Source organism: Bacillus rossius, chromosome 2 (assembly GCF_032445375.1).
Source record: "Bacillus rossius redtenbacheri isolate Brsri chromosome 2, Brsri_v3, whole genome shotgun sequence".
Lineage (NCBI taxonomy): Eukaryota > Metazoa > Arthropoda > Insecta > Phasmatodea > Bacillidae > Bacillus > Bacillus rossius.
This window is the reverse complement of record NC_086331.1, coordinates 47,152,032-47,296,210: the sequence shown is the minus strand read 5'-3', so window position 1 is coordinate 47,296,210 and position 144,179 is coordinate 47,152,032. Positions and strand designations below refer to the sequence as shown.

Sequence of the window (144,179 nt, the reverse complement as noted above, 5' to 3'; positions counted from 1 at the left end):
GAGACGGCAGCTGAGTAGCCCCCGCAGCTGCGTGCGGGAGCGGCGCCGACGCCAGGTGGACGGCATCGCTCGCCGGCGACCTGGGGCAGGCCGCGAACATCGCGAACAGGTGAGGCGGGCCGCCCCTACCCGCGCCAGGTGGGTGAGACGGCAGCTGAGTGGACCCCGCAGCAGCGTGCAGGGGCGGCGCCGACGCCAGGTTGATGGCATCGCTCGCCGGCGACCTGGATCAGGCCGAGAACGGGTGAGGCGGGCCGCCCCCACCCGCGCCAGGTGGGTGAGACGGCAGCTGAGTGGCCCCCGCAGCTGCGTGCGGGGGCGGCGCCGACGCCAGGTGGACGGCATCGCTCACCGGCGACCTGTGGCAGGCCGTGTACGGGTGAGGCAAGCCGCCCCCACCAACGCCAGGTGGGTGAGACGGCAGCTGAGTGGACCCCGCAGCAGCGTGCAGGGGCGGCGCCGACGCCAGGTGGACGGCATCGCTCGCCGGCGACCTGGGGCAGGCCGTGAACGGGTGAGGCGGGCCGCCCCCACCCGCGCCAGGTGGGTGAGACGGCAGCTGATTGGCCCCCGCAGCAGTGTGCAGGGGCGGCGCCGATTCCAGGTGATCGGCGTCGCTCGCCGGCGACCTGGGGCAGGCCGCGAACGGGTGAGGCGGGCCGCCCCCACCCACCCAGGTGGGTGAGACGGCAGCTGAGTGGCCCCCGCAGCTGCGTGCGGGGGCGGCGCCGACGCCAGGTGGACGGCGTCGCTCGCCGGCGACCTGGGGCAGACCGCGAACATCGCGAAAAGGTGAAACGGGCCGCCCCCACCCGCGCCAGGTAGGTGAGACGGCAGCTGAGTGGCTCCCGCAGCAGCGTGCAGGGGCGGCGCCGACGCCAGGTAGACGGCATCGCTCGCCGGCAACCTGGGGCAGGCCGCGAACGGGTGAGGCGAGCCGCCCCAACCCGCGCCAGGTGGGTGAGACGTTAGCTGAGTGGCCCCCGCAGCAGCGTGCAGGGGCGGCGCCGACGCCAGGTGATCGGCGTCGCTCGCCGGCGACCTGGGGCAGGCCGCGAACGGGTGGGGCGGGCTGCCCCCACCCGCGCCAGGTGGGTGAGACGGGAGCTGATTGGCCCCCGCAGCAGCGTGCAGGGGCGGCGCCGACGCCAGGTGGACGGCATCGCTCGATGGCGACCTGGGGCAGGCCGCGATCGGGTGAGGCGGGCCGCCCCCACCCGCGCCAGGTGGGTGAGACGGCAGCTGAGTGGCCCCTGCAGCTGCGTGCGGGGGCTGCGCCGACGCCAGGTGCACGACATCCCTCACCGGCGACCTGGGGCAGGCCGCGAACATCGCGAACAGGTGAGGTGGGCCGCCCCCACCCGCGCCAGGTGGGTGAGACGGCAGCTGAGTGGACCCCGCAGCTGCGTGCGGGAGCGGCGCCGACGCCATGTGGACGGCATCGCTCGCCGGCGACCTGGGGCAGGCCGCGAACATCGCGAACAGGTGAGGCGGGCCGCCCCTACCCGCGCCAGGTGGGTGAGACGGCAGCTGAGTGGACCCCGCAGCAGCGTGCAGGGGCGGCGCCGACGCCAGGTGGACGGCATCGCTCGCCGGCCACCTGGGGCAGGCCGCGAACGGGTGAGGCGGGCCGCCCCCACCCGCGCCAGGTGGGTGAGACGGCAGCTGATTGGCCCCCGCAGCAGCGTGCAGGGGCGGCGCCGATTCCAGGTGATCGGCGTCGCTCGCCGGCGACCTGGGGCAGGCCCCGAACATCGCGAAAAGGTGAGGCGGGCCCCCCACCCGCGCCAGGTGGTTGAGACGGCAGCTGAGTGGCTCCCGCAGCTGCGTGCGGGGGCGGCGCCGATTCCAGGTGATCGGCGTCGCTCGCCGGCGACCTGGGGCAGGCCGCGAACGGGTGAGGCGGGCCGCCCCCACCCACCCAGGTGGGTGAGACGGCAGCTGAGTAGCCCCCGCAGCTGCTTGCGGGAGCGGCGCCGACGCCAGGTGGACGGCATCGCTCGCCGGCGACCTGGGGCAGGCCGCGAACATCGCGAACAGGTGAGGCGGGCCGCCCCTACCCGCGCCAGGTGGGTGAGACGGCAGCTGAGTGGACCCCGCAGCAGCGTGCAGGGGCGGCGCCGACGCCAGGTTGATGGCATCGCTCGCCGGCGACCTGGATCAGGCCGAGAACGGGTGAGGCGGGCCGCCCCCACCCGCGCCAGGTGGGTGAGACGGCAGCTGAGTGGCCCCCGCAGCTGCGTGCGGGGGCGGCGCCGACGCCAGGTGGACGGCATCGCTCGCCGGCGACCTGGGGCCGGCCTTGAACGGGTGAGGCGAGCCGCCCCCACCCGCGCCAGGTGGGTGAGACGTTAGCTGAGTGGCCCCCGCAGCAGCGTGCAGGGGCGGCGCCGATGCCAGGTGATCGGCGTCGCTCGCCGGCGACCTGGGGCAGGCCGCAAACGGGTGGGGCAGGCCGCCCCCACCCGCGCCAGGTGGGTGAGACGGCAGCTGATTGCCCCCCGCAGCAGCGTGCAAAGGCGGTGCCGACGCCAGGTGATCGGCGTCGCTCGCCGGCGACCTGGGACAGGCCGCGAACGGGTGGGGCGGGCCGCCCCCACCCGCGCCAGGTGGGTGAGACGGGAGCTGATTGGCCCCCGCAGCAGCGTGCAGGGGGGGCGCCGACGTCAGGTGGACGGCATCGCTCGCCGGCGACCTGGGGCAGGCCGCGAACGGGTGAGGCGGGCCGCCCCCACCCGCGCCAGGTGGGTGAGACGGGAGCTGATTGGACCCCGCAGCAGCGTGCAGGGGGGGCGCCGACGCCAGGTGGACGGCATCGCTCGCCGGCGACCTGGGGCAGGCCGCGAACGGGTGAGGCGGGCCGCCCCCACCCGCGCCAGGTGGGTGAGACGGCAGCTGAGTGGCCCCCGCAGCAGCGTGTAGGGGCGGCGCTGACGCCAGGTGATCGGTGTCACTCGCCGGCGACCTGGGGCAGGCCGCAAACGGGTGGGGCCGGCCGCCCCCACCCGCGCCAGGTGGGTGAGACGGCAGCTGATTGCCCCCCGCAGCAGCGTGCAAAGGCGGCGCCGACGCCAGGTGGATGGCATCGCTCACCGGCGACCTGTGGCAGGCCGTGAACGGGTGAGGCAAGCCGCCCCCACCAACGCCAGGTGGGTGAGACGGCAGCTGAGAGGACCCCGCAGCAGCGTGCAGGGGCGGCGCCGACGCCAGGTGGACGGCATCGCTCGCCGGCGACCTGGGGCAGGCCGTGAACGGGTGAGGCGGGCCGCCCCCACCCGCGCCAGGTGGGTGAGACGGCAGCTGATTGGCCCCCGCAGCAGTGTGCAGGGGCGGCGCCGATTCCAGGTGATCGGCGTCGCTCGCCGGCGACCTGGGGCAGGCCGCGAACGGGTGAGGCGGGCCGCCCCCACCCACCCAGGTGGGTGAGACGGCAGCTGAGTGGCCCCCGCAGCTGCGTGCGGGGGCGGCGCCGACGCCAGGTGGACGGCGTCGCTCGCCGGCGACCTGGGGCAGACCGCGAACATCGCGAAAAGGTGAAACGGGCCGCCCCCACCCGCGCGAGGTAGGTGAGACGGCAGCTGAGTGGCCCCCGCAGCAGCGTGCAGGGGCGGCGCCGACGCCAGGTAGACGGCATCGCTCGCCGGCAACCTGGGGCAGGCCGCGAACGGGTGAGGCGAGCCGCCCCAACCCGCGCCAGGTGGGTGAGACGTTAGCTGAGTGGCCCCCGCAGCAGCGTGCAGGGGCGGCGCCGACGCCAGGTGATCGGCGTCGCTCGCCGGCGACCTGGGGCAGGCCGCGATCGGGTGAGGCGGGCCGCCCCCACCCGCGCCAGGTGGGTGAGACGGCAGCTGAGTGGCCCCTGCAGCTGCGTGCGGGGGCTGCGCCGACGCCAGGTGGACGACATCGCTCACAGGCGACCTGGGGCAGGCCGCGAACATCGCGAACAGGTGAGGTGGGCCGCCCCCACCCGCGCCAGGTGGGTGAGACGGCAGCTGAGTGGACCCCGCAGCTGCGTGCGGGAGCGGCGCCGACGCCATGTGGACGGCATCGCTGGCCGGCGACCTGGGGCAGGCCGCGAACATCGCGAACAGGTGAGGCGGGCCGCCCCTACCCGCGCCAGGTGGGTGAGACGGCAGCTGAGTGGACCCCGCAGCAGCGTGCAGGGGCGGCGCCGACGCCAGGTGGACGGCATCGCTCGCCGGCCACCTGGGGCAGGCCGCGAACGGGTGAGGTGGGCCGCCCCCACCCGCGCCAGGTGGGTGAGACGGCAGCTGATTGGCCCCCGCAGCAGCGTGCAGGGGCGGCGCCGATTCCAGGTGATCGGCGTCGCTCGCCGGCGACCTGGGGCAGGCCGCGAACGGGTGAGGCGGGCCGCCCCCACCCACCCAGGTGGGTGAGACGGCAGCTGAGTAGCCCCCGCAGCTGCGTGCGGGAGCGGCGCCGACGCCAGGTGGACGGCATCGCTCGCCGGCGACCTGGGGCAGGCCGCGAACATCGCGAACAGGTGAGGCGGGCCCCCCACCCGCGCCAGGTGGTTGAGACGGCAGCTGAGTGGCTCCCGCAGCTGCGTGCGGGGGCGGCGCCGATTCCAGGTGATTGGCGTCGCTCGCCGGCGACCTGGGGCAGGCCGCGAACGGGTGAGGCGGGCCGCCCCCACCCACCCAGGTGGGTGAGACGGCAGCTGAGTAGCCCCCGCAGCTGCGTGCGGGAGCGGCGCCGACGCCAGGTGGACGGCATCGCTCGCCGGCGACCTGGGGCAGGCCGCGAACATCGCGAACAGGTGAGGCGGGCCGCCCCTACCCGCGCCAGGTGGGTGAGACGGCAGCTGAGTGGACCCCGCAGCAGCGTGCAGGGGCGGCGCCGACGCCAGGTTGATGGCATCGCTCGCCGGCGACCTGGATCAGGCCGAGAACGGGTGAGGCGGGCCGCCCCCACCCGCGCCAGGTGGGTGAGACGGCAGCTGAGTGGCCCCCGCAGCTGCGTGCGGGGGCGGCGCCGACGCCAGGTGGACGGCATCGCTCGCCGGCGACCTGGGGCCGGCCTTGAACGGGTGAGGCGAGCCGCCCCCACCTGCGCCAGGTGGGTGAGACGTTAGCTGAGTGGCCCCCGCAGCAGCGTGCGGGGGCGGCGCCGACGCCAGGTGGACGGCATCGCTCGCCGGCGACCTGGGGCAGGCCGCGAACGGGTGAGGCGGGCCGCCCCCACCCGCGCCCGGTGGGTTAGACGGCAGCTGAGTGGCCCCCGCAGCTGCGTGCGGGGGCGGCGCCGACGCCAGGTGGACGGCATCGCTCACCGGCGACCTGTGGCAGGCCGTGTACGGGTGAGGCAAGCCGCCCCCACCAACGCCAGGTGGGTGAGACGGCAGCTGAGTGGACCCCGCAGCAGCGTGCAGGGGCGGCGCCGACGCCAGGTGGACGGCATCGCTCGCCGGCGACCTGGGGCAGGCCGTGAACGGGTGAGGCGGGCCGCCCCCACCCGCGCCAGGTGGGTGAGACGGCAGCTGATTGGCCCCCGCAGCAGTGTGCAGGGGCGGCGCCGATTCCAGGTGATCGGCGTCGCTCGCCGGCGACCTGGGGCAGGCCGCGAACGGGTGAGGCGGGCCGCCCCCACCCACCCAGGTGGGTGAGACGGCAGCTGAGTGGCCCCCGCAGCTGCGTGCGGGGGCGGCGCCGACGCCAGGTGGACGGCGTCGCTCGCCGGCGACCTGGGGCAGACCGCGAACATCGCGAAAAGGTGAAACGGGCCGCCCCCACCCGCGCCAGGTAGGTGAGACGGCAGCTGAGTGGCTCCCGCAGCAGCGTGCAGGGGCGGCGCCGACGCCAGGTAGACGGCATCGCTCGCCGGCAACCTGGGGCAGGCCGCGAACGGGTGAGGCGAGCCGCCCCAACCCGCGCCAGGTGGGTGAGACGTTAGCTGAGTGGCCCCCGCAGCAGCGTGCAGGGGCTGCGCCGACGCCAGGTGATCGGCGTCGCTCGCCGGCGACCTGGGGCAGGCCGCGAACGGGTGGGGCGGGCTGCCCCCACCCGCGCCAGGTGGGTGAGACGGGAGCTGATTGGCCCCCGCAGCAGCGTGCAGGGGCGGCGCCGACGCCAGGTGGACGGCATCGCTCGATGGCGACCTGGGGCAGGCCGCGATCGGGTGAGGCGGGCCGCCCCCACCCGCGCCAGGTGGGTGAGACGGCAGCTGAGTGGCCCCTGCAGCTGCGTGCGGGGGCTGCGCCGACGCCAGGTGCACGACATCGCTCACCAGCGACCTGGGGCAGGCCGCGAACATCGCGAACAGGTGAGGTGGGCCGCCCCCACCCGCGCCAGGTGGGTGAGACGGCAGCTGAGTGGACCCCGCAGCTGCGTGCGGGAGCGGCGCCGACGCCATGTGGACGGCATCGCTCGCCGGCGACCTGGGGCAGGCCGCGAACATCGCGAACAGGTGAGGCGGGCCGCCCCTACCCGCGCCAGGTGGGTGAGACGGCAGCTGAGTGGACCCCGCAGCAGCGTGCAGGGGCGGCGCCGACGCCAGGTGGACGGCATCGCTCGCCGGCCACCTGGGGCAAGCCGCGAACGGGTGAGGCGGGCCGCCCCCACCCGCGCCAGGTGGGTGAGACGGCAGCTGATTGGCCCCCGCAGCAGCGTGCAGGGGCGGCGCCGATTCCAGGTGATCGGCGTCGCTCGCCGGCGACCTGGGGCAGGCCCCGAACATCGCGAAAAGGTGAGGCGGGCCCCCCACCCGCGCCAGGTGGTTGAGACGGCAGCTGAGTGGCTCCCGCAGCTGCGTGCGGGGGCGGCGCCGATTCCAGGTGATCGGCGTCGCTCGCCGGCGACCTGGGGCAGGCCGCGAACGGGTGAGGCGGGCCGCCCCCACCCACCCAGGTGGGTGAGACGGCAGCTGAGTAGCCCCCGCAGCTGCTTGCGGGAGCGGCGCCGACGCCAGGTGGACGGCATCGCTCGCCGGCGACCTGGGGCAGGCCGCGAACATCGCGAACAGGTGAGGCGGGCCGCCCCTACCCGCGCCAGGTGGGTGAGACGGCAGCTGAGTGGACCCCGCAGCAGCGTGCAGGGGCGGCGCCGACGCCAGGTTGATGGCATCGCTCGCCGGCGACCTGGATCAGGCCGAGAACGGGTGAGGCGGGCCGCCCCCACCCGCGCCAGGTGGGTGAGACGGCAGCTGAGTGGCCCCCGCAGCTGCGTGCGGGGGCGGCGCCGACGCCAGGTGGACGGCATCGCTCGCCGGCGACCTGGGGCCGGCCTTGAACGGGTGAGGCGAGCCGCCCCCACCCGCGCCAGGTGGGTGAGACGTTAGCTGAGTGGCCCCCGCAGCAGCGTGCGGGGGCGGCGCCGACGCCAGGTGGACGGCATCGCTCGCCGGCGACCTGGGGCAGGCCGTGAACGGGTGAGGCGAGCCGCCCCCACCCGCGCCAGGTGGGTGAGACGGCAGCTGAGTGGCTCCCGCTGCTGCGTGCGGGGGCGGCGCCGACGTCAGGTGGACGGCGACGCTCGCCGGCGTCCTGTGGCAGGCCGTGAACGGGTGAGGCGAGCCGCCCCCACCCACGCCAGGTGGGTGAGACGGCAGCTGAGTGGCTCCCGCAGCTGCGTGCAGGGGCGGCGCCGACGTCAGGTGGACGGCGTCGCTCGCCGGCGACCTGGGGCAGACCGCGAACATCGCGAAAAGGTGAAACGGGCCGCCCCCACCCGCGCCAGGTAGGTGAGACGGCAGCTGAGTGGCTCCCGCAGCAGCGTGCAGGGGCGGCGCCGACGCCAGGTAGACGGCATCGCTCGCCGGCAACCTGGGGCAGGCCGCGAACGGGTGAGGCGAGCCGCCCCAACCCGCGCCAGGTGGGTGAGACGTTAGCTGAGTGGCCCCCGCAGCAGCGTGCAGGGGCGGCGCCGACGCCAGGTGATCGGCGTCGCTCGCCGGCGACCTGGGGCAGGCCGCGAACGGGTGGGGCGGGCTGCCCCCACCCGCGCCAGGTGGGTGAGACGGGAGCTGATTGGCCCCCGCAGCAGCGTGCAGGGGCGGCGCCGACGCCAGGTGGACGGCATCGCTCGATGGCGACCTGGGGCAGGCCGCGATCGGGTGAGGCGGGCCGCCCCCACCCGCGCCAGGTGGGTGAGACGGCAGCTGAGTGGCCCCTGCAGCTGCGTGCGGGGGCTGCGCCGACGCCAGGTGCACGACATCGCTCACCGGCGACCTGGGGCAGGCCGCGAACATCGCGAACAGGTGAGGTGGGCCGCCCCCACCCGCGCCAGGTGGGTGAGACGGCAGCTGAGTGGACCCCGCAGCTGCGTGCGGGAGCGGCGCCGACGCCATGTGGACGGCATCGCTCGCCGGCGACCTGGGGCAGGCCGCGAACATCGCGAACAGGTGAGGCGGGCCGCCCCTACCCGCGCCAGGTGGGTGAGACGGCAGCTGAGTGGACCCCGCAGCAGCGTGCAGGGGCGGCGCCGACGCCAGGTGGACGGCATCGCTCGCCGGCCACCTGGGGCAGGCCGCGAACGGGTGAGGCGGGCCGCCCCCACCCGCGCCAGGTGGGTGAGACGGCAGCTGATTGGCCCCCGCAGCAGCGTGCAGGGGCGGCGCCGATTCCAGGTGATCGGCGTCGCTCGCCGGCGACCTGGGGCAGGCCCCGAACATCGCGAAAAGGTGAGGCGGGCCCCCCACCCGCGCCAGGTGGTTGAGACGGCAGCTGAGTGGCTCCCGCAGCTGCGTGCGGGGGCGGCGCCGATTCCAGGTGATCGGCGTCGCTCGCCGGCGACCTGGGGCAGGCCGCGAACGGGTGAGGCGGGCCGCCCCCACCCACCCAGGTGGGTGAGACGGCAGCTGAGTAGCCCCCGCAGCTGCTTGCGGGAGCGGCGCCGACGCCAGGTGGACGGCATCGCTCGCCGGCGACCTGGGGCAGGCCGCGAACATCGCGAACAGGTGAGGCGGGCCGCCCCTACCCGCGCCAGGTGGGTGAGACGGCAGCTGAGTGGACCCCGCAGCAGCGTGCAGGGGCGGCGCCGACGCCAGGTTGATGGCATCGCTCGCCGGCGACCTGGATCAGGCCGAGAACGGGTGAGGCGGGCCGCCCCCACCCGCGCCAGGTGGGTGAGACGGCAGCTGAGTGGCCCCCGCAGCTGCGTGCGGGGGCGGCGCCGACGCCAGGTGGACGGCATCGCTCGCCGGCGACCTGGGGCCGGCCTTGAACGGGTGAGGCGAGCCGCCCCCACCCGCGCCAGGTGGGTGAGACGTTAGCTGAGTGGCCCCCGCAGCAGCGTGCGGGGGCGGCGCCGACGCCAGGTGGACGGCATCGCTCGCCGGCGACCTGGGGCAGGCCGTGAACGGGTGAGGCGAGCCGCCCCCACCCGCGCCAGGTGGGTGAGACGGCAGCTGAGTGGCTCCCGCAGCTGCGTGCGGGGGCGGCGCCGACGTCAGGTGGACGGCGACGCTCGCCGGCGACCTGTGGCAGGCCGTGAACGGGTGAGGCGAGCCGCCCCCACCCACGCCAGGTGGGTGAGACGGCAGCTGAGTGGCTCCCGCAGCTGCGTGCAGGGGCGGCGCCGACGTCAGGTGGACGGCGTCGCTCGCAGGCGACCTGGGGCTGGACGCGAACATCGTGAACAGGTGAGGATGGCCGCTTCCACCCGCTACAGGTGGGTAAGACGGCAGCTGAGTGGCTCCCGCAGCAGTGTGCGAGGGCGGCGCCGACGTCAGGTAGACGGCATCGCTCACCGGCGACCTGGGGCGGGCCGCGAACTTCGCGATCAGGTGAGGCGGGCCCCCTCCAGCTGTGATAGGTGGGCGGGGTGGCGTCTGAGTGGTTCTGCGGCGCCGGGGTGCGTCTCTCGGTGGAGCTGGGCTGTTAATTGGGGGGTGGTGGCCAGCTGCGTCACCGCCCCCTAGACGGAGTTTCCCGGGAGCTTCACCTCGCCCCCTCGCGTTCGCCAGACTGCTTCGCGGGTCGGGCACACCGTGTGCCAGTGGTACTGCTCTGTCGCGCAGTAGCGGCAGCGGGGTGGCTGGCTGTCCTGGGCGCCCTGTGTTCCCCCGCGGCGGTCGTCGCGACGCGTCTGTACCTTGCCACGGTGAGGAGGGCCCGGTAGGGGCATCCCCTCCCCCATCGGGGATGGGTCGGTGGGCCGGTAGTTGCCCTTCAGCGGAGGCGGGCCGGTGTATGGCACTACGGCACGTTCGTCCTCTGCGCGCGCCGCCCCCTTGGTGGACGGGGCTGACCGGGGTGTCGCGACGCCCTTGGCGCTGCGAGCTGATTGGAGGTCATGCTCTACGGCTCGTGCTCGTGCGAGAAAAACATCCAGCCCGCGAGTCACCGCTTCGCGCAAGAATGGGCGAAGTTCGGGGGACACTAGCTCCACTATGAAGGGCAGTATGTCGCTAGTTTGACCCCCCGGTGTTAGGCGGCGGTATAGTCTGAGCTTGTTATAAACAAACGTCTCCACCGCCTCCCCATCCCCTTGGCAACGGCTGAACATCTCACTCCGACATGTGTTCAGGGCTCGGGTGTCATTGAAGCGCGCCTCCAGCTGGCGGGCGAAGTCCTCCCAGTCTGCGTCGTAGCTGCCCGCCTGGGCCCACCACTCGCGCGCCTCCCCGCGCAGCTGCGCACTCACGCGTTCTGCCCGCTCTTCCCGCGGTATCATCTGCCGCACGAGCCTCGCCTCGCAGGCTCGCAAAAACACGCGCGGATACTCGTGGTTGAGGCCCGCGAACTCCGGGAGGATAATAGGCCCGGTGAGGGGGCGGGACGTGGTGGCTAGCTGACCCCCTGGGTGCCCTCGTGCGCGTCGCTCGCACCCCCCACACAGAAAAAGTCCGTCCTGGAAATTTACGAATTCCAGCGCGTCTGCGCATGCGCGGTGTTTAATTGTTCCGCACTGCTGGCATCTCGCTATCTCGCCTCGGTAGCCGGGACAGTGGACAGCGGCGCACTGGGAACCCGCTTGGGTTCTGGGTTGCCCCTCCATCTTGACGCGTACCATTTCGCAGGTGCAGTACAGGTGGGGGTACTCACCGGTGCTGTGGCTGGTGGTGTGCGGCTTGCCGCACCCGGCGCAATAGCTCTCCATGGTGATGGCTATGTCCGGCCTCTTGTCCATGCGCGATCCGCGGCTGTCCGACCCGAGCGTCGGGATGAAACGTCGGTGGCGGGCGCGGGCAGATCCGGGGGTGCGCCCCCTTGCGCTTACGACCGAGCGGTCTTGCCCGCACGCACGCGCCTCGCGGTTGTTTACGCGGGCGCGGCTGGTGACGTACTCTGGCATCTCGGTGATCTTCGGACGCGCTCGTTTGTCCTCGGCGCGCGATCGGTCGAGGGACGAGGAGGGGGGGGGGGAACCGTGGAATGCCGGGGGGAGTGAGCGAACGATCTTAGACGGGGGGGGGGGGGGGGGTGGCCTGATTCACCCGGCGCGTCCCGTTCCGCGCGCCTGCACGTCTGCGCACGCTTTCTCTCCCCTTTGTGCTGTCCCTACGTGTAACTCTGCCGGATTTTCTGCGATTCGGATGGCGTTTGCGGCGTTGTTATGTTGCCACACTAGTTGGGCGCCATTTGACGCCTTCTGCCTTCTGCCAAGGTGATGTTGAGGGTGTGGAGTTGCTTCTGGGCGCCAAATAGCAATAATAGCTACGTGCTAGTGCGTTGCCGAGACTCTTGACTCAGGGCGTGACGTCGCCACGAGGCCGGCAGGCAGTAAGGGTCGTTCCGTCAGAGTTACCCCCGGCTGTTTTAGCCACCAGGGACGCTATACTAAGGGCGTTGTAACAAATACGCGGGGCGCGATTCAAAGTGGTTTATTGTCAGGCACGCTATACATGCGCTGCGTCGTGCATGGCCCGCTTACTGGGAGCCGCGCTCTACAGGACACGTTTCTGATGTGCTGAAAACTCACGCAATTCCGAGAGAGATGGCAAGGGCGGAGGTCGAGAGGCTCCGCGGGCGACTCGCGACTCGTCTCCTTGGAGGGCGGTGATTAACTGGCAATGGCTGTGACGTCCGCACGACTCCCCAGCCTCGCTCCCGCGAAAACGTGTCGTGTGCAAAAGTAATCCCGGGCCATGCACGCCGCCTGATCGCGCTAAAGTCCAGAATTACAATTAATATTTAAACATAGTCATTACTTAATTAATATTGTTTTTTAGAGTGCTGAATGTTAATTTCAAAGTCCAGGTAATCAGGTCACCTAACAGTACCCCCTTGGTCGACTTTCGCGCGGGCGACAGTCGATTAGGCAGGGCAGCTTACGTTCGAGGCGTTGCACCACCCTGCACCCAGGTGCGTTCACGTCGCACACGCTCGGGGCGAGGCGGCGATGCGCCATAGCGGTCTGTGCGGATTCGAGGAGCACTAATGTTTGGCGTCAAGCTCTTAAAGATGAACACAATCTCCCCGGTTGAGTGCCCAACAGCATGGTGTTCAGGGATTGTAATTGTTCCTAAACCAAATGGACAAATCAGGTTGTGCGTTGATTTATCAGCACGCAATCAATCAGTTCAAACCGAACACATGATTTTTACCAACAGTGGATGAATCCCTTGCTCGCCTTCAAAATACAGTTGTATTTTCTAAACTTGATGCAAACTGTTGATATTGGCAGGTACCTACCCTTAGATGAAAGGTCTAGACTTCTCACTACATTTATTACACCTTTTGGTCGGTTCGGTTTTAACAGATTGCCATTCGGCATTACCAGTGCACCTGAGTTTTACTATAGGGAAATGTCTCGCATTCTTGCGGATACTCCAGGTGTCATATGTCACATGGATGACGTCTTGGTCTATGGATCAAATGAGCAGGTACATTATGAAAACTTGGACAGAGTCTTAAAGAAAATAGAAGCAGCTGGGATTACATTGAATGACAAATGTGTGTTTGTAACAAGCAGGGTTAAATTCCCGGGCCACATTGTGTCTGACAAGGGAATGGAGGTCGATCCAACTAAAATTGAAGCAATTCAAGGGATGTTACGTCCTCAATCGACTAAGGAGGTGAGAAGATTGTTGGGCATGACAAATTATGTCGGTAAGTTTGCACCTAACCTGGCTTCCATCACAGAGCCCCTGCATCAACTATTAAAAGACGATAATGTTTTCTCCTGGGGACAAAAACAATAAATGTCTTTTCAGGATATAAAAAAACTCTTGTGCAGTTCCCCAGTGCTTTTGCATTGCAATCCTAATAAGCAGGTTCGTGTAGCTGCAGATGCATTTTCATTTGGCCTGGAGGCAGTTCTGGAACAACCTGATGACAACGGTAAATAGAAACCAGTAGTCTATGCATTACTGTCTCTATTCTCTATAGAAAAGAAACATGCCCAAATTGAAAAGGAGGCACTAATGCTTGCATGAGCTTGTGAGAGATTCCAGATGTACATCCTCGGCAAGAACATACTTATTATGACTGACCATCAACCACTGGTGTCCATCTTCGGCAAGAAGAATGTTGACGAATTTCCACCTAGGCTCCAGAGATACAGAATGAGGCTAATAATTTTTCAATACAACATGTGGCGCGTGTTATGATTGTGATGTGCAGGGATTTAGGATCCAATAAGTAACCAACGAACAAGCTGTTGTGTCGCCATGTTGCGAGCTTTATTTATCGAGCATCCATTCATAGATATTGTCACTGGCCGGTGCAGGTCTCACACGACACCAATGTATTGATACTCAACAACTCCCCTTCTTACAAAGCTTTTAAAAATACATTTTTTGCACAAACTGTAAACACATAGTGCTTTAACGATACATAAGGATGTTTCAATACTCAAAAAAACATATAGTGCCTCACGGACACCTAAGAGTTTCATTACTCAAAAAAATATATATTGGGTCTCATGGACACCTAACAAGTTTCAATACTCAACAAAACATATAGTGCCTCATGGACACCTAACAAGTTTCAATACTCAACAAAACATATAGTGCCTCATGGACACCTAACAAGTTTCAATACACAAACTAAACATATAGTACCTCATGGACACCTAACAAGTTTCAATACACAAACTAAACATGTAGTACTGCAGGGACACATTATACTAATGTTTAGTTTCTGGCACTTAAATCTATTTACAATATTTTACACACATTACTGCCAAGTTGCTCCTTAGGACTATGCAGTATAATTCTCTAGGTACCTTGGAGGCTTCACTAACGGCCTGATCTAGACCTAGTAACTTCACCCTCCGTAACTTGTGTTTTATGTCTGCCCTGGCTTCTTGCCTCACATTCCTCAAACCCTCTGAATCATATCTCATCCTCACCTTCACTACATCTAGTGTTTTCTGACTCACCTCGTTTCCCTTTTGCTTGTATATTCGCGTCTGGGCTAGATATTGAACTTTCCTGTGTATCTACTGTGCTACCAGAATATTCCTCAAACCCTCTGAATCCTTCTAGGTCCCAATTCTCAAATATTAGAGGCTCCTTGTTACTATCATGTATTAAGTGTCTGCGATTTCTATCCACTTCAGAGCCTGTGTCCAATCTCACTCGATATGATCTGGGTCTATCCAGAACTCTTACAACCTGTCCTCTCTGCCAAGAAGCCTTTCCATTCCTAACCCTTACCCGACTACCTTCCGTTTAGAAGTATGCAATTTTTCAAGAATGCAGGTGAGAGCTCAGGAATTCGAGTGTATAAGGATTATTTGCAAGTTTCCGAGTGCGAAAGTATGCAAGTAAAAATGTTTAAGTGCACAAGTATGCAAGTTCGAAAATACACAATTGCAAAAACAAACAAAAAAAAGTATTATTGTATGCAAGTGTACTATGATGAAAAGATGCAATCAAGCGCTGCTGCTGCTGCTTTCGCCAATTGTTTCATTGATTTCAAAGTAAAGGTTCATATCGGATGTTTATAATATTGTAACAAATATTATGACCTAAACGTGCAAGAAATCTTTCAATTGTCACACGCACCAACTTGTTTATTATGGGCGTTAACTATTGTTTTCGTTACACTTTTCCGTTGCGCTATGATAACGCAATTACCTATTTCTGTATCTTTTCTTTTGTTGGTGGGAATGATACATTTTTATAGATATTTTCGGATTTCAGGGGAAGGAGTTTTGTATAGAGGCCCCATCCCCTTCTGCATAAGCACCTGCAGCCCGTGGCTTGGAGCTCTGCAAGGCCCCGAACCACGAGTTCCTTGTTTACTACCATGACAGTGCTGTTTGCTGCTCGCCCTGCACAGGTTGATGGCAGGTCATCAAAGTGTCATGTGTCAGCTGATATGGACTCTTAGATAGCTACAAGTGATAGTAAAGGAAGTAAAGGAAGTAGTGTAAAAAATAATTGATTCAAAGCTGAATTTCTGTACAGTGGTAGAGTCAACCACGATTAACAGCATTAAAAAAAATTACCACCATAGATATTGTAAGTCACACCAAGAAAATGCAAATTACTCCTTAATTGGCTGATGGTATTCGATTCTAATGCTTCCTAAAAATGCAGTAGTTACTTTATACATGTGGTTGTAATTCTTTTGACTGCCTGTCATAATGCTGCTTCTGTCTCTCTTGCCTTGACACTAGGTTATGTTGTATATTAGGTTGGGACTGAGGCTGGAGCGAATCCATGGAGTGAGGCATCAAACCATGCAAACGCCTGCCATAAAGTAACTGTGCTGGAGATGGTATGGTGTCATCAATAGGAGTATTTCTATACTCTAAAATATATAACATTATGTCTTTACGATCAATTACCACCTTCTTAAACATTTTTTTTAATAGTTTGAACATTTCATTCTACTAGACCATTTGATTGTGCATATGTAGGACTTGATGTCTTGTGTTGAAAATTCCACTGTTTAGCGAATTCCTTGAATTCCTGTGAATAAAATTGTGGACCATTATCACTGTATAGGACCTCTGGTATTCCATGTCTGGCCATTATTGTTTTGCAGCGTGTGACTACATAACTAGAGGAAAGATTCCTTAAGTGACAAAAATCTGGAAACTTTGAATAGGCATCGATAGAGACCTGTAACATTCGCGATTTCAAATCCCTAAAGAATATACTCCATGATCCTCTATGCACTCGTGCAAATTACATCTGCTGATTGGTTACCGACTCGTAACACCCGTTGACTGGAATGATCGTGATTCGCTAATTCTTCTGTTAAAGATTTTTCATTGGCCCAGAGTCCTTCAGATAAACTGTGGCCCAATCACTGAAGCAAACTAATGTCAAAAGTATTTGGACTCTATCCTATCGTGAAATGAATCCGCGAATTTTACAGGTCTCTAGGCAACGACAACTAAAAGGTAATAATTACCCTGAAAATGGAAAATATCCGCAGCTACTACTTGCCATGGTCTATCAGGGATTTCTTTGTTCATATGTGGCTCTCTACCATTAAGATTTTGAACTGATCTGCATGCATCACAGTTGTTCACCAGAGTTCCAATGTCTTTCGACATCCCTGGCCAAAAAACACATTCCCGTGCCCTCAACTTGCATTTCTGTATTCCCATATGATTATAATAAATTCTATCTAGATTTTCTTGTCTCATGGATTGTGGAACAACAACCTTTGTGCCTTTATATATCAACTCCCTGTGTATTGTTAATTCCTTCCTGTATGTCCAGAATGGTTTTGCAGCATGTGGAACTTGATTGTTGTGTAGAGGCCACCCCTTCAAAATAATTTCTCTAAGCAGTCCCAATGTAACATCACTACTAATTTCCTTTTCAAGCTTTAAGACCATATCCTGTGATGCCTATAAGTGGTGAATGACTAGTCCCTGTTGAGCTTCTATCTCCTGCTCATGTAGCTTGAAACCCTCATCGAGACCACTTGCCCTTGACGTGTCAGCTACAATTAATTCCTTCCCCGGTCTGTACTTTAAGGTTAGGTCATAGTTTTGCAATTTGATACGCATTCGCTGGAGTCGTAAGGGACACTTATCTAGTGGTTTACTAAATATGGCCTCTAAGGGCTTATGGTCTGTTTCCACGACAACCTTACGCCCATAAATATACTGGTGGAAATGCTCACAACCATACACTATAGCCAAAAGTTCCTTCTCAATCTGGGCATAGTTTTGTTGTGTTTGTGTAAGTATTTTGGATGTAAATGCCACTAGCCCTTTTATTTGCATCAAAACAGCTCCCAGACCTTTCTTTGAGGCATCGACTGAAACTACAACAGCCTCGTGTGGATCAAAGTACTGCAGTACTGGTGTGGCCCCTAACATTGCCTTCAAATTCAGGAATGACTCACTATGGTTGCCTGTCCACTGCCACTCAACTCCTTGTTTACACAGTTCCCTCAACCCTGCTGTGTGCTCTGACAAGTTTGGGATGAATTTTCCTAAATAATTAATCATGCCCAAGACCCTCTGTAGTTCAACACATTTTTTTTTCAAGCAACTCCTGTATGGCCTGTGCCTTATTAGAATCAACTTTGAGTCAATCCTTACTAATGATATGGCCAATATATTTTACTTCAGTTTAGCCAAATCTACATTTGCCCCTGTGAAAAGTCACATGCTTTGCCGCAGCCCTCTGTAGGACTTTATCTAACCTGGCATCATGTTCAACCTTGTCTTTGCCAAATACAATAATATCGTCAATGTAAATCCCTACCCCTTCTAGATCAGAGAACAAAGAACTGAATACCCTGTGAAAAATCTCTGGTGCACACGACAACCCATAAGGCAACCGTGTGAACCTAAGACGCCCATGGGACAGGGACTCGAAAGTTGTCAACTTCGCACTTTCCTCAAACAATTAATTTGCCAAAATAATTTATTTGCATCGAGCGTACAAAAATACTGAGCCCCCTTCATTTTCACTGTGACCTCTTCCAAAGTAGGTAACCTATAATGATCCCTCAGAATTGCTGCATTTAAAGGTTGGGGTCCAGACACTCCCTAATCTCGGGTTTGCGAACTACTACTATAGGGTTCAACCATTCTGTGATACAGTTTGCTTTACAACATAATTGATCACTCTGTGCTTGTTGCTGGACATTTACACTACTGTCTACACAACTCTTATTTGCTTGTCCCTTTGAGGCTATACATCCTAGAACTAAATCATTGGTAGTGTCAATGAGAACATTAACAGCACTGTCTTTCCCCTGTGCCTTTAATCTACACACACGTGAAAAATGTCCCCTTTTTTGACAATGGTGACAAACTGCATTATGCTGGGCAGTGTGAACTGGTGTGATTAAGTCCGCATCTGTAGCATGACTGATCCGACAACTTATTGTATCTAGGCATACCTTCTCTCGGTGTTTGATAGTCCCTTCGACTCATCTTGCATACAGTCTGTTTCTGGAACTTCTGCTCCGTATCCCATTGCTCCATTCCTTGATTCCGGAACTTTGCAGTTGGTCGAGAAGATTGGTGGAACCTTCCTCCTTGGCCTCCTCGGTTGATGTAACATGGATACGTAGTTCCTGCGCATTCTCCAGGCTTCCCGGCTGTGTCTTTAGGGTCCACTCCTTTGTAATCTCGTCTCACTGTATGTACAACTTCATTTTCAATGGTCTTCATTAATACCCGAGTTTGCTACGCCGCTTTACATATTTGTATTGCCTTTGTGAGAGTAAGCACTAGCTCACGAAGCAATCTGTCCTTAAGACACGTGTCTTTAACACTGCATACAATTCTGTCCTTTATGAGGTCGTCCCGAAGTGTATCATAACCACAGTTTGCAATAAGGCGATGCAGCGCAGTCATGAACGAATAAATTGTATCACAGTCTTCCTGGACACGATTATTGAATTTGTGTCGTTCAACGCTCTGGTTTGTTTTAGGAAGAAAATACGCATCTAAGCGTGCCATCACTGCCTCAAATTATTTACCTCTTCATCTGGAACATCCACTGTAAAATACAACTCTTGTGATTCCTCTTCCAACACATGCAGAAGCATTGCTATCTTGATGTTGTCTTCCTTAACTGTTCCTCCCGTGGCGATTAAATAAATATCGAATTGCTGCTTCCATCTTTTCCAGTTTGTAGCCAAATCGCCCTCCAGGCTGAGCGGTCGTGGTGGCTTCAGGTTATCCATCGCGTGGACGCTGCTTGTACAATCTTGCCCCGACTATAATCACAGCCAACGTCCGCGACTTATTTTCCTTCGTACTACATTATAACCACGCACCCAAAACTTGACGAATTTGTCTGCAGCGCCATGTTATGATTGTGATGTGCAGGGATTTAGGATCCAATAAGTAACCAACGAACAAGCTATTGTGTCGCCATGTTGCGAGCTTTATTTATCGAGCATCCATTCATAGATATTGTATCTGGCCGGTGCAGGTCTCACACGACACCAATGTATTGATACTCAACAACTCCCCTTCTTACAAAGCTTTTAAAAATACATTTTTTGCACAAACTGTAAACACATAGTGCTTTAACGATACATAAGGATGTTTCAATACTCAAAAAAACATATAGTGCCTCACGGACACCTAAGAGTTTCATTACTCAAAAAAATATATATTGGGTCTCATGGACACCTAACAAGTTTCAATACTCAACAAAACATATAGTGCCTCATGGACACCTAACAAGTTTCAATACTCAACAAAACATATAGTGCCTCATGGACACCTAACAAGTTTCAATACACAAACTAAACATATAGTCCCTCATGGACACCTAACAAGTTTCAATACACAAACTAAACATGTAGTACTGCAGGGACACATTATACTAATGTTTAGTTTCTGGCACTTAAATCTATTTACAATATTTTACACACATTACTGCCAAGTTGCTCCTTAGGACTATGCAGTATAATTCTCTAGGTACCTTGGAGGCTTCACTAACGGCCTGATCTAGACCTAGTAACTTCACCCCCCGTAACTTGTGTTTTATGTCTGCCCTGGCTTCTTGCCTCACATTCCTCAAACCCTCTGAATCATATCTCATCCTCACCTTCACTACATCTAGTGTTTTCTGACTCACCTCGTTTCCCTTTTGCTTGTATATTCGCGTCTGGGCTAGATATTGAACTTTCCTGTGTATCTACTGTGCTACCAGAATATTCCTCAAACCCTCTGAATCCTTCTAGGTCCCAATTCTCAAATATTAGAGGCTCCTTGTTACTATCATGTATTAAGTGTCTGCGATTTCTATCCACTTCAGAGCCTGTGTCCAATCTCACTCGATATGATCTGGGTCTATCCAGAACTCTTACAACCTGTCCTCTCTGCCAAGAAGCCTTTCCATTCCTAACCCTTACCCGACTACCTTCCGTTTAGAAGTATGCAATTTTTCAAGAATGCAGGTGAGAGCTCAGGAATTCGAGTGTATAAGGATTATTTGCAAGTTTCCGAGTGCGAAAGTATGCAAGTAAAAATGTTTAAGTGCACAAGTATGCAAGTTCGAAAATACACAATTGCAAAAACAAACAAAAAAAAGTATTATTGTATGCAAGTGTACTATGATGAAAAGATGCAATCAAGCGCTGCTGCTGCTGCTTTCGCCAATTGTTTCATTGATTTCAAAGTAAAGGTTCATATCGGATGTTTATATTATTGTAACAAATATTATGACCTAAACGTGCAAGAAATCTTTCAATTGTCACACGCACCAACTTGTTTATTATGGGCGTTAACTATTGTTTTCGTTACACTTTTCCGTTGCACTATGATAACGCAATTACCTATTTCTGTATCTTTTCTTTTGTTGGTGGGAATGATACATTTTTATAGATATTTTCGGATTTCAGGGGAAGGAGTTTTGTATAGAGGCCCCATCCCCCTTCTGCATAAGCACCTGCAGCCCGTGGCTTGGAGCTCTGCAAGGCCCCGAACCACGAGTTCCTTGTTTACTACCATGACAGTGCTGTTTGCTGCTCGCCCTGCACAGGTTGATGGCAGGTCATCAAAGTGTCATGTGTCAGCTGATATGGACTCTTAGATAGCTACAAGTGATAGTAAAGGAAGTAAAGGAAGTAGTGTAAAAAATAATTGATTCAAAGCTGAATTTCTGTACAGTGGTAGAGTCAACCACGATTAACAGCATTAAAAAAAATTACCACCATAGATATTGTAAGTCACACCAAGAAAATGCAAATTACTCCTTAATTGGCTGATGGTATTCGATTCTAATGCTTCCTAAAAATGCAGTAGTTACTTTATACATGTGGTTGTAATTCTTTTGACTGCCTGTCATAATGCTGCTTCTGTCTCTCTTGCCTTGACACTAGGTTATGTTGTATATTAGGTTGGGACTGAGGCTGGAGCGAATCCATGGAGTGAGGCATCAAACCATGCAAACGCCTGCCATAAAGTAACTGTGCTGGAGATGGTATGGTGTCATCAATAGGAGTATTTCTATACTCTAAAATATATAACATTATGTCTTGACGATCAATTACAACCTTCTTAAACATTTTTTTTAATAGTTTGAACATTTCATTCTACTAGACCATTTGATTGTGCATATGTAGGACTTGATGTCATGTGTTGAAAATTCCACTGTTTAGCGAATTCCTTGAATTCCTGTGAATAAAATTGTGGACCATTATCACTGTATAGGACCTCTGGTATTCCATGTCTGGCCATTATTGTTTTGCAGCGTGTGACTACATAACTAGAGGAAAGATTCCTTAAGTGACAAAAATCTGGAAACTTTGAATAGGCATCGATAGAGACCTGTAACATTCGCGATTTCAAATCCCTAAAGAATATACTCCATGATCCTCTACGCACTCGTGCAAATTACATCTGCTGATTGGTTACCGACTCGTAACACCCGTTGACTGGAATGATCGTGATTCGCTAATTCTTCTGTTAAAGATTTTTCATTGGCCCAGAGTCCTTCAGATAAACTGTGGCCCAATCACTGAAGCAAACTAATGTCAAAAGTATTTGGACTCTATCCTATCATGAAATGAATCCGCGAATTTTACAGGTCTCTAGGCAACGACAACTAAAAGGTAATAATTACCCTGAAAATGGAAAATATCCGCAGCTACTACTTGCCATGGTCTATCAGGGATTTCTTTGTTCATATGTGGCTCTCTACCATTAAGATTTTGAACTGATCTGCATGCATCACAGTTGTTCACCAGAGTTCCAATGTCTTTCGACATCCCTGGCCAAAAAACACATTCCCGTGCCCTCAACTTGCATTTCTGTATTCCCATATGATTATAATAAATTCTATCTAGATTTTCTTGTCTCATGGATTGTGGAACAACAACCTTTGTGCCTTTATATATCAACTCCCTGTGTATTGTTAATTCCTTCCTGTATGTCCAGAATGGTTTTGCAGCATGTGGAACTTGATTGTTGTGTAGAGGCCACCCCTTCAAAATAATTTCTCTAAGCAGTCCCAATGTAACATCACTACTAATTTCCTTTTCAAGCTTTAAGACCATATCCTGTGATGCCTATAAGTGGTGAATGACTAGTCCCTGTTGAGCTTCTATCTCCTGCTCATGTAGCTTGAAACCCTCATCGAGACCACTTGCCCTTGACGTGTCAGCTACAATTAATTCCTTCCCCGGTCTGTACTTTAAGGTTAGGTCATAGTTTTGCAATTTGATACGCATTCGCTGGAGCCGTAAGGGACACTTATCTAGTGGTTTACTAAATATGGCCTCTAAGGGCTTATGGTCTGTTTCCACGACAACCTTACGCCCATAAATATACTGGTGGAAATGCTCACAACCATACACTATAGCCAAAAGTTCCTTCTCAATCTGGGCATAGTTTTGTTGTGTTTGTGTAAGTATTTTGGATGTAAATGCAACTAGCCCTTTTATTTGCATCAAAACAGCTCCCAGACCTTTCTTTGAGGCATCGACTGAAACTACAACAGCCTCGTGTGGATCAAAGTACTGCAGTACTGGTGTGGCCCCTAACATTGCCTTCAAATTCAGGAATGACTCACTATGGTTGCCTGTCCACTGCCACTCAACTCCTTGTTTACACAGTTCCCTCAACCCTGCTGTGTGCTCTGACAAGTTTGGGATGAATTTTCCTAAATAATTAATCATGCCCAAGACCCTCTGTAGTTCAACACATTTTTTTTTTCAAGCGACTCCTGTATGGCCTGTGCCTTATTAGAATCAACTTTGAGTCAATCCTTACTAATGATATGGCCAATATATTTTACTTCAGTTTAGCCAAATCTACATTTGCCCCTGTGAAAAGTCACATGCTTTGCCGCAGCCCTCTGTAGGACTTTATCTAACCTGGCATCATGTTCAACCTTGTCTTTGCCAAATACAATAATATCGTCAATGTAAATCCCTACCCCTTCTAGATCAGAGAACAAAGAACTGAATACCCTGTGAAAAATCTCTGGTGCACACGACAACCCATAAGGCAACCGTGTGAACCTAAGACGCCCATGGGACAGGGACTCGAAAGTTGTCAACTTCGCACTTTCCTCAAACAATTAATTTGCCAAAATAATTTATTTGCATCGAGCGTACAAAAATACTGAGCCCCCTTCATTTTCACTGTGACCTCTTCCAAAGTAGGTAACCTATAATGATCCCTCAGAATTGCTGCATTTAAAGGTTGGGGTCCAGACACTCCCTAATCTCGGGTTTGCGAACTACTACTATAGGGTTCAACCATTCTGTGATACAGTTTGCTTTACAACATAATTGATCACTCTGTGCTTGTTGCTGGACATTTACACTACTGTCTACACAACTCTTATTTGCTTGTCCCTTTGAGGCTATACATCCTAGAACTAAATCATTGGTAGTGTCAATGAGAACATTAACAGCACTGTCTTTCCCCTGTGCCTTTAATCTACACACACGTGAAAAATGTCCCCTTTTTTGACAATGGTGACAAACTGCATTATGCTGGGCAGTGTGAACTGGTGTGATTAAGTCCGCATCTGTAGCATGACTGATCCGACAACTTATTGTATCTAGGCATACCTTCTCTCGGTGTTTGATAGTCCCTTCGACTCATCTTGCATACAGTCTGTTTCTGGAACTTCTGCTCCGTATCCCATTGCTCCATTCCTTGATTCCGGAACTTTGCAGTTGGTCGAGAAGATTGGTGGAACCTTCCTCCTTGGCCTCCTCGGTTGATGTAACATGGATACGTAGTTCCTGCGCATTCTCCAGGCTTCCCGGCTGTGTCTTTAGGGTCCACTCCTTTGTAATCTCGTCTCACTGTATGTACAACTTCATTTTCAATGGTCTTCATTAATACCCGAGTTTGCTACGCCGCTTTACATATTTGTATTGCCTTTGTGAGAGTAAGCACTAGCTCACGAAGCAATCTGTCCTTAAGACACGTGTCTTTAACACTGCATACAATTCTGTCCTTTATGAGGTCGTCCCGAAGTGTATCATAACCACAGTTTGCAATAAGGCGATGCAGCGCAGTCATGAACGAATAAATTGTATCACAGTCTTCCTGGACACGATTATTGAATTTGTGTCGTTCAACGCTCTGGTTTGTTTTAGGAAGAAAATACGCATCTAAGCGTGCCATCACTGCCTCAAATTATTTACCTCTTCATCTGGAACATCCACTGTAAAATACAACTCTTGTGCTTCCTCTTCCAACACATGCAGAAGCATTGCTATCTTGATGTTGTCTTCCTTAACTGTTCCTCCCGTGGCGATTAAATAAATATCGAATTGCTGCTTCCATCTTTTCCAGTTTGTAGCCAAATCGCCCTCCAGGCTGAGCGGTCGTGGTGGCTTCAGGTTATCCATCGCGTGGACGCTGCTTGTACAATCTTGCCCCGACTATAATCACAGCCAACGTCCGCGACTTATTTTCCTTCGTACTACATTATAACCACGCACCCAAAACTTGACGAATTTGTCTGCAGCGCCATGTTATGATTGTGATGTGCAGGGATTTAGGATCCAATAAGTAACCAACGAACAAGCTATTGTGTCGCCATGTTGCGAGCTTTATTTATCGAGCATCCACTCATAGATATTGTCACAGGCCGGTGCAGGTCTAACACGACACCAATGTATTGATACACAACAGCAGGGAAGCTTTTTTACATTCCCGATGCTCTATCGCGGTCTCCTGTTGGCAGTTCCGAAGACAAGGACGACCTAAGTATCGGGGAAATAGAAGAATTTGAACCTCAGTTAATGGTGTGTTTCCCAGCTTCGGACACAAGGATTCAAGAGGTGTTGCTGGCACAAGGTTCAGATACAACATACAAGGAGCTAAAATAACTTGTGCATCATAATTCAAAATGGCGGAATGTTCAAGAAAACCAAATAATATCATCCAAGATGGCGGATCCAATATGGCCGCCGGGGTCAAGGTCAAAGTCACGGTCATCCAAGATGCCCGCCATTATGTCACAATCCAATATGGCGGGCGGCACCACAGGCACCACAGCCTGAAGCCTGGCGCCGGATGGCCTATTATATTGTCACGGTCTGCAAATTTCTTTACTTTATTTTTTTAATTTATTTTACTTTTGTATCCCGTCTGGGTAACGTGTTGGTGACCGTGCCCGTTTCCATGCTTGGCCTGGTGATTGCGACACACGGATAGTGAAATATAGGTTGCTGTGATTGTAGTTTGCAGGCACCGCGGGCTTTTGCGAGGCTGTGTGGTTTGCTAATTCTCGCGGGTCGCTGGCCAGGGCTCGCCGAGAGGTCGCACCACGTCGTTCTCGAAAACCCGCTGCGTTGCGCTAGTTTTTTGTTTGTCGTTCTTGTCCATTTTGCTACGTGAGGCTTTTGTGTATCCGTTTCGAGGACATCGTCCTGTATAGTGTCGCAACCTGGTGCCCGAATTTGGAAGAGTTGCTTGAACAATCGAGCAGCGCGAGAGGGGAAGGGGGAGGCTCGCTCGCGCCTCCGCAGAAGGAATTGTCTACTTCGCTTGTTTTGTTTTCCTTGCGGGAGGGGGACAGCCATTTTTCCCATGGCTAAGTTTTTCCCGGTGTTCGTGTTTTCGGTGTGACCTCGTTCGGGAGGTAAAACTCTCGTCCAGGGAGGGACCGGGGCTTTTTCGCCTGCGGGACCTCTCTGGACGGGTGATCCACGTCGGTACGGGGCCGTAACACTGCGACGAAGTGAGGGTAAGTGATGGGCAGTAATGGCTCGTGAGACGGAGCTTCAGGCTGGACGATCTCCGTCCAGCACTTAATCATTTTAGTCGATTAATGTAGTACTGATCCTTTTTTTCCTATTCTCAGTTTAAATAAGTTTTAAGGAAAGTAGTTCGACATGTGCATAGACTGTTCCTTAGCGGTACTGCGGCGACGGGAGAGTGGCCATTTTGTCTAGAAATAAATACTTATGTTAATTAACTTGTATGATGGCCGACATTACGTTAATGTTTATTTATTCATTTATTTATTAATTTATTTGTGAACATTATTTTTGGTAAATAATAAATCTGTGTCTGAATTGTTTAATTATGTTTTCTTTCAGTTCGTGAAACTTTCCCTACACTACCTGTATAGGTAGCAGACTAGGTCTCGGGTACCTCATGCTAGTGCTCTACCATTTCTTGTTTTTCTACCCCCTTAGTCATAATCATGTTTTAGGTGGTAATTTGTCGGAGGACCGGCCACACTACGCCACAAGTGGTGTGAGGCTTCGGGTAGTCTTTTGTAGGGTTGTTTGTGTTTTATTTTTATATTCTCTTTTTCTTTCGAATTTAATAATGTTTTATTACAGAGCAGTGGAAGCAGTGTCGTGTGGGAGCACGCGGCGTACGTGTTGCGTTGTGCTTCACGTATTTTTATTATTAATGTTACTGTTGTTTTGTTTAAATTTTATGAATAAAAAGTTTTTGTTTTAGTCAAGTCAGTCAGTCAGTCATTGGGTCGTTCAGGTCACCTAGGTTGTATTAACTTTTAATTACGTAAATTCTAATTCCGGTTTAATGATAATTTAATTTATTTAATTAATTTTGTTAATTATATCAATTAAATTTTGGTTAGTAAACTAAGAGTTTGTGTGAACTATTGGTTCGAAAATGATTTTAAACCTGGTATTGTTAAGAAATGTTGTAGACAGTGCTTGTTGCGGGCGAGTAAAGTCATGTGTCGTGGAGCTGGCTTGCTACGAACGACGGGCGCATTACGTAGTCAAGCAGACATCGCGTGGTGTGATAACGACTCAGCTGTGCGCTGACCTTGAGCGGCGGACGGCTCGGCCCAGTCCGGTAGTTTCCGGCCGGCTGGACTTCAAGGGCACAGACAGATAAGAGTTTTACAGTTTTTTTTTGTAATGTTTTGTGTTATGGCGTGATTGACCACACTGTCTATTGTTTTTTATAAGTAAAATTAGTAAAGTTGAGAAGAAGAATTTTAACACAATTTATTTATTTTTCATTATAATTATTTTTTTTGGTGCTAATTATTATTTTTTTTAATTTTTGAATGTTGGATCACTAGGTACACTGTTAAATATGGTTAAGCCCTAAGAAAAGTGTGAGGTTTGTTTATTTGTGTATGTTAAGGGAATTAACTCCAGGGGAACAGTAAGGTATAATTTGTGTTGTCTTTAACGTGAAAGTTGCTGTTATTGTCCAGCCAGTGGAGCTGAGCTGGGACAAGTCGAGGTGTTGTGTCCCTGGCAGAGTAGGGACCGTAACGCAGACCCATAGGAGATGGGCTGGCTACGGGATTAAGGGTCGGGAGAACCCTGAGTTGTTATTAGTATGGGGCAGGAGATCCCCAGTGTAGTACCGAAGTGGTTATCCTGTAGGGGATAAGGTACCACTTCAATGAATTTTGTTGGTGGGGTTAGAGTCCCCTGTGTAGTGGGCCTATAGCAGATAGACACTACAGCGAAATTTTTCGTTGTTCTGGAAGTAAATTCCCTGGGTTAAGTAAGGAATTGTGTTAAAGTTAGGAAGGAGGGAAATGAGAAACATTTTTGAAGTGAGCTAGTGTACCTGTCTAAGTATTAAATTGAACTTTAATGAATTAATTTATGAGAAAGTTTACTCTTTTAACAAATGATGATGGAAGGGAGGTAATTTTTTTGAGTAAAGTGTTTTAAGTAATAAAGTCAAGTAATAAATTTATTTTTTTTGTTTATTCTACTTGGAATGTAATGTTTTAGTTTTTTTTCACTTTCTTCTCAACCTAATTAAAATTTAAATAATGGTTTTTATACAGTAGGTATCCCTTATACGTTTGTTGACACAAGTATTAACTGATTAAAGCATTGTCTAACTAATTTTGTGTAGGGTATTCTTATTTGTTTACAATTTTATTTTAATTACACAACCATATTTAGTTTGGTGACGCAGAGAAAACATTTTTTATGAGTCATTTTGTTTGTGCCTGGTACTTAGTTTTGTAAAGTAGTGTTTCAGTACCCAGTTCAGTGGTGACCTGTGACTGACTTCTTGATGTGGAAGATGGTGTTGCTGGTGGCACTCCAGGGAGGACCTGATGGCACCACCAGTAGCTGTTGTTTAGAGGTGTTGCTGTTTCCACCAGACGAGACCAACCAGATGGTTGCTGCCTACAGCACTGCATGTTAAGGTGAAAGTATTTTTTTTTTGTATTTGTTATGTTTTTGGGTTTTGGTCTAGGATTTTTAATACAGTTTTTATTTCAGCTTCCATGTATTATTAATAACAGGCAGATTTTAAGAAGAAAAAAAAAGTATTTTTTTGGCAGTCTTATTTTATGATGTTGATTCAGGAATTTGTTTTATTAAGATAGCAAGATAAATAGTTAATAATGTTTAAAAGTAACATACATAATTTTTGTTGATTTTGGCTATGGCCTTGGTTCGATTAAGTGGTTATTGTGTTAACGAAATTTATTTGGTGATGATGTCATTGTAGGAAGTTATAGAGTAATGTAATACAGACCCTGGAGGAATGGGCTGTAGCGTGAGGGCATGAAGGCCCTGGTTGTGACAGGGTTCGCAGGGTAGACGACCCTTAGTAAATGAGGAATGAGCCTGGGGAATGTTGTGTCCTTTCGAAGTAGCAGTGGCTACCAATGTAAGAGGCACGGATGGGTAGAAGTGGTTGGGCGGAAATTGGCACCACGGGGATGATTGGCCGAGCCAATCCTGCCACTGTGAATTTTTTGTTGTTGTTGGGTTAGAGTCCCACAAGGTGTGTCCACAGGAGGTGGATGTTGGGCATCTATTGGCTTTTGTTGTTCCGAGAATGTTGGAAGCATGTTGCTCAAGCGTGTATAGTCATCGATTTCAGGTTGGAGTCATTCGTGAACCAGGTGCCAGAGGTCAGACCATCAGAATAATTTAAATTTTTTTGATGAGATTATTGGTAAAATTATTTAGTTTTGGTATTGAGGTTTGTACCTGTGGGTATGTTTAATAAGTTTTTTCTTTAAGATTTTTCAGGTGCCCACATAGCATGAAAGCTTGCAGCAAGCCTATCAGTTAGCTTGAATTTGGCTTGCTATGCAAGCTTGAAGCATCAAACTTGATTCAAGCTTGATTCAAGTGCTCTGTCATCCATTGCGACCTACACTTGTTTTCGGCAAGCTTGCCAAAGGCATGAATTAAACTTTCCATGCAAGCTTGACGCATCAAGGTTGATTCAAGCTTGATTTAAGTCATCTGTGAGCTATATCGATCTTTTTTTTTCCGGTATGTTTGCCGAAGGCTTGAATTTGACTTGCCGTGTTGCAGCCCTGTTGCATCCTGGGAGTTTATTATTTTTGTTTCCGTTTCCATGTTCCCTTATTTTTTTCTGGCCAGAGCTTAAGTAAAGCTCGGTAAAGTTCTATATTGTATATACCAACACCAACACCGGAAACAAGATGGCCCAGGGCGATGGGCAGAGAAAAATACTACCGCAACCAAAAACATCATAGCAAAATGATAAAAAAAAAAAAAAAGGCAAATCATTTAATAAGCACGTAGTATAATTACTAAAACCCGCAACCATTTTTTATTAAAATAATTAAGAGATAATGGTCAAACTAAATAAAAAAACCTTGAAAATGAAATCATATAAATATATTAATTCATGGGAATAAAATTACCTAATAATTGTCCGAACATAACACATGATTCCAATGTTAGCTAAAGGTATCCTTTACAATTTGTACCATCCACAATTTTAAGCTGGGCCGTGAGATCTTCTGTATATACTTTTACCAACAAAAAAGTGCGCCGAATGACTGAAGTAGCCTGCGCGAAATGTGCTTGAATTAAATACTTTTTTCCTTCATTCTCAATCTTAAAAAAAAAAAATATATTTCAAATACGCATACGAAAGTGAAAGTTCTACTCAGCCATAAACCAGAAAATATTTAAGCTTGAAAAATAAGTACTTAAAAAAACTCTAGCTAAACATGGACCATTGCATTCCAAATTTTTATGATCAAATTAATTCATAGGGATCAAACTAAGGATAGTCCGAACATAACACATGATTCCAATGTAAGCTAAAGGTATCCTTTACAATTTGTACCATCCACAATTTTAAGCTGGGCCGTGAGATCTTCTGTATATACTTTTACCAACAAAAAAGTGCGCCGAATGACTGAAGTAGCCTGCGCGAAATGTGCTTGAATTAAATACTTTTTTCCTTCATTCTCAATCTTAAAAAAAAAAAAAAATATATTTCAAATAAGCATACGAAAGTGAAGGTTCTACTCAGCAATAAACAAGAAAATATTTAAGTTTGAAAAATAAGTACTTAAAAAAAACTCTAGCTAAACATCGACCATTCCCTTCCAAATTTTTATGATAAATTTTAATTCATAGGGATCAAACTAAGGATTGTCCGAACATGACACATTATTCCAATGTAAGCCAAAGGTATCCTTTACAATTTGTACCATCCACAATTTTAAGCTGGGCCGTAAGATCTTCTGTATATACTTTTACCAACAAAAAAGTGTGCCGAATGACTGAAGTAGCCTGCGCGAATGGGCTTGAATAAAATAATTTTTTTCTTCATTCTCAATCGAGAAAGAAATGTTTTACAATACGTATACAAATTTGAAAGTTCTGCTCAACAATAAACAAGATAATATTTTAGTTTTAAAAATTAGTACTTAAAAAAAAAAACTTATTGAACATGGACCACTGCAGCGAGATATTTTTATACATTTTAATTCATAGGGATCAAACTAAGGATTGTCCGAACATAACACATGATTCCAATGTTAGCCAAAGGCTTTCTTTACAATTTGTACCAGCCACAATTTGTAGCTAGGCCGTGAGATCTTCTGTATATACTTTTACCAACAAAAAAGTGTGCCGAATGACTGAAGTAGGCTGCGCGAAATGGGCTTGAATAAAATAATTTTTTTCTTCATTCTCAATCGAGAAAGAAATGTTTTACAATAAGTATACAAAATTGAAAGTTCTACTCAGCAATAAACCAGAAAATATTTATGTTTGAAAAATAAGTTCTTAAAAAAACACTAGCTAAACATGGACCACGACAGCCAAATATTTATGATTAATTTTAATTCATAGGGATCAAACTAAGGATTGTCCGAACATAACACATGATTCCAATGTTAGCTAAAGGTATCCTTTACAATATGTACCATCCACAATTTTAAGCTGGGCCGTGAGATCTTCTGTATATACTTTTACCAACAAAAAAGTGCGCCGAATGACTGAAGTAGCCTGCGCGAAATGTGTTTAAATAAAATAATTTTTTTTTTTCATTCTCAACCGAGAAAGAAATGATTTACAATACGTATACAAATTTGAAAGTTCTGCTCTGCAATAAACCAGAAAATATTTAAGTTTTAAAAATAAGTACTTAAAAAATCTCTAGCTAAACATGGACCATTGCATTCCATATTTTTATGATAAATTTTAATTCATAGGGATCAAACAAAGGATTGTCCGAACATAACACATTATTCCAATGTAAGCTAAAGGTATCCTTTACAATTTGTAACATCCACAATTTTAAGCTGGGCCGTGAGATCTTCTGTATATGCTTTTACCAACAAAAAAGTGCGCCGAATGACTGAAGTAGCCTGCGCGAAATGTGTTTGAATAAAATAATTTTTTTCTTCATTCTCAACCGAGAAAGAAATGTTTTACAATACGTATACAAATTTGAAAGTTCTGCTCAGCAACAAACCAGAAAATATTTATGTTTGAAAAATAAGTTCTTAAAAAAACACTAGCTAAACATGGACCACATTAGCCAAATATTAATGATAAATTTTAATTCATAGGGATCAAACTAAGGATTGTCCGAACATAACACATGATTCCAATGTAAGCTAAAGGTATCCTTTACAATTTGTACCATCCACAATTTTACGCTGGGCCGTGAAATCTTCTGTATATACTTTTACCAACAAAAAAGTGCGCCGAATGACTGAAGTAGCCGGCGCGAAATGGGCTTGAATAAAATATTTTTTTTCTTCATTCTCAATCGAGAAAGAAATGTTTTACAATAAGTATACAAAATTGAAAGTTCTACTCAGAAATAAACCAGAAAATATTTATGTTTGAAAAAAATGTTCTTAAAAAAACACTAGTTAAACATGGACCACGACAGCCAAATATTTATGATTAATTTTAATTCATAGGAATCAAACTAAGGATTGTCCGAACAGAACACATGATTCCAATGTTAGCTAATGGTATGCTTTACAATATGTTCCATCCACAATTTTAAGCTGGGCCGTGAGATCTTCTGTATATACTTTTACCAACAAAAAAGTGCGCCGAATGACTGAAGTAGCCTGCGCGAAATGTATTTAAATAAAATAATTTTTTTCTTCATTCTCAACCGAGAAAGAAATGATTTACAATACGTATACAAATTTGAATGTTCTGCTCTGCAATAAACCAGAAAATATTTAAGTTTGAAAAATAAGTACTTAAAAAATCTCTAGCTAAACATGGACCATTGCATTCCATATTTTTATGATAAATTTTAATTCATAGGGATCAAACTAAGGATTGTCCGAACATAACACATTATTCCAATGTAAGCTAAAGGTATCCTTTACAATTTGTACCATCCACAATTTTAAGCTGGGCCGTGAGATCTTCTGTATATACTTTTACCAACAAAAAAGTGTGCCGAATGACTGAAGTAGCCTGCGCGAAATGGGCTTGAATAAAATAATTTTTTTCTTCATTCTCAATCGAGTAAGAAATGTTTTACAATAAGAATACAAAATTGAAAGTTCTACTCAGCAATAAACCAGAAAATATTTATGTTTGAAAAATAAGTTCTTAAAAAATACTAGCTAAACATGGACCACAACAGCCAAATATTTATGATAAATTTTAATTCATAAGGATCAAACCAAGGATTGTCCGAACATAACACATGATTACAATGTTATCCCAATGCCTTCTTTACAATCTATACCATCCACAATTTTTAGCTAGGCCGTGAGATCTTTTGTATATACTTTTACCAACAAAAAAGAGCGCCGAATGACTGAAGTAGCCTGCGCGAAATGTGCTCGAATTAAATATTTTTTTTCCTTCATTCTCAATCTAAAAAAAATATTTCAAATAATCATACAATTTCGAAGGTTCTACTCAGCAATAAACCAGAAAATATTTTAGTTTGAAAAATAAGTTCTAAAAAAATACTAGCTAAACATGGACCACGACAGCCAAATATTTATGATAAATTTTAATTCATAAGGATCAAACTAAGGATTGTCCGAACATAACACATGATTACAATGTTATCCCAATGCCTTCTTTACAATCGATACCATCCACAATTTTTAGCTAGGCCGTGAGATCTTTTGTATATACTTTTACCAACAAAAATTTCGCCGAATGACTGAAGTAGCTTGCGCGAAATGGGCTTGAATAGAATAATTTTTTTCTTCATTCTCAATCGAGAAAGTAATGTTTTACAATAAGTATACAAAATTGAAAGTTCTACTCAGAAATTAACCAGAAACTATTTAAGTGTGAAAAATAAGTACTTAAAAAACACTAACTAAACATTGACCACTGCAGCCAGATTTTTATTATACATTTTAATTCACAGGGATCAAACTAAGGATTGGCCACACATAACTTATTATTCCAGCATTAGCCCAATGTTTTCTTTACAATTTGTACCATCCACATTTTTAAGCTGGGCCGTGAGATCTTCTGAATAAATACCGACAGCTGTTCTTTAGTATATTTCGTCACATTATAAGCAACGACAGTTGTAAGACACAAAGTGTAATATTGAAAATCATTATAGTGTTGGACTTATATGTAACTATTTTTAGGAAACAACCGAAGTCATTAATGCAAGTTAACGATTCTAAATAAATAATTGCTTTCATAATAAGTCTCTTTTCAAGCGAGCGGTTTTGAGAGAAAACTATTGTGCACAACCACTGCAAATAAACTGTAAAATAAACAGTGAATTTAACCAATTATTTTCCTATTAAATATTTTTTTTATAACTTACGTCTTCTTTCAGACTTGTAAGATGTGAACTACGGTCACATCATTACCATGGACAGTTACTTGCCGTCGGAGTGATTCACTCAGTTTCTAGTGTGAGGCTAAGTTACATTGCACGAGCGTCGGTGGGTCTGGCTACGTGAGGCTTGGTTTCATGTGACACCTAACGGCCGTGCTATAGCGACCGAGAAGACTGAGCGAGTGTTGGAGATTGGAACCAGGTCTGCCAACTATCCACCTGCCTAGTGAGTCCCTACTCGCCTGAGGACCAAGGCGAGTACCACAACTTAAAGCGCCGTTTGCTGATCAGCAGTGGATACCCTACACCCGGAGTCCAGGGAGAGGTTTGGGATTGGTACCGGGTCACCAGCGAGTAGCAGAGCCGCGAGCGAGTCGCAGTCCAGGCCGCTGGTCGTGGCTGATCCTGGGGTTGCGCCCAGGACCCAGATGAGGAGAGAGGACCAGGCACAAGCTCAGGCATTCCTGGACGAGATGAACAATCGCCTGGAGATGCGGCCATATCGCTGAGCCGCGGACCGAGAGGCAGTAGTACCCATTGCCCGCCCGAGTACCTATATTGGCGTCGACTGACTGGTCTCTTCGTGAACTAGCGAACTTAAAAAGGACAAGGCTGCCTGTATTATTAGGACTGTTAGTGTTCAGAGGGCAGCCTGTCGTAATAATATATTAGTTATAAATGTAATTTTCATGTGGTTTATGTATTTTAATACTAGCTACACATTAGGTTTGATAAATAGCTCACCGAGGATGATTGTTCTTTAAGACCTGTTGTGTTTATCTTATGGCCAAGGTATGAGAGAGATTTGTCGTGGACTGGGAGCAGTGTATGGTTTTTTTCCTACTCGTGCCTGAACTGAGTTTATTTTGTTACCAGAGTAGTGGCCAACGAGTCGCCAGCAAACATGAGAGAAAGGGAATGCAGGCCATGTTGGAAATTATGTTTAAATTGTTTGTATTGTCATGGTTGAAATAATAACTAGCTCGAGTCCATTCTGTTGTGAGTGGCCGAAGCGCTGGCACCTGCTGCACTGCGTGTGGCGCCGGACGCCTGTAGTCGTCCACTCTTATGAGCCGCCTGCGAGCTCGCGTAGGGCGCGGATGCGCTTAGGATCGCAGGCCTGAGGCGCCCTCACTCTTCTGCCTGGTCCCGCGGTTTTCCAGAAACCACAAGTTATAGACAGACAGTCGTAGGGCTGTGAATTCCTCCTGGAGGAAGTCGGTCGGGGTTTTAGCCCAGGAAACAAAGGTTTCAACCTGTGAAAAATTTGTCCAAAGCTGAATTTTTGCACAGTGGTAGAGTCGACTATGCTTAATAACATACCGAAAGTTTACCGTTGTAGACCTTGTGCGTATCACTGAAAATTTGCATTTAAGTCCTAGATGACAGCGACATGCAGCAGTTCATTAAAATGCTTCCCATTTACGCACTTTTTACCGTAGACTCTCGATAGCTATATGAAAATAATCTTAAAGCACTAATTCTCACATTTATAATGAGTAAAGTTCTAAGTGTTAATATTAAAGGTAAGAAAAAAATGTTTAATTAATGAAATACGTTTTTTTACATCAGTCAAGGCAATAAAAAGACAATTCACTTAAAAATAAAGGGTCTTACGCAAATATTTCTTGAACAAAAATTATTGTATAGTTCTTAAGCTTTACAGGGACATATCTCTTAAAAGTCTAGCTTAATTTATAGGATCACTAGAGACTCCTGAGCTTATCAATGTCGTCTACGCACTGCGACAGAGCCACAGCCGCAAGCGCTGTGGCCACTCTCACTCCCACGAAATCGAAGATTTTTAATTTTTGTAAAATTTGCTCCTAACTTAAATTTAAAACAGTGGTAACTTTAAAGTTTTCTAGTAACATTTGAAATGTTTACCTCCGCAAACCTTGCGCGGAACACCGAAAAACGAGAAGTTAAGTCCTAAATAATACTTTATTAACCACTCAACAATATGGTACTATAACGTAACCAAAACTTACTCAAAACATTATTCTCAATGATTAAATTGAAAAATCTTTCACTACGTTTGACTAAATATGCTATTTATTCAATAATATTAGAGGAGATGTGTTATATATATATATAAAAAAAAAAGGAATAAATGGAAATACGTATTACAAAAACACGAAGAGCACGATGTGAAAACATTAAATAAAAGTAGTTGCAAAGTTCTTAAACTTTAAATTAGTTTATTTGTTGAGAGCCTGGTACAATTTGTATGACCGCTAAAGCGATCCGAGCCGCGTAGTGTATACTACTGCGAGGTTGTCGAAGTAGGCTCGGGTCGGGACGAATTTCGCTGTAAAGAAACAAAGGTTTTTAATACATGGAAAATTATCCCAAAGAAGAAATTTTGTACAGTTGTAGAATGAACGTTTCTTAGTAACATGTCAAAAGTTTACCGATGAAAACCTTGTGCGTCACGCCAAAAAAAGCAGTTAAGCCCAAAATGACAATTTTTTGCAACGATCCACAATAATGGATATTGCAAATGCAGTTTATGGAGTAGACTGACAGTATGGAACCCAAAATAATCTAGAAACATTTCCCTATCTGAGGATAGTGATAAAAAGTAAAAAGTTTAAACATCTTTCTATAAAATAGACAATTTAAATCAAAAAAGTTAACGAATTCACTTTCATTCAATTTTAAGGAAATATAAATACATTTTACATAAACTTAAAGAGCCCAACATGGAAATCACTTAAAGTAAAAGTTGTTGCATATTTATTCATTTTTAAATTGGTATATTTTTTAAGTGTCTCATACAATTCGTCTAACCGCTGAAGCGATCCGAGCCGTGTAGTGTGTACTACTGTGAGGTTGCCAAAGTCGGCTTGGGGTCGGGACGAATTTCGCAGTTAAGAAACATGGAAAATTATCCCAAAGCAGAAACTTTGTACTGTTGTAGAATAAACGTTTCTTAGTAACATGTCAAAAGTTTACCGATGTAACCCTTGTGATCACACCAATAACGAGCAGTTAAGTCCTAAATGATAATTTCCCAAATGATCCACAAAATTGTGTTTCGTAAATAATTTAATAACTCCATAAATACTTTTTTTTAAGTAGGCTCTCAGTATACAGCAAACTTGGTTTGCCCTCAAACGCCATACTGCTACGGTAATAGGAATATGAAATCACTACAGACAAGATTTTGTTCCGTTTACTATGGTGTAACCGAGAAATGACCGAACGTCCCGGAAAGTTGTGATATTTGACGATATTGCGCGAGTAGCACACCCGTACGTGACTACAGAGAATGGATAGTTTCCCTAACCGTTAGGATTTATAGTACGAACACCCTCTCACAGGTAGGGTCATAAAATACGGTCAAACTCTTGCAAAAACATCCACCACTGCTCTTTGCCACTAGCAATTCAACGACGTCAGCTAGGCGCAGCACTCAAATACATTAACTTATTAAAAAAAATTAATATGTAATGCTACCTATACGTTTTACAACACAACTCGTGTTTTATCTATTTTCTGGAAAAAAAAACCCTATTATTATAGGAATTATGTTGTAAAAGTGAAAAAAAACTCAGAGTACATTTACGATGTATCGTTTTATTCCATTTTTATGTAGTAAACTGATTTTAAAAAAGTAAATATATAATTTTTCATTTTGTCGAATACAGGCTACATTAAAAGTTTTGCATTGTTCTGATCTAAAATAAAACGATGTATCAGAAATAAAAAAAAAATTGTTTCTAAAAAAATTATTTTTAATAATAAAATTTTTGAAACAGAATAAATCCATGCAGATATAAAACCAGAGATCCTCTAGAGTTTTTCATTTACAAGTTCCAAGCAGAAATCGTTTATTGTTAATTTTATTGTATCAAAAAACATTCATATAAGAAAAAAATGCATATCTCATTACATGTAACACAAATACACTTTCTCATATGACTTAGCTATATTTTAAGTAATCCCTAAATAATACCAAGTTGAATGAGTGTCGCAGTACGCAGTGTGTCGCAATGCCGCGCCGGAACGGCGGTGGCCGTGAGAGATCAGTCCAGCCGCAGTACACTGCAACGCTCGGGCCGCTTTAATGAGCCAACTAATTACGTTAGACTCTTTATAAATATACTGTCTTAAAGCTAAAGGTATAACCAAAAACATTTATTTGGACATTTTTCGCAATGGACTCTTCAAATTGGTGTAAATAGTATTTTTATCTGGGTGGCAAAGATAAAAAAAATATGTCATGAATTAATCGCTTAATATCATATCTTTAATATTAACAATTTATGCTTTTAGAACATTAATGGCTGTATTAGAGTCTCAAGATTATTTTGGTAATTTTATGGACAGTCTAAATTAAAAACTGTACAAATGGGTAGCATTTTAATGGACTGATGTAAGTCGCTGTCATCTAGGACTTAAATGCAAATTTTCGGTGATACGCACAAGGTCTACAGCGGTAAAATTTCGGTAATTTATTAAGCATAGTCAAATCTACAACTGTGCAAAAATTCAGGTTTGGACAAATTTTTCACAGTTTTGTGCCTTTTTAAGTCTTGGTTTCCTGGACTATTTGTGCAGCACGAATCCCTCTGAAGGGGGCCCGAGTGTTGGGCGCCTTGACCGCGCGGTGATACTCGGCGATGGAGCCGTGACGGCCGCGGTTTTGGCACGTGTGATCCTTTGAGCGCATGAAATACCCGCGGGTACTGGTGCCCCTCGTCACTAGGGAGGGAGGGGGGCTGTCGGTCGTAGAGATCTCGACCGTGGTAACCGGCTGTTCGCTCGTGCTCAGCCCTGAAGGGGCCTCGCAGTCCGTCATTGTAGTCGCGTCACTCATTGTTCGTGCGACGGTTGCCTATTCACTCAGGGCCACCCACTGACTTCCCCCCCCCCCCGGGGGCTAGTTAACTGGGTTCAGACAAGGCTACAGGAAAGCTATATCCCAGGAAACAAAAGTTTGTGAAAACTTTGCCCAAAGATGAATTTTTGCACAGTGGTAGAGTCAACTATGCTAAATATATACCGAATGTTTACCGCTGTAGTCATTTAGCGTATCACCGAAAACGTGCAGTTACGTCCTAGATGACAGCGACTCACAACAGTCCATTAAAATGTTTCTTATTTACGCAGTTTTTAACATAGCCTCTCCATAAATGCATCAAAATAATCTAGAAACACTATTTCACACATTTATGTTAAAACATGTGCCAAATATTAGTATAAAAGGTATGATAGAAATCGATGAAGTAATAAAAAAAAGTGTTTTTTTCTTTATCTCAGTCAATGACATAAAAATATGAATCACATTAAAATAAAGGGTCCGATGTAATAATTACGTTAAAAAAAATTTGTGCATATTTCGTAAGCTAAAATGTGATATATATTTGAAGAGGCTTGAGTAATTTATTAAATCGCTAGAGCAATCCGAGTGTAGCATTGTTGTGTACGTATTGCGACAGTGCTACAGCTGCAAAGGCTGGGGTGACTTTCGCTCCCATGAAATCGAGGTTTTGTAACCTATGAAATATTCACCCCAAACTGAGATTTGGTACAGTTGTAATATCATCTTTTTCTAGTTACATGTTAAATTAACCTCCGCAAACCTTGTGCTTTACACCAAAAACGTAAAGTAAAACTTTGAATAATAGCTTCTTGAGTGCTCCACAATATTGCATTCCGTAAACGTTATTACTGTAGTGAACCAAACAAAATTTAACTAAATATATTATTCAACGTGATATAATTGAAAAATGTTTCATATTATGAAATATAATTATCAAATGAATGAAAATACAGATAACATAAACCTGAATGGACCGACTTAAAAGACGTTAGAAAAGATTGTTGCATGATTCTTAAGCATTAAAATGGTATATTGCTCTGACTCAATTGATCTGACCAGTGAAAGGTTCCGAGCGACGTAGTGTGTATTGTACTGCGGGAACCTAAAGTTTACTCGGGTTGGGGCAAATTTCGGTCTTAGGGCCGATATTATGACCTCCGGCTAAATCCTAAGGTTAGCTAGCCTCCAGGTAAGGCTAGCCTCCGGTTAACGAACGAGGGGTGTATTATGACCCATACTTAGCCTGCGGTTGGCTAACCGGAACCTGACGAAGCGTGTGGTGTAATAATGGGTGTGTTGGTAATGAAATAAAACAGAATTTGGTAACTTTTGTTGCAAGACAGTTATTTTTTCTGGTAGAATGTTAGTCAGCTGTTTGTTTGTATTGTGATTCGGAATGTTTACAGCTGCAGTAAAGAAATATGCCGCGAACTTTATCTTGCAACAGATATAATTAAATTAACCAAAAACTACTTTAACGTCAAACCTGCTTTGTATTAAACCATAAAATTACAATTTACGAATCAAAACCGTGTGTTTTCAACTTTACTCTTGTATTGAAACTCATGATTTTGTTAGGTTATATATTAAGCCAAAACTAACGAAGTAATTCTATACCAACAAATAAATAGGGATGACATTTTTGCTAGAGAACACTTATTTCTTTCATAAATTTATTTCATAATCAAATAATATAGACCCCGTTTCGGGAAAATACTTGTCGATTTTCATTTCACTGGTGTAGGTTTCATTTTTGTACTAATAGTTTCGTATCACGTATTCAAATTAATCCGATCCTGATGGAATTAGTTTGTGGTATAGGATGCTTGCTGTTTTAATTTAGTAGGTCGAGAGATCCTAGATATATTCACTGGGGAAATAATTATGATTGTAAAATGTATACGAAAGAAATATATTTTTACAAGACCTGACATAATTTGTTTGCATCGTGATATGTTAGGTATTTTGTGTTGTGTACAGGATTTTTCAACATTCTAAATTAAAACAGCAAGTATAATGTAAAACAAGACCAACATATAAAGGGTCATGCCGATAGGATCAAGGGATAAACTTGGATACGGTAAACAGAATAATTCCAGTGCTGTTTTCGTTTTGCACTTGCGTGGCAGGTAGATAATAAGTACCTAATGGTTTGTAAGATAGGGAAGGGATAATTGGGTAACATTTATTTTCACATTCAATTGTATTCATTGAATTATAACTACGTCTGAAGTCGTATGAAGTGCATTTCATTCCCGGCATATGTCCACTGTATTACGAATAAAAATTCACAGATACAACTTCCACGAAAACACGCATTTTATAGGTACCTACCTACCGGTAATAATACCTAACCCTCGTTTTGCAATTTTAAAATTCACTTATTTACACATATTCTTAAGCAGGAACATTTAAGTTTATATACATAGCATACGTTTATGTACTTCGTGATCAATTAAAGTCAAATAATAATACACGACTCGACGAGAATAGAAAAGCGTGACTACACTTTCATGCCATGTAATTTTTAATAAAACTTTGACGAATGCGAAGCATTTTACATTTAGTAATAAATTATTCCATCGCATCTTGCAAATATTCAATAGAATTCCTCAAATAGTCATCATCACTAACAACAACTAACCTCGCCTCACACATCGCCATTTTATTTTCTGTTGCTTAGCCTCCGGTTAAGCAGCTAGCGGTTGGTTCATCCACCCGCTAGGTTAGCCGGAACTTTAACTGGAAGGTAGACGTTAACAGGGAGTCATAAAACCGAAATAAGAGCTAGCCTGCGGTTAAATTTTAGCCGGAACTTTAGCCGGAGGTCATAAAACCGGCCCTTAGGAAACTAAGGTTTTTAATGTAAGAAACAATATATAAACGCTGTCTTTTTCAACAGTGGTAGAATCAACATTTTTTAGTAACATATCAAAAGTTTTCTGCTGCAAACCTTGTGCATCACACAGAAAACGTGCGGTTATGTCGTGCTTATATGTTGCGAAGGCCCTGCGTCGCATTAAAAGTGATGCGGTTTGTAATGACAAAAAATCCATTAAAATGCTGGATATAATGTCACCATTTGTTGTATCTGTTATGGAGCACATTTTTAATGCAACACTTACTACAGGTCAATATCCGACTATATGGAAGTACTCGTTTATTAAACCAATTCCAAAAATTAAATCTCCAGAATAATCCAAAGACTTCCACCCTATAAGCATCCTACCTGCTGTTTCCAAAGCTCTTGAACACCTGGTGCATCAGCAAACATGTACATACCTATGAAAAGGAAATCTTTTAGATACTTTCCAGTCAGGTTTCAGACCTGGTCACAGTACCACTACTGTTTTAATTAATGCTATGAATAATATACGTCGTGTTATTGATAAGCGGGTACTAACGATTTTAACGCTGCTTGACCTCAGTAAAGCTTTTGATTCGGCAGACCATGCCCTATTACTAAGTAAAATTTCAGTTCTCTACAACTTCTCTCATAGAGTTTGGCTTGGTTCGAATCCCATCTTAACGTTCTTTGCCGATGTGTCGTCCTTGATAGTGAATTGTCCTGCTGGCTCCTTGTAAAAGCGGGAGTTCCTCAGGGTTCGATTCTTGGTCCACTTTTATTTGCAATTTTTATTAATGACTTACCTAAATGCCTCATTACTTGCCAATATCACATGTACACAGATGATGTTTATATGTTCAGATTTATCTTCATACCAAAGAAACTGATATTAATCAGTCGATTAGTTTTGTATATTATGATAATGCTTCTATTTTGAGATGGGTAAGTGCCAATAAACGCATGTTGAATATTGACAAAACACAGGCCATAATAAAAGACTCTGCTCTCATGATATCCAAAGTAACTTCTTTTAAACGTAATAACTAGACGCTTGGAGGAATACATATTCAGTTCTTTTAGGTTGTGAGAAACCTGGGAGTTATGATAAATTCAACTTTAACCTGAAAGGATCAGGTAATGCAAATTAGCAAGAAAATAGAGATCTCCGTGCATTGCTTATGATGCTTATAAATTTTTTCTCCCCCCCCCCCCCTCCCAGCATTAAAAACATCCTTATTCAATTCTTAATTATGCCGCACTTTGATTACTGCGATGTTTTGTTTCCTGATTTGACTGATAAATTAGAAAAACGACTTCAGAATCTCCAGAACTCCTGTGTAAGATTAATTTTTGACGTGAAAACGTCTAATAAATCGATGAACGCCGATTGCACGCACGAAAAAGTGTCCCGTAACGCACATTGTCCCACTACGATGTGTCCCGTTACGATCATTGTACGCTTGCGCCGCATCTCTCTTCCACTCGATTGGAACAACCATCGATTTGACTTTTCAATCATGTTTTCGTCGTTTGAATTATTAATATTATGTAATTTAACGATCGTCCACCGATTTTCAGCACAATCGGTACGGTTATTTAAAAGTAATATTGAATTTTCAAATACGTTTTTGTACGAATAATGGTGTTTTACAGTTACACATAATAATTCAAATTACTCCCGGGATCTTTTGCACAAGGTTTAAAAAATATTGTAACACATTATAAATAAGTTTGGTGTATTTGGGATGCGTATTTTTTATAAAATCGTATTATAAAAAAGAAATTAAATTATTCCCCTATGGTGCTGTCATCTACGGTGACGGACGCGAACCGAACGAATCGCGCTATCTATCCTCTTTTGTACGAACAATGGTGTTTTACAGTTACACATAATAATTCAAACTAAACCCGGGATATTTTGCACAATGATTTAAAAAATATTGTGATACATCATAAATACGTTTGGTGTATTTGGGATGCGTATTTGTTATAAACTCGTATTATAAAAACGAAATAATACTATTCCCCTACGGTGCTGTCATCTACGGTGACGGACGCGAACCGAACTAATCGTGCTATCTACCTGCTTCCGCGGTAACCAGGCACTCGTTAATACATATTTTCCTTTGTTTATCGCGAGGAGCGTTATTATTAATGAATTATAAATAAAATTTCGTGCCCGGGGCCACAATTGCATATCATTTTGAGCACTGGAAGACATAAAAACGTAAAATATTCTCGACAAATTTTAATCTCCGCCCCAGCGCTCCACGAGCGTCTGGGTTGGAGATTAAAGCCGAAATTCTTTCTTAAACTTACTAATACTTATTTTATTAACTGCTAGGGCATTTTTATTAAATTCTACGTTTAATTTCACGACGAACAAACTTCGTCGTTAAATGTGTAATTGCGAAAAAGCGTAAAACATTCTAGACGATCTTGAAGTTAAATAGCAAACATGTATAAAAGTTATAGTTAAAATAATCTCTTCGGTAAAGTAATAAACATATTTGAATTAATGAGTGCAAATAAAAGTAAATTTATCAATTAAATTGTAGATTTCATTTCAATCCTTCTTTGTATCCATACCAAATAGTGATAATTCAATAAAAAGTTTCAATTTTATTCATAAAAGTATGCAATCATTTCATCAATGTTTTGTTATGACGTTGTCACGTTAAACTATTGTCCGTAAACCGACTTTACTAACAACCAATTTTTTTAACCTAAAATCACGATACCATATAACACAGTACTATAAGCAGTTGAAATAGTTTAGACTCACACAGGGGCGTGATATGCACATGCTGATTCTTGCTTACAATACACTGCGGCTGGGATACCCTCAATATCTGTCGGCCAATTTAAATTATCTCCACAGCTACCATAACCGTGAGACACGATCCCGTACATTCAACCAAATGTTTATCAGGATCTTAAATTTTTGTCGTTCAATTCTCTAAAGTTTGTTTTCGATCTGTATCAAGCCTTCATTATAAACATCAAAATCTTGACCTTGTTGTTGGGCTATGTGTCTGATATCTTGACACAAATCGTCTTTAAAAGTGTCCCATAAGTTGAGAGGTTCCGGGGGAAACAAAATAATAATATCACCACAAACAATTCTCTCAGCTTTAACGGACATTGAGAAATCGAAGCTTCTCTCAAAGTTATTTCCCATTGGTTATCATTTTCCAGCAAACATCAATCTTGGCAAGCGGCTTTGTAAGTTTCTTTAACAATTCCATCAACTGTTTTTAAGTCCTGAAACGATGTTGGGCCACGTACATGATGAAGTAGTATCCTGAGATAAAAACATTCTGACTGGGAAGGATGAATGCTGTACACTCTTCCCAATGCCGCATCTTTTTTTATGCCGGGGTGTCCAACTACGTCTTGGCCACGTTTCCTTCTAGAAAATTTATTGTTATCCCATGTATAGTAATGAGGGACTTCGTGATAGAGTAGTGATTTAGCAAATCCGTCACTACTGCACAGGTCAAAAAACGCAGTGAGTGTCGTTTTTGGTGGATTTTACACTATATTTTGCATGTTTTCAATGCGGCAGTCCTCTTTTTTGCCACTCTACAGTAAGCATATAACATTTGACCGGCCCAAAAATCGCGTCTTTTGTGATTATTTTTATGAGGTTTTATTTTTAATTTTTAAGTGAAACACTCGAGCGATGATGTCATACCGTTCGAAAGATCGCTGACCGGGAAAAAGTTCATAGCATCTTGCGTCTTTTCGTGGAGATACCTCGGAGACCCAGTAAATGATGACGGTAAGATGACATGCTGACCTATATTGGCAGCATTTACGCTTGCGTCTTGGTTCAAAGCATCCCTCAAATGAATATAGTCATCTGCTCTAAGCTTTTGTTGGTTTCGGCAAATAAAATTTAACCTTTCTGAAATCATCTTCGCCATCATATCCACACAATACTGATTAAACAAATCTTTGTAATAATGCAGTGTGCTAAAACAGTTGGTCCTAATCATTAAACGATAGGCATAATATTGAATACATGACACCGTCTTATTTCGTAAGGCATTCTGCTGAGGAATAGTCACATAATATATGTCGCCTCCTGAATCAAATATTAGTGGATATTGTAACGGATCGTAGGTGCGGTGCAATTCCGACACTCGTTTTAGTTGTCCGTCTCTACCATGCAGTACAATATCCCTGGTTCCTTTGTCTTCGTCGACCAATATAACGGCCACATCATTTATGGAAGGAGCGTAATATCTGCCCTGGTATTCTGCCAGAGGTGTGCGATCAGAGTGAATGATTAATTTTAAACTTTCAGGGTTGTTAAATTCGATACCATGTTTATAACTTCGTATGTGCATGTTGTGGCTATTTAATACGGTCTGCAATTCGTTAATCAAATCTATTTTTAGCACAGGGGCCATGTTTTATCGCAATGATAGTTGGTCAGCTTCTGAAATAAAATATATTTGCAGAAATTGAGGGCTTTGTCCTGCTGGTGGTAAGAGGCTACCTATAAGATGATAGACTTGCCGTTCTACCTTAAAGGTGGGCATAAAATTTTCCTCTCTAATTTCTTTCGCCCCAAACGAAGTCATCTGAAAAAGGCTATTGTATCTACGTGCATTATTTAAAAAATGCGCGGAATATGTGTGATTATTAGTCAAAAGCTTTTTATTGGTTCTGGTGGCTCTTTGATATTAGAAAGAATAACTTTCCCAGACGCGCAGCACATACCGCTCGCTTTATCATTCCATTTTTTAGCAAAACATTTAGGACAAACCTTATTCATTGCTCCGATTTGGATGCTGTTCTGAGAGCATAATCAATATGTGGATCGTAACTGAATGCTGATATATTAGTATGAGCTAAAATTATATTACGCATTGTAGTTGTTAACGATTGTTGTCTTTCTCACTGTGCAATAAGTCGCTGCGAGCGTTCGGCACTCGATTGTCGTTCGTATAGTTGGAACGATCTGGCATTTTGTGCTGTAAGACGAAGCGAACGTTCGGTGCTAGATTCCCTCGCGCGTGCTTGTGACATTCTGTCACTATTTTGAGCAAGGCGTTGCGAACTTTCGGCGCTAGATTCCCTTGTACGTGCTTGTGACATTCTGTCACTATTTTGAACAAGGCGTTGCGAACGTTTGGCGCTAGATTCTGTGGCCCGCGATTGCGAAGCATACGCTCTCTGATTTGCGAGACGATCTGAATTTTCAGAAGATGATTCTCCAATACGTCGTATTTTTGCTAATTTCGTTTGGGAGCAACTTTTAGATAGTTGAGACTTTTTTTTCCTAGGCATTACGTTGAATTTTTTTAATCAGATAAAATAAGAATATAACTTTTGATAAATACTTACTATTGAAAAAGTGAGAGAATACTATAAAAAATAAACAATAAAGCGTGAATAAACCTTTTATAATTAGTTCTGAGAAAAACTTTTTAACTTGGAAAAAAATTTGCAATTAAAATAGTCAAAAAATGTTCAATGTCAGTTACGTCCGCTGCGTAGCGAGCCGACCGCGCGACTGAGCCGCGCGGCTAACTATTTCATAGACGTGCCCGCACCAGTGCGATGCCTGGCTAGCCGCGCCTTTTCTGTATCTGTGACTTTTTAAATTCGTAATATATTTTGAATGGAATACACGATTTGAATAATTCAAAAAGTAATCTACAGGTATTGAAACAATTTTGAATACAAAATAATTTATTTGGATAAGGATTAATAAATAGGTATGAATAACATGCACAACGCGACAGCATTTATTTTTTCTATTTCTATGATTTATTAATTTCGCAATATCTATTGATTGGAATAGCCGATTTGAACAATTCAAAAAGTAATTTACAGGAATTGAAACAGTCTTGAAAACAATATGATTTATTTTGATAAGGAATTTAACAGAAGTATGAATAACATGGTCTAATTTTGGTCGGTATTTCTATCAACTTTTAAAATGTAAAAAGTGGTTATTGTGACATAACTATAATAGTTGGACAAATAGTATCGCAAAGTTTTTTGTAGTTATTGATATGTTCTTTAATATTGTATAGGATTTACTTTTGTTCTATCATCAATAGTTTCCGCAGCGCATGCGACATAAGATGTTTTATGGCATTTTTTTACACATTGGATTACGTTACTAAAGTTTTAGTAAAGATTCCTTCCTTATCTTTTCTAGCAATAAATATAGCCTATGTTACTCAGGGTGAATGTAGCTTTCTAATAGTGAAAATTTTTTAGAAATCGGCACAGTAGTTTTTGAGTTTATTCATTACAAACCTACACACACAAAAAAATACAAATCTTTCCTGTTTATAATATTAGTGTAGATATGTAATGATGATGTAGAGCCATTTTATATATTTAATGTGGTTAAGTGTAATAAAAGGCGTATGCCCTTAACTTTGCCACCAACAAAGTCGATAAATAAAATAAATAAATAGCAGCTCCTTGCAGTGCTCCACAAACATGAATCCTACAAACTTGTTTTTGTTGTATCATTTAAGGTAACAAATAAAAAAATTTCACAACACCTATTATATATATGGTAGTATAGAAGTAAAAAAATTAATATACTATGCAAAATAAGCAAGATGAAACAACACAAATTTCGAAATAATGTTTTTACCGAATTTCTGGAATAAAATAAAAATTATATAAACTACAGAAACTTAAAAGACCATACGTAAAAGTCTTTTAAATTTAGTTTCTGCATATTGATTAATCTTTTTAATTGTATATATTAAGGAGTCTACAGTAATCGATTTGATAGCTAGAGCATTCGGAGTGTCGCAATGTGTACTGCTCTGGGATCCATGGCAAGTCGTTTGGGTAGGAGCATTTTAATCACAGGTAACAAATATATAAATAATCAGGTCAAATTCGCTAGTAAAAAGCTTTAATTAACTAATGTAAGTACATAGATGCAAAAGTTTATTTTATTTTATAATATTACCTCATAATAATAATATTTACTTATAAGAAATACAAACCTTAATTGGCGCTCTGAAAACTATTAGTGTTTGTTTCTAATAGAACAAGTAGCCTGGATAAAATATAAATAGAATACTTTTTAAAGTGATAGAATAAGTCAAGAAATATAATATACTTATTTGTTGATTAGTATTGGTATTAATAATAATTTAGGTAGCTATTTTTTCTAAATCAGTTTTTTTGTCTTCACAGTGGTTATTTTTTTCTTAAAAATTTACATGCTAAAAACATGATCTCATATGATATCCTGCCTCATCTGCACTGTGACGTCATATGTCCGGTCCCTAGAGTTATGACTTTAAAGCTCATTAGTAATTCCACTTTCCCATTCCAAATTACAAGTAAAATCTCAAATCGTTATTGATGAGAAGGAAAGCCTACCCAATTTGTTTTAGGTATTTATAAACATAATTTTTAAAGTTGGTATTTTTGGGTTTTCCTGTTGACAAGTTCCAAAAAATAATTTTATTGCAATTTTATGGAGCCATTTCACAGGGGAAAAGCAATAAAATTATTTTCTTATTTGCGTTAATTTAACTCAAATGTGTTAAATCAAATAAACGTAACATATCTGGAGCAATCCCTAAACAAAATCTTCGGAACTTTGAAACTTGGCCATCAAGGTCGCGTGCAACGCACGTCGCGCCGGCTTGCTGCGACCGGAGCACCGCCGCAGGACGGCACACACGCCGACACTTAGGCTATTCTAGCGATTCAACTAATTGTGCTAGACTCTTTATAGTTAAATTGCCTTAAAGCTTAATGAATAAGCAAGAACTTTTATACAGATGATTTTGACGTTGTTCCCTTGTTCTGTATGTAAATCATAATTTTATTTAAATGACTGGTTTAAACAATCATTAACGTTCTCTATTTTGTTTCATCTTTAGTATTCAACATAGAAGTATTTGTTCACGTGGGTGTTTCGAATAGCGTTTCTAGATTATTGTGATGCCTATATGGAGAGTACGTTAAAAACTGTGTAAATGGAAAGCATGTTGACGGACTGCTGTAAGTCGCTGTCATCTATGAATTAACTGCACGTTTTTGGTGATACACACTAGGTATACAGCGGTCAACTTTCGGTAAGGAATTAAGCACAAGCTGAAGTACCCGGCGTTACCCGGGCTAAAGCACCCTTGGGAGTTGAATTTATGAAAACTTCATTCTCACATGATTGTGTAATATAAGGATCATCATTTCCGAGTTTCAAGTCTGTGGGATATATACTTGATAAACATAAAATTTAAATCTATTAACACCACCGTAATATGTTATAGAAATTTGTGAAACTTTCAACACTCACACATTTTCTCGTGGTAGGCGTGATTCAACGGTTTCGTCAGATAATAGTTATTTTAAGGAATTCACAGACTCTTCCAACGTGGGAATGGCTACCTTGCCCCCAGAGCGACACACTGCGATGCTACCAAATACCTACAAGTAAATTTTTTTTATCCCACGAACCTTTTTATAGCTCAAACATTTTTTATTTCTCTCTGGACCCAATTATGAAGTCCACACAGACGAAGTCGCGGACAGAAGCTGGTATCTTAATAATTTTAAAATTATTATTATTTTTTAGTTTGTTTTGTTGTTAAAGCGTGTTTTTTTAGTTTTTTAAATTATAATTTAGTTCTGTAACTAAATATATAAAATAAAAAACTGGAAAGGATACCTAACAAATATATTTAAACAAAACAAACTTTTCCTTAAAGGTTAAAAAAAGAATGAAAAGAATTATGAAGAAATATGAAAAGTGAAAAAGTAGAATAAGAAGTAAAATAACTAATCTTAAAAATAATAAAAGACAAACTATCGCTTATCATCAGGATAAAACAAAAAAAAAAAACTAATTTTACCGGTTAAACATACACTATCCGTAGAATAAGGTACCTATATATTGTCCTTTATCGATATGAAAATAAAAAATTATAGATGTTGATAGGATGCTGTTTTTTAGAGTATTTTTTCAATTTTTTTTATCTAATTAAAATATTACAATCTAACGCTTCTAATTTTTAGTTATACTAAAAATTTTGAACATAAATTATATTTTAAATAACTGAAACACGCTTTAACAGCAAACCAAACTGAAAACTCGTAACTGATATTGTAAATAAGTGTGAGGTACTTTTTACTTTAATTTACACTAACTCTATTTTTACAAGTAGTTACCAATGAAATATGCACAACAATTGATATCAAGCACAATTTATATCGCTAAGCGGACGAGTCTCATCAAGAAGTAGCCTATAGGAAGTTGCCAGATCTATGGGGGCCATAGAGAAATGACACAAACCCACCGATAAATCAACCAGAAGGCTAGTTTTGTTTTCTGTTATAGTGTTTATATATATTTTATAAACGCATTTATAATATTAGTTAGAGCAAATTATAAAACGGTAAATAAAAAAACTAACAGGGCCATATACTGTTGTGTTGGTGTACTAAGATGTGATGGTCTTGCAACTGAATGTAAACAATCGAAAACGTCTCTGAGCGTTATTAAAAATCAACTTATATTTTAAAAAAATTAAGAGAACCGATTTTGATGTAATGAAGTTTATGTGATGCCCCAGATTACCCTCAAGTTAACTTTGAAAACCACATTGATGATAAAATACAAAATGGGTAATGACAATTGTAAAGTACAAAATGGGTAATGACAATTGTAAAGTACAAAATGGGTAGTTACAATTGAACCACACCTGTCGACGACAAACGGTCAATAAATAGCTTTAAGTATTCTTACTCTCTACCTAGTTCCTTATAAAGCGATAATTCAAAACAGAGTCATCTACTGGTGTATTGGTGTACTACGATGCAGAGCTTTAATTTTTCTTACTCTCTACTCAGTTCCTTGCAATAGCAAAACGTAATGGCTTCACGGCTATTGCTCGGCGGACATAGAAGAATGACACTAACAGTTTGTATATCTATGACACACATGACATAAAATTAAGATATATTTTTTTCACCCACTTCAAAATTATTTTTTGAGACAAAAAGATAGCCTGTGTCCTTCTCAGGATATAATCTATCTCCTTGCCAAATTTCATTACGATTCGTTAAGCCGTTTAGCCTGGAAAAGGTAACAAACAAACAAACAGGCAGAGTTACTTTTGCATTTATATTATTAGTAAGGATAGTTGACTCTACCACTCTGCGAAAATTCAGCTTTGGAAAAATTTTCGACAGGTTCGTGTCTCGTCTGGTCTTCGTTTCCTGGACTACTAGCTCACCGGATGTTGCCGAGCTCGTCTGACGTTACTAATGTACCGTTATTTGCGCGTGGCACACCTCATGGAAGGAACGAACATAAATAGACAGTCTAAAAGACTACCGCTGTGTCCAAGGGGCAAGGCCATTCAAAAACAAGTCTTCCACCCTGCGCGCCGGGTAAGCTGTCCCCTATAGTACCACAACAGTCCCTTCTGGGTAGTTTTTTTTTTTTTTTTTTTTTTTTTTCCCCATCCTCAGACTGCCCTTCAAGAGAGCTAGAGAGCCAACACCTGCACGGGAAACAAAGGTTTCAACTTGTGAAAAATTTGTCAATGCTGAATTTTTGCACAGTTATAGAGTCAACTGTGCTAAATAACCAATTTACTTCTGCAGATCTTGTACGTATCACCGAAAATATGCAGTTAGGTCCTACATGACAGCGACTTACAGCAGTCCATCAAAATGCTTTCCATAAATGCATTTTTTTAACGTACGTAGATTCTCCATAAATGCATCGCAGTAATCTAGAAACGGTATTACACACATTATTATTATTCAAAAATGCCCATAAAAATTGGAGACGAAGGTCTGATAATGTAGCCGGTAGGTGGATAGTGTAACTCTTCAACTTTTTTTTTATTTCTTGGAACATGATATTAATATTTGGCATTCCGCGTGTTTAAATGCATAAAAAATCAATGCATTTGTTATTCCAATTTTTGTGAGTAACACCAAGCTACATACGAGTTAATTACATATTAGGTTAGAAGAAAATTAGTAAAATCATTCTTAAATGCGCAGAGAATAAATAGATTTTTTAAAAGGTTTGTAAATAATATTTTAACCTCCGACACAAATATAGGAGTGTTAGAAGTTTGAAGCATGTCTGAGTTGGCTTAAGGCATGATGTGAGGACTTGCGCGTGATTTCTCACCGGGCTTCCGAGGACCAGATGTGGATCCGAGGACCTGACCCAGGTCCTCGGATTGTAAAAACCTTATTTTCTCGTATATCCTGTCCTTTAATGCCTTCTTGCAAATTTTCAACGAAATCTAGCCGAGTCCTCGGTTACACCGTAGAGCGACAAATTCATAGTTCAGCGTTTTACCGGTAGGAAGTACTGTAGTCGAAATTATTAATACACCGAGTGTCCGTTTATACGCTAGTAGACACAATTCGAGGACCTGGTTACACACTTCTCTGAACACACAGTTTGCCTACAGCCGCTGTAACCGAGGACGTAAATATTTCTGCATACCTTCAGCTTCTAAAACACTTTAGTATTAATCCTGCAAACCTATGACCTTGAATTTTTTAACTGTAAGCGAGGACTTGTTTGTTTAATGTGTTACCATGATATTAATACATCCATATGAACTGCGGAAATGGAATGTCCGATTATTTTTGTTTTCTTATAGGAATATAATTACGAGTATTAAAGCCCACAGAACATATTTGCTGTGCGTTGAATAAGCCCTTCTTTGTGAATTTTTTTTCTTCAAATTGTTTCTAATTACTTATATTTTGGTGTGAAAATTTCCAATTTTTTGACTGTTCCTGAGATTAAATCCGTAAAATCGATGTTACGTAAAATGCGGGGTACGCTAATCGGGGTTCTAGTGCAATTATAACTGCGCAAACCTGCGAAACCTTTGCCGCACGCCACACGCTGTTACAAGTGTATTTTTTGACCAATAATCTGCTTGTATTTGTGTTCCAGATAGTGTGAGAGAAAGCTTATGTGAACTGGACAATTTGCATGATGCATCAGTCAGAAAATGTGTTGAAACAAACAACTCTGACCCAGTATTTTTCAAAAAAAGTAAACGTTACTTTTTTTTGTATAGTGTTTTTTTATTATTGCGCTTATTTAATTAAATTCAGTTTACATAGATTAGTTTACTATTCTTTTTATATATACATTTATATATTTCCGGCTGTGTGTATGTGAATAAACTCCTCCTAAATGGCTGGACAGATTTAGATGAAATTTTTTGCGTGTGTTTAAGTGGGTCTCTGGATGGTTTGGATTCACAATTGGACCCGGTAGGTAACGCTGTGATCGAGTTCCAGAAAGAAAACTCTTTATTTTCGGATTTTTTATACTTATTTCTTTATTTTTTGCATATGAGAACCAAAATTTCACATCACCACCACCCAATATTTCTTAACTACAAAATATGATAATATAAAGAATAATTGATTGTAAAAACTTCTGTAAAGTATTATACATAGTTTTCTTTCTGTCACTTGCGTCGTAGCTTGGCGTTGTTTAGACATTTCAATTTCTGTTCTCTTTGTTTCCATGTTCCATGTATCACAATTGCGTGCATATTGAGTGTATTATTCATGGACGAAACACATTAAAATTACATTTTAAATCATACATGAAGTGTACTTTAAAACGGAACCTTACACATTTGCACAATGTATGTTTTTAAGTGAATATCTTACATGATATTCCAAGAATTTAAATTTTATACAATTGTGCATTTAATGGCAATCAATCAAACATGCAACCTTTTATTTTCAGTGCTTATTTGTGTCGATGATTCTATAAAATTTACGGAGTGTTAAACAGCGCATTGAAAATAAACATTTGATTTAGCTCAACAAATTATAACATCCAAAAAATTCAAATATAAGAACCTTATATTTATATGTTGTGTGTTTATTAAGCAACTGATCTGAGCCACTTCACCGCCTTGCGTTCGAATATGTGCCGGAAATAGGCTATTCGTCACATGCCCTAATTGTCATCGACAATATAGAAAAATAATGCCAACACTGTAATGCATTTAAATACAAAGGTGAATCGGCCAGTCGTTGCTGCGCACCACCATTCATCACCAGAACCATCGATAACTTTATTGGCTGGAGCCACACCTCAATGAAAATTGTTTTCGCGTAAAATTGGTTAATTCAATTCTTGCTTCCAAATGACATCATTTAGAGCAACATAAATCGTTCAGAATGAGGATGGTCGTAATTTTGAATCGACATTTAATATTAAGGACTAAGTGTATCAAAAAATTGGTTATTTGTTCTCAATGCCTGATGGCCATCCAAAGGTTTCGCAAATCTACTTCAGGGCGATGAGGAGGAACAAATAAACACACGCTGCCAATACAACCACATCGAGCAGATGGACGAGCGAGAAATAGTGGCGAATTTGGAAATGTTGCGTGTTCAAGGGTTGGCAACCATCAGGTTTGTTCGTTCCTCAGAGATATACTAAAAATATTGTTCATCAAATCGCATTAAGATACAAAAAACCTTATTCCTGTTAATATTATGACTAAACACAAATTTAAATTTTTTTGGTCATTAACAAAAAAAATAAATGCCATAAAAATTATTTGAGTTTTTCTATCTTGCTATTATTTAAGACAGATTTAAGTTTGTATTCAACTAGGGGCGTAGCCAGGGGGGGGGGGGGGGTTAAGGGGTTCTAAACCCCCCCCCCCCCCCCCCCTTAGCACCAATTATTTTTTTCTTTACTGAAAGCAGGTTAGCTAAAAGCCTGGGTGTCTTACTGCTATCACCGGCCACTGCACTGGAGGGGAAGAGTAAGCGAGCCCTACCGATTCTCCTTCCCTTCCCCTAACCCTGTCTCGAGCAGAAGCTATAAGGTTGTGACGCCGTGACGGGTCCCAAGCTTTCAAATATCTTACACCTACTGTATTTAACCAGCGCGGTAATTATAGGCAGGTTTTGACTGGGCTTCCAAAAGTGTAAGGATCGCTGTGTGTGTATAGAATTGAGACAACGACATGGTGTCATGTAACTCTTCAAGCTAAAGCTAATTGTTTCCAGGAATAGATCAGTTCTGCCGAAACCCAATCCTTTTGACGTGACAACGTCTAATAAATCGATGAACGCCGGCTGCACGCACGAAAGTGTCCCGTTACACTGTGTACCGTTACGCTCATTGTACGCTTGCGCCGCATCTATCTCTCTTCCACTCGATTGGTACAACCATCGATTTGACTTTTTCGAGGCACATTTAACTTGAAACACACTCATTCGTTTCCTACTTTTCCTATCATCGTCCTATCATTAACAGAATAACACAGATTGGAAGAAGTTAAATAGCAAATATGTATAAAAATAGTTAAAATAATCTCTTCGTTAAAGTAATAAACATATTTGAATTAATGAGTGCAAATAAAAGTACATTTATCAATTAAATTGTAGATTTCATTTCACTCCTTCTTTGTATCCATACAAAATAGTGATAATTCAATAAAAATGATTCAATTTTATTCATAAAAGTATGCAATCATTTCATCAATGTTTTGTTATGACGTTGTCACGTTAATTTATCGTCCGTAAACCGACATTACAGACAACCAATTTTTTTATTCACTTTTTTTTGTATTGTCGAGCTTCGAGCATGATTTATGATTTTGAGTAGACGTAAACAAGACACTTAAATTGATAAAAAATATCTTTAATTAATTTCCTACTTCATCACTAAAAAATTTTTTTATTAAAAAATTAATAATATTTTTACCATTTCAATATTTTAAGTTAAGTACCGAAAACTGCTAAAATAGCACTATTTTACACCTTAAAATCCAAATTTTTTCCGGGGATGGGTGGACCCCCGGACTCCCTCGTTTTAATAGGGGGGGGGGGGGCCTATTAACCATGCTTCTCAACCCCCCCCCCCCAAACACAAATCCTGGCTACGCCACTGTACTCAACACATTTATGTTTATAGTATACACATAATTGATAGGTCAAGTTGCGATATCTGTACGCGTGGTGGTGTCAGGTATTACATTTGTGTTTACATTTTTTTCCACTAAAATACTACAAAACGATTTGTTTGTGTGTGTGTGTGTGTGTGTGTTGGTGTGTGCGCGCGTGTGTATATATATACATACATACATACACACAGTACTATTGCTTTGAGGCGCAGGTTGGTTACGGGAACAGAAGGATGGTTCTGGAAGAAGAGTTGGACAGAGTAGAAAAGCTCTACTAAGCAAAGGTGAGGAGCTTGGACTCTTCGGTCCGCATTTATTTTGGATGGCACTGATTTTTAGGGGGCGGTTTGCGCCGTTTCCCGCCATGCTGCCAGCCAGCACACATACTTAAACTAGAAATATCAGTAAGAATTGTAAATGTGTAGGAGATTATTCTTGGGCGCTTCGCCAATTAGGGTCTCGGGACCCCAAAAAGGGAAAAAAATCAGACCATAATTAGAGCCCCGCTGGGCCAAAGCACGACAGTATTTTTAGATGGCTGCGTCGGTGTTGGGCATTGCATGAGTCACTTTAAACTACGATTATACTTTATTAAACTTAATAGTATGAACTGCCAGCATAGAACTGCAAGGACTGTGTTTTTGCGCTCCGCGTGCACGCGCGCGACTAGGCGGCCGGTGGGCAAGGAACGATTTCGGTCGCTTGTGTTTTTGTCACTCTACCATTCGGGTAATAAAACATGCGGGGAAGGTCGCAGCAGTGTTGTTGGAAGGTATGTCAGCAGGGGGCGGGGAAGGGACAAGCAAACCCGCTTCTTCCTGGCAGCGACGGGCGGGTTAGATTTATTGCTCTAGGAGCAAAGAGGCTCTTGCCGTAAAATCACTGTAAATTAAGAACGGCCAGTTAAAAATATTGAGCACCATAAACTTACTTCCCAAATCTTTCTCCCATTTACGAAAGAACAGTTTTTCTGCTGCTTTTGTCCTTGTAGCAGCCTGACGTGACGCCATGTCAAAAGCAGGCCAGTTTGTAAAGAAATGTTTAAACGATAAGGTTTATGTTACCAATAGGCCATATCTGAAAAATTGCCGATGATTACGATAACCGATAACGGGCCATCATTAGTTAGTATTTGGTGGAAATTCTATCAGAGAGGTCCTTACCAAAGTAAAGTCTTTGATGGCGATGTATTTTATTTTGTTTGTCGACTTTGTTGGTGGCGAATTTTCGGCGATGCGTCTTTTCTTACACATTAAACAACACTTAACCACATAGATGGCTACCAATAATAGCTCGTATCCATTAGGGTTCGAATCTTGTCAAACTGTTAATTTCTTTATTAATTAATGATTTATATTAAATCCAATACTACAATCAAGCTGATGTACATGTATATTTTAATACTTAATCAATTCATATTAATTACTCAATTAGTAATGTTAAAGTCTTGCTTCCATTTCTAAACGAACACATGAATAAAAAAACTTATGCTGTAAACAGAGAAACCCCAGGCTATATGAATTGTTTCCGCTGATATGATAAACAAAGGCTATCGCTTGAATGAGTTAAAATTAATTTCTCTACAGCGTTGAGAAAAACATTAAGTTCTGATAAAAAACAGTCTTCACCTGGAAGGAGCAGATATTGCAAATTAGCATAATTACATTTCTCCCTTTATGGAAATGCAGCCCGGATCACCTTATTGTGTGTCGACAATATAAATTACCTACACAGTTATCATAGTAATTTCACACGAGCCACGAGTAACTCTATGCTAGCAATCCCCGTGCATTCTTCCAAATGTTTATCAACATATTGCAGCGACGAGAATCAGGCTCTGGTCCAGACTTCAATGCATTCGGAAAACTTAGCTATTCGCCTTAAATATATATTGTATGTATTTGTTCCCGGAAATCATATCACAAGTGCCGTCCGAACATGAAATGAAATATGCAAAAAATGTATTATTATTTTGTGGGCTGCTTACAACGTGAATCTGTGTATGAATGTGCGTGTGATAACTAACTCTTATTAGCTTATTTAGGCAACGAGTGATTTCATACCCTTTGTTACATTTCAGTAGGTGTATGCACAACTATGATTTATTTTTTGATACATGTAAATTTGCTTCTTTAGTTAGATTTGTAGATTCATTGTCATCCATTCCATTTAAGACCGTATCCAAATTCAAGTGGGCAGTAGTGTAATTGTGTCCTCGCGTACAAAATTTGCCCATATGGAGTACTTGAATAATACGGAAGGGATTAATTTTAAGCCTCTACACTACTAGCCAGCTACAAAGGAAATAAATTTCTATATTTTCAAAACTTAATTTTTTATGTCAGCACATATATGTGTGAAGATAGTAAAATTGTACACTCAATTGCAAACACATGAATGTATAAGAAACTTCTAAGTTTCTACAATCATTTCATAAATTACATTTTAGGCCATGCATAAAATAGTTTTCACTCAATAATATATATGATAAATTAATCATTAAGAACTTTATGCTTGTTGAAAAGAAAGATGCTAGTTGTTTGGAATGTGTATAGTGTACATAGGTATTTAAGTATTTTTGCCGACTTTACGTGTGCAACAAATTTAAGACTGAACATTCGAACATTTGAATTCCCGCGCTGCACAAGTAGCAGCGCCACCCCTTCACAGTTGGCCACCATGGTTCCAGAGTTGGCAACGCTTCCAAGGTTGGCAGCGCGTCGAACTTCCGTCAGGAAGTCAGTTCATCGTGTGCTTTCGTGATGGTAAGTGTGGCTATCGGGCCCGCTCACCATTGTTTTTCATCTCGTAACGCAATCCGTTGCAATCGTTGTTTGTACAGTCAATTATTTCGCGTGATGCGAACATTTTGGTCCTCCGGGCCGGATCTATTTGTGCCGGCGTCGCTTTCGTTGTTTCGGCGTGTCGTGTGCCGCGTGGTGAACGTTTTTGTGTGTAGGGCGAATTTCTTGGGTATGTAATTTTCTCTAACCTTTTGTGCTTCGTTGAACGTTGAGCTTGTCTCCGCTGTAGTTACTCGTGCGTCACCGAGGTAGCATTTACCGGCATACTTCTCACGTGGTGGTGTTTTAGGTTATGTGTTGAGTCATTGTACTACGTGACTATTTACTATGGCGGATAAACGGTCAGCGCTGATACGCGTGCGCATCGCAGAGAGTCGCCTGAAGCGGGCATTTGACCTTTCTCAAAGCGTGCGTGAGGACCCCTCGCAAAGAAACTTATTTCTTGCAACAGTGCGCGACTTGGAAAACATAAAGGAGCAGTTCGAAACTGACTGCGTCGCGGTGGAAGCAGCCATCGGCGAAACAGATGTGGACGTAGCTGAGCACGCTTCTCGCATGGAAGCTTTCGATGATAAATACTTCCAAATCAGGGCCGTTGTAGCCGGCATAGAGGACTCAAAGGTACAGCCCTCCAGCCAACCACAGTCTCAGGTGAGCAAACCACGTGTGGCCCTGCCGAAGATATCACTTCCAAGTTTTGATGGTAGTCCACAGCAATGGCCCAACTTTTCGAACTTGTTCAGTACACTTATCACCAATAATAGTGAGCTTTCCCCTGTAGAAAAGTTAGCCTATCTGAGATCTGCCCTCAGTGGAGAGCCTTTAGGAATGATCAGTTCCTTGACTATGTCCAATGCCAACTTTGATGTGGCCTGGAAGCTACTCGCAGGGCGGTATGAAAATAAGCGACTTGTCGTGGCAATACACGTAGATGCACTCTTGCACGCACCAGCTGTTACCTCTGACTCACCTAAAGCACTACGCCAATTGTTGACAAGCATCACTGAGAGCATTTCTGCCCTGACGGCACTGGATGTGCCAGTGACTCAGTGGGACTTGATCCTGCTTCCTATCCTATGCAAGCGCTTAGATTCTTTTCTTCAGACACAGTGGGAAATGTCGCTTACTAATGAGTTCCCTACAGTGAGTGATTTCGTAAAGTTTTTGGAAAAGCACTGTCGCGCTCAGGAGGCTGTTGCTCAGTCACGTGGCAAGTCGTCAGGACTGCAGCCGCCCATGAGAAAATCTTCTCCACCATTCGCTGGCTGGAAGCAATCTCGTGGTCAAGCGCTGAATAGTTTAGTCAGCTCCTCACAGACCTGCGGTCTGTGTGGTGGCCCACATGCTCTTGTAAAATGCAGTAAGTTTAATCAAAGTGACCCTAAAGATAGGTATACCATTGTGAAAAGACAGGATCTGTGCTTGAATTGTCTTTCGCCTGCACATCGAGCCAAAGGTTGTCCATCGTCAGCATGTCGTCATTGTGGAGCTCGCCACCATACTTTGTTACATTTTAAGCAGCAACCACCCGAAGGCAGCTGTGCATCTCCAGAAGGCTTCAATGCTTTGTCAACAGAAGCTAATTCTGCGACAGTTGCCGTTACCGCCGCAGCCCCGAGCTGTTCTAAGACTGTCCTGTTGTCAACTGCTCAGGTAAACATCCTCGACCGCACTGGTACACCATTTGTTGTTCGGGCACTGCTTGACACTGCTAGCCAAGCTAGCTTCATTTCAGAGAAGTGTGTTCAGAACCTGCGGCTAACAAAAAGGGGGGCGCATTTGCCCATACAGGGCTTATCCAACACCCCTGTCAATGTGGCCAAATCCTATGTTTCAGTTGTTATCACACCAGTTGGCATCTTAGCGTCTCAGTTTGCGCTGGATGTTTTTGTGCTTCCTCGTATAACCAGTAGCGTGCCAGGTACAAAGTTGTCTGATAGGGTTCGTAAATCTGTGGCACACTTGCACCTTGCTGATCCTGCCTTTGACACTCCTGGTCCAGTCGACCTACTTATTGGTGCTGACCTGGTTCCGTATTTAATGAAAGGTGGAAAGATTGATGGGTCTCCAGTGGCTCTAGACTCTGTACTGGGTGGGATCCTGATGGGGAAGGTGGAAATTGAACAGACTTCAACCAACATGACATCCCTTTGTGTTTCGCTGGTGACCTCTCATCCCCCATTACCTGATGTCATGAGAAGGTTTTGGGAGATTGAAGAATTTCCCCTTGTGAAGCATCAGTCTCCCGAGGATGTACACTGTGAAGAGCTGTTTGTGAAGTCTTACACAAGGCATGAGACCGGCCGGTACAGCGTTGCATTACCGTTTTGTCAGCCTGAGCCAGAGTTAGGGTCCTCTAGACCTCAAGCCATTAATCGTTTGCTTCGCCTGGAAAGACGTCTCAAAGGGGACCCTGCCCTCAAGCAGAAGTATTCCGAGTTTATGGAGGATTATCTCGCGATGGGCCACATGGAAAGAGTCGCTGAGACAGAAATGGACTGTGCCCATGCCTTCTATATACCTCACCACGCTGTCGTGAAACCAGACAGCTCCACTACAAAGGTGCGCGTTGTTTTTGATGCATCAGCCAAGAGTTCCACAGGTGTGTCGCTTAATGATACTTTGTTAACAGGGCCAAAATTGCAGCAAGATATTTTTAATCTACTATTGAGCTTTCGTTTACATGTTGTAGTTTTCACGGCAGACGTAAAACAAATGTATCGCCAGATCCATGTCCATCGTCATCATCAGGATTATCAACATATTGTGTGGCGCTCTAGTGACGCAGCTCCAGTCCAGGACTACAGGCTGAAAACTGTGACCTATGGAGTGTCTTCAGCCCCATTCTTGGCACTCCGCACTCTTAAGCAGCTGGCTGAAGATGAGAGAGAACAATTTCCCACTGCCTCTCGAGTGTTGTTGTCGGATGTTTATGTGGACGATGTTGTTACGGGTGCGCCGTCTGTGGACTCTGCAGTGGCCATGCAGCAAGAGCTCATCAAGCTTTTAGCGAAAGGGGGATTTCAACTCCGAAAATTCATGAGCAACCATCCGACACTCCTGAATTGGCTTCCTGCTGAGGATATTGAAACCCTCCAACCGTTAGCCTGGATCAGGACAGCTGCACTGTAATCAAGGTACTGGGACTACAGTGGAACCCCACCTCCGACACATATTCATACAAGGTCCGAGCCAGCGCCTGCCCTGCGACAAAAAGGACAATTTTATCGAATGTGGCAAGGATTTTCGATCCTATCGGTTGGTTGACACCTATCAGCATGTTTGCAAAATGTCTCATTCAAGTCCTTTGGGTTCAAAATCTCGACTGGGATGCAAAACCACCACCAAACATATTAGACAGCTGGAAAAAGTTCAACAGCCAGCTCCCTCTTCTGTCTGCACTCAACATCTCTCGCCTTGTCAGGGGAAAACAGGGCTGTTCCTATCAACTTCATGGATTTTCAGACAGTTCAGAATTGGGTTATGCAGCAAGTGTCTACCTTCGTGTGGTTGATGTTTATGGGACAATCACGGTACACCTGCTCGCTGGCAAATCTAAAGTAGCCCCTGTCAAGGCCCAGTCTCTACCTCGGTTGGAGTTGTGTGGAGCTCTTCTCTTGTCTCGGTTGCTTCGTCACATGATAAATGTACATGGAATGGAACTTGAATTCACCTCCATTGTTGCCTGGACTGATTCACAAGTAGCCCTAGCGTGGATCCACTCTTCATCTCATGAGTTAAAAACATTCGTGGCAAATAGGGTTAGTGAGATTCAGGACCTGACCCCTTCAAGTTGGTGGAGGCACGTGCGTTCAGAACACAACCCTGCTGACTGTGGCTCACGTGGATTGTTACCTGCCCAGATACTTGACCACCACCTTTGGTGGACAGGCCCTGCATGGTTGACGTTACCTGCAGATGAATGGCCTGCAAGTGCTTCGTGTAGTGACATTTCCGATTTGGTCCAACAGGAGAAGAAGTCGTTGGCATTGGCAACTATTCTGTATACTGAAGACATTGATTCACTGGTCGAACGTTTCAGCAGTCTAATAAAGTTACTGAGAGTGACTGCCTATATTCTGCGTTTTGTTGCTAATTGTCATCACTCACAAAGTGCTCGTGAATCAGGGACCCCGTGTCCTCGTGAGTTGGAGACTGCCTTAAATTTCTGGATACTTCGAGTTCAGTCGATGGTGTTCAAAGATGACCTGGCCTCTTTGAGAAAGAATAAGCGAACCTCACCACAGATACGGAAGCTTCATCCTTTCCTCGACTCTGATGGGTTTCTTAGGGTGGGTGGCAGGCTTGACCAGTCGAAGCTCCCATTTCAACACAAACACCCGGCCTTGCTTCCTAAATCAAACCCCTTGACGAGCAGGATTATACAACACTATCACAACGTCAATCAACATCCCGGGATACAAGCACTTCAAAGTATTCTTAGAGAGAAATTTTGGATTCTCTCAGATAAGCAGGCAATCACCAGCTGTGTTCACCGCTGTTTGAAGTGTTTCAAGGCACAGCCACCCACTTTCACACCCCTCATGGGAAGTCTCCCGGCCATGAGAGTTCAGCAAGTGAAACCATTTTCGAAGGCCGGCGTGGATTACGCTGGCCCCTTTTTCATAAAACTGGCTCGTGTGCGCAAGGTCACTCTGTTGAAGGCCTATCTGTGTATATTTGTATGTTGTACCACTAAGGCGGTTCATGTGGAATTGGCGTCTGACCTGTCGACTGAGGTGTTCCTTGCTGCATACAAACGTTTCATCGCCCGCAGAGGGAGATCCTCTGACCTCTATAGCGATTGCGGGACGAACTTTTTTGGAGCCCACAACCAGCTGACAGAACTGCAACGCATGTTGTCATCCTCATCGCATCAGCAGACCATAGTGGATTGTTTGGCTCCTTTTGGAGTGAGGTGGCACTTCAACCCTCCAGCCACTCCTCATTTCGGAGGCTTGTGGGAGGCTGCAGTTAAGGCGTTCAAGTCACATTTAAATCGGGTCATTGGTGAACAGATTCTCAGCTTTGAGGAGCTCTACACGGTCGTGGTCCAAGTGGAGGCCATACTGAATTCTAGGCCACTTTGTCCATTAAGTTCCGATCCCAATGATCTGCGTGCTCTCACCCCAGGACACTTCTTGACCATGGAGCCGCTGGTGTCGCATCCTGAACCCGAATTGGAAAAGGTACAACTTAACAGACTGCAGCATTGGCAACTAGTATCGCGGTTGCATCAGGACTTTTGGCACCGGTGGCACCGCGAATATCTGCACACACTGCAGCAGCGTTCGAAGTGGCAAGATCAAACGATAGCTATCACACCAAACCAATTGGTGTTGATAAAGGAAGATAGAGTACCTCCCCTGCAATGGAAGTTGGGACGCGTCCTGCATCTTCATCCTGGATCTGATGGTGTGCCTAGGGTCGCTACAGTGCGTACCACCTCTGGGAGTCTAAAACGCCCTGTAGTGAAGTTGTGCCCATTGCCTCTTGAGTAGTGTTGAAATGGGTCATTTCAAGGTGGGCGGAATGTTTGGAGTGTGTATAGTGTACATAGGTATTTAAGTATTTTTGCTGACTTTACGTGTGCAACAAATTTGAGACTGAACATTCGAACATTTGAATTCCCGCGCTGCACAAGTAGCAGCGCCACCCCTTCACAGTTGGCCACCATGGTTCCAGAGTTGGCAATGCTTCCAAGGTTGGCAGCGCGTCGAACTTCCGTCAGGAAGTCAGTTCATCGTGTGCTTTCGTGATGGTAAGTGTGGCTATCGGGCCCGCTCACCATTGTTTTTCGTCTCGTAACGCAATCCGTTGCAATCGTTGTTTGTACAGTCAATTATTTCGCGTGATGCGAACACTAGTGATTAAACGTATATTATATTGCTTTAAATCTACAGTCAGATATCGTCGTCTGGGAGCGTATGACTGCGACACATGGAATATCAATATAAATTGAGACCGTGTCAGTCATTCGGCGTACATTATTGTTGGTAAAAGTATATACAGGAGATCTCACGGCCTAGCTTAAAATTAAGGATGGTAAAAATTGTAAAGATAGCCTTGGGCTAGCGATAGAATAAAGAGGTATGTGTGGAAAATACTTAGTTTGTTCCATATAAATTAAAATTTAAAATAAAAATTTCACTGCAGTGGTCCATGTTAAGATAGTGTTTATTTTCTGTAATTATATTTGAAAACCAAATATTTTCTGGTTTAATACTGAGTAGAACCTTCATTTTTGTATGCTTATTGAAAAACAATTTTTTTTCTCGATTGAGAATGAAGAAAAAATTATTCAATTGAAGCACATTTCGCGTCAGCTAATGCAGTCATTCGGCGCACTTTTTTGTTGGTAAAAGTATATACAGAAGATCTCACGGCCCAGCTCAAAATTGTGGATGGTAAAAATTGTAAAGAAAGCATTACGCTAACGCTGGAATAATAAGTAATGTGTGGACAATCCTTAGTTTGATCCCTATAAATTAAAATTTATAATAAAAATCTGGCTGCAGTGGGCCATGATTTGTTAGTATTTATGTATGTACTTATTTTTCAAACCGAAATATTTTCTGGTTTAATGCTGAGTAGAACATTCACTTTTGTATTCTTAATGTAATTAAAATTTTTTTCTTGACTGACAATGAAGAAAAAAAATTATCAAATTCAAGCATATTTTGCACAGGATACTTCAGTCATTCGGCACACTTTTTGGTTGGTAAAAGTATATACAGAAGATCTCACGGCCCAGCTTAAAATTATGGATGGTACAAATTGTAAAGAAAGCCTTGGGATAACATTGGAATCATATGTTATGTTCGGACAATCCTTAGTTTGATCCCTATGAATTAAAATTTATCATAAAAATTTGGAATGCAGAGGTCAATGTTTAGCTAGTGTTTTTTGAAGAACTTATTTTTCAAACTTAAATATTTTCTGGTTAATTGCTGAGTAGAACTTTCAATTTTGTATACTTATTGTAAAACATTTCTTTCTCGATTGAGAATGAAGAAAAAAAATTATTTTATTTAGCCCATTTCGCGCAGGCTACAGCAGCAATTCGGCACACTTTTTTGTTGGTAAAATTATATACAGAAGATCTCACGGCCCAGCTTAAAATTGTGGATGGTACAAATTGTAAATGATACCTTTAGCTAACATTGGAATCATGTGTTATGTTCGGACAATTCTTAGTTTGATCCCTATGAATTAAAATTTATAATAAAAATCTGGCTGCAGTGGTTAATGTTTAGTTAGTGTTTTTTTAAGTACTTATTTTTCAAACTTAAATATTTTCTGGTTTATTGCTGAGTAGAACATTAACTTTTGTATGCTTAATGTAAATAATTTTTTTTTTCTATTGAGCATGACGGAAAAAATTATATTATCCAAGCACATTTCGCGCAGGCTATTTTAGTCATTCGGCGCCCTTTTTTGTTGGTAAAAGTATATACAGATTATCTCACGGCCCAGCTTAAAATTGTGTATGGTACATATTGTAAAGAAAGCCTTGGGCTAACGCTGGAATAATAAGTAATGTGTGGACATTCCTTAGTTTGATCCCTATGAATTAAAATTTATAATAAAAATCTGGCTGCAGTGTTAATGTTAAGGTAGTGTTTTTTTTTAAGTACTTATTTTTCAAACTTATATATTTTCTGGTTTATTGCTGAGTAGAACATTCACATTTGTATGTTTATCGTAAAAAAATAAATTTCTTGACTGACAATGAAGAAAAACAATTATTCAATTCAAGCATTTATGCGCAGGCAACTTCATTCATTCACCTTTTAGTTGGTAAAAGTATATACAGAAGATCTCACGGCCCAGCTTAAAATTGTGGATGGTACAAATTGTAAAGAAAGCCTTGGGCTAACGCTGGAACAAAATGTTATGTGTGGACAATCCTTTGTTTGATCCCTATGAATTAAAATTAATAATAAAAATCGGGCTGCAGTTGTCCATGTTTAGTTAGTATTTTTGTTTTAAGTAGGTACTTTTTTTTTAAAACTTAAATTTTTCTTGTTTATTGCTGAGTAGAACTTCACTTTTGTATGCTTATTGTAAAACATTTTTTTTTATTGAGAATGAAGAAAAAATTATTCATATCAAGCACATTTTGCGTCAGCTACTTCAGTCATTCGGCGCACTTTTTTGTTGGTAAAAGTATATACAGATCTCACGGCCCAGCTCAAAATTGTGGATGGTAAAAATTGTAAAGAAAGCCTTACGCTAACGCTGGAATAATAAGTAATGTGTGGACAATCCTTAGTTTGATCCCTATGAAATAAAATTTATAATAAAAATCTGACTGCAGTGGTTAATGTTTAGTTAGTTTTTTTTAAGTACTTATTTTTCAAACTTAAATATTTTCTGGTTAATTGCTGAGTAGAACCTTCACTTTTGTATGCTTAAGGTAAATAAATTTTATTCTTGACTGACAATGAAGAAAAAAAAAATTATAAAATTCAAGCATATTTTGCGCAGGCTACTTCAGTCATTCGGCGCACAATTTTGTTGGTAAAAGTATATACAGAAGATCTCACGGCCCAGCTTAAAATTGTGGATGGTACATATGGTAAAGAAAGCCTTGCGCTAACGCTGGAATAATAAGTAATGTGTGGACAGTCCTAAGTTTGATCCCTATGAATTAAAATTAATAATAAAAATCGGGCTGCAGTTGTCCATGTTTAGTTAGTATTTTTGTTTTAAGTAGGTACTTTTTTTTTTAAAACTTAAATTTTTCTTGTTTATTGCTGAGTAGAACTTCACTTTTGTATGCTTATTGTAAAACTTTTTTTTTATTGAGAATGAAGAAAAAATTTTTCATATCAAGCACATTTTGCGTCAGCTACTTCAGTCATTCAGCGCACTTTTTTGTTGGTAAAAGTATATACATAAGATCTTACGGCCTAGCTAAAAATTATGGATTTTTACCTATTGTAAATAAAACAATTAGTTAACGCTGGAATTATTTTTAATTTCGGAAAATCCTCTTTTTTATCCCTATGAATTAGTAAATACTTATTGTTTTTGTGATGTTAATATTTATTATATTTAAAGTACGTTTATTTAAAACAAAAATATTTTCCGGTTAAACAATTTTTTGAACTTTTTTTTTACTTATTTAAGTTTTTTTTATTCATTTCTGATTTTTTTAATTAAAAAAAGTGTGTCTATTATCTTGGGTTGATGTTTTTAATTAGAGGTTTTTAGTGTAAAACCATCATGGAATCCTACAGTATGTATTTTGTTGGTGTTGGTCATATACATATGGAACTTTACCAAGGTAAATAAGCCTTTATATTGCCGAAGTTGAATAAGAATATCAAGGTAAGTTACTGTGTAAATTTATTACTTTCTTAGGCAAATAAATATATTGTTATTTTTTAATAAGTAAAGTTTTTTATAGATGTGCTGTGTTAATGCTTATTATGATCTACCATTCGTTAATTTAATTGAATACAATTCTTGTTGTACTTAACATGTGTTTATTCGAAAATAGCTCTGTTTTATAAATGAATCGCTTATTTATGAAAAGGCATAAGTCAATTCACTAAAAGTTGTGGTAATATGCAAAAAACTATATCATATCTGTTATAAGTTTCATACATCAAAATTAATATTTTTTTACTACTCTGTACCTAAATGTCACTACATTGACAAGTGCATGCTTTGCAAGTGTTTCATTACCTGCGAGAAAAAAATTGTTAAATATCACAGACTTAGGCCCTTTTATAACTTAACCTTGCAAGTCAACAAAACTTATGTAATAAAATATTCCAATCGAAATACAATGATGTAATTCAACCTAGATATAGTTCAGTAAACGTGTACACCATATTATTGAACACTTTACGCCATTTTCACTGACCTTATAATGCATAACATCACAGGCATACCCTCTTTAAACAACACCACAAAAGTTATGTACTAAAGCATCATTTCACTTTAAACAACAGTGATGTAAGACTACACATTGTTTTGAAAACATGTACAAAAGGTGTTAATATAACTTCACACTTTGTATGTTATTATGTAACAATGCCTGTTACAATGGCATGGTAGCTCAGTCTGTTTGCTTAGTAGGCCACTGGATAATCTCATCGTAGAAGTCTCTGTGTTCACCTGGAACATAACGGAGAACCTTCTTTAAGTCAATAATCTTCTTTGCATTAATTGGCACATTTTTCGCAGGATACGCCTTTTGAACAGGAATAGTAGGATTCAAACTTTTGTCGGATGATTGACGAAGCACAAAAGTATGTGACACAAGGCCGCCAATGAATTCGGAAGCAACTACAGTACCTTTATGGCGACTGTTGTACTGGAACTCTACAAACCTTGATACAGCAAAGTCTTGCTTCTGGCTTCGCGGAACTGCTTTACTCTGGCTTTCCAATGATAAGCATGTCTTTTTGTAATGGCTGGGCCGCCAATTCTTGAAGTCCAACACGTCATCAGATGTTACCATGTTGACTGTAAATTTTCCAGGAACTCCTGCAGATGTAATAAGTTGGCAGACCTCCATGGGTACATAGTATCTATCAGTCTTTTTAAGAACACGTTTCACCAGTGCAAAATCACGATCGCAAGCAAGATATGAATGACCACGTATCGGAAACCGATGGATAATAATGTCAAATCTGTTGGTGTCAGTAAGTGATAACAAGAATCTTACCATGCAATTGTTCTTATTCTGCCCTCCGCAAGCATCACTGTAAAGGTGCAGTTCTTTAACACATGGAGGCACGTTGTCACTTATGTATTTGTGGAGAAAAGAGCATGTTTCATTTGGCCCTTTATTTGCCTGCCCTTCGTGATATAAAAATAAACTCGCCTCATCTGTTTTCAGGTTATGTATGGCAAAGGGAAACACCGAAAGCTGGCGATAGTAAAAAAGCTCTTATACTGGAATGCAGGGCAGTGAAATGTTCTGCATATAATCAAACGTTAACCCTAACACACTATCATTGTTTTTGCAAATGTGTTTCGTGTCTTTCATGCTTGTGTAAAACTTGTTACTCCTTCTTTCATGAATGGCCAGCTCGGCCATGGCAACTCGCTTAGCACATTCATTAAGATTAGGATTTTTTATCTTGACCTTCAGTTGTTCACATTCTCCACAGGTGTCTATCTGTGGTCTCCCAAAGTGGAGATTGAAATTTTCCCTGAAAATCTTGTAATAGAAAGAATACTTAACTTTACAATCAGGAAATTTCTCTTTGAACAGTGTATGCATCTTCTTTATATCCAACTGCGCATCAAGATATTTATATTCTTTGGATGCATGGTGGCTTATCTTGACAGGAAATGAAGATATGTGGTCTTTGATGGCCTGAACATCACCAACAGGCACCGACTTCCTATTGTTTTGTTGGCCTCGCATGTCTTTTGGAGTTTGTCCACATAGTAACAATGTTTGCAGTCTCCTTACCCTCTTGGCAGATACTCCATATAACTGAATGAATGCTTTCTTGCACACTTTCACTCTTCGTTCTTGAATAACTACATGGAAAGTGAAGGAGGATGACCTTTTTCCAGACTTGTCACCATTCCTTGGTCGGCGATGTTTAATTGGCACAGCGTCAAGCAAACCTTGAAGATAGATGTCTTGCTCATTCTTGCATGAAAAGAAATGTATAGCATCAAGTAATTTCCCTCTCTGTGCAATGTCAATCTTGTCATAGCATTTTCTTGCACATCTAAAACAATAAAAATAATTTTTTTATGAGTCGTGCGAGCTATTTTAAATATTTCCAAATTATCAATAATAGGTAGTTAACTAATACATTTCTACAAACTGAATTATGTTTACGTGAGTGAAATCTGAAAGATGAATGAATATAAATCTTAAAAGAAAATAATATGAAGAATTAGGTAACCTGCACGACTCGGTAGTACTTTTAGTTTTCACAAAATTCCCTCTGTAGTTTGCATACTCCTTTCCTTGCAGACGAGCTCGTTTAATTCTTTGACATTTGTATTCTTCCACATTTCGCACACCTTTTTTACGTTTCATGGAATGGTTACAATCATTTTCCACACAAGTCTTATTAGACTCCATTTCACTCATTTTCTACTAGTAAACAAACCAAAAGTAACTGAAAGTACACAACAAAACAAATGATAGCAGAATATACCAGCATGCAACACTGCATGATACTGCCAAAGAGGTCGGAAGAGTATACTGCTATTTGTTTTCTCTTTGTAACTAGCTGCAATTATATGGTTATGAAAGGACATAAGTCCACTGATTAATAGCTGTAATCATTTGGTTATGAAAGGACATAAGTCCACTGACTAATTCCTTTTCATAACTAAACTAAATTTTCTGGCGGTCGGTAAACCCACTTCCATGCATCAGACTAGTGCCTTTTAGTAACTAAACGATGCGTATACACCCACAGATTGGCATCCTGTATGTAACTCATTTCTTCAAAAAAGTTGACTTATGCCCTTTCATAAATAAGCGATTCAAATATTGTTTTTTTAGATTGGATGGTCGTTTCGTTTGAATACTTTCATTTTATTTGGAAGAAAAAAAATTAATGAAATAATCTTTTAACTCGTTTACACTAAAAATGAGCAAACCATACGTTTTTAGACTAGGCTGAAGTTGGATTTATCCAGCTTTATTTTCCTTCCCCTCATTTCCCCCACCCGGAGATGTGGGCGGAGCCAAGCTGTACAGTACTGAAGATACAAAATACAACACGTTCTTGTGTACAGCACTACACATACAAAATGCAACACTTTTTAGTACAGCACAACACATAAAATGTGCAACAAGTGATTGACTACCCCTACAAAATGCAACAAACTGTACAACACTACACATACGAAATGCAACACGAAAGGAAATGCAAGTACATTATAGAACATATAAAGTGCAACACTGCAATTGAGTTAACTCTATTCTAGTTGTAAAGAATCACAGTACTACCCAAACAAAATGCAACATGAAAGAAAATACATGAATGTACAGCATAAACATCCCTGTACAGTACATATCTAACTATTATAGAAATACAATGGAGTACAGCACTAACCATACTAAATGCAACACAGGAAAAAAGCATAGCTCTACACACATGAAATAAACTTCTAGTACAGCACTACACATATAAAGTGCAACACTGTATTGAAGTTAGCTCTATTCAAGATTTAACAGAGTACAGCACTACCCATAAAAAATGCGTGGTACCTGCCATACAGCTCTGCTAAATCAAAAAAAAAATTATAAATATGTCGTTTGCAGTGAACAGCACTTGCCAAAAGCATCTGATTTAAAAAAATAACACTATTATTAAATACTAAAAAAAATTTAAATTTTTTTTAAGCATTAATTAAACGCTGTACCGATAGAGCTGATATGTCTTTCTGTTGTGCGTATTGTGTGCTTTACCAAGAAATTACAAAATGTGTTGTACATGCCGTACAGCTCTCTCAAAATCGACTAAAACAAAATGATAACACAACTTTGAGCCGGGAATTTTTTTTTCATTTTTTTCACGTCATAAACCAAGGTGGCAACAATATATCTGTAAGGATCTTCTGTTGTACGCATGGTCTGCTAAATAAAAATAGTTATAATTTTGTGGTTCTCAGCGTACAGCACTTACCAAAGGCAGTTGATTCAAAAATATAACACCATTATGTAGAACTACAAAATTCAAATATTTTTTTTTACTTAAACTAAACGCTGTACAGATAGAGCTGATATGTCATTCTGTTGTACGCATTGTGTGCTTTACAAAGAAAATACAAAATTCGTTGTACATGCCGTACAGCTCTCTCAAAATTGTCTAAACCAAAATGATAACACAACTTTGAGACGGGAAACATTGTTTCATATTTTTCCCATTATAAATCAAGGTGGAAACAATAGATCTGTTAGGCTCTTCTGTTGTGCGCATGGTCTGCTACATAAAAATAGTTATAATTTTGTGGTTTTCAGCAACCAGCACTTACCAAAGGCAGTTGATTCAAAAATATAACACCATTATGCAGAACTACAAAATTCAAATATTTTTTTAAATTTAAACTAAACGCTGTACAGATAGAGCTGATATGTCTTTCTTTTGTGCGTATTGTGTGCTTGACCAAGAAATTACAAAATATGTTGTACATGCCGTACAGCTCTCTCAAAATCGTCTAAACCAAAATAACACAACTTTGAGCCGAGATACATTGTTAAATTTTTTTTCCGTCAATAATCAAGGTGGCAACAATAGATCTGTTAGGCTCTTCTGTTGTGCGCATGGTCTGCTACATAAAAATAGTTATAATTTGGTAGTTCTCAGCGTACAGCACTTACCAAAGGCATCTTGTTCAAAAATATAACACCATTATTAGGGACCCGGGAAATTCGCGACTCGCTAATTCGCGAAAATTGTTAAAACCATTTAAAATGTTGTTAAAAATATTAAATACATTATAAAAAAATGATTTAGTATGTTTTTTGAATCAAGAAATACTCGCGAATTTGTTAAAATTCGGTAGTACCCACGAATTTCTGTATCTATTCAAGATTATCCGCGAATTTTTCGGATCCATGACAGAAAAAAAAAAGTTTGTGCGAGCGCGAGACGGTTGTTTATCCGTCAACAATATCGGGTTGCAATAGCCGGGTTGGCGGAAGTTGAGAAGAGCGTAGGGGGGAAGGCAGCGGCGGAAGATGAACAGTGAGTGTGTGACAGTGTAAAAGGGGAGCAAGCGTAGTGCCAGCTCGGTCCAGTCAGGTTTGAATAGTCGTAGGGTGTACATATATTCGAAACGTTCGTTTATATATGCGGATATGCCGCCCAAAATAAACATTGACGAAAGAGTGAAACAGTTTTCCCAAGATGGAATGGTTAAATCTCAAAATATTATGATATGCCGTTTTTGCAATAAAACAGTGGCGTGGGAAACTTCCAACGGTGTGAAGAAACACATACGAAGTAATGGTCACGTTGAAGCCGTCAAGAAAGGAAAACGGCAGAAAACAATGTTTGAAGCTGTCGAAGGCGCCAAGGAAGCGAAGGTACGGTAGTGTTACACGATATAATGTTGGCATGCATTCATTATCTTTCAACAATATTGAAAATGTATATCACAGAACCATTAACAAATCCTTTTTATTTTTTATTGTTTTATAAAAAAAAAGTACGTCACTTCAGGAACACAAGTAGCTACAGTAAACTCTCGGTTATCCGGGCCCCGGAATATCCGGTTTTTGGGTTATCCGTGCATGAATTTAGATTAATTAATAGTTATTCTGAAGCTGTAAAAAAAATGACATCGCTCCGACGTACATATTTATTTTCTTGGCCGTTTAATATTTTTAACCACTCTGTCTCTGTGTCAGAAAGCTGTTTGGTCTAACCTTTGTGTCGTCCTCCCTTTCAGATGTCACATTTGTCACTCTTTAAACCCGAGGGGGATACCCTTACTTTTACTCCCCCACCCCCCTCCGTTGACTCTTCTGTTTGTTTGTTTCACGTGTTACTTTCCGCTCGGCCCAGCAACACGGCAGGCGCCTGGCGAGTGACGTGTCTGGCTGGCATTCGGCTGGAAGAATGGCCACGGGTTGTGAAAAAAAGGGGGGGGGGGACCTTGCCTGAATTTATGTGTGCATTGTCAGCACAATCTTATCTTGCGCAGTGTTAACTTTCTCTCTTCCAACAACTGTTGTAAATGACCGTGAACGAGCAACCTACGTGAAGGAAATCTTCACGAGTATATCACGACAGGTTTTCATGATGCAAACAATATCGTTTTTCTCTAGCGACAAGGAACTGTAAAGATTAACTTGCCGCCGAGTTGTAGGAAAAATAAATACAAGAAACAGTGGGAGTGCCGCGTCCTAGCAGACGGAGAAAGACTAGGTACATGGCGAGGCAGTGTCCTATTTTTTTAAGCTGAGACACTTATTCGTGGTCGGCTCTTACCGTGAAACGAATTATGCTGTTTTTTATTTATTTTTAATCTTTTACAGGATTTCAATTATCCGGGCATCGACGGGTCACAATTAAAATGGATAATTGGGAGTTTATGATAAAGCTGCCAGCTACATAATTTTGCTACTCAGTGCTAAAGCACAGTTTAAATAACCTGCATGTCCTTTTGTTAAAGCTTAGAAATGTATATTTCTGTTAAAAAAATATATCTATAAAAATACTAAGTCCATGTTTTACTTTTAGGTTGCTAAAATGGACTTCATCACATCGACAGGGGAAATGATGGTATCTGCAAACATACCACTTGAGAAAGCAGATCATCCAGCATTCAGGCAGTGGGTGAAAAAACAAATAGTTGGTGGTGGAGACCTGCCTAGCAGTGATACCTTACGCCGAGATTACCTGCCACAATTAGCCAAATTTAGAAAGGACGAAGTGGTTACAGCACTGAAAGAAAAGAGTGTTGCCATAATGTCAGATGAAACTACAGACAAGTTAGGGAGAGCAATTTATGTTGTTTTGCTCTCTACAGTTGAGCCTTGTGACTCTCAACAACAGTATGTTGCAGCTGTGACTTCATTAGAAGCTGTAAATGGCAGGACATGTGCTAGAGCTATTTCTGATGCCTTGCAAGATATGGAGGTTGGCTACGATCAGGTGGTGGCATTTGTAAGTGATGCAGCTTCTTACATGAAATCTTGTTTTGATGGTCTTTCCATATTGTTGCCTGATTCAGTTGTGCAAGTGCAGTGCTGGGCCCATAAAGTGAATCTTCTTGGAGTCCTCATGAAAAACAGTCTTTCAGAATAAAACCAAGTTGTAATATCTGTGAAGCAGATATTTTTAAATGCCAGGAAGAAGCGTTATGCTTTCCAGCAGTTTTTGCAACAGGAAGACTCTAGTGCTGGATTTTTCCCTATTCCTGTTGTAACCAGATGGAACTCCTGGTTGACAGCAGTTGAATGGCTTTCTGATAACTGGGAGATCTTGTTTGCTTTTCTGCGGTCAGAGACAGCAAGGAAGAACAATTTCAATGGTGGTTCATCTCATCTACAGACCCTTGGCGAAGAGGAACTCGGAATGCTGCATGTACAATCACTCTTTGTGAAATCAGTCAGTTCCCTCATTAAACCATTCTTGGTAAGCTTGGAAACTAATTCTAAGCCTATGGCTTCAGAAGTCTATCCAAAACTCCAGTTTGTGAGGAGGAGACTGCAAATTTTTGGTGAAGGTGTCTTCAGTGATGAAGTGAAGGAAAGTGCCAACAAGCTCAAGAGTCTCCACAAAGGAAAAACCAGCGAATTGTTAAAAAAAACAGCACAACAAATGTCGCTGAAGCTGGACAAGTTAATGTCAGAGGATCCTGCTCGCAAGTACTTGCAACCAGTTGCAGAGTTGTTTCACAAGCAAAATATACTCACTCAGGATGTTACTAGCAACGAACTTAAAGTTCTTTTCTCAAAAGTTCCATCACTTAAAGACATAGAACTTGATCAGGGTGTACATGCATATACTGAACTCGCAGAGCTATTGAGAACACACACCAATCTTAGTGTATTTGAAGCACTAAATTAAATGCAAGATGACCACAGATCCTTTGTGGTAGGTGCTTTAAGAGCTATATGGATGCCTGTGTCAAATGTGGATTGTGAGCGCTTCTTCTCACAATTTTCTGGTGTTCTCACAAATAGGAGAACAAATCTAAGTCTAACCAACCTTGAACTTCTGTCTTCCTATGCATATGAAGCCTTTGCATGAGGTTCTGGAAGTTGTCATTTAAGTATACGTATTTACAAGAAATTAATCTTAAAAACACTAGTAGCTACTAGACATTTTACTTCAAAAACACATTATTTACTGATTACACGTGTGTATTCATTTTAAGTGTCTGCCTAAGCTACATTATTTTATTGATTTGCTTGTTAAAAATGTGAATTACCTTAATGCGCATGAACACTGGTTTAAAAATTGGTTTTAATTTTTTTTAAATTAATTTAAAATTATTATATGTAAGCTTTTATGCAGCAAATTTAAACAGCCTTTTCAATTTATTTTGATCTTGTATACATTTGTTACTCAAGAAATTTGCATTTTACTCAAGAATATTGGTAATTTTACTCAAGAATTTTTGCTTTCCTCACTCAAGAAATTTGGCAGGTGCTATTCAAGAAATTCCCGGGTCCCTAACCATTATGCAGTACTACAAAATTCAAATATTTTTTTTAACTTAAACTAAACGCTGTACAGATAGAGCTGATATGTCATTCTGTTGTGCGTATTGTGAGCTTTACCAAGAAATTACAAAATGAGTTGTGCATGCCGTACAGCTCTCTCAAAATCGTCTAAACCAAAATGATAACACAATTTTCAGCCGGGATATATGTTTCATATTTTTCCAATTATAAATCAAGGTGGCAAAAATAGATCTGTTATGCTCTTCTGTTGTGCGCATGGTATGCTACATCAAAAAAATTATAAATATGTTGTTTGCAACGAACAGCACTTACCAAAGGCAGTTGATTCAAAAATGTAACACCATTATGCAGAACTACAAAGTTCAAATATTTTTTTTTTACTTAAACTAAACGCTGTACAGATAGAGCTAATATTTCTTTCTGTTGTGCGTATTGTGTGCTTCACTAAGATATTACAAAATACATTGTACATGCCGTACAGCTCTCTTAAAATCGTCTAAACCAAAATGATAACACAACTTTGAGCCGGGAAACATTGTTTCATATTTTTCCCGTCATATATCAAGGTGGCAACAATATATCTGTTAGGATCTTCTGTTGTACGCATGGTCTGCTAAATAAAATTAGTTATAATTTTGTGGTTCTCAGCGTACAGCACTTACCAAAGGCAGTTGATTCAAAAATATAACACCATTATGTAGAACTACAAAATTCAAATATTTTTTTTTTACTTAAACTAAACGCTGTACAGATAGAGCTGATATGTCATTCTGTTGTGCGCATTGTGTGCTTTACAAAGAAATTACAAAATGCGTTGTACATGCCGTACAGCTCTCTCAAAATCGTCTAAACCAAAATGATAAAACAACATTGAGACGGGAAACATTGTTTCATATTTTTCCCATTATAAATCAAGGTGGAAACAATAGATCTGTTAGGCTCTTCTGTTGTGCGCATGGTCTGCTACATAAAAAAAAAGTTATAATTTTGTGGTTTTCAGCAAACAGCACTTACCAAAGGCAGTTGATTCAAAAATATAACACCATTATGCAGAACTACAAAATTCAAATTTTTTTGTTATTTAAACTAAACGCTGTACAAATAGAGCTGATATGTCTTTCTTTTGTGCGTATTGTGTGCTTGACCAAGAAATTACAAAATATGTTGTACATGCCGTACAGCTCTCTCAAAATCGTCTAAACCAAAATGATAACACAACTTTGAGCCGGGATACATTGTTTCATTTTTTTTCCGTCAATAATCAAATTGGCAACAATAGATCTGTTAGGCTCTTCTGTTGTGCGCATGGTCTGCTACATAAAAATAGTTATAATTTTGTAGTTCTCAGCGTACAGCACTTACCAAAGGCATCTTGTTCAAAAATATAACACCATTATACAGTACTACAAAATTCAAATATTTTTTTTGACTTAAACTAAACGCTGTACAGATAGAGCTGATATGTCATTCTGTTGTGCGTATTATGAGCTTTACCAAGAAATTACAAAATGAGTTGTGCATGCCGTACAGCTCTCTCAAAATCGTCTAAACCAAAATGATAACACAACTTTCAGCCGGGATACAGTGTTTCATATTTTTCCAATTTTAAATCAAGGTAGCAAAAATAGATCTGTTATGCTCTTCTGTTGTGCGCATGGTATGCTACATCAAAAAAATTATAAATATGTTGTTTGCAATGAACAGCACTTACCAAAGGCAGTTGATTCAAAAATGTAACACCATTATGCAGAACTACAAAGTTCAAATATTTTTTTTTACTTAAACTAAACGCTGTACAGATAGAGCTAATATTTCTTTCTGTTGTGCGTATTGTGTGCTTCACCAAGATATTACAAAATACATTGTACATGCCGTACAGCTCTCTTAAAATCGTCTAAACCAAAATGATAACACAACTTTGAGCCGGGAAACATTGTTTCATATTTTTCCCGTCATTTATCAAGGTGGCAACAATAGATCTGTTAGGCTCTTCTGTTGTGCGCATGGTATGCAAAATAAAAAAAGTTACAATTTTGTGGTTCTTAGCGTACAGCACTTACCAAAGGCATATGAATCAAAAATATAACACCTATATGCAGTACTACAAAATTCAAGTATTTTTTTTAACTTTAACTAAACGCTGTACGGATAGAGCTGATATGTCATTCTGTTGTACGCATTGTGTGCTTTACAAAGAAATACCAAATGCGTTGTACATGCCGTACAGCTCTCTCAAAATCGTCTAAAATAAAATGATTACACAACTTTCAGCCGGGAAACATTGTTTCATTTATTTCCCATTATAAATCAAGGTGGCAACAATAGATCTGTTAGGCTCTTCTGTTGTGCGCATGGTTAGCTACATGAAAAAATTATTAATATGTTGTTTGCAGCGAACATCATTTTCCAAAGGCATCTGAATAAAAAAAATATAACACTATTATGCAATACTACAAAATTCAAATATTTTTTTTAACTAAACTAAACGCTGTACAGATAGAGCTGATATGTCATTCTGTTGTGCGTATTGTGTGCTTCACCAAGAAATTACAAAATGCGTTGTACATGCTGTACAGCTTTCTCAAAATCGTCTAAAACCAAAATGATAACACAACTTTGAGCCGGGAAACATTGTTTCATATATTTCCCATTATAAATCAAGGTGGCAACAATATATCTGTTAGGCTCTTCTGTTGTGCGCATGGTAAGCTACATCAAAAAAAAATTATAAACATGTTGTTTGCAGCGAACATCATTTGCCAAAGGCATCTGAATAAAAAAAATATAACACTATATATCTTGAAGGAGTTATTTCGGAAAGCACAGGAAGTAGCGGAAAGCCAAAAATGAATTGAAAACTCTCGTCATTCATTATGATGAGATTTACTATGAGTAGTATAGGAATGGGGCTCCGGGGACACGGGTCCGGGGCGTGGATTGAAGATTGTTTACATTGTGACGTCACGGCCGCCATCTTCGATGAGTGTAACGGGACACAGCGTAACGGGACAAGTAGTACATTGACCTTCGACCGTCAAAATCCACCAACATTGGGCAAAAATCGCCCAATATTCCTCAAAAATCGCAAAAATTTCCATTTCTTAGGAAAAAAATTCCACCAAAAAATCTCAAAAAATTCCAAATATTAAAAATTTCTCTTTCAGAGGGAAAAATTTCCTGGTTCGAGGGAAAATTTCCCGTTTTATTTACTAAAAATCCTAGCGGCTGAAAATTCCTAAAACTGGCTTAAGACTCCTAAGCCATAGCCACTTATAAGCCATTTCTAGGAATAAGGATACCATGACCGCCATCTTGGATGATGACGTCACCGTTGCAATTTCCGTTACGGCCGCCATTTTTAACTTTTTTATTTATTATCCGATTTTAATGAATTTTTTTTAAATTATAAAAAAATTCAATTAGTAAATTTTAATAAAAATATTTATAAAAAAATATACTTTTACGACACGGAGTTCGGAGTCTTTGGTTCAAACCCGACGAGTGCAAAAAAAATAAAAATGGCGACCGATCCTTCCCCCCGTGGTGGCTGCTGGCAGACTGACTCCCACCACTTTTTTCAAAGTATATATACCTTCACCTAGTATGACGTCATGTCCGCCATCTTGAAATTTGGACGCCATCTTGAAAATCTATATTTATTATCCGATTTTAATGAAAAAAATTCCAAAATTCATCAAAAAACTAACCTATTTGAATTCTGTTTTATTATATCGATGTACATCCTTGGTTCGATTCCACGGCGAGAGTAAACGGTCGATCCTTCCTCCATGAAAGCTACCTAGACTGATCTACCACCAACAATACCAAGGTATATATCGTCAACTGGTATGACGTCATGTCCGACATCTTGTCTTCATCCGCTGGAGACCACCATCTTGTTTTCGTCTGCTACAGTGTGCCGATACCATGTCAGTATAATTATCTGGTCACCATACTTTTGTCCTCAACTGTTGACCTTGAACTTTGACCTTGAAATTTGACCTTGACCTTGAACTTTGACCTTGTCCTTGAAATTTAAATTTGTCCTTGTCGACCATCATGGATTCGACATTTTATGTTCAGTACATGCTACCAGGAGCTGCCACCTGTCGGAGTACGCCATCTTGTGTGTGTACTTGTATTATAGAGTACATTTCCATCTGGATAATTTTATTCTAACCCGCTACAGTGCAGTAATCATTTATTACCGAGGTGCCCCCGCCATCTTGAAATTCGGCCGCCATCTTGAAATCATGTAATAATGTAGCTAGAAAAGCGGGAAAAAATCCAAAATTCATCAGAAAAAATCACTCATTAACTTACATATTGATTCGATTCGCTCCAGTCCTTGGTTCGATCCCTGAATGATGCAAAACATTTAATTTTATATAAAAAATATTAATTTCAATGAACTATGTTCAAAATTCTAAAAGAGACCTTAAATCCTATACTACCATCATCCTATCAGACATCAAGACCAACATATTGGTAATTCGTAATTGTAATGCTAGAGATTCGGGAAAAAGTTCAAATTTTTAATCTATATACTGATTGATTAGATGGACTAAGGTCCTTGGTTCGATCCCTGGCCGATATAAAACAACTTAAATTTTAAAAAAGTATCAGAAAATAGTAAGGTTCGAGAAATAAAACACCACAAAGTCTTTTACAAACATAATATTTATTACACAATTTCTATCCTACTACAGAATCACTTGCGAAAGCCAGCAATCTTATAAACATTAAGCCCTGCATAGACGTGCAACGACTACTTCTTAGCTCCAACAGCTCCAAATGCTCCAAACGGTCTCCAATGGCTCCAACAGCTCCAACAGCCTCCAAATGCTTAACACAGCTCCAAATGGCTCCAAATGCTCCAAACGGCCTCCAAATGCTTGACAGCTCCAAATGCTTAAAAAGGCTCCAAATGCTCCAAATGACTCCAAAAGGCTCCAAATTCTTCAAAAGGCTCCAAATGCTCCAACAGCCTCCAAATGCTCCAACAGCCTCCAAATGCTCCAACAGCCTCCAAATGCTTGACAGCTCCAAATGCTTAAAAAGGCTCCAAATGCTCCAAAAGGCTCCAAATTCTTCAAAAGGCTCCAAATGCTCAAACAGCCTCCAAATGCTTAAGACAGCTCCAAATGCTCCAAATGGCTCCATCAGCTCCAAAAGGCTCCAAATGCTCAAAAGGCTCCAATTGCTCCAAGAGCTCCATCTTCAATTGGTTCCAACTGATTCCAATTACTTTTCTTATCGAACTTGGCATGATTACTAACATGTCTTTATTAGTATACATTTCGACTGGCAGTGGTAACGTATATTGCACCTTTAAGTTATAATTTTTATTTAGAAATCAGATTTCAATAAATGGTAGATACCATTTGGAAAGAAAATATATTAATTTATCTTCAAGTTTATACACATACATTTAATTTAAGCCATTATTGTATGTAGCCAGCTTCCCTCAGTTCTTTGAGTATGAAGGGTATTTCTTTAATGTTCGAATAGTTTCCTGCACAAAGCGATCCATGTAGTAGTCGTAGCCTGTCAACCAATATGTTAGGATCTTCCCATGAGGTATAATCAATCTCTTCTGATGCGTTCATCATCCTTGCATGTTTATAATAAATATTATCTCTGGTGTCTATCGTTTTAACACCAACCACAAGGTCACTTTCGTCATCGTGCCAGTGATTATCACAAGCTTGATCAGGATAATTTATTTTATTACGACGTTTCCATCGTTTTGGTCTCAAACCACCATCACAGTCTTCGCTCTTGCATGCTTTTGGTGCTTCAGCACAGTACTAAATCATGTCAGCCTTAGATGTGTCAGCACAGTCTTCGTTCATAACAGCTTCTGATGTGTCACCACAGTCTTCAATCATGTCAGCATCACAAACTTTATCAGGATAATTTATTTTATTACGTTGTTTCCATCGTTTTGGTCTCAGACCGCCATCACAGTCTTCGATCTTGCCTGCTTTTGGTGCTTCAGTACAGTACTCAATCATGTCAGCCTCAGATGTGTCACCACAATCTTCAATCATGCCAGCTTCAGATGATTCATCAAAGTCTTCGACCTTGTAAGCTTCAGGTGGTTCTCCATCTTTCACATTTTCATGGAGACGACTAGATATTGGAGTAAATATATTTTCATTTCTAATGTGGTTACAACTTCCTTCGGTTGTTTTAAATTTTAAATTATTATCTTGATCTAGATCAGTAATTTTAGCATTAGCTTTTTCGCCTTCGTTCCTCTTCCGCGATGTTGTATCCCAGTCTTCGTTATCTTTATTCAACTTAATTGTACAGGTCTTGTAATGTCTATCCAAGTAATATCTTCTACCAAAGGATTTCTGACACTGACTGCAATGAAATGGTTTTTGACAAGGACCCAAATTACACTCGCTTCTCTCATGTCGTTTAGCATTCTTTCTCAAGGTTAACACCTTGCTACAGTATCTACAGTGACGACGTTTCGATACAGCAACTAATTCCGAATCAGGATTCATATTAGGTACTGAGACTAATGTCAGATGCAAACTAAGAGTTTTAAATTAGATATATTACTTAAATAGAATTGTTTAATTATTTCATGAGCGAGAATTAATTTATCTCATTCAAAGGTACTTGTTGCAAGTAGTTCTGCTTTTCAACAACAGATGTCGCCACATGTTACTTGCAGGTAAATAATATTTAGTTATTTTATGCGGGATGCGGGATGCTCACTAACGATCGCAAAAGAAGGATGGCTTCGCTAGACTCCAAGGAGAAGGAAGTTCGTCCTTCCTGTTAGTGCTTCTTAGATTTCTCAGAGATTATTATTTGACTGAGTAATGATATTTTTTTTTAATTTCCACCTGATAAAAATATTACAAGTGTTGATTAAGTAGCAGAAATTCACTAATTACATGTAACCTTGAAAAAAAATGACATGCCTCATTAAGTAAAAAAAATCCTTCATGCAGGGATCGATTTCTCATCTGTAACCAGAAGCACTCGGAGAAAATCATCAGATGTCTAGTCAGGAATAATCAGAAGCACCCAGAGAAAACCATCAAAATATTGTCAAGAATAATCAGGAGCACACGGAGAAAACCACCATAATATTGTCAAGAATAATCGGAAGCACACGGAGAAAACCATCAAAATATTGACATTAATAATCAGGAGCACACGAAGAAAACCACCATAATATTGACAAGAATAATCAGGAGCACCCGGAGAAAACTACCATAATATTGACAAGAATAATCAGGAGCACACGGAGAAATCCACCATAATATTGTCAAGAATAACCGGGAGCACACGGAGAAAACCACCATAATATTGACAAGAATAATCGGAAGCACACGGAGAAAACCGCCACAAGTTTTCTTTGATATCATAAAATTACAAAAAAAAAAAAAATAATAAAAAATAAAAAATAAAAACGAAAAAAATACAAACATTCTGCTAGCTTGTGAACTTCTCTTTGATGTGCAAAGTTAGAGTTCTAGTACAAGCTGCTTCCTACAAAGATATTGCCTCAACATTTGTATTTCTTTGTAACTTAACTACAGCAAGTGAAGATAAACTCAAATCTAGTGCTACCGAGTTGGTCAGAAAATACAGAAAGGATCTGCAGCCTGTTATTACAAATGAATTATTACACTTATCATCATTTCTCAGAGAGCAACAAGTTGAAGACAGTGTTACATCATTCACGCCACAAAAGGTTTTGCAGCACTTATATAACAGTGATATAATTGATGTATTTCCAAATGTAGCAATTTGACACTACCAATCACAAACTGTGAAAGTGAAAGATCATTTTCAAAACTGTCAGTTCTGAAGAATCAATTCCGATCTACCATGTCACAAGAGAGATTAAACTCGTTAGCGGTGATTTCTACAGAACATGATCTTGTGAACAGCATTTCATTTTATGGACTCATTCACTTGTTTGCTGCTAAAAAGGCAAGGAAGAAGTTTATTGCAAAGTGAGTTAATAAATATGTAATTTTGATTGGTCGGTATCTGCAACTCATAAAATTGTGTAAATATTTGAGAACGATTTAAGACTTTCGTAAATGAAGCAGAGAAATATTGGGGGTGGGTGTTGGCTATGAAATATTACTCCATTTCAACAAGAAAATTTGTTGTTATACATTATTTTGTTTTCCCTGCATAAATATGTTTCATATTTCTGCGAATAGAGGCTGCATTTCATTATGGTACTTCTTGTCCTTTTTTATGTTAGTTATTACATACATGCATGTCAATGCAAATATGAGTTTTTCATATCTGAAAATTATCACTACAATAAAAAAAAGGGGGGCCTCGGAATATTGTTGCCCCAGGCCTCGCATTCTCATAAAACGGCCCTGCGGTAAACACAAAACTAAATGCTGTAAAGAGACACGTCAAGTAGCGTGCTCGTTCTGCAATGCGTAACTGTTTCTAGCCTCACGCAAGGCACCGTTTATTAACACAGCTGTGGTCTGTACCTTTACTGTTTACTGTAATTGTAATATATTTTGGGCACGTTCTGTAATACGGCCTGGAGTTAGGTTATGGTTGCATCTCGACCTGGCAGTGATTATTTTACACAACCGAGAAAAACAAATAATAATGCTCTTTAATTTAATACATAATATTATAAACACACATTTTATAATCTTTTCTACCATAGTTGTCTCGATAGGTTATTGATCCAGCGAGCTGAGCTATGGGAGTTATTTGTCAAAACGCAAATTCCTTCACTCACTAGCATATTGATTGACTACTTGAAATTTTAGAAGTGTTTCAATACGTAGTACCTCTGGCCTGCGCATCTTTTTCCTGTATGCTGATAAAAACAATCTGGCTTTGCTAGACTTCCGAGCCATTGATAGCTAACTTCTTCTGGCGAGTTGCGAACCTCAGTTTTGGGACAGCTCCACAGGAAGTGGTAACCCCCACCCCCTGCACTCTTCCTTATTGTTGTTGTCAGGCTCGGGCAGAGTCCTGCGCCCAGCAGGGGTCAGCTTAGCAGCTCCACAGGGGGGAGGGCTCTCGCTGTCTACACCTCTTCTTCTCTTCTCTGCCTCCCACCATGTTTCCCGCGCGACGATCATTTTCGCCTTGCAATGTGTGCATTACTTTAGAAATATATAATTTTCATCAAATATCTCAATTTCGACAGTGAAGACCCAGAAATAAATTTATTTCATAAGGTTAACACTATGTTTCCAATAAAAAAATATTTATGAAATATTCAATTAGAACTTCTGAAAATCACCCTGAAAACAGCTCAGAAATAGTACTTTCAATGCGGGATAAAACCTATTCAATCCAAAAAATTTAAAAAAATTATTCACTAAGAGCGTTCCTTATACCTTTCTATATTTATCAAAATGTTTTATTTCTTTCAGTATTAAAATGACATTCCGAATTGCTGTTTATAAAAATTCCCCTTAGTTTTACTTGCGGTAAAACTTAAGTTTAATACCATCGGGTATTTGTATGAGTGGCTTTGCAAACTATTTTTTTTTTCCAGCAAAAACCAACACAATTTCGTCAAAAGCATTCGTACGCATTTCTTGTACGATATGCCTTATTAACATCGTTGTTTCAAAGTATTTGTAAGTCACAAGGCGTAATAAAAGAGAACTTTGGTTTCATATTTCTGTCAAATAAGTTAGGGAGATCTTATTGCCTGGTTGTAAAAAGAATCTTATATTCAATAACCATAAGTACCGGTAAAGCCTCTGCTCTCGGTAATTCTAGTTTGTCCATGTTTTCAATTTGTGTACAAAGAAATTACTAAAAACTACAAATTAAAATATAGCATTTTTAACCTTGAACATTGAAAACCTTTCATGGTGCGAATGTAATAACATAACAGTCAGCATAAACCAGTGGAAAAAATCATAAAATCATAAGCATCGAGTTTTGGGAGATGTTCCAGTCTATTTTCAACAAAAATAACGAATTTATATTGTTCTGATGTCCATACATAGCCAACTAATTAAATGTTCGTATTGTGGCATAATAGTTAATATAAAAACGCACCTCATCTTTCATTTGGTGATGTAAAACAACTATATGCTTTTTTTTCTATTATATCCAAACAATTTATGAGCCTTTTTACATTGTCATAAAAAAAAACTATGTAAATAACACAAATCATTGTACAAAGGCATTTAAAGGCCATAAATTACTTATATATTTAGGTTTAATTTGGACACAATAAAATTTAGTTTAATTTTTCTTTGTTAATTACATAACTTCCTAAGAAGCTCTGCAATAAAGTTCGATAGGCAGGCAGCAACAATGATAATTATATTTCTTTCATTATGTACCTTCGCATGTTGTGTGACATGTCATAATCTTCCTACATGAAGCTAGTTTTCAGATTATTAACAATCAATATCATTTGTTTGTTGTGGTACCTAAACAACTGTTACATTAGTTTCATACGTACACAGTTCAGGCAACTTACCCAATGGTATTGTTTCGCGATTACAATGAACTGATGTACGCGATGTAGTGCGCATATAATTAATTCAGTAATTATATTAGGCGCGATTTGATGGTTGATTATATTAATAGATGACATTGGGCGGGTTCTGTTTGGCTACTTTGTGTACGCTATACATTGTAATTATTTCAGTATATGGGTATGTTTATAGTAAGACAAAAAAAGTTTAAAATGGAAACAATGCAACCTTTCAAATTACGAACTTAATTTTAAATTCTTATTAGTTGAAATCCATATGGAATTATTTTAAACTAGCTGCAGTACCCGGCTTTGCCCGGACTGAACACCGGGTGATATATTGTCCGCGAGTTACAGCAAAATGGATAGCGATATGTCCAGTGTGTTGGACATTAAGAAATGACACATAATTACTGTTTGTGTATCTGTGACCTATGATTTTCTGTTTACCCATGGCGATCGGTTGAAAGGTTTAGAAGTTTATGCGCTACAGCGCCATCTAGCGGCGAGTTACAAAAAAAAAATGGTTAGCATAAAAACCTTCTCCATGATAAAAACACTTCGATGTGCCAACTTTCATGGCGATCGGTCAAACGGTGTAAGAGTTTATCGACGTCATACATACCAAAATCCAATTATATATATTCTTATATTTCGAGATTTTGGGGCTTTCACTTTTGCGAAAAGTGGATGTTCAGGACCTCGAATGGTTTGGAACACTCCATCTCGAAAGAAATGATATTTGAAATTCCTGAAATTGTCGAAATTTTGGGGCTTTGTCCCCAGAGGGGGAGGGGTGATTTTGAGGACCCTGAATGGCTGGGAAACAATAAAAATCGAAAGAATGATATTTGAAATTTTTTAAATGTTGGGGTTTTGACCCCTTAGGGGGGGGGGGGGGGTGATGTTGAGGACCACGAATGGCTCGTAAACACTCCAAATCGAAAAAGAATAGGTTTTTGGAAATTTTGGGAATTTTTTTAATTATTGGGTATTTGACTCCTTGTGGGGGGAGGGTAGTTTCAGGACCCCGAATGGCTCGGAAACACTCCAAATAGTAAAAAAAGTATACTTAAATTTAAGAAATTTTTCGCAATTTTGGGGTTTTGCATTCCCCCAATTCCCTTACCAAAAATTTGTTGGAGAACACGTCTTTGGGTAAACGTTCCGCCATCCCCCGGACATTTTAGTTAGTAATGACTTAATTTTAATACAATTTCCTCCAATTTTTCGAAATTTTGTGGCTTTCACTTTTGAGAAAAGGGAGGGGGGGGGGGGGGGTGAAGGTTCAGGACCTCGAATGGTACGGAACACTCCATTTCGAAAGAAATGATATTTGAAAATCCTGAAATTTTCGAGATTTTGGGGCTTTGTCCCTAGAGGGGGAGGGGTTATTTTGAGGACCCTGAATGGCAGGGAAACACTAAAAATCGAAAGAGAATGATTTTTGAAATTTTCTGAATTTTGGGGCTTTGACCCCTGAGAAGGAAGGGGGGGGGGGGGTGATGTTGAAGACCCCGAATGGCTCGTAAACACTCCAAACCGAAAGAGAATAGGTTTTTGAAAGTTTGGGAAATTTTTTTATTATTGGGTCTTTGACTCCTTGTGGGGGGAGGGTAGTTTGAGGACCCCGAATGGCTCGGAAACACTCCAAATAGTAAAAAAAAGTATACTTAAATTTAAGAAAATTTTGAAATTTTTCGTAATTTTAAAGTTTTGCACTCCCCCCCCCCCCCTCCCCCAAAAATTGGGTGCGAAGTCGACTTTGGGTAAAAGTTCCACAATGCCCCGGACACTTTAGTTCGTAATGACTTAATTTTAATACAATTTTCTCCAATTTTTCGAAATTTTGTGGCATTCACTTTTGAGAAAAGGAAGGGGGGTGGAGGTTCAGGACCTCGAATGGTTCGGAAAACTCCATCTCGAAAAAATGATATTTGAAAATCCTGAAATTTTCGAGAATTAGGGCTTTGTCCCTAGAGGGGGAGGGGTTATTTTGTGAACCCTGAATGGCAGGAAAACACTAAAAATCGAAAGTGAATGATTTTTGAAATTTTCTAAATTTTGGGGCTTTGACCCCTGTGAAGGGGGGGGGGGGGGGGTATGATGTTGAAGACCCCGAATGGCTCGTAAACACTCCAAACCGAAAGAGAATAGGTTTTCGAAAGTTTGGGAAATTTTTTTATTATTGGGTCTTTGACTCCTTGTGGGGGGAGGGTAGTTTGAGGACCCCGAATGGCTCGGAAAAACTCCAAATAGTATAACTATTTTTATGTATCAGACCATGCGCACAACAGAAGAGCCTAACAGATCTATTGTTGCCACCTTGATTTATAATGGCAAAAATATGAAACAATGTTTCCCGACTGAAAGTTGTGTTATCATTTTGGTTTAGACGATTTTGAGAGAGCTGTACGGCATGTACAACGCATTTTGTAATTTCTTGGTAAAGCACACAATACGCACAACAGAATGACATATCAGCTCTATATGTACAGCGTTTAGTTTAAGTAAAAAAAAATATTTGAATTTTGTAGTTCTGCATAATGGTGTTATATTTTTGAATCAACTGCCTTTGGTAATTGCTGTTCGCTGCAAACAACATATTTATAATTTTTTTGATGAAGCTTACCATGCGCACAACAGAATAGCCTAACAGATCTATTGTTGCCACCTTGATTTATAATGGGAAAAATATGAAACAATGTTTCCCGACTGAAAGTTGTGTTATCATTTTGGTTTAGACGATTTTGAGAGAGCTGTACGGCATGTACAACGCATTTTGTAATTTCTTGGTAAAGCACACAATACGCATAACAGAATGACATATCAGCTCTATATGTACAGCGTTTAGTTTAAGTAAAAAAAAATATTTGAATTTTGTAGTACTGCAGAAAGGTGTTATATTTTTGAATCTGATGCCTTTGGTAAGTGCTGTACGCTGAGAACCACAAAATTATAACTATTTTTATGTAGCAGACCATGCGCACAACAGAAGACCCTAACAGATCTATTGTTGCCACCTTGATTTATAATGGGAAAAATATGAAACAATGTTTCCCGGCTCAAAGTTGTGTTATCTTTTGGTTTAGACGATTTTGAGAGAGCTGTACGGCATGTACAACGCATTTTGTAATTTCTTGGAAAAGCACACAATACGCACAACAGAATGACATATCAGCTCTATCGGTACAGCGTTTAGTTAATGCTTTAAAAATATTTGAATTTTGTAGTATTGCATAATAGTGTTATTTTTTTTTATTCAGATGCATTTGGCAAATGCTGTTCGCTGCAAACAACATATTTATAATTTTTTTGATGTAGCTTACCAAACGCACAACAGAAGAGCCTAACAGATCTATTGTTGCCACCTTGATTTATAATGGGAAAAATATGAAACAATGTTTCCCGGCTCAAAGTTGTGTTATCATTTTGGTTTAGACGATTTTGAGAGAGCTTTACGGCCTGTACAAGGCATTTTGTAATTTCTTGGTAAGCTCACAATACGCACAAAATAAAGACATTTCAGCTCTATCTATACAGCGTTTAGTTTAAATAATAAAAAAATTTGAATTTTGTAGTTCTGCATAACGGTGTTATATTTTTGAATCAACTGCCTTTGGTAATTGCTGTTCGCTGCAAACAACATATTTATAATTTTTTTGATGAAGCTTACCATGCGCACAACAGAAGAGCCTAACAGATCTCTTGTTTCCACCTTGATTTATAATGGGAAATATATGAAACAATGTTTCCCGACTGAAAGTTGTGTTATCATTTTGGTTTAGACGATTTTGAGAGAGCTGTACGGCATGAACAACGCATTTTGTAATTTCTTGGTAAAGCACACAATACGCACAACAGAATGACATTTCAGCTCTATCTGTACAGCGTTTAGTTTAAGTAAAAAAAAAATATTTGAATTTTGTAGTTCTGCATAATGGTGTTATATTTTTGAATCAACTGCCTTTGGTAAGTGCTGTACGCTGAGATCACAAAATTATAACTATTTTTATTTAGCATACCATGCGCACAACAAAAGAGACTAACAGATCTATTGTTGCCACCTTGATTTATGACGGGAAAAAAATGAAACAATGTTTCCCGGCTCAAAGTTGTGTTATCATTTTGGTTTAGACGATTTTGAGGGAGCTGTACGGCATGTACAATGTATTTTGTAATTTCTTGGTGAGGCACACAATACGCACAACAAAAAGACATATCAGCTCTATCTGTACAGCGTTTAGGTAAAGTTAAAAAAATATTTGAATTTTGTAGTACTGCAGAAAGGTGTTATATTTTTGAATCTTATGCCTTTGGTAAGTGCTGTACGCTGAGAAACACAAAATTATAACTTTTTTTATGTAGCATACCATGCACAAAAACAGAAGAGCCTAACAGATATATTGTTGCCACCTTGATTTATGACGGGAAAAAAATGAAACAATGTATCCCGCCTCAAAGTTTTGTTATCATTTTGGTTTAGACGATTTTGAGAGAGCTGTACGGCATGTACAACGCATTTTGTAATATCTTTGTAAAGCACACAAGTAGTATATAATAGGGGAGTCTGGGACAGGCGCCAGGCGGAGGATTGAAGATTGTTTACATTGTGACGTCACGGCGGACATCTTGGAGGAGTGTAACGGGACACATCGTAACGGGACAAGTTTGACCTGGAATTTGATCCTCAAAAATCGCCAAAAATGACCAAAATTGGGCAAAAATTGCCCAAAATTCCTCAAAAATCGTCCAAATTTCAATTTTTTTGAAAAAAATTTCCGCCAAAAAATCTCAAATAATTCCACAATTCAAAAATTCGGATTTCGAAAATCCTCAAAAGTCGTTTTGCCCTAGAAAGAACCCAAATTCCTAAAAGAGGCTTAAGCATCCTTGTCTACAGCCTCCGATAAGCCTCTGACGTCATCTAGGATTATGACCGCCATCTTGGATGGTTGTGACCTTGACCTTTGACCTTGACCTTGACCCCGGCGACCATTTTGGATCAGCCATCTTGGATCCGCCATCTTGGATGACGTCATTGTGTTCTCGAAAATTCCGGCATTGTGTTTTCCACCATATTGGACGATGACGTCACCGTTGCAATTTACGTTACGGCCGCCATCTTTAACTTTTTTATTTATTATCCGAATTAAATGAAATTTTTTTTTAAATTATAAAAAAATTTAAATAATAAAATTTTAATAAAAAAATTAAAAAATCATACATTAACGACACGGAGCTCGGAGTCCTCGGTTCGAACCCGTCGAGTACAAAAAAAATTAAAAATGGCGACCGATCCTTCCCCCTAGGTGGGTGCTAGCAGACTGACTCCCACCACTTTTCTTAAAGCATATATATCGTCACCTAGTATGTCGTCATGTCCGCCATCTTGTCTTCGTTGCTGGAGACCACCATCTTGTTTTCGTCTGCGAGAGTGCGCTGACGCCATGTTAGTTTAGTTCTTATCCGATAGAGTGCAGTAATCATTTAGTACTGTGACACCCACCATCTTGAAATTTGGCCGCCATCTTGAAAATCCGTAATTATTTAGCTAGAAATTCGGGAAAAGTTCCAAAATTCATTAAATAAATCACTCATTAACTTACATATTGATTCGATCGATTCCTGTCCTCGGTACGATACCCGATCGATGCAATAATGTTTAATTTTATGTAAAAAATAATAATTTCAATAAACCATGTTCAACATTCGTAAAGAGACTTTAAATCATCTACTACCATCATCCTATCAGACAACAAGACCACCATATTGGAAATTCGTAATTGTAATGCTAGAGATTCGGGAAAAAGTTCAAAATTCATTAAATAAATTTGTAATCCATATAATGATTGATTGGATCGACTTAGGTCCTTGGTTCAATCCCTGGCCGATACAAAACAACTTTAATTTAAAAAAATACTAAAAAAGTGTTAGGTTTGAGAAAATAAAAACACCACAAGTTCTTTTAAAAAAATTTTATTACATAAATTCAATACACTACTACAAGTACAAAAAAAAAACACTGACAAATTACTAAAGCCTTTTGGATTCCTCGATTCAAACAGTCTTCTTATTGTACGGACTAAGCCTTTTACATGACTTTAAATGTCTATCCGATCCGGTCATCACCGCAGCCAGAGACGGACTGAAGTTCATATCACTTATATAGTCTCATTAGCCGGTACAACACATGAGTCAAATCAATAACCATGTTCATTATACGTCTCGGAGCATTTTTTATAATGACGATGTAAGCTATCGAGACGTGAAATTAGTTTATTGCTCTTATTGCACTGAAATTGTATTCTTTGAACATTATAAGAACAACAGCTTCTTTCATGTCTGCGAGCATTTGAGGTGATAGTAAATGATACACCACAGTATTTGCACTGATGCGAAGTACGCTCTTCATTAATTGAAGTATTCAATGCTGATGAAACTTCAGCTAATGGTGGAACAGCACATATCGAAGTCTCCTCCAGTGTTGTCAGAGGCGTTGCCAACGGGATCTGCTCCAACATCGTCGGCGCCGACGTCATGGTTCCCGTAGTCGATGGTACATCCTCCATCGAGTACGACGTTAAAGTCGGCAAAGATGCCATCGAAGTCTCAAGAACAAGCAATTACACGTCTTATGCACCAGAAGAAACAAACTAGGTGATCCGTACACCGTCGACGTCAGTAACAAAACTGAACGTCCTGCTGTCTAGGACTCGCTTATATACATGCACCGTATGGAATAATACGCTAGTCAAACCAAGAACATTTTACTAAAATACTAGAGTCAAAACAACATTAAAAAAATAGAAGCACCATCAAAAAAAAGGAAGCACACTTGGAAGCACCTTCAAAAAAGGAAAAAAAAAATTGGAAGCACCATCAAAAAAAGGAAGCACACTTGGAAGCACCTTCAAAAAAGGAAAAAAAAATTGGAAGCACCGACTACGAAAAGGCAGCACATTTGGAAGCACCGACTACTTAAAGGCAGCACATTTGGCAGCACCGACAACGAAAAGGCAGCACATTTGGCAGCACCGACAACGAAAAGGCAGCACATTTGGCAGCACCGACAACGAAAAGGCAGCACATTTGGAAGCACCGACAACGCAAAGGCAGCACATTTGGAAGCACCGAATACGAAAAGGCAGCACATTTGGAAGCACCGCCTACGAAAAGGCAGCACATTTGGAAGCACCGACAACGAAAAGGCAGCACATTTGGAAGCACCGACAACGAAAAGGCAGCACATTTGGAAGCACCGACTACGAAAAGGCAGCACATTTGGAAGCACCGACTACGAAAAGGCAGCACATTTGGAAGCACCGACAACGAAAAGGCAGCACATTTGGCAGCACCGACAACGAAAAGGCAGCACATTTGGCAGCACCGACAACGAAAAGGCAGCACATTTGGAAGCACCGACAACGCAAAGGCAGCACATTTGGAAGCACCGACTACGAAAAGGCAGCACATTTGGAAGCACCGCCTACGAAAAGGCAGCACATTTGGAAGCACCGACAACGAAAAGGCAGCACATTTGGAAGCACCGACAACGAAAAGGCAGCACATTTGGATGCACCGACTACGAAAAGGCAGCACATTTGGAAGCACCGACAACGAAAAGGCAGCACATTTGGAAGCACCGACAACGAAAAGGCAGCACATTTGGAAGCACCGACTACGAAAAGGCAGCACATTTGGAAGCACCGACTACGAAAAGGCAGCACATTTGGAAGCACCATCATCGAAAAGGCAGCACATTTGGAAGCTCCATCATCAAAAAAAAAAAAAAAGGCAACAAGGAAGCACAAGTTACGAGATCTAAGTCTTAGAAATCAGAATACAAGAAATAAAAACATTAAATTCTTATAATTTAAATTGTTTATTTTATTGCTTTACATTATACAAATGCAAGTAAAACAAGCCATTATTGTATGTAGCCAGCATTCCTCAGTTCCTTGAGTATGAAGGATATTTCTTTGATGCACGAATAGTTTCCTGCACAAAGCGAACCATGTAGAAGTCTTAACCGGTCAACCAATATGTTTGGATCTTTCCATGATGTGTAATCAATCTCTTCTACCACCATCTTCCTTGCACCTTTATAAATATTATGATCTCTGGTGTCTTCCGTTTTACCACCAACCTCAGGGTAACTTCCATGTTTGAGACGGTGATCATCACAAGCTTGATCAGATTTATTTAATATATCACGTCGTTTCCACCGTTTCGGTCTCAGGACACCGCCACATTCTTCGATCTTGGCAGCTTTAGGTGCTTCATCATAGTCTATGTCTTTGTCAACAGCCTCGGAGTCACTGTAACAATCACCGTAGAAGGAATCGTCTTCACCCAATTTTCCGTAATATTTCGATGTTGATGATGTTGAAGCGTCTTCATCGTCTTCATGCTTCCTTTTTAGGAGTCCATCATTTTTACAAAGTAGGAAAGATCTACTTGAATTCGGCTGGAATATATTCTCACTTTTCACGTTAAGGATTCTTCCATTGTCTTCATTCTTCCGTAAATCATCAACCTCCTTCAATTTAAGTTCTTTGTCGAGATCGGAAGAGCCAAGAAAATTATTGTGGTAATGCAGATCACTCTTCCTTAGGATGGTAGATTCATCGTTGTCCTCTAGCTTGTACGCAGGCTTGGCGCTACAAGTTCTTCCATGTCTTTTTAGGCTCTCTCTCCGCGTAAACGACTTGCTACATCGAACACAACTTATCATATTGCGCAGTGGATTTTTAACACAGTCATTCTTCTCGTGTTGTCTTTTATTCTTTCTCAAGATAAAATCTTTACTGCAAAACTTACACCTATGTTCTTTCGATACAGCGTCAGATCCCAAATCAGAATTCATATTAGTTACTGAGACTAATACCAGATACCAATTGAGTGTTTTAAATTAGATTCAATACTTAAATAGAAATTTTTTCATATTTCATCAGCGAGAATTAATATATCTCCTGCAAAAGTACTTTATGCATGTAGTTCTGCTTTTCAACAACAGATGTCGCCACATGTTGCTTGCAGGTAAATAATATTTAGTTATTTTATGCGGGATGCGGGATGCTCACTAACGATCGCAAAAGAAGGATGGCTTCGCTAGACTCCAAGGAAAAGGAAGTTCGTCTTGCATGTTGGTGCTCCACAGATGTCTCATGGCATAATATTAATTTGACTGAGTAATGATATGTGTTAATTCCACCTTATAAAAATATTGCAAGTTTTGATTTAGTAGCAGAAATTATCGAATTAAATGTAACTCCAAATAAAATGACATGTCTCATTAGTCAAAAAAAAATCCATGCAGAGAGCGGTTTCTCAGAATATTCTTGTCAATATTTTGATGGTTTTCTCGTGTTCTTGCAATCATTCCTGTGGTTTCTTCAAGTGTTTCTGACTATTCTGAGAAACCGCTCTCTGCATGGATTTTTTTTTGACTAATGAGACATGTCATTTTATTTGGAGTTACATTTAATTCGATAATTTCTGCTACTAAATCAAAACTTGCAATATTTTTATAAGGTGGAATTAACACATATCATTACTCAGTCAAATTAATATTATGCCATGAGACATCTGTGGAGCACCAACATGCAAGACGAACTTCCTTTTCCTTGGAGTCTAGCGAAGCCATCCTTCTTTTGCGATCGTTAGTGAGCATCCCGCATCCCGCATAAAATAACTAAATATTATTTACCTGCAAGCAACATGTGGCGACATCTGTTGTTGAAAAGCAGAACTACATGCATAAAGTACTTTTGCAGGAGATATATTAATTCTCGCTGATGAAATATGAAAAAATTTCTATTTAAGTATTGAATCTAATTTAAAACACTCAATTGGTATCTGGTATTAGTCTCAGTAACTAATATGAATTCTGATTTGGGATCTGACGCTGTATCGAAAGATCATAGGTGTAAGTTTTGCAGTGAAGATTTTATCTTGAGAAAGAATAAAAGACAACACGAGAAGAATGACTGTGTTAAAAATCCACTGCGCAATATGATAAGTTGTGTTCGATGTAGCAAGTCGTTTACGCGGAGAGAGAGCCTAAAAAGACATGGAAGAACTTGTAGCGCCAAGCCTGCGTACAAGCTAGAGGACAACGATGAATCTACCATCCTAAGGAAGAGTGATCTGCATTACCACAATAATTTTCTTGGCTCTTCCGATCTCGACAAAGAACTTAAATTGAAGGAGGTTGATGATTTACGGAAGAATGAAGACAATGGAAGAATCCTTAACGTGAAAAGTGAGAATATATTCCAGCCGAATTCAAGTAGATCTTTCCTACTTTGTAAAAATGATGGACTCCTAAAAAGGAAGCATGAAGACGATGAAGACGCTTCAACATCATCAACATCGAAATATTACGGAAAATTGGGTGAAGACGATTCCTTCTACGGTGATTGTTACAGTGACTCCGAGGCTGTTGACAAAGACATAGACTATGATGAAGCACCTAAAGCTGCCAAGATCGAAGAATGTGGCGGTGTCCTGAGACCGAAACGGTGGAAACGACGTGATATATTAAATAAATCTGATCAAGCTTGTGATGATCACCGTCTCAAACATGGAAGTTACCCTGAGGTTGGTGGTAAAACGGAAGACACCAGAGATCATAATATTTATAAAGGTGCAAGGAAGATGGTGGTAGAAGAGATTGATTACACATCATGGAAAGATCCAAACATATTGGTTGACCGGTTAAGACTTCTACATGGTTCGCTTTGTGCAGGAAACTATTCGTGCATCAAAGAAATATCCTTCATACTCAAGGAACTGAGGAATGCTGGCTACATACAATAATGGCTTGTTTTACTTGCATTTGTATAATGTAAAGCAATAAAATAAACAATTTAAATTATAAGAATTTAATGTTTTTATTTCTTGTATTCTGATTTCTAAGACTTAGATCTCGTAACTTGTGCTTCCTTGTTGCCTTTTTTTTTTTTGATGATGGAGCTTCCAAATGTGCTGCCTTTTCGATGATGGTGCTTCCAAATGTGCTGCCTTTTCGTAGTCGGTGCTTCCAAATGTGCTGCCTTTTCGTAGTCGGTGCTTCCAAATGTGCTGCCTTTTCGTTGTCGGTGCTTCCAAATGTGCTGCCTTTTCGTTGTCGGTGCTTCCAAATGTGCTGCCTTTTCGTAGTCGGTGCATCCAAATGTGCTGCCTTTTCGTTGTCGGTGCTTCCAAATGTGCTGCCTTTTCGTTGTCGGTGCTTCCAAATGTGCTGCCTTTTCGTAGGCGGTGCTTCCAAATGTGCTGCCTTTTCGTAGTCGGTGCTTCCAAATGTGCTGCCTTTGCGTTGTCGGTGCTTCCAAATGTGCTGCCTTTTCGTTGTCGGTGCTGCCAAATGTGCTGCCTTTTCGTTGTCGGTGCTGCCAAATGTGCTGCCTTTTCGTTGTCGGTGCTTCCAAATGTGCTGCCTTTTCTTGGAGGGGTGCTTCCAAATGTGCTGCCTTTTCGTAGTCGGTGCTTCCAAATGTGCTGCCTTTTCGTTGTCGGTGCTTCCAAATGTGCTGCCTTTTCGTTGTCGGTGCTTCCAAATGTGCTGCCTTTTCGTAGGCGGTGCTTCCAAATGTGCTGCCTTTTCGTATTCGGTGCTTCCAAATGTGCTGCCTTTGCGTTGTCGGTGCTTCCAAATGTGCTGCCTTTTCGTTGTCGGTGCTGCCAAATGTGCTGCCTTTTCGTTGTCGGTGCTGCCAAATGTGCTGCCTTTAAGTAGTCGGTGCTTCCAAATGTGCTGCCTTTTCGTAGTCGGTGCTTCCAATTTTTTTTTCCTTTTTTGAAGGTGCTTCCAAGTGTGCTTCCTTTTTTTGATGGTGCTTCCAATTTTTTTTTTTCCTTTTTTGAAGGTGCTTCCAAGTGTGCTTCCTTTTTTTTGATGGTGCTTCTATTTTTTTAATGTTGTTTTGACTCTAGTATTTTAGTAAAATGTTCTTGGTTTGACTAGCGTATTATTCCATACGGTGCATGTATATAAGCGAGTCCTAGACAGCGGGACGTTCAGTTTTGTTACTGACGTCGACGGTGTACGGATCACCTAGTTTGTTTCTTCTGGTGCATAAGACGTGTAATTGCTTGTTCTTGAGACTTCGATGGCATCTTTGCCGACTTTAACGTCGTACTCGATGGAGGATGTACCATCGACTACGGGAACCATGACGTCGGCGCCGACGATGTTGGAGCAGATCCCGTTGGCAACGCCTCTGACAACACTGGAGGAGACTTCGATATGTGCTGTTCCACCATTAGCTGAAGTTTCATCAGCATTGAATACTTCAATTAATGAAGAGCGTACTTCGCATCAGTGCAAATACTGTGGTGTATCATTTACTATCACCTCAAATGCTCGCAGACATGAAAGAAGCTGTTGTTCTTATAATGTTCAAAGAATACAATTTCAGTGCAATAAGTGCAATAAACTAATTTCACGTCTCGATAGCTTACATCGTCATTATAAAAAATGCTCCGAGACGTATAATGAACATGGTTATTGATTTGACTCATGTGTTGTACCGGCTAATGAGACTATATAAGTGATATGAACTTCAGTCCGTCTCTGGCTGCGGTGATGACCGGATCGGATAGACATTTAAAGTCATGTAAAAGGCTTAGTCCGTACAATAAGAAGACTGCTTGAATCGAGGAATCCAAAAGGCTTTAGTAATTTGTCAGTGTTTTTTTTTTGTACTTGTAGTAGTGTATTGAATTTATGTAATAAAATTTTTTTAAAAGAACTTGTGGTGTTTTTATTTTCTCAAACCTAACACTTTTTTAGTATTTTTTTAAATTAAAGTTGTTTTGTATCGGCCAGGGATTGAACCAAGGACCTAAGTCGATCCAATCAATCATTATATGGATTACAAATTTATTTAATGAATTTTGAACTTTTTCCCGAATCTCTAGCATTACAATTACGAATTTCCAATATGGTGGTCTTGTTGTCTGATAGGATGATGGTAGTAGATGATTTAAAGTCTCTTTACGAATGTTGAACATGGTTTATTGAAATTATTATTTTTTACATAAAATTAAACATTATTGCATCGATCGGGTATCGTACCGAGGACAGGAATCGATCGAATCAATATGTAAGTTAATGAGTGATTTATTTAATGAATTTTGGAACTTTTCCCGAATTTCTAGCTAAATAATTACGGATTTTCAAGATGGCGGCCAAATTTCAAGATGGTGGGTGTCACAGTACTAAATGATTACTGCACTCTATCGGATAAGAACTAAACTAACATGGCGTCAGCGCACTCTCGCCGACGAAAACAAGATGGTGGTCTCCAGCAACGAAGACAAGATGGCGGACATGACGACATACTAGGTGACGATATATATGCTTTAAGAAAAGTGGTGGGAGTCAGTCTGCTAGCACCCACCTAGGGGGAAGGATCGGTCGCCATTTTTAATTTTTTTTGTACTCGACGGGTTCGAACCGAGGACTCCGAGCTCCGTGTCGTTAATGTATGATTTTTTAATTTTTTTATTAAAATTTTATTATTTAAATTTTTTTATAATTTAAAAAAAAATTTCATTTAATTCGGATAATAAATAAAAAAGTTAAAGATGGCGGCCGTAACGTAAATTGCAACGGTGACGTCATCGTCCAATATGGTGGAAAACACAATGCCGGAATTTTCGAGAACACAATGACGTCATCCAAGATGGCGGATCCAAGATGGCTGATCCAAAATGGTCGCCGGGGTCAAGGTCAAGGTCAAAGGTCAAGGTCACAACCATCCAAGATGGCGGTCATAATCCTAGATGACGTCAGAGGCTTATCGGAGGCTGTAGACAAGGATGCTTAAGCCTCTTTTAGGAATTTGGGTTCTTTCTAGGGCAAAACGACTTTTGAGGATTTTCGAAATCCGAATTTTTGAATTGTGGAATTATTTGAGATTTTTTGGCGGAAATTTTTTTCAAAAAAATTGAAATTTGGACGATTTTTGAGGAATTTTGGGCAATTTTTGCCCAATTTTGGTCATTTTTGGCGATTTTTGAGGATCAAATTCCAGGTCAAACTTGTCCCGTTACGATGTGTCCCGTTACACTCCTCCAAGATGTCCGCCGTGACGACACAATGTAAACAATCTTCAATCCTCCGCCTGGCGCCTGTCCCAGACTCCCCTATTATATACTACTCACACAATACGCACAACAGAACGACATATCAGCTCTATCTGTACAGCGTTTAGTTTAAATTTAAAAAAATATTTGAATTTTGTAGTTCTGCATAATGGTGTTATATTTTTGAATCAATTGCCTTTGGTAAGTGCTGTACGCTGAGAACCACAAAATTATAACTATTTTTATGTAGGAGACCATGCGCACAACAGAAGAGCCCAACAGATCTATTGTTGCCACCTTGATTTACAATGGGAAAAATATGAAACAATGTTTCCCGGCTCAAAGTTGTGTTATCATTTTGGTTTTAAACGGTTTTTTAGACAGCTGTACGGCATGTACAAAGCATTTTGTAATTTCTTTGTGAAGCACACAATACGCACAACAGAAAGAAATATCAGCTCTATCTGTACAGCGTTTTTTTAAAGTTAAAAAAAATATTTGAATTTTGTAGTACTGCATAATGGTGTTATATTTTTGAATCAACTGCCTTTGGTAATTGCTGTTCGCTGCAAACAACATATTTATAATTTTTTTGATGAAGCTTACCATGCGCACCACAGAAGAGCCTAACAGATCTCTTGTTTCCACCTTGATTTATAATGGGAAATATATGAAACAATGTTTCCCGACTGAAAGTTGCGTTATCATTTTGGTTTAGACGATTTTGAGAGAGCTGTACGGCATGAACAACGCATTTTGTAATTTCTTGGTAAAGCACACAATACGCACAACAGAATGACATATCAGCTCTATCTGTACAGCGTTTAGTTTAAGTAAAAAAAAAATATTTGAATTTTGTAGTTCTGCATAATGGTGTTATATTTTTGAATCAATTGCCTTTGGTAAGTGCTGTACGCTGAGAACCACAAAATTATAACTATTTTTATGTAGGAGACCATGCGCACAACAGAAGAGCCTAACAGATCTATTGTTGCCACCTTGATTTACAATGGGAAAAATATGAAACAATGTTTCCCGGCTCAAAGTTGTGTTATCATTTTGGTTTTAAACGATTTTGAGACAGCTGTACGGCATGTACAAAGCATTTTGTAATTTCTTTGTGAAGCACACAATACGCACAACAGAAAGAAATATCAGCTCTATCTGTACAGCGTTTTTTTAAAGTTAAAAAAAAATATTTGAATTTTGTAGTACTGCATAATGGTGTTATATTTTTGAATCAACTGCCTTTGGTAATTGCTGTTCGCTGCAAACAACATATTTATAATTTTTTTGATGAAGCTTACCATGCGCACAACAGAAGAGCCTAACAGATCTCTTCTTTCCACCTTGATTTATAATGGGAAATATATGAAACAATGTTTCCCGACTGAAAGTTGTGTTATCATTTTGGTTTAGATGATTTTCAGAGAGCTGTACGGCATGAACAACGCATTTTGTAATTTCTTGGTAAAGCACACAATACGCACAACAGAATGACATATCAGCTCTATCTGTACAGCGTTTAGTTTAAGTAAAAAAAAAATATTTGAATTTTGTAGTTCTGCATAATGGTGTTATATTTTTGAATCAACTGCCTTTGGTAAGTGCTGTACGCTGAGATCACAAAATTATAACTATTTTTATTTAGCATACCATGCGCACAACAGAAGAGCCTAACAGATCTATTGTTGCCACCTTGATTTATGACGGGAAAAAAATGAAACAATGTTTCCCGGCTCAAAGTTGTGTTATCATTTTGGTTTAGACGATTTTGAGGGAGCTGTACGGCATGTACAATGTATTTTGTAATTTCTTGGTGAAGCACACAATACGCACAACAGAAAGACATATCAGCTCTATCTGTACAGCGTTTAGTTAAAGTAAAAAAAAATATTTGAATTTTGTAGTACTGCAGAAAGGTGTTATATTTTTGAATCTTATGCCTTTGGTAAGTGCTGTACGCTGAGAAACACAAAATTATAACTTTTTTTATGTAGCATACCATGCACAAAAACAGAAGAGCCTAACAGATATATTGTTGCCACCTTGATTTATGACGGGAAAAAAATGAAACAATGTATCCCGCCTCAAAGTTTTGTTATCATTTTGGTTTAGACGATTTTGAGAAAGCTGTACGGCATGTACAACGCATTTTGTCATATCTTTGTAAAGCACACAATACGCACAACAGAAAGACAAATCAGCTCTATCTGTACAGCGTTTAGTTTAAATTAAAAAATATATTTGAATTTTGTAGTTCTGCATAATTGTGTTATATTTTTGAATCAATTTTCTTTGGTAAGTGCTGTACGCTGAGAACCACAAAATTATAACTATTTTTATGAAGGAGACCATGCGCACAACAGAAGAGCCTAACAGATCTATTGTTGCCACCTTGATTTATAATGGGAAAAATATGAAACAATGTTTCCCGGCTCAAAGTTGTGTTATCATTTTGGTTTTAAACGATTTTGAGACACGTGTACGGCATGTACAACGCATTTTGTAATTGCTTTGTGAAGCACTCAATACGCACAACAGAAAGAAATATCAGCTCTATATGTACAGCGTTTTTTTAAAGTTAAAAAAAATATTTGAATTTTATAGTACTGCATAATGGTGTTATATTTTTGAATCAACTGCCTTTGGTAATTGCTGTTCGCTGCAAATAACATATTTATAATTTTTTTGATGAAGCTTACCATGCGCACAACAGAAGAGCCTAACAGATCTCTTGTTGCCACCTTGATTTATAATGGGAAATATATGAAACAATGTTTCCCGACTGTAAGTTGTGTTATCATTTTGGTTTAGACGATTTTGAGAGAGCTGTACGGCATGTACAACGCATTTTGTAGTTTCTTGGTAAAGCACACAATACGCACAACATAATGACATATCAGCTCTATCTGTACAGCGTTTAGTTTAAGTAAAAAAAAAATATTTGAATTTTAAAGTTCTGCATAATGGTGTTATATTTTTGAATCAACTGCCTTTGGTAAGTGCTGTACGCTGAGAACCACAAAATTATAACTATTTTTAATGTATCAGACCATGCGCACAACAGAAGTGCCTATCAGATCTATTGTTGCCACCTTGATTTATGACGGGGAAAAAATGAAACAATGTATCCCGCCTCAAAGTTTTGTTATCATTTTGGTTTAGACGATTTTGAGAGAGCTGTACGGCATGTACAACGCATTTTGTAATTTCTTTCTAAAGCACACAATACGCACAACAGAAAGACATATCAGCTCTATCGGTACAGCGTATAGTTAATGCTTAAAAAAATATTTAATTTTTTTTAGTATTGCATAATAGTGTTATTTTTTTTATTCAGATGCCTTTGGCAAGTGCTGTTCGCTGCAAACAACATATTTTTAATTTTTTTGATGTAGCAGAGCTGTACGACAGGTACCACGCAATTTTTATGGGTAGTGCTGTACTCTGTTAAATCTTGAATAGTTAAAATAATTTTGGGTGCGGTTATAGAAGTTATGTATAAAAATAATGCAGGTTACGGCTTTTTTTGTGTTGAATGGCCCGGCTTATGGGCATCTTAATTCGACAAATGATAGTTAAATTAATATGATTTAGATTTATCCTTCCTTATGATAGTTATACCGATAAACCGTTACTTATCACGGCACTAACACATCGGCCTGGCCAAAGGTGTTACAAACTTAACCCCCATGAAAGGGTACCTATTACAATAGGCCTGCTTAAATTCGTTAACAATTAGTTTACTGTTTTAACATAAGTTTTTGTACATTAGTACTAACATTAAATTAAGAGAATGGTTAGATAACTTCATTAAATACTGAAATCATTAAAACTTTTTGTTAGGGAATCAAATGAAGTGATTTTATTAATAAATATTTTATATAGATATGTATGTGGTTAATGAGAGCGGGTTATTGCAGATTTTTAAAATTTATTTAAGCATGAAGGCCTACTTAAATGATACTATGTAAAAAAAAGTTACTGCATTTTCTTACTTCTTTAATGTTTAATGATAATTTTGTGAAAGTTCATTGCCATATATTAAGTATGTTTATACGTAGTTGTTTACCCTTGTAATAGTTGTTAGTTACATTCATAGCATTAAATTGTTTAAAAGTTGGCGAGGTTAGGAAAGCTATGGAAAAAAATTCTCAAAAGTAGTGTTGAACGTTATGTTAGGTGTATTCATTTAAAATAGGTAATGCTTAACTTAAGTTCTCTAATAATTTAACAGTATTTCTATTAATGTATCTAACCTAACATCAGTTAGGCTAGGTTTATAAACTACACAGTGATTGATGCAACTCCAACTAAAGCCCGCTGCACACGACACAATTTTTCTTATAATATTGTACAAGAGATGTTATCCTGGCTTGCTATAAGTTTTGTCACTTAAAAACTTGCTGGCTACGAGCAGCCCTGAGAGATCGGCTACTGGTTTAGCCTAATCTCAGTGTCCTATTTTTCATATGAGTTTCACTACAATATTTAAGCCGCGGCCAATCAGAATGAATCAAAACAACATTAGAATTTGGCGCGCAAGATTGAGAAACATAAATATGGAAGGAAAGAATGGGACGAATGACCAATTAACAACAATAATACATTTTTACATGGAAGTTCTTTGTTTGTATGTGGTGAAAAGTAGTAATTACCACAGTAAAAATTTTCATAATGCCGCTTTGAAAAGAATCGTTTTGATAACTCATTGTTTTGAAAATGTTCAGACCACAACCATCAAAGTAGCCAGTATCATGTGCAGCGAAAACTTGTAGCATAGAAAGTATGTCAGCTTGGAAACTTGAAAATTGTAAACTATCCAATACTAAAGCTTGTAAAAAACATTTTGTCGTGTGCAGCGGCCTTAATGCAACAAAATTACTGTTTATAATAGTCAAAATCCAAGGTGTTAGGCCTATGAATTTTACGACATGAAATTCTATAAAAAGAACTCTCTATCGCTCGTTGGGGGCTAAATACATGCACAATTTCAGTAGCAACTTAAACATCATAGAAACATTTATGTTAGATTCGGTAGCAAAAAAAAATACATCGATCAATGCAGAGAGCAAAGCTTGTCCAGTATTTGCGTGTTATTTTGTCTATGGCCATGGCTTGCAAATAAACATTGGCCCGATTCGTGTTGTCACGTTGACGCCGTCCCCGCTACCTCTGATTATTTAGACGAGATTTTGTTAGGTTCGTGTTCTCAGGGAAGGTTCGGCCTTGTGGCTAGAGGTAGGGGTCAACGCAGTAGGGCCCCCCGAGCTGTTGAGGCCACTCGGGACGCCTGAATAATAACACAAAACCTCTTCAGATAGTTGGTGAATTTAATACAGCACAGCCCAATACATGGTGCTGCCCGTTCTGGCCGTAACAGTTTGCCCGACGCGACTAGTCACACGCGCAGCTCACTTCCTCAGTGGCGGCTCACGATTCTTATGCGCGTGAGGGGCAGACTCGTATACGTGACGCGAAAGTTACAAAAGACACTGACATGGCACACGATATTTTGAAGCACAATACACTACACTAATACCTAGCTCTGGATAAACTGGGCTAGCAACACGTAGGCCCGTGTCTCCGGCGACTCTACGTGGTGACTAGGTGTGTCCCAGGGACTGAATCGTTATTAAGTTTGGTGGCGCACTGCCGTACGACGGTGATACATAAGCCCTGACATGACGAATTACACTTAGGCGAACAACTATTCCACTAACACATTACACTTGATAAACTGGGCTAGCAACACGTAGGCCCGTGTCTCCGGCGACTCTACGTGGTGTCTAGGTGTGTCCCAGGGACTGAATCGTTATTAAGTTGGATGGCACGTGTCGCCTGCTGGCTGCCCCGTGCGGGCCAAAACTAAGTAGCCTGTAGGCTAGGTTGGGCGTGAAGCGCCGACGTAAAAACACATACTCTCCCCACAGTACTTACGTATGACGTAAAACACTCATCTCGGAGCACTGATTGAATTAAGTTAAGTACCTCATGGTAAATTTAGTCCGACCGCGGAACTGTACAAAAGGTTGAAAAGAAATTACACTATGGAAAACTACATGTCGGTGAATGCAAAGGTTGAAGGTTCCGCGTTGCGCGCAGGCTGCCGGCCTGGTTGAGCTCTCGAAGGACACTGCAGGTGTCGCCGCGCACGACCCCCCTCCCCCGCCAGCCCTCCCGCGGAAACGTGTGAATTTCGCGGGAAACTGAACCGGCCAGGTTCGGGACAAATCGCACATTGAAACATGATTTTGCAAAGACTTAATTATTAATTAATAAAAAATAATGTTTAATAAAATCCTGTGGAAAAACATAATTATAACAAATTGTTGTAGTGCGGCGGAAGGATATGCCACACCCGGCCGGATCCTTGCGCCGGTGTAGCACTCGTTGTATGGCGTTCGCCTCGTCGCACGAACTGCACTTTGCTGCGCGCACGGGCGCGTTCGGTGCACACGCTTTTGCGAGACGTTGATGAGGCATAGCGGTCTATGCGACAGAGGAGCATTGGCGGTCGGCGTCAAATGCCCCCCCTTCTCTGAGACCGCTATGTGCATCAACGCCTCGCTTCACACGCTGAGCACTTCACTGACGTTCGCCGCACTGCGAGCCCTACACTACGCGGCGGAGTGGTGGTGTGTTGTGATGTAAACATTCTGCCCTGAATACCTCTCCCACTCAATGAATGATAAGGGGTTACGCCCTGACCCGTGTCCTTTCCCCCCCCGGGACTGGGCAGCGACGTGCGCCTCTTCTAGCTCAATATGGTGACAAGTGGGTGGGGGGGTCAGTGTGGTCGGGGTGTGGCAGGGTGGTGGAATGGATGACGTGGGCGGGGGGAATGATAGGGGTCCGGCCACGAGTGTTGGCACACCTGGATCGCCCCTTACGGGCCGCGCCCGGGTGGAGTAGCTCGACGGGGACCTGGACCACTCGTAATCTGCCAGGTAGGCCGGGGGTCGGCGGGCCCTCTGTGGTCGTGTGGTGGGGACTGTGCTGGTAGGGGTCTCCACTGTGCAGAGTGTGGTAGGTCCCCTCGTGTCCGGTTGGGTGGTCGGGCAGCTCGCCTCCACGGCGGGGACAGGAGCGAACTCTACCGGCTCGCTGTCGTCCGCGCAGCACGTCCTGACCGGGGCCCGACGTCTGCGGGTGGGGCGCCTATCCCTACTGTCCGGCTCCTCCTCCCCCTCCTCGGGCTCGTCCACGGATACCCGGAACGTGGCGTCCGCCAGGCTGAGGTCCAGCGGCCACAGTGGCTCATCGTCCTCCTCCTCACAGACCTCCTCCCCCTCCTCGTCAGGAAACCAGACCAACGGATTCCCCACCTCCTCGGGGACGTGCGGAACTGTGGCCAGCGGCACCGGGGACCTGCTCGGGGTGTCCCGGAGGTCGGGTTGGTTGCACTCATGTGCCTGATCAGGGCTACCCACGTCTGTGTCGCCCGTGTGCATGTCCCCCCGGGTGGTGGGTTCAGGTGCTGCTCCTTCCCGCGGCGTATCTGTGGCTTCCTGGAGTGTGGGGGATGGTGAAGAGGGGGTCGTTGGGCCAACTTGACCCCGTGCGCGACTACGCGCAGGTCGTCCCGGTGCACTTTAGCGGGCCGCCCCCTTGGCGTCCGGACCGCATAGGATGAGGGGCCCGTCCTCCACAGGACCTCCCGCGGCTCCGACCATCGGGGCGCCAACCCCGCACAAAAGTTACGCGCCCCGGACGACAAGTGGTGCTGCCTGACATATACCAGCTGACCTGGCTGGATGGGGGGTGGGGGGTGACTAGTCATGGGCGTGTGGGCCGCCAGGAATTGGGCCTGCCGTTGTCTGGCGTGCTCCCTCCCCTCCTCATGATTGGGGCGCGCCACCGTGCCCATGGCAACATCGGCCACCCTGCTTTCCCCGGGCAAAGCCAAGTTCTTCCCGTACAGAAGCTCGGCAGGGGAATGACCGGTGACAGCGTTGGTGCGGCGCCGGAGGCAATACAACAGCTTCGGCAGGTGGACGTCCCATTTGGAGTGGTCGTCCCCCAACCTCAGCCGCAGCTGCGCCTTGACCTCCTGGTTCCGCCTCTCAGTGGGGTTGGCCTGGGGATGGTAAATGGGAGTGGTGTGGTGGTCGAGACCCCAACGGCGACAGTCAGCTCTCCAGCGCCTCCCGCTGAACTGACAGCCGTTGTCCGTCAACAGCACGCGCGCGAAACCATACCGCGGGAATATCTCGTGGTCCAGCAGGGCGGCTATGGTTCCGGCGCGCACGTTGGACACCGGGGAGGCCTCGACCCACCGGGTGAAAATGTCTGTGATGACGACCAAGAACCTCCTTCCCCGGATGGTCCGCGGGTAGGGCCCCATTATGTCCAGGGCCAGGGTGTGAAACGGGTCGCGGGGCCGTCGGGGGCGCTGCTGCTCCACCCCGTCAGACCGCCTCGTCTTCCTCTGCTGGCACTGCTGGCAGCGCCGCACCAGGTCCCGTACGTCCCGCGTCACCCCCGGCCAATGGAAGGTCTTACGGATGTCTAACTGGGTTTGGTGCGCACCTGGGTGTCCCGCCAGCTCGTGCGTGTGGTGGAAGCCCATGACCTGCTCGCGGGCACCGAGCGGCAAATGAAGGCGCCAGGCGTCCATGTCCCCTGGTACCCGGGTCTCCAACACCCCGTCCACGCACCTGTGGTAGGGGTGAACCTGCTCCCCACATGACCGCACCTCGGCCTGTGTGGGGTCGTCTGTCCGCTGGGCCTGTTTCACGAATTCCACTAATCCGCTCAGGGTCTCCACAGGCAAGACGGCGGGATGATCGGGGGCCCTTGGGATGTGGAATAAAGTTGCGGGCGCCTCCCTTGGAGTGACCGGCGGCGCGACTCCCCCTGGTGGCAACAGCCCCTCCCAGTCCTGGTCATCCTAAAACGTGTTGTGTGGGTCGGGATGGCGCGACAACTCGTCGGCGAACTGGTTGTCCCGTCCAGGGACGTGCTCGACCGCGAAGTCGAAGTTCTGGAGCATCAACGCCCACCTCGTGAACTTCGACTTGCGGCCCTGGGCGGAGTCCAGCCAGCGGAGACACTGGCTGTCCGTCCGCAGCGTGAACCGGCGGCCCTCCAGGTGGTGGCGGTAGCGGCGCATAGCCCAAACGACGGCCATGCACTCCTGCTCGTTCACATGGTACCGCCGTTCGGGCTGGCCGAACTTGGCGCTGGCGTACTCCACCACCCGGCGCACGCCTTTGTCCCCCACCTGGTATAGGACGGCCCCCATCCCCTCCTGACTGGCGTCTGTCTGAAGGAACAGGGGAAGGTCAGGCTGCAGACGGGCGAGCTGGTGGCACTCGCGGAACTGCCGTTTCACCGCATCCAGGGCGGCGTCCGCTTCGCTGGTCCACTGAAACCGGAGCTTGGGTGACAGCAAGTCCGTCATCGGGGCGGTGACACTGGCAAAATGCGGAATGAACGAGCGCAGCCAGTTGAGAAGGCCCATCAACTTCTGCAGCTGCTTACGGGTTCGAGGGGCGGGTTTGGACTCAATAAGGTTCAGGTGCTTTGGCAGAGGGCGGCAACCCTCCGCGTCCACCATGTGCCCTAGGTACTCCAGTTCAGCCGCGCCCACGTGGCATTTCTGGGGGGCACACGTGAGGCCGTGTCTGGCTAGCCGCTCAAGGACCAGGCCGAGGTGCCGTGCGTGGTCCTCCCACGACCGTGACCAGATGATGACGTCATCCAGGTACACGGCGGCGAACTCGCCCGCGTACCCGTCTAACACACGCACCATCATGGCCTGGAAGGTCGCGGGGGCGTCCATCAGCCCGAACGGCATGGCACAGAACTGGAAACGCCGGCCATCAGGGGCAGTGAACGCGGTCTTCGGGTGGTCCTCTGGACGTACCGGCACCTGCCAGTACCCGGACTTGAGGTCCAGGGACATGAAGATGCGGGCGTCGCCCAGCCCCGCCAAAGCGTCTGTTATGTTGATGAGCGGTGGTGGGGCGGGTATGGTTACTGAATTGACTGGTTTGAAATTCACACAAAAACGCATGGAGCCATCTTTCTTGTTCGCCATGACAATCTGGCAGTTGTATGGCGACTCACTGGGTTCGATGACTCCATCGCGTAACATTTCCGTGATCTGGGTCTGGATGACGTGCCTTTCAGTGGGTCCGAACCCGTATGGTTTTACGAACTGGGGTTGGTGAGGTCGGGTGGGGATGGTGTGTTCCGTGGTTGTGGTACGGCGGAGCATATCTGTGGCCGCAAACACCTGTGGCTGTTGAGACAAGACATTGTTTATGAGCTCTACATGGGCAGCGGGCACACCGTTCCTCAAGTCCGCGAGCGTGATGGGTGTCCCCTGCTCGGCGGGTGGCCGATAGCCCAGGCTGTAAACTGTGCGCCGCTCGTGGTGGCCAACGTGCAACCTCCCCTCCCTGACTTCCACAGTGGCGTCCTCCTGCGCCAGCCAAGGCAGACCTAGGATCAGCGTCTCCCGTAGTCCCTCTACTACTAGTGCTGTTGTGTGACTAACATGGTCCCTGATGGAGAGGGTGATGTTCGAGCGGCTGACAATATGCGCTGTCGCCCCCTGCGTCGCTAACTGTACCTCCTCCGCCCCTGAGTCAATGTTCCGTACGCTCGAGCATTGAGCCGACACATACGTGTGGCTGGCGGCCGTGTCGACAAGAGCATGCACCGGCTGTCCATCCATCCTGACGGGAATCCGGAGTAAATGCCCCGCCCCAGGTCCCAACTGCCCTAATTGGAACGACTCACCACACTGCTCCCGGGGCGCTGCCGCTGCCGTCAGGCGGTCCGCAGGTGCTGCCGGTGTCGCCGGGGTCACCTGGTGTCCGGTACTGCTCGCCGACGACCCGGTGCAGGCCGCTGACGAGTCGGGTGCGCCGCGCCCGTCCGTCCTGACGGGGCGTGCCGGTGTGTCAGCGGACACCGCAGGTGCTGCCGGTGTCGCCGGGGCCACCTGGTGTCCGGTGCGGCTCGCCGACGACCCGGTGCAGGCCGCTGACGAGTCGGGTGCGCCGCGCCCGTCCGTCCTGACGGAGCGTGCCGGTGTGTCAGCGGACACTGCAGGTGCTGCCGGTGTCGCCGGGGCCACCTGTTGTCCGGTGCGGCTCGCCGACGACCCGGTGCAGGCCGCTGACGAGTCGGGTGCGCCGCGCCCGTCCGTCCTGACGGGGCGTGCCGGTGTGTCAGCGGACACCGCAGGTGCTGCCGGTGTCGCCGGGGCCACCTGGTGTCCGGTGCGGCTCGCCGACGACCCGGTGCAGGCCGCTGACGAGTCGGGTGCGCCGCGCCCGTCCGTCCTGACGGGGCGTGCCGGTGTGTCAGCGGACACCGCAGGTGCTGCTGGTGTCACCGGGGCCACCTGGTGTCCAGTGCGGCTAGCCGACGACCCGGTGCAGGCCGCTGAGGAGTCGGGTGCGCCGCGCCCGTCCGTCCTGATGGGGCGTGCCGGTGTGTCAGCGATAACCGCAGGTGCTGCCGGTGTCGCCGGGGCCACCTGGTGTCCGGTGCGGCTCGCCGACGACCCGGTGCAGGCCGCTGACGAGTCGGGTGCACCGCGCCCGTCCGTCCTGACGGGGCGTGCCGGTGTGTCAGCGGACACCGCAGGTGCTGCCGGTATCGCCGGGGCCACCTGGTGTCCGGTGCGGCTCGCCGACGACCCGGTGCAGGCCGCTGACGAGTCGGGTGCGCCGCGCCCGTCCGTCCTGACGGGGCGTGCCGGTGTGTCCGCGGACACCGCAGGTGCTGCCGGTGTCGCCGGGGCCACCTGGTGTCCGGTGCGGCTCGCCGACGACCCGGTGCAGGCCGCTGACGAGTCGGGTGCGCCGCGCCCGTCCGTCCTGACGGGGCGCGCCAGGGTGACAGTGGAGGCCGGGCTAGGGTTCCAGGGACAGTGGCCAGCCATGGCACTACCCCCTAGCGGGCGTTTCCCGACGTGGAGCCGCCCGCCCCACGCGCTTGCCAGACAGCTGCCCGCGTGGGACAGACGTCGTGCCAGTGGTACCGCTCCTCACGGCAGTACTTGCAGCGCGGAGCCCCCTGGTTTGGTGCCCCGGTGTTCTCCCTGGGTGCGGCACGTCGGGACGGCTGCTCCCCCTGTTGCCTCGGCACTGGCTCCATGTACGGTACCAGAGCCCTGGAGACCTCGGGGGCCGCCAACATCGGTGGCGACGCTCCTGGCCGTCGGGTGGGCGGCTCGCGGCTGCGACGGACAACTTGCACGTCGCGCTCCACCTCGTTCGCCAACCGCACGAATGTCTCCAGTCCCTTGTCGGTGGCGGCCCTAAGGAATGGCCGCAGTTCGAGCAGCATCAGCTGGACGACTACCCCTAGCATGCTGCTGTCGTCCTCCCCTTCCGCCAGCCATCGGTGGAGCCGCGCCTTAGACCTGATGAAGGCCTCCGCGCTCTCCCCCGCCTCCTGAGGCCGGCAGAACAGTGACTGTTGACACCGGGCCCGGGCACGGGCGTCGTTGAAACGCTCCTCCAGTCCGTTGGCAAAGTCACCCCACTCCATGCCGTATTCTCCGGCTGTGGTCCACCAGTCAAGGGCACACCCCCTCAGCTGATCGCACGCCTTCTCCGTCCACTCATCTGTAGGCACCGCGTATCGTGCCAGCCTGTTTCGGCATGTCCGCAGGAACTTTGCGGGGTCCTCGTGCTCCTGCCCTCCGAACTCCGGCAGCTTGAGGGTGCCGCCGGGGCGCGGTGCGACAGGGGCCGCCGGCGTCGCTGACGGTCTGTCCAGCGCGAGCTCGCACGCGCGGCACATGAATAGCCCATTCCGGAAGTTAAGGAACTCCCGGGCCTCGGTGCACGAGCGGTGCCTCACGGTGCCGCACTGGTGGCAGAACGCCACCTCATCGGGCCGCCGATGACATCCCCTCGCGCCGCACTGAATTGTAGACGTCGGCCCTGATTTTCTGTCGTCAAAGTATGTTTTGTGCTTCCTATCTGTGTCGCAGGTACAGGTGGCGAAAACCCCTGCCGCGGCATGATTTATTGGCAACCCTGGCAGAAGGCATGCGTGGCATACCCCTTCCATGTCTATCTTTACCGCTCCGTCACGGCTCATGTTCGTGCTCCTGTTCGGCGCGTAGCAGCTGCGCAGCTGCGCCACCTGATCCGTGTGCGAGGCGCGCGGACTTCCGCTCCCACAGCCGTTATCTCGCCTGGCGCGTAACTTGATGTGCGTCTGGCGTGTAACTTGACGCGCGCCTATCGCCAGGTGCCCGCTCCTTTGGCTGTCTGCGCGTCGCGTCCGTTTCCGCGCGATTCCCGACTTCCTACGCGAGCCCTTACTGGTACACTAATTTGAAGTATAAAATTTGAAAAATTTGAGAAAAAATTTGAAAAATTTGAAACAAAATTAGGAAATTAATTTTTAGAAAATGAAAGCCACACTAGTCGGGCGCCAATTTGACGCTGTCCCCGCTACCTCTGATTATTTAGACGAGATTTTGTTAGGTTCGTGTTCTCAGGGAAGGTTCGGCCTTGTGGCTAGAGGTAGGGGTCAACGCAGTAGGGCCCCCCGAGCTGTTGAGGCCACTCGGGACGCCTGAATAATAACACAAAACCTCTTCAGATAGTTGGTGAATTTAATACAGCACAGCCCAATACATGGTGCTGCCCGTTCTGGCCGTAACGGTTTGCCCGACGCGACTAGTCACACGCGCAGCTCACTTCCTCAGTGGCGGCTCACGATTCTTATGCGCGTGAGGGGCAGACTCGTATACGTGACGCGAAAGTTACAAAAGACACTGACATGGCACACGATATTTTGAAGCACAATACACTACACTAATACCTAGCTCTGGATAAACTGGGCTAGCAACACGTAGGCCCGTGTCTCCGGCGACTCTACGTGGTGACTAGGTGTGTCCCAGGGACTGAATCGTTATTAAGTTTGGTGGCGCACTGCCGTACGACGGTGATACATAAGCCCTGACATGACGAATTACACTTAGGCGAACAACTATTCCACTAACACATTACACTTGATAAACTGGGCTAGCAACACGTAGGCCCGTGTCTCCGGCGACTCTACGTGGTGTCTAGTTGTGTCCCAGGGACTGAATCGTTATTAATTTGGATGGCACGTGTCGCCTGCTGGCTGCCCCGTGCGGGCCAAAACTAAGTAGCCTGTAGGCTAGGTTGGGCGTGAAGCGCCGACGTAAAAACACATACTCTCCCCACAGTACTTACGTATGACGTAAAACACTCATCTCGGAGCACTGATTGAATTAAGTTAAGTACCTCATGGTAAATTTAGGCCGACCGCGGAACTGTACAAAAGGTTGAAAAGAAATTACACTATGGAAAACTACATGTCGGTGAATGCAAAGGTTGAAGGTTCCGCGTTGCGCGCAGGCTGCCGGCCTGGTTGAGCTCTCGAAGGACACTGCAGGTGTCGCCGCGCACGACCCCCCTCCCCCGCCAGCCCTCCCGCGGAAACGTGTGAATTTCGCGGGAAACTGAACCGGCCAGGTTCGGGACAAATCGCACATTGAAACATGATTTTGCAAAGACTTAATTATTAATTAATAAAAAATAATGTTTAATAAAATCCTGTGGAAAAACATAATTATAACAATTTGTTGTAGTGCGGCGGAAGGATATGCCACACCCGGCCGGATCCTTGCGCCGGTGTAGCACTCGTTGTATGGCGTTCGCCTCGTCGCACGAACTGCACTTTGCTGCGCGCACGGGCGCGTTCGGTGCACACGCTTTTGCGAGACGTTGATGAGGCATAGCGGTCTATGCGACAGAGGAGCATTGGCGGTCGGCGTCAACGTGTACAACAATGCTATTATGGCCTGGTATCGTAATTTTTTGGCAGTTTTTATTTTTATTTTTATTTTTTTTGGGTTTCGAAATGAAAAATTTCATCTTTTCTGAATTTTCCTTATCGGTTGCGGGACGAGAGCTACCGCCTGTGAAATTTTTGAGTTTATAGCACGGCTGGCAGTGGGTTAGAATTTGTATAGATCAGTCAGTCAGTCAGTCAGTCAGTCAGTCAGTCAGTCAGTGAGTCGCACAAAGGGGTGTATATAATATTGGAAACAATCTACCGCATGCTTTTGATATTTTATATTTACCGAAAAAAATGCAATTTTCAATAATTGGTTTTGAAAGTGTTATTTTCTGTAACTACAAATTTTAAAAAGTAAAAAGGTACCTTCAAATAAAACCATTTTGGCACTCTATGCTCACAACTTTTGCATATTTGAGAAATTTTGGAATACTTTAATTCAAATACGAAAGACAGAAATGCAAGCAGAAATACAAGGAGTTGAAAGTTGGCCAATACTTGCATTGTGTTTTTGCCTTTTGGGTAGTTTACCAATAAAATTATATAACTTTAGCATCTGGCATTTCTTGCATAGTTTATAAACCCAACTTAGTACAAGGGGCTTCTCACTAAAAGATGTTCGGTATTTATTAAGATTGGCGCCTTTTCCGTAAAAATTAAGATACAAATCTGAAACAACTTTCATTAAGTGCAAAAATATTACTTTATTTTTTAAGCAAAGGCGCACATACCAAATTCCTTACCGTTTCGGAGTAATCACCATTTATTGTTTACATTATAAAACCTGACCATTGATGGCGGTAGTCGCTATGTTGGTTGTTGTTTACGTACATTTATATTATATTTACAACAATTTTCATAAATAAAAACAAGCATAATTATTATGACTGACCTAACCCAACCTAACCTGACCTAAACTATCAGAACCTGACCTAACCGAAACTAACATTTAACATAATATTTTAAACGTTCAAAACTAACATAAATATATTGGAGTCGGGTACAAATCCTTCGCTGCCAGCAAAACCCCGGGATCAATCAAAAATTAAAATTAAAAAATGCGAAGGGTTAGGTTGGGTTAGGTCAGTCACTATATGCTTGTTTTTATTTTAGAACATGGTCGTGTATGTAATATAAATGAACGTAAACAAAAATTATCATGGCAGCCGTTGCATCTACTGTAAGGGTTTGTGGTGCATTATAAAAAAGTCAATTGTGTAAAAAATCTAATATGTGCAAGGAACATCTGCCACATAGTTCTCTGGTACCCAGACAGTTAGCCATATCAGTATCAGAATTTACGAGGATTTAGATCGACGAATTCTCGTTAACTGCCGCAACATTTAATAGTGCAAATTGCCGTTCTAAATGCTGTAGGCAGTATTTAACAAAGAAATACAACAATGTTTGAATAGATTTTAAAATTTGCCTGCCACGTGAACCCTTTGAAAAGTCTAAAAACCACTCTCACGGACATACAAACAATGACAACAAATATCAGTTGGCGCGTTAAGGAACAGGTATTGTAAACTTTCATGCAAACTATTATTTCTCCAAAACAAAAAGGAATTTCGTAATGTGCCTTTTTGCTATAAAAATGGGAATTTTTATTTTATATAGATTGACGTATTCCCTTTAATGGATGCAACAAAATAGCGCAAATTGCTGTTGTTCTAAACGCTGTAGGCCATCTTTAACAAAGAAATAAAACACCATTTGAATACATTTGAATACATTCTCCAAAAGAAAAACACACCCCAATTGAATAGTGTAGTCCTGCAGTCGTGCAAACAATGATGGCTACATCTATGAAAATACACAGACTTTAGTGTCTTAACTACATTACATATTTGCCAAAAAACCATGTTTCAAATAATTTTATTAGTTTTAGGATAAAAAATGGAACTTAATATGTTTGAAAACTACTAAAAACCACTCTCATGAACTTACAATGACAACAAATGTCCGTTGGCATCTTAAGGAACAGGTATTTCAAACTTTCATGTAAACTATTATTTCTCCGAAACGGGAAGGAATTTCGTAATACGCCTTTTTGCTATAAAAACAGGAAATTTTTATGCACGTAATGAAAGTTGTTTCAAATTTTTTTATCTTCATTTTTACGAAAAAGAGGCCAATCTTAATAAATACCAGATGTTCAAAATATCTGAAAATTATTTCACTTAATGTCTATAATTACTAAACTAAGTAGTATTCCATAACAGGATGTATTCATAACAGGATACGTAAAGTAGTTTAGCTGCACTATTACAGAGTTTTAATAAGAATTTTAGTTATATTTATTAAAAATAACTTTAAATCATGAATTTGATTATGATTTACGGATTATAAATAAATTTACCTAACCAACCATCTACATATATGTTATAGTATTTTCTATGTAGGCCTAGTTGTTAAAACTGAAAACAAACATAACTGTAATTTATTTGAATTATCACAATTCCCTTATTACAGAACAGTTGCCAGTAGTAACTATGAAAAGTAAGTCATGTGCTTTGTTGAATTTGTAGGATTTTTTGTAGCCTGGAAACTTGCTTATCTGGTATTACGGGCTGGGTCAGTTCTACTGCATTTTGTTTTCATGCCAACCACTGTATATAAAATGCAGGAACATCCATTAGTTAGAATTGTGTTGTCATGTAGGTCTTCTTTCTTGATGCCTAGTCTGCCTCTCTCTTCCCATTCTCTGGACGTGGCCTTACTATCTCATTTTCGCTTTTCTATGATGTTATTAAAGTCCTGTACTCTTGCTTCCACAATATTCTATATAATTCCAATCCTGTCTCCTTAAGTTTCCTTACGAGGCAAAGATACCATTATAATTATTAAATGAGGGCTAAGAGACATAACTTTAGAATTTCTTGGTCTTTTTTAATAATAAATTTATTAATGCATCTTTTGGACGTTAGAAAAGAGCCATTGAAGTAATTAGCTTTACAACTTATAATTGACCAAAATTGTTGTGCACAGCTTAATTAAAAGTGCAGTATTCTTGGATCTGCTATGCTAGATATAATTTAAAATTTTGGGGATAAAGTGTCTGAATTAATCTTTATTGTGAATATGGCTGATATGTTATTTATTGGTTTTTGCAGCTGCTGTCCTGAAACTTCATAAACTTACCCATATTGAGGTAAAAGAAACAATCTGCCTGTGGTTGCAACAGAGAAAAACAAGAGTAATAAGGAGGTAAAACTTTTGTTATTCTAACAACTTTATTTTAACAACTTTTTTATTGTAACATTGAAACTTGTCCATGATTGTATTTTTGGCTAGTTGCCTTTTATATACAAAAAAATTAATTTTCAATTTTATTTTACAATTTTCAATTCTGGTAGTGAGTGGAATTTGGATTTCCAGATTTTTGTCTTATAAAAAATTAAGAACTACAGACTTTCATTACATGATATTTCTCATCTGTGTATTTCTGCAACAAAAATTAAAATAAAATATATTTGGTTTTCGATTCAGTACTGCTTAGTTTAACACTTGTTGAATTTTATTTGGAGCACAGATTGAATGGAATCTTTAACTATGTAGTTTCTTTTTCTGCAATGTAATTATAAATTTATGTATGTGTTAATACTAGACTAGAATACAATGAAACCCCTTATTTGCACTGTTCGTGGGCACAAAGTAAAAAAGTGTAAAATAAGGGAAATGTATGGAAAATAATTTTTTGGTCAGATAACTGTCATATTATACAACCTTAACATATTGCACTATCATATAAACATAACTATTCCTAATTATGAGTGTCTAAAGCATATCTAAAAATAATAATTGACATTTAATCTTTAATCTCTTATTTACATTCTGTGAAGTGAAGGTAAGCATCTATAAAATACTAACGTACTTTCATACTGTAGTTGGCAATTCATATCAGATGTTTGCAGATTAACAATATTGATAAAAATGTCAATACATAAGGATAGTTTACTAAAGCAAAAGTTACATTAAAAAAAAAACATACAGCAAGTTTTACAAAAACCTTATTTCAGTATTTAAAAAAATTCCAATGGTCATTTAGTCATTTGAAATTGTCAATCCAACCAATGAATATATGAAACTCATCAATTCCGAGCCATGTAGCTAAAATTGCACCTTTTGTCTGATCAAAACACATTTTATGGGTCATTCCAGGGCCATTGCACCCACCAACCATTCTTTCTAAAGTACTTTAATTCACTTATATTTCAATTCACGAATGTATTTTATATGTATTAGAAACACTACAACTGGAATGCAGTTTCTTCAATAATTTCGCGATTTTTTAGAATTTTGTTTAGAGTGGAAATCGGCACGCCTAAACTTTCAGTGAGTGAAACACAAGTTTCTTTGTCATCGTTCATGCACTTGACGCCGTCCCCGCTGCCTGATTTGAATTTACGTGAATTAGAAATGTTTTGATTAATTTTGATCTCAAGGGCGGTGTTCCTGGCTTCGTGGCTGCAGGCAGGGACGCGTCGGCAAAGGGCTCCCCGGGCTGTTATGGCCTCCCAGGACGCCGTATTAATAAAAACATACACGTACTTTTAACTGATTTATTCCGTCGCACACGTTACACTTGACACGCTCACGCGACTGGCCGCTTCATCGTCGCGAGATGAATGCTCATGTGAGCGGCAAGCCTGGTTCTGCGCCCGAGAGAGTCTGGGCGGGGCGTGATATGAAGTATGCTTACGGCGGGTTACACAAAGTTACTAACACAGAAACAATACGCTAAAGTCACTAGGGCTAGCCCCGGGTTCGGACCATGTCCACAAAGGTGGATACACAATGGCGGCTACTCCGCGTGGTGGCGAGGGCCACGTTATGCTGGGCACGGGCACGGCAGAACCCGGCTGGATATCACGTCCGTGACCGTCGCACGTCCCAGTTGATGAATCGTCCGTAAACTTATTCTCGCGTTTGGCGCAGTGCCGCCCCGCATGGGCGATGAACTAATTCCCCGGGGGGATTTTGATAGCGTGAGGCGCAGGCGCCACGGCGGGTCGCCTATTTAACTTACGTATCACAAGAAAAGCTCGGTGGCGAGCCACACATTATATTTAAAGACCGTACGAAATCTCATACGGCCGGTTAGGGCCGACCGGGAAGCTGTTGAAATGGTTTAACTATAATTACCTATTGTAGTTAATGATGAATTGGCGCGAGAGATGAGAGCTTCCCGTGCGCGGGGCTGCCGGCCCTGGCGAGTCACCGATGACGACTGACTAACCTCCCTGGCCACCGGGGCCAGGGAGGGGGGAAATTCCGCGGGAAACTGCGGAGCGCAGGAAGATGATTTCGGCCAGTTTTGTGAATGATACCAATTTACAAAATGATTATTGAATTAACATTAATTATTAGTTATTTTACAAGTATTAGTTTTTGTTTGTTGTATCGAATGCATGAACAAATTATTTAGTTGCGCAGTGCCACACCCGGCCGGGCGCCTTGCACACGGAGGGGGCCGTGACTTACGTCACGCCGTTCGGGGCACTGCACTACGTTGCACGCACGGGCGCGTTCGAGGCGTGGCACTGATAAGGTGTTGAGGACACATAACGGCCTGTGCTCTCAGAGGGAGCACTGACGGCGGAGTCACACTTAGTTTAGTTTGACGTCGTCTGGCCGACGACCACCCCAGAGCCCGACCTGCACCCGCCAGTATACGCTCCCGCTAACGGAACACACCCCTGGCCATGGCCCACCCGAGTCAGGCGACCCGAACAGCAATTAAAGACAAAGCCGCGGAAACCTGAGTAGACAAGAGAAGAACCGTACCCATTCCTCCTGAAACATTAAATGAGGATTTTAGCGACAATAAAATCTCTTCCAGACACACCAGTTTGGAGTCTAGCGTAATGAGGTCACGCCTGGCGCGAGAGAGGCCGAGCCTCCCTCGGACGCCATGCCAGTTTGGCAGTTCAACGCAGCTCACGGGCCGGGGCGGACCTACGTCCCACGGAGAGGCAACATCCTTTGTCTACATTGAAAGTAACGTCCGGTAAATATAGTCACTAATTAACCAAACCCCTTTTATTACTTAACCTCTCCGTGAGTACCCGGTCCCTTTTTTTCGGTCCCGGACCTAATCCGGCTGCACCAACTTAAGGACACCCCGCACCACACTTGGTCAGCGGGGCTGCTCTTCAGCATACGGCACGGGCCGTCTCCCACAACGTACAGAACTTTGTTTAAGGTCACGCGCACGGCGCTGACCACAAACCCGCAAGGGAACTTGGACAAACTTAATTGCGGTGCGTGTTTCACCACAGTGGGCACAACACCCGCGCCGAGACATTTGCATACGGGATTGGCCGTCTCCATTCGCCCGCCCCTTAATTCAGTGTATTTTTGTATCCCGTATTTTGTACTGCTAACTTACGTTACCCGAGTAACGAGTGCCACGTAACTTGTGCGCGCTCCCTTAATCCAGTGTATTTTTGTATCCCGTGTTTTGTATTGCTAACTTACGTTACCCGAGTAACGAGTGCCACGTAACTTGTGCACACCCCCTTAATTCAGTGTATTTTTGTATCCCGTATTTTGTATTGCTAACTTACGTTACCCGAGTAACGAGTGCCACGTAACCTGTACGCGCCCCCTTAATTCAGTGTATTTTGTGTCCCGCCTTTGTGTTACGAAATTACGTTACCTGCGTACCCAGTGAGACGTCTGAGACATAACAGCATCCGAGGCCACGTAACGCGGAACACAAACAATACGGCGCCATGGAATAACAAGTAAAACCCCCCGGGGACCTCTGTAGAGTGTTGTATTGTGTACGACTCGCTCCTCTGAATAAAAGGTACGACACCGCCACCTCAACTCCACGTCTCTTATTTAAAATCATCTCACGCAACACCGCCGCCAGCCCTAGTGGGCCACGCAGGGGCACATACATCCACGACCCCAAATTCACGACTAGAAACGAGCTAGTCTGGCGCCCACCCGGACAACACAGATCAAGAACCGCCTTTTCCCACTAGGAGCCACACCGGGACTCGAGCCCGAGACCCCGGACGACGGCATTTGGCGCCCGCTGCGTGGGGCAGAAAATAACGTGAAAAATTTTTTCTTTCACTTCTGGACATTTTCGAAATTAATTCACCAAATGGCGACAGCGGAGACACGAAACGGCCATTTTGGACACAGGAAGGGTCGAAGGCCAGACAGACCGGCGCGACGAGGCGAGCGGACAAAGGACACTCCAACCACCCCCACCCCCGCACGTCATCACGGCGAGGCGAGCAACGGAGCGACGTCACCACCCCCACTCCGCACGGACCGTTTTCGCCTCCTCTTTGTGCGGCTGTCCGGGCACCTACCCCCACCTCGTCACCCCGCTTCACGCTCTCCGCTTCGGGCAACCATCCTGATACCCCCACTCCGCGCGGACCGTTTTCACCTCCTCTTTGTGCGGCTGTCCGGGCACCTGCCCGCCGCCGATCTCAAACCCGCGCGCTACAACACGCGCCCAGACTACAAACAGCCCGTCACAGACGGCGAACTTGAACGTACAACATACAACTCAACATGCAGGCACCACCTACAGACCTCGTGTGCACGCGTTGCCTATTACCAAGGGAAATAGACCTATTGACGGGATCACTGCCGTGGTACAGGACATGCCAATGCGCGAACACCCGGGACAACGTCACTGAGCAGACCTGGGGCAAGCCCTGGAGCGAGACGTTACTCGGCGAGCCGCACACCCAATTACCATGGTCATGGGCACCGCTTAAGACGGAGGCACATGCTAACGTCACACTGGGAGGCATACTACCGACTATGGGCCTCACGAGTGCGCGGACCAATCCGGCACCCAAATACATCCCACCACCAAGCGCAATCACCGGACCAAACACGGGGATGCATACACGCAACCCGTGCTACACAGGGAAGTTAGCACTACCCGAGTTCAGCGGAATAGGGCACGAAGTACCCAGAGACTTCCTAACACACTGCGAGGTCAGACTGGCACGGTCCGGAATACCGACCGATGAGTGGTCGGGGCGAGCGAGCGAACAGCTGAAGGGGACCGCCCGCCAATGGTGGAACACCTGGGGACGCTTCGGCATGCCCTGGGAGGAGTTTGCCATGTCGTTCAACCGCCGATTTGACACGGAACACGCACTGGTCCAATGCACGACACAGTTCTATGGCGAACGCCAACGCGACGGCGAACCCGTCGAGCAGTTTCTGGCCAAGAAAATGCAACTGTTCAATCGAGTAGCACCCGGCGCCGCGCCAGCCACCGCGCTCGCAACCATTACCACCCTCCTACACAATGAACTGCAACCGTTCATGCGGTGTTACCGCGCAGAGGAAGTTGAGGACTACGTCCGACAAGCCATAGACACGGAACGGAACATCCGGGAACTGCGACACTACGACCCCCCGAACACCGACCGGGACCTGGCCAGACGCCCAATGGGTCAGAGAATAGCCAGCGTCCAGAACCGGGAAGCAGGGGGCTACCCACCCGACCGCCCGCGACGAGCCATCGAGGACGCACCACCACCTGGTAGGCCCGATGGGTCATCGACACAGCAGGAACCCCCACTACCGCGATGCCAGTTGGGCTGCCCCGCAGGTACCCGCCACTGGCATGTCGACTGCCCACGCCGGCAAACACCACACGTCACCAACATGTCGGAAAACGCCCACCCGGGGGCACGGCGGTAAAACCCGCGCCTCCGAGCAAACCGAGCCAACCCACACCCGCCGCGGAAATAGCCACACCGCAAATAAACCAGCTAGTCCGTCCCCGCGACGGCCTACTCCGCATCCCCGTGGAAGTCAACGGACATCCCACGGCGGCCCTGGTAGACACGGGCGCGAGCCACGTGTTTGTGGCCCCCCACCTGGTACCCCCCGGCGCGCTGCAGCCCCACCAAGCCGAGTTACGGTTAGCAACCAGCACGCAACCGGGAAGGACAGTGGGGCAAGCCGAACTCGAGGTACGCATTCGGGACGACGTCACCACGGTAACCGCCCTAGTGGTAGAGGACTTACACGAAGGGATAGTACTAGGCCAACCATGGTTAGCGAGACAAGATGCGGTGATCGAAATGAAACCCAGACGAGTTTACATTGGCACCCGCGAGCGGCTCACGGTGTACGCCATAGGCACTACCCCCGAGAGTCAGGGGGAGAAAGTAACCTTAGACCAGTTCCGCCACAACGTCCCCCACGAGTACCGAGCAGCAGTGGAACACGTGTTGGCAGAAAGGCAGGACGTCTTCGTGGTAGCCGACCCACTGAAGCGCACCACCATCACCGAACACCACATCCCGACCACCCACGACAACCCAGTACACGAGGCCCCGAGAGGCTACGGGTTCCGGGAGCAGAGGGCCATCCGGGAGCAAGTGGCGGACATGCTTCGCGACGGGGTAGTCGAACCGTCCAACAGTCATTACAATGCTTGCGTCGTATTAGCCCCAAAGAAAGACGGTTCGCTACGCTTCTGCGTCGACTTTCGGCCGCTAAACGCGATCACGATTAGCTCACCCCCACCTCAAATCAGCGTCGACGCCGCCGTAGCCGGACTCAGCCGCGCGAAAGTCTTCAGTACGCTCGACCTGAAGGCTGGGTATTGGCAAGTGCCCATACTGGTGGAAGACAGGGGGAAAACCGCGTTCACGATACCAGACGGGCGGAAGTTTCAATTTCGCGCCATGCCTTTTGGGCTAAAGTGCGCACCGGCCACGTTCCAGGGAATGATGACCCGAGTGTTGGAGGGGTACCTGGGCCGGTTTGCGATCGCGTACCTCGACGACGTGATCGTCTTCTCCGAGACGTGGGAGGACCACGCCAGACACCTGGCGCTGGTCCTAGAACGCTTAGCCACACACCATCTCACGGCCGCACACCACAAGTGTCATATAGGGACCCAGGAGGTCGAATTCCTGGGCCACCTAGTAAGCGCGGCTGGCAACCGACCCCAACCCGTTCACTTGCGCAAGATCGCTGAGGCGGCACCACCGCGGACGAGGAAGCAACTCCAACGGTTTATCGGCCTAGTGAACTGGCTCAGGGGGTACATTCCCGACTTCTCCCGTACCATCACACCGCTGACCGACCTCCTGTCACCACGGGCACGGTACCATTGGGGCGAACCCGCGCAACGCGCCTTTGAAGAAATAAAAGCCGCCTTCACTCGCTGTCACACCCTCACACGAGTAGACCCCGGACGCCGCCTCTACCTCCAGACCGACGCCAGCACACTCGGTGTGGGCGCGGTGCTCTTCCACACGGACCCGAACGGGGTCCGCGAGGTCATCGACTACGCTAGCGCAAAGCTCGGACCGGCCGAACGCCGGTACCACAGCAACGAGCAAGAGTGCCTAGCCGTAGTCTGGGCCATGAAGAAGTACCGGCCCCACCTGGAGGGGAAGTGCTTCACACTGAGGACGGACAACAGCTGCCTCACCTGGCTGCGTACGATGCAGGGGCGGAAAGGCAAACTCATACGATGGGCGCTATTCCTCCAGTCGTTCGACTTCGACGTCGAGCACGTTCCCGGCACGGAGAACCAGCTCCCCGACTTACTGTCGAGGGAACCCGACGACCGAACAGAGCTGACGGACGAGGACGACTGGGAGGAGATTCTACCCCCGGACACACCACACGGACACGCATCGCACGACTCGGCATGCGCGCGCATCACGGCCGACGCGGACGGGGACGAAGACCCACCCAACACCGTGGCCGACGTCCAAGACCGGGTACGTCGAGCACAGGAAACGTCAATAGACGCGGCAAGACGCCGCCAGCAAGCGACAGCCGGACATGAGGCGTGGCGCGTGCAAGACAGCCTGATTCAGACTCACACACCCGGACACCAGGAAGACTGGAGGACCTATGTCCCGACGGAAGCCCGAGAAGCGGTCCTTCGGTTCTTCCACGACCACGACCTCGCTGGACACCCGGGGACCGATCAGACACGACAAGAAGTCACCCGGCACTACCACTGGCCCCGCGTCACGTACGACGTACGTACGTACGTGCGCGAATGCGAGGTCTGTCAGGCGAGGAAAGCGAGGCGGCGTGACGGCGAGGAGCAACAACGACCCAGGGAACCCACCACCGCCTTCCAAACGATAGCCTTAGACGTAATGGGCCCCTACCCCCGCACGCCGCGCGGCAAACGCTTCCTCCTCGTCGTGACAGACCTCTTCACGCGGTGGACGGAGGCGTATCCATGCAGGAACGTGCGCACACCTACCATCATCAGCCTGCTGACCAGGGAATTCCTGTCACGTTGGGGATACCCCCAGTCGGTGTTGACGGACAACGCCAGTCAGTTCCTGGGGCGACATTGGAAGGGCTGGTGCGACGAACACCAGATCGAGCACCACACGACGCCCGCCTACCACCCGAGAGCGAACCCGACAGAGCGCCGGAACCAGGAACTGAAGGCACAGCTCCGGATCCGGCTGGGGGCGGACCACACGCAGTGGGACCTGCACGTGGCTGACGCCCTCTTCTGTGTACGACGCCGCACCAACGCCGCAACCGGCCGCACACCAGCCGAAATGATACAGGGCCACAACCTGCCCTTACCGGGAGAATGGGCCACACACGGCACTCCACACCCCGACGAGACGACGGAGGAACGTGACCAACGACGGGTGACTCTGCACGACGAGGCAAGATGTAGACAGGAGAGGTACGCCAACCGGATCACCCCAACCACAGATCATCCTCCACCCGCCGTGCAGGTCGGCGATCAGGTGTTCGCGCGACTACACCCACTTTCAGCCGCACCCCGCAACTATTGCGCGGGACTGGCCCCGCGCTGGGGCGGGCCATACACGGTACGGCGACGACTAGGCAGGACGACGTACTTAGTCCGCACGGAGGGACGGCGCCTGAAGAAGGTGCACAGGGACGACATCCGGCTCACCGCCCTACCTGGGGAGAGGAACCCAGACGGAGACGCAGGACCCCCCACTCCGGACGAAAACGGACGCCGTACGCCGGAGAGCGACGTAGTCCAGGAAGAGGACGACTCGCCAGAAGCGACCCCCGCTAGGAGCCGACCCGAACCGCGCCCATACCGCACCCTGGTGTTCACGAACACCGCGTCCAACAGGCCCCGCGACGAACCCGCGGACACGCCCGTGACATCACCCGCAGAGGCCGCGTCAGACGACGAGGCGAGGCCACAACCACGGCGGTGGCGGCGCCCGCCCACGTACCTCGACGATTACGCACTTAGCATGGCCACGGGGGACACCGGGGGCGACCCCGCCCACGACGTGCCAGACGAGCCGGAAGAGGTCCACGAGGACGCACCGGAGACGGCAGTGGTACCTTGGGAGGGGAGCGTGGTGTACGAGAGCCCCCCACCGCGATACTACCCACGGGGCAAGGACGAAGAGGCCGTGGAGATCGCCGAGCTGTCGCACAGCATAGGTCAATCCGATGCATGCAACGACGACGGGCCAACGCCGATCGTCACGCAACCCGGAGAGACCGACTCGGAGATCGCCGCCTCAGCATCAGCCGCCATACCCGAACGGGAACGGACCCCGTACCAGTCCACGAACTGTCAACCGCCGCCGAAGGAGGACCTCCGCGGACCGGGACATCGACTGGGGACAAGCGAACCCGCCAGCGAGCCCGCGGAACGACCCCGACGGGCCCACAGACCTCCAGTTCGCCTGGCCGACTACGACCTGGGAACAGGGCGCGGAGCCTGTCAGCCGCAAGGCCACCTCGACGAGTCGACCCCCGGATGTTCGGCGTGGGACGACCCGGGACAGGTGCTCGGGCCCTACCAACTGCGGCCACCGCGAGCACCACCCGGGTGGAGCTGTTGCCGGAGCTAGGAGGCGCCACGACGCCGCCCCCGGCACGCCTGCCACGACGGCAACCGGGGCTGCGCGCACGTTGGCCCAGTCGGCCACGATCACCAGGTCCAGTGCGCTGGCCCTACCAGCCACTGACCACACACCGGCACCACGACGCCGCCCCCGGCACGCCTGCCACGACGGCAACCGGGGCGGCGCGCACGCTGGCCCAGTCGGCCACGATCACCAAGTCCAGTGCGCTGACCCTATCAGCCGCTGACACCACCCAGGCGCCACGACGCCGCCCCCGGCACGCCTGCCACGACGGCAACCGGGGCGGCGCGCACGTTGGCCCAGTCGGCCTTGATCACCAGGTCCAGTACGCGGAGCCAACCAGCTGCTGAGCCGCGAACCACGCCGGGATGGAGCGGCCGGAGCTAGGGGTGGCCCCATGTTAGCGGGACCATAAGCGGCGCAAGGTCGGGCTTCACAGGGGGGGGGGGGGGGGCGTTTGACGTCGTCTGGCCGACGACCACCCCAGAGCCCGACCTGCACCTGCCAGTATACGCTCCCGCTAACGGAACACACCCCTGGCCATGGCCCACCCGAGTCAGGCGACCCGAACAGCAATTAAAGACAAAGCCGCGGAAACCTGAGTAGACAAGAGAAGAACCGTACCCATTCCTCCTGAAACATTAAATGAGGATTTTAGCGACAATAAAATCTCTTCTAGACACACCCGTTTGGAGTCTAGCGTAATGAGGTCACGCCTGGCGCGAGAGAGGCCGAGCCTCCCTCGGACGCCATGCCAGTTCGGCAGTTCAACGCAGCTCACGGGCCGGGGCGGACCTACGTCCCACGGAGAGGCAACATCCTTTGTCTACATTGAAAGTAACGTCCGGTAAATATAGTCACTAATTAACCAAACCCCTTTTATTACTTAACCTCTCCGTGAGTACCCGGTCCCTTTTTTTCGGTCCCGGACCTAATCCGGCCGCACCAACTTAAGGACACCCCGCACCACACTTGGTCAGCGGGGCTGCTCTTCAGCATACGGCACGGGCCGTCTCCCGCAATGTACAGAACTTTGTTTAAGGTCACGCGCACGGCGCTGACCACAAACCCGCAAGGGAACTTGGACAAACTTAATTGCGGTGCGTGTTTCACCACAGTGGGCACAACACCCGCGCCGAGACATTTGCATACGGGATTGGCCGTCTCCATTCGCCCGCCCCTTAATTCAGTGTATTTTTGTATCCCGTATTTTGTACTGCTAACTTACGTTACCCGAGTAACGAGTGCCACGTAACTTGTGCGCGCCCCCTTAATCCAGTGTATTTTTGTATCCCGTGTTTTGTATTGCTAACTTACGTTACCCGAGTAACGAGTGCCACGTAACTTGTGCGCACCCCCTTAATTCAGTGTATTTTTGTATCCCGTATTTTGTATTGCTAACTTACGTTACCCGAGTAACGAGTGCCACGTAACCTGTACGCGCCCCCTTAATTCAGTGTATTTTGTGTCCCGCCTTTGTGTTACGAAATTACGTTACCTGCGTACCCAGTGAGACGTCTGAGACATAACAGCATCCGAGGCCACTTAACGCGGAACACAAACAATACGGCGCCACGGAATAACAAGTAAAACCCCCCGGGGACCTCTGTAGAGTGTTGTATTGTGTACGACTCGCTCCTCTGAATAAAAGGTACGACACCGCCACCTCAACTCCACGTCTCTTATTTAAAATCATCTCACGCAACACCGCCGCCGGCCCTAGTGGGCCACGCAGGGGCACACACATCCACGACCCCAAATTCACGACTAGAAACGAGCTAGTCTGGCGCCCACCCGGACAACACAGATCAAGAACCGCCTTTTCCCACTAGGAGCCACACCGGGACTCGAGCCCGAGACCCCGGACGACGGCAAGTTTTTCATCAATATAAAATGTTTTCCTTGTTTTTTACTTGCTACTAGTGATGGGCACCATCGAATAATTTCTACTATCGAATAATCAATCATTATTCGTACTGGACTATCGAATAATTATTCGATAGTTTGAGTCGAATTATTTTTCATTCTCTGCAAGCTGAACGTTGTTGTTATTGACGACTAAATGTGTGTGAACGATTAAAAACATGTTCCAATTGATATTCACTCTGCAAATATAAATATTATTTTTGTTGTTAAAACCAATTTTAAAACTATAATTACCGGCTCAGTGTTAACATAACGAAAATTATTGAGTATAATATCATAAGGGTTTAATGTATTAATAATATTGTTTAAAATTAGTCGAATGATTGAGGGGACTATTTTAATAATATTTACATATAAAATACCGCGAGCACAAAGTAATGAAAAAAAGTGTAATAAACTGTAACCATAATTGCTGTGCTGAAAACAATCTTACGGGCCAAACCTCAAAAATCTTAATACTTGGATTACCTCTTAAAGCATTATGTGCATTGTAATTGTAACCATGTATAAGTAGCAAGGTAATAAAACAAATACAAAATCAAAAATCTTTTAAAGCATTTTATCAATCTAAGTATGGACTAGTCGATTGTTACAATAAAAAAAATTACGAATAGACAAGACTTACTGCATAACCATAGTACAAAACTTTTGTTAAAATACACAAACACAATACATAAACCTTAAAAAGCATTAAATTTTATTGCATTGAGCGCAAGAATTTTAAAGTGTATCTTTACAAAATGGGTAATATTCTTACGTTGCATCTTTTCCGAAAATTAATGATAAATTGCGGGGGGAAAAAACTTTTTGAAAACTATGGATGTTCTTGTATTTATCCAGAAAAAAAGCATCTTTATATTCCTACTGGTTTCTGAGAAAAAACAATTTATAGATTACATTGTAATACCTATGCATTGACATAGCCATCGCCATTTTTTTTACATGGAGAATCACTGGATCGGCAAACCTAACATTCACAACCTTCCATTCTGAAGCCATATTTGTGCATGTTCAGTATAAATATTAAAGGTTTGTTACATAGTGAGAATGGTCGTTTGGATTAGGTTAGATCCATTAAAAATAATTAAAAATATTGTGGATGGTTTTGTTGGATTAGTATAGCTACAGTAAAAATACTGTAAATCGTAAGAACTGTTGGTTAGGTCAGGATAGCTACATCTTAAATTGGTAATGTCTAAGCAACCATAAAAATTTTTTTTCTGTATATTGAGTGTAGGGATACTAACCTAACCAACTGTCCACGAAGATTTTTAAGTATTTTTAAGGTAGCTAACGTAACCTAATCGAACATTCTCACAATTTGACTTACGTTCTCCAAAACGTAACACACAGCTGCAGTTTCAATGCACAGATTTTGTAATGTAAGCTATACATTTTATTTCTCAGAAACCAGCAAGAATAAAAATATGTTGTTGTTTTTTTTTGGGTAAATACAGGAATGTCTCTAGTTTTTGAAAAATAAAATTTTTTTCTGAATTTTATTATTAATTATTGGAAAAGCCACTACTTAAGAATTTTACCTCAAATTTTTTTTTGTTCTCTTGGTAATATATCATTTTAGTAGTACAGTTTTATGTGTTTGTAATTTTTAAACATGTTTCATGAATGTACACAATAATTAACTGCATGTTGTGGATAGCATCTAATTGGGGAATTTCAAATACATAAACTGATGCCTCAGAATATTCATAAATTAATTATAAAGGCAAGCTTTGCAAAAAGATTGCATTTGCCTTTTACATTGCAAAATACTTATATTTAATTTTTTTAATACATGCACTCTATATAATAAATGTATTTACAACATTCTTATCAATACCATAATTACATAAATAACCCAAAAACTGAAATTAGTTATCTTGTTGTTCCCGACGAAAGGACGGGGAGCCATGGTCGAAGATTTGGTTTCACGGAGGAAGACCGAGGATGAGAAGGTGGATGAAAGGAAGGCGGGGGTGAGGAGGGTAGAGAGTTCGAGAGTTATGCGTGAAAAAGGTTTTGAGGAATTCACTTTTTACTGTCCATTTAAAAAAATAAGGATGTCCATATTTTTTGGTTTAATTCTGTTCCTTCGCTCACTCATTATCTGCCCTGCCTTGGAAAATACTCTTTCAGATGGTACTGATGAGGCTGGCACACATAAGTACTTGTGTGCGATTTGGTACATATTTGGCATTGAGTTTTTGTGTTTTTTCCAGTATGAAAGCGGACATAGTTTTCGATCCTGATATGGGGATTCAATATACTGTCGAACAGTAATTGTTGCATCACTTCCTGGATTCGAATTACGTTTCAAATTGCACACTTTTGAGTCAAAAAACTCCCATAAGTCATCACTTTCTGCACTGATGTTGGTGCAACTGGGCTAGATTTCAGACACATGCTGTGAAGCACTTCTCGTACACAGATTCTGAACTTCTTTCATTACCAGTTCTTGAGCACAGGCTGCATTAGCATCATTTCCGAAACCCATCTTTTTGAATCGCGGATCAACAAATGTAGCAATGGATGATATTTTGCCTTTTTCAAACTGGCTAAATCTGCTGGAGAGACCTTCCAACAAATTACGTTTTAGTTCGCATCCAACTGCAGTTTTCATGCTTACTGTTTGTAGTTTCATTTGGACACCTCTCACCAAGAGAATAACTTTTGATATGGTTGGGTACTTTTCTGCAGAAAACTCAATTGTTAAAAGGTTGAATATTTTAAGAACAGGTACACAGTCTTCTATTACTTGCCATTGGTCTACTAAGAGAGCACTTGGTGCTGTAGGTAAGGAAGCAAGGGCAGCTGAAAGTGGTTATTTAAGCTCTGTAAGTCTTTCTAGCATTATATAAGTGGAATTCCATCTGGTCTGTACATCTTGCTTCATTTTCAGTTGTGTCATCTGTAGCTGATTTTGGATAGCTCCGAGTTTGTCTGCTGCCACTACACTTGACTTGAAATGTCCAACTAAAGCTCTGCATGCACACAAAATTTGCTTTAAATCTTCATTTTTGTTGATGGCATCATTAACGACTAAATTCAACATGTGTGCACAACAAGGGTGTTGCGCTAGTCCACCAATTTTTACTGCAGCTTTGATATTAGGGCCGCCATCAGTTATTACAGCTGTTATTTTGTTAATCGAATTCCACTCGGTCAATAAACTTTTCAAAACACTGCTTAGGTAAAGAGCAGTGTGGTTTTCTACCAGCACTATTGTCTCAAGAACAGCTGACTGCATTTCATCGTTAGCTACAAAATGAACTGTTACGGTCATGAATGATTGTGTATTTAATGATGTCCAAACATCAGTGGTTATGGCTACATACTCAACATTATTAAGCTTATTTTGCAACTGCTGTCTTGCCAATGTGTACAATTCTGGAATGATTTTCCTCGTTAATGTTCTTCGAGTAGGTAAACTATATCTTGGCTCTTATTCCCTTATAAACAACTTAAACCCTTCATCTTCTACGATAGATAACGTTTGTAGATCTTTATAAACCAAAGCAGCGACCATGTTATCCAACTTTTTCTTTTTCATTTCAGGCAGTTCTTTTAATCTGTAGCTGCTGTGCAGAGTTAGTTGTCGTGGCACTGAGGTGTTAATACGGCTATTGCTTAAAGCATTTCCGCTTGCAGGCAACTGTGGCAATGCTCCAGTTTCTGATGAAGATGCAGTAACTGAAACTGAAGAACTTGAAATTCCAGGGCTGTCAACAGACAGGTTTTGTTGGCTTGCATTTGAGGTGCAAAGTTTCTTCCTTGGTTCTGAATCTGGGTCATCAACACTAAAGTTTTCTACCTGTTCTATCAATTGGGCTGCTTGCAAGACAGTCATATGTTTTGTGTTTAAATGTTCATGTAGATTTGAGGTATTATTTTTTGATTGATAAACCTTTTTATACAGTAAGCATACTGCAGATGTATCAGTTTTTTTTTTTTCAAAATACGTCCACACCGAAGACTTTCTGCGACTTATTTTAATTCACATTAAGGTATGTATTCTCTAAAAGACCAAAACAATTAATACAAAACAAAATTAATTAAAATTAAAGTTTTCACTTAAAAATAACTATAATTTTACTGTAATAAATTTTCTTCAGTTGTATGAAAGGGACTGCTGAGTGCAATATGTATGAATCTGCTGTATCATATTAAGCATAAAATGGGTATTGGAGAAATATAATATACTGAATGAATCATGCAATTTCTGATGATGATGATGATGATGATAATAATAATAATAATAATAACTACTAGCTGTGTTTGGGCAAGAAATACCCGGTGGCAAGCATTCCCTCTACTTCCCCCGCACTCTTCTTCTGAACGGATCCACACTCCCAGCCGACACACACTCCTCCTCCAGCCTATTCCAATCCCCTACTGTCCTCACGACCATCGCATTCTTTCCCCTTTCTGTCCTCCTCTTTGAAAACCTTCCTAGTATTTTCCCTTCTACTTCTAGGCAATCCCATTTTAACTTGTCTCCCCAGTTCTCCCCATCCTCCCACTCCACTCAACACTTGATGCATCTTCACTAGTCTGTCTTCTGTCCTTTAAGCTCTCTCATCTCATTCCTATCATCATCTCTGTGGTACTGCACTCCCCCTTCCCTTCTCTGTCCATTCTCCTCCACTTGCCCTTCACCCATCTAGCTGCTCTCCACTGCACCCCCTCCAGCTCCCTCTCAAGTACTGCTGTGTAAGGGTCCCACACTGCTGCGGCATACTCCAGCATTCTCATTTAGCATGCTCTGTTAATAATAGCATCTCAAATTATCTGAAAATGAAACTAAAATATAAATCTTGCCTAGCAGGTCAAGTCAAAAAATGTGCAATAGGAAATGTGATACTAATAAACTATTTATTAGAAACTTGGTAAAAGTTAAGTATCACGTATACAATTTTATCCCTTGATCCTGATGGCATGATCCTGTAGGTATAATTTTACCCTGTGGTACATGATGCTTGCTTTTTTAATGTAGTACGACCAATACATACATAGGTAAATAGAAAAACCCATGATGTAAAAATTAATTATGATCATAAGTTGTATACTAAATAAATTTTCTTTTTTATTCAACGGAAGATCATTGTTCATATCAAAAGTTTTCATTATGTGCAGGATATGTTGACGTACTTAAAACAGCAAGCATCATTTACCACAGGATCAATATTTACAGGATCATGCCATCAGAATCAAGGGCTTAACTTGGATACGTGATACGGAACAAAATGTAATTTCACGTTTAAAAAATATATATTTTGATTGGCATTTATTCATAATGTTTTCATGGTGTTTTAAGTAAAGATGCTACAAGAATTTTAAATTTATTAGTGTTCATATTCAAATAAGTCACAACTACCAGTTAAGTGGTATTTCTGAAGAAGAGCTACATTCCTTAAAAAAGTAAAACAAAAATTCCAAAATGCATTTTTTTTTTACAATTCATGACATAATTTGGAACCATTATCTAACAGGGAATTGTGATACTTCAAGTTATTTACCAATAGTTTACATTTTAATGAGGTAAGTTTACACATTACAAATACTATTATAGTGAGAATGATCAGTTAGGTTATATACAATTAAAACACTTTAACCTAATGTGGATGGTTAATTAAGTTAGGTTAGTGACATTTAAAATAGGTACTTTAAAACTACAATAGTTTGTTAGGTTAGGTTAGCTACATTAAATATACTGCAAAATCTTATGTTATTGAGTTAAAAATTACCAAATCAAAATGTAGCTCAACCAGCAGTTTTCAGTTAGGTATACAGTATTTTTAATGTAGCTAACTTAAGAACTATTATGTTAAAATGGTCAAGTATTGATAAACTACTTGAAGTTCCACGATGCCCTTATTGATAAATTGTTTTAAATCATCCCGGGAAAGTTGAAAAATGCAATATGGACTTTATATTTCAATTTTTCAGAAAAGAAATCTTTGTGCTAGCTGACCGCCTGTTAGTTATCAGCTTTAAAAAGTTTGATTATCGTTCTGTGAATGTGAACTTGCGACTGGAGTACATGTTAGCACATTAAGGTTTTAAAACATTGTTCAAACAAGTTTTATTTTCAAAATTGCTTACAACGATATTTTATATGTGTGAGATAGAATCATAAAAACGAATAATCATGAAAATGTAGCTCAAACAGAATGATTAACTTCAGCTGATACTGTAAATACTAACGAGCACAACACACCGATTGACCGACAACAACAAGCGAATGAACGAATGAATGACTAAATTCATTCGACTGATTTCCGATTTAGTCACGAATAAGGATGGTTTCGTACTATCGATTTAGTCGATAGTTTTTATTCGATGGTGCCCATTACTACATGCTACCATCTTGTAAAAAAACGTACAGATAAAAGTCAAAAATTTTTCCTTATTTACAATAATTATATATTGCTGAAAAAGTTAGACGTTGAATAAGATTAACACCAGAAATAAATACATAATGTACATAATTCTGTACGTATAAGTACTAACAAACATAAGGAATTTCTATAAATTGTAGCACTAGGATCATGTGCTAACGTTTTCTCGAAGCATGTCTTTACTAGGCCAGTGTTGGCAACTTGTAAATGCCGTTTTTAATTTCAGGTTTCACATGTTTATTCTCGGACAATTCTTTTACAGTTTCATCATGTATGGCGGTTGCACCAAGTTGCTTGTGTGTTACGTGTTACATGATTTAACTAGCAAGATGGATTCAATTTTTGAGATTTAATTCACGTGAAAGTATTGTATTGGACTAAATGGGAACCAAACGGCACCTGAAGAATATTGTGCAAAAAATGGGAATTGTAAATAACGGTAACGTAAATAAGGGGTTTCACTGTAGTAAAATTCATAACAAGCTAAATGAGTGTGCACAATTTAAAGATGTGCTAAGTGAGAGATTGGTTTAACTACATGTGTATTAATCACTTTGGCTATTATGTTACTAAATAAAAATATGTCTTTGCATCACCCATTTATTGTGTACTCATCTCATTGTACACAGGATTTTAGCATGATCTCATTATTTTAGGTTGGCTCTTGTGGACATTGAGACTGTGTTTGGCAGTTCATATATGTTGGAGAAATCTTAGAAAGAATATGGGGTATAATTGGTAGCTAAATATGCCAAATCTAATTTGTGGTTCCAGTATATATCTACATGTCAATATAGAACTACCTGAAACAGTATCATAAAAGTACCGTAGACTATGGGTCTGTATATAGGTCGACCATTTTTACTTTAATGAGAGATGCGAAAATTGGACGAGGCAAGTGGTACCTACTTCAGAGGAAGGAAGTAGCTCTGAAAATGACCACAACTTTATTATGGAAAGTACGTTTAATTGAAAATAGAGTACACCAAAGCACACAAATCCATTTAAATTAATAAGTCGTGAAACTAAAACATGTTATGATCAACTTAAAATATAAAAACAAAAAACCTAGGTATTTCAAAATAGGGGCAGAATTTAATGCATAATTATTGTCGTAAGTCTTAGTATACACTAAGAAATAGTGTGACAATGCGGGCTATGAACTGTAGTTTACTCGGAACGAGATCGTGCACACTGCAACAATTGGCGAGCTATCGATAGTGGTCGGTGACGAAGATGGGACGTGTAAAAATTTATAACTTTTTAAAACATCTTTTAAAAAATTGACACATTAAATTAGTAAGCTGTGATATTTAAACTAATAATAAGTTTTGAGTTTAAAATACATAGTTTCTTACGAGACTAGAAACTTAATAAAGTCAACAGCTTTTAAAAAAAATAGTTTGTCATACTAAGAAAATGGTGGGACCAATTCATTCAACCATTTTGGACGGGAAATCGTAGGCATTGTGCAATTTAAATCTTAAATGAGATTCACTATAATTTTAATTACTGTACTTTCTGATTATAACTACTAAACTGCCTGACAACAGCTTGAAAACCGATTCTGTTTCTCGTTGTTTTATCCTATCATGTTTACTATTTTCTACCTACACAAAGCCGGGAACTGAACAACTGGGCCAAAAACATCATGCAACATTTATGTGGAATAAATTTTTCCAAATTTTAACGCCCTAGCCCTAAAATAACAGTGCGACAATTACACATGCGCGACGATTATATTCTAACACAGTAAATATTTTGTAAATGTTTTCTATTGACTTTTTGGGTAGGCCATTCAAACTTTTTTTCAAATAAGTAATGAGATAAATAGACATAAATATATTATTATACATCAGTCAACACAAATAGGATTTGTCACACAAAAGTAATGACTTATGAATTTTTACATTTGTTTGGCCTCCTGAAACTGCAGTTTGCCTTATATTAGGGGGTCGCCTTACATTCGGGCCAATACACACATATTTTGTTTTAGAGTTGTGCCGGAAATTAGGCATTTCGTCACCTTTTTTAATTTTTTCTATAATTTTAAAATTTTTTGGGGTTTCTTATTTTTTAATTTCTCTGGTTGTTAATGGGGGTGATTTACTTTTTGTTAGGCCGGTGTATGCCACGGATTTAAACTTTGTGCCAGTGGACCGAAGCCCCCTTCCCAGGGGGCCAATCTGATATTTTGCTGTCTAATGGACATGGTCAGCCCGGTTGAAATTTCTCTCGCCTGCAGTCACGTCCCGAGTTTGTAATTTTAATTCCCTGCATGACCAAAACTGCATAGAGCATCTCCTGGGCTGCAAGCTGCTACCTTGTAGAGACCTGCTGAGAATAGCATGTCTCGTCATGCATGGGGATCCAGTGGAGCTGTGTTCCCAGCGGAGTGGCGTTTTCTGTACCCCCCCTCTCTCTCTCTCCACATCACTTTAGTTCTGAGAAATCCAGGAGCAGTGACCTGACATGAACTTAGCCAAGAGACCTAAAGAGACCTCCGCGAAACCTAGCGGCAGAAAAAAGCAACTTCACCCATGGTGGCCAGCGAGCTGAGACTACGCTCGTGACACCTGGCGGCGAGTCAGTTCACCGCCTCCGTTAGTTCCCCTTTACACCGCCAGAGCACAGCGCCGCTACGCCTTATGGCCCTATGCTTCTTCCTCCCGACCTGTAGAAGTCGATTGTTCGTTGCCTTCGTTTCGGTCGTGTTCTTGTCACGCCCGCCTCGGACTCCTTCGGAAATTTTCGGCTTAGAACCGAACCTTCCCCCCTCCTCCCTAGGGCCTCACCGCCCGATTTAATTAGGAGCTTTTATCGCCCTTGTGGACTCAGTCCTCTGATCGCGGCTACTGACCACGTCTTCTCGACGTCCTCTGCGCTAGGACGTTTTTCGCAGGAATTGCGAATTCGGGTGCAGAAGAGATGTAGTCAGTTGCTTTAAGGGATGTGATCCCATTTGTTCAGTAGTCGGTCAGTAGTAGTAATTAGTTCAAGTCATGTCTCTAATTTTTAAGTTTTAGTGTTTTTTATTTTTTTCCCTAAATTTTCGGCTTCGTTCGCGCATCCGCGTCTTCTCGGTCCGCGGCATCCTGATGTCGGCGCGAGACACCTAGTGAGCTCCGAACTCTACACCCTGTTTGGTGAGTAATCCGGCCTTTTCCACCACATTCCCGTTTGTTGGCCTTTTGCGCCGACGGTGTTGGACTGTCTGGAAGCAGGTCTAATTCGTTTTGAATTTGATTTGGGTTTCAGACAGGGTCGAAGTGCTGGAGAGACAAATTGCTCCCAGCTCGTGGTCCTGCACCTACACTGCGGGTCACGTTAGAAGAGATGTTTCCGCGACCCGACGTTATCTTTTGAAGACCCGGGTGGTAATGTAAAATCAACATCTCCCCCCCCCCCCCCCCCACTTTCTAGCTACGAACTACATTAATCGAATGAATAGCCTACCAGCGAACAGTGCGTTCCTCAAGAATATGTAGAATGAATAAAACTAATCATCGATGTAATAATTGGATGAATCAAATTTTGGTGTGATACTTATAAATTTTTGTTTATGTAATTGTTGTTGTTAAGTATGTGTTTGTGTTGTTAAGTAAGTGTGTATGTGAGTATGTGTTGTTATACTAATAAGGGGCCGGCCCGTTCTCGAAAAACTTAAGTATATAATTAATATCATTAATTGGGAAACTTATAAATGCCAAATCAAATGGAAAACAGAAATCATTGTTTACATTTTTAAATAAAACAGGGAACCTATAGACCAAGCTACTTGTGTAGTGTTAATTTATTTATGATTTACCTTCTTCCCTTAAACGATCCAACAGCTCCCAAGTTGCTTGTGTCAGGGAGTTCCAAATTGTCTTGTTCTCCACCTCGTGCCACCTCTGGTCAATAACCTTATTTTTCTTATTAAACATACCCAGCAAGTTTCCAAGGCTCTTTTTAATTAAATTAAAATAATTTAATTTTGAGGCACGAGGGGCGTTACAGAGTATGTATGTATTGTCTGCCCTATTTTTATGCTAGCCATGTTGTTGATTGTTAGTATGTAATTTGTGCAGTAAAATGTTAAAACCTTATGACTTAATCTGAAAACAGATATTTATTTAAATGTCAATAATAAGTAGAAGCATGTGTCATTGTCAAAAAAAATTTTTTTTGCAACAGGTATTTGCAAATGTGTTGGTTAATGTGATGCATCAATTTCAGTGTTTACACACACACACATATATATTTTTTTTGTTCCAGAGGATACAGAAACCAGCAACAAGGACCAGCTGAAAATGATCCAGGCCACTAAAATTATATATGATACTATAGTAAATTGCTTATTGTATAAATTATAATATTAATAAATTTTTAGTAACTAATATGCGTTGACTTATTTCTCCTTTTGTTTGTCATCTCTGTTCTTACGTTTTTTTAATTTTGTAATACAGTAGACTCCTGGTTATCCGGTGTAATGACTGGCAAGGGGTCAATGGATAATTGAAAAACACTGTTAAAGTGATGTTTGGGGAAATATTTTATCCCGACCTCAAGACAAACTCTGTAACACCCGTCCCTCATAGTTACACCCCAATTTGTTTTAGGAAAACAGTTTACTAATTAAAAACTGATTAAACAACCTCAATTTAAATTCTAAATAAAAATATAACTCTCTGACTTTATCAGCAGAGCTGCTGTTGACACGCAAATCTCAGAATGTAAAAGTTGGCTAAACACTTTTTTTTTAAAAATAGACAATGAAGGAAGCGAATAGGTATTAAGGAAAGAGCAGAAAATTTTTTGTTGACATTGTCACATTTACTTCCGACATTTACTCATACTTATAACTACTTTGAGAAATTCCTTGTGAAAAGTTGTATGTTAAGATTTAGGCTAAGATTTAGTTTAATAAATTACCAAATTACATAATACTATTAAGTTAGGTTACTGAATTCTTACAAGCTGTATTGCTATATTTGTGTTGCACACATTTCAATACATCTCATAAGGTCCAGAACTTTATGTAACTTAGAAGGTAGAGAGTTAATGAATGATGTGGTTTCTACATTCACATGTCTCTAATTAAATTATTAGTAGTAAAGATCATAACAAAGAAGCAAGCGTATGTCTAGCATACACTACTTTTGACAATGTGTATCCTGAACCAGCAATTGAGTGGTCATCTTTCTTTTGAAGTATTATACCAATGACAGCAATTTTATAGTGTTATGCAAGAAAACTTTGTAACTAGGAAATATGGAGTATGTTTTAAAGTGATAAAATGGCACTGAATCTGAATTATTGAATTGCTACATTAAAACTCAATTATTATTTTTTTCATTAAATTTTCTTCAAAATCTTAATATGTGCAATTATCTGGTATTCATATATAGTTTACTATGGTTTTAATAAAAAAAAAATTACAGTGAGTGTTGTTTTCTGAAACACCAAAATACAACAGAAAGTTTTGTAAATTATTGTCTTTTGAATACACCTTTTGGGTCTCAAACCTAAATCTTTTTTATTTCATTAACGTACCTAGCAATTGTTTAAGCTAGTATTACCACACAAATTGTAGTTGAATTCATTGCAGCTGACTCTGGGTAATATTCCTTTTGGATATTGTTGACTGAACAATATATAAGCGAGATTTTAGGTTGTATTCTTTAACCCTTGCCTTAAGAATATCATGGAAAGACTGGCACAAGTTTGTCGCGACAAGCCTAAGTTTGTCGCGAC

At 43.3% G+C, this 144,179-nt stretch overlaps 1 long non-coding RNA gene across 1 annotated transcript; it reads left to right on the top strand.

The window, feature by feature from the left end:
- Nucleotides 1–68,964: 68,964 nt before the first annotated feature.
- On the top strand, nt 68,965–142,822 carry LOC134529952 (uncharacterized). The gene is made up of 3 exons (XR_010074753.1): nt 68,965–69,068; nt 120,370–120,463; nt 142,701–142,822. It is a non-coding gene; the product is annotated as an uncharacterized LOC134529952 (long non-coding RNA).
- Nucleotides 142,823–144,179: the final 1,357 nt, after the last annotated feature.